Here is a 144,179-nt window from a genome sequence, read left to right on the forward strand (position 1 = left end):
TTAGTGGAATTAGGTGACAACAAAAGATATGATGTTAGAGGCTTGGGATCTACATCATTAAATCTAGACTTTTGAGGATCAGTGGGAAAGACTTGATCAGTTCAGTTTTGGAGCTCTCTCATTAGTCTCTCTCTCTCATGCTCTTGGATACTTAGATTTTTCTTGGAGCACTCTTCGAGGGTGTTGCATACTTGGAGTTTTGGAGCAAGAAGCCAAAGGAAGAGCAGCTATGATGGGTTTTTCTTTTAGGTATTGAGTTGCATGTATGATTTCTTCACTAGTTTTTGCATGCATGTGGTTTCCTGGTCATGTTTTTTCACTTGCATGGAGGGTTGCATGGATTGATAATGGATTTGCGTAGCTTTTCCATTTTCTGGATAGCCATGGTGGTGTGGGTTTATTTTCTTTGTTTCTGGTTGGTTATGATGTTTCCTTAGCTTGAGTTGACCTATTAGTTCTTAGAAGCCTTGGTTGGACAAACACTTTGGAGCCTTGTAAATACTTGGGTTGAGTTACTAGTCCCATAGCCTTGGTTGGCAAAACCCTCTAGAGCCTTGTAATAGCTTTGGTTGAGTTACTAGTCCTATAGCCCTAGTTGGAAAAATGCTTTAGAGCCCTTGGTGAGTTAAGTTACTAGTCCCATAGACTTGATTGGACAAATGCTCTAGAGCCTGGTAAAAGTTGTGGGTTGACTTACTAGTCCCATAACCTTGGTTGGACAAATGCTCTCGACCCCGGTAAAAGTGGTGGGTTGAGTTACTAGTCCTGGAATCTAGTTTGGAACAAACACTCTAGAGCCATGGAAGGTTGGGATAGAGACCGATCTGATGTTGATTTTGTGATGTCCGACCATGAGGGGAAATCATTGTTTGATGGGTTGAGGTGGATGGCAACTGGAACCCCTATGAGTTTTGATTGATGTGTTCTATGACATCCCACATACATGCTTGGAATATTGCATGAGGGTGAATGACTGAAGAGAGATTTAGCTCAGCAATTCTATGGTCGGGTGCAACGTGGAAGTCACATCTCAGGTTTGGATTTGTATAATTAATGAAAGGTGATATATCCTTGTATTTATATGAGAATTAAGATGGATTATATGTGGTTTATATGGCTATGATTTCAATAATATTTTTTCCCTACTGTGTTTATTACGTAATGTTTTATGACAACATACATGTATAACTCTCATCATATTTATACTTGTTATTGAATGAGCAATGTATCTATGACCTAATGGATGAAATTGTTAAAAATGGCAACAAGAAATGCTAAAAATAGAAGTGCTAAAAATAACAATGCTACAAATAGTAGTTCAGGTACCAGTGCTGGACTGAGCAACAAGGAATGAACCAAGTACCAGTTCAGGATAGATTCCTATTTTAGTTAGTCATTGAACTAAAATAGTGAAGTAAAACTTGAATTTGATCTTAGCAACTATTTGTAAAATAATTAATTAATTCATCTTGAGTTAATTAGTTAAGGAAAATAAAAAATGAAGTCTATGTGGGGACATGCAATAGTTTCTCCATTAATTGAGGAACTTATCCATCAATTAAAGAGATAAGGATGAGTTGTAATTATTTGGCTCAGTTAACTGAGTCAAGTCAAGTTAGATTAATTCAAACAGTTTGTTGAATTAATGTAAGTTCAATTAGTTAATGCTTGCATGCATGTAACTGTTGCACTTCAGATAACTAAATATTCTCTCATAAATAACTCATGCATGTCAGTTCAATCAGAGACCCAGTTGAGATCAGAGGAAGGGATAGTGTACTATTAGTTGGAGGATTTTTGCTATATAGTAAACACATCCATGCAGAAGGAATTATCTCCTTCTGGTTTGTGCAGTTATTTCTGAGCCAAGTGAGCAGTGTAAGGTGGGAATTCACACAAGTGGAAGCATTGGACCCCAGGAAAAAATGTGCAAGGAAATAGGAGTCTTGGAGGACAGAGGAGAAGGTTGTGAGAGCCTTTGACTATCTATGAGCAACATTTTTTGATTGCAGAGAGAGAAGGATAGCTTGTGAGCTGATTCTTTTTGTAATCTAAACATATTTTCCACTTGTTTGATAACACATAGATTGGGGTTTTAGGCTGAGTCATTCCCCATGATTAATCTTCTATGTTCATGTGTGATTGCTTCTCATTCTTAGTTATATGTGTTCTTATTGATCTTGTTCATATTCAATTAAGCTTTTGCAAAGTTTGTTGTAGAATTAGATCTTGTATTTTTCTTTAGTATATTGCATAATTTGTTGATCTATAGTGGGAAATTATACATGGTATCGGAGCAAAGGTGATCAAGGCAAAGAATATTATGCAAGAAGGAGAAGTTCAAATTTTGTGGTTTCTGAATATAGAAATCGAGTTCTTATCACATCTCAATTTCACCGGCGACATTCAGCAGTTTAGGACTCGAGTATGCCCTTGATGGAAACTCGAATTATATAGCCTGGAAGGATCACATGGAGGTAGTATTAGAGGATAACAATCTAAAGGACTTCATTGATCAAGAAGTCCCCAAGCCGACTTATGCTACTCAACTGGCAGAACAGAAGAAATTTGTGGCTAGAGCAAGGAGAATCCTCCTCGAGGGAGTTTGGGACCACATCGTCTCGAGCCTCCATGTGTTGTAGACATTTTTGGGCACTGCAAACCCAAGCATAAATGTCCATAAACCAAGGGCTCCTAAGTCCCTAAAGGTGTTGTTCCAACCCCTAAAAGAACAAGGTCAACTGATTACAGCTTCTCCCAGAAGTTCTCCATGAAAAACCACTCAGAACTGGTCAAAACTGGACCATTTCACCTGCTCCATAGGCAAAGTGCGTTGCATCCCACCTGAATACACACAGTAAGTGTGTTGCATGTCAAAAGGCCCTTCTATGGGGTGTGATGGGTGAGAAGGGACAAATGGCAGGGTCAATCCGCAAGGTGGAGAAGCATGGAATCTTCCAAAAACTTCTCCCGTGACACTTGCCTCTCTGAATTCGCCCAGGGATGAGTAAGAGATCATCAATCTCCAAGTGGAATCAAGAACTATCAGAGGGAAGACACTAATCAAATCTCAAGTTGACTCACCTCCCTTGCATACATCTATATATGGATCCCTCATCCCTGAGATCCAGAGGCTGGAATTTTGTATCTTGTAAGGAAGTGCTGCTGGTTTCTTGGTGAAACATCATAGTGTTGGGTGATCTAAGCTTTTCATGAGGTGAAGAAGGGCTTATTACTGAGAGGATGATGCCGGGTCAAAACAATTGGTTGTAATTCTCTTGGCTCTTTCTTGATTATCAATAAAGCTATTCAAGTTTTCCTCCATACACTTGTGTGATTGATGTTTTATGCATTTGTATGGTTAATATACATCTGATCCTATATTGCTTATGATAATAGATCTATGTTCTTGTATAGTGTTATGCTGCTTTGATTCTAGAGGTACTCTATGAAGCTCGGTACACAAGAAAGCAAGTATCAAAGGACTATCAGAAGAGAGAGGAATCGAGCAAGGAACCAAGCGCAAGACAGAGGTTGGTCTCCTTTATTCTTCTCTCATCTATCTCTCATAAAGGAAAACAAAAGTAGTTTTAAATTTGTTTGTTTCTAAGGTAGCTACCAACCTTAGTGGGATTAGCAGCTCTGCATAGACACTATTCTCGGTAACAAAATGGCGACTCCGTTGGGGAGCGAGTAGATTGTTTGTTCATCTACATTTGTTTACATTATAAACTTACAGATGGAGCCTGAAGTCAAGCCAACTAGCCTTTGAACTGCATTTGCTATGCAAGTGCAAAGTAGATCAATGCTGCTTCAGTCAATCTCCAGGTTTTGTTTATGAATTAAACAATTGATTTACAAGCTCTCTAATTTCCATTGTGGTGGCTCTAGTAACCTCCTTAGATCTACCCCTGTGATTGATTTACTGATTACCACTTGCTCAGCCAAAATCCCTGAACTGAACTGCAAACTGTGACCCGGAACCCAATCAAACTCTCGTCCCTGGTCCAGCGCACTGTCGGTTCTGTGAACTTCAAATGCAGTGCACTTCTCGAGTGTAGTAGGTGCATTGCATTTCAATTTCACTGTGTTACAGGTGCGCTGATCAGACAAGGCCTTGTTCCTAAATTTTGGCTTTTGTGTTCACTTTTTTCAGATCTATTCAGAAGTTTTGCTGCCTGTAGTCAGTACACCTCTGTTTGAAACCCATTTCTTTGCTATTATTCCACCTCCATTGTGCAAATAACTGTAAATGTTTTTATGTATTTTTTGAGTCATTTTCAGTTCTCCTTTACAAAGAAGTACCATAATTGTACTGTTGTTTCTTGATTTGGAAGTGTCGCAAGGGTTGTTTTCAGTCATAGAAGAGAATCTGATTGTTCTTGACAGTCGATTACCTTGTTACTATTGTATTCGATCTGAATTAGTAGTTTTTCTAGTGTCAAAAGCAAGTTTTCAATTCCAAATTGCAAAGTGTTGTCATTGTCCTCATTTTGTCTTGAAAAGAAACTTGTTAGTAATTATCGCTTTGAAAAATAATTCAGATTTGCGCATTAGCTTTCCTTTTATCATTTACACATTAAGAAGGCTGAAAACAAATACATGCATGTGCATTTTCATTTAGACTAATTGTCGGTTTGATTTAGGACAGTGCATATAGTGTGTGCTCTTTGCTCTTTGTTGAAAGAACACCATCTCTCTTTCCTTAGTAGCTAGGATTTTCATTTGCAAAAAGAAGACTAAATGACTGTTTATCATCTTAGATTGCATTTTAGGAATTGTACATCTACATCACGCGGTGAACCTGAAAGGCAAATTTCTTAAGCAAGATCAACTATAAAATAAATTTAATGAATCTAAAAATGCTTTGGAACCTAACGCAGAACATCTAGAAGTCTAGGCTAGAGACGTATTCTGGCATCGTAAAGCCTGGTAACTGTTGCTTTCACTGTTGGTTGGGTGATTCCTCCACTTTGAGACGATAAGTGCAAGTACGGACTTGTGCTCCCATGTACCATCGAGTATATTTTGGGAGACTACAATAGGCTTAATCCTTTATCCATAGGAAGCTGTGTCTGCTGCCCTATCGATCGCAATGCACTGAACACAACATTCGAGAAGATTGACTACTGTACCGTAAAAAGTATTCTGTAGTTTTGCGATTGGTTTGGTAATCCCTCTGTCTAGATTTCCAGAGCAGTCCCTTTCGTTCCTTTTCAGACTCCTTAACGGAAAAGGTCCATCTGAGCACTTGTCACTTCAGGCTCATTAAAAATCGAAGGCAGCTAGAGTCATCTTTTGTTTTTTCTCGACTCTTAAAAATTGAAAAAACAAGTTGTGTCAAAGCGTCTAAAATTTATTTTAAACGGAATAATTATCACCTTTCCTATGTTGGTCTTAGGCTGAGGAAAATGGAGTCCACCAACCAAGGAGTTCCCCTTGGAGGAAATCCTAGTCCCTTCTCCTCTTGAGGAGATGTTGGTGCGCCCCATATGGCCACATTGTCACTTCCAGGATTGACAATTGGTTTGCCCGTATGGCTCTTCTCAACCTCCATCGTTCAGAACACCGTGATTCCTGAACAATCGAGTCAGCAACTAAACGATTCCAGAGTTACCCCCCAAACCTCTACTTCGTCCAATTCTTCCTCTCGTCCTTCCTCTTCGCTTGATGAAGCTGGTAAAGCCAAAAATCAAGTACCTGAGAAGAAGAAGGAAAAGAAGAAGAAAGAGAAGAAGAAGAGGGAGCCAAAGGCGAAAAGGGGCAACCAAGCATCGTCTAGCAAAAATCCACACACCGCACAGACCAAGCCTAAATCTCCATGTGTCATTTGCAAAGGAGACCACTATCATCGAGATTGTCCTTGCATCCCTCGGATCTTAAGGGACTGGTCTCCTCATTTGCACAACTCGGTGTCGTCAACCTCTGATGATCATGTTGAAAATACACCGTCAACTAATGAAAGTGAAGCCCCTGGACAAAAAGGAAAATGTAAATTTCCTTGTAAACTGTGTGAAGGCTATCACGCCATCCACCATTGTCCCTTCTTAGATGAGGCTAAAAGAGTTTTGGATGACCGTCCGATTTCACCATTATGGCTCACTCCTGGATATCAAAAAATCTTGCTGAGTCCATCACTAGTTGAAAATCCGGCTGACACGCCCTTCGGGTCGACCGAAGTATCTATCATTAAAGAAAAACCATCTGAATCCATACCAGACGAAAGTCAAAAGGTCGAGGTGGCAGTTGACCCAGTCTTGCCTTCAGAGGTTCCATCTTCAGATGATACAGTCACCGAAGAGAACAAAGATGACACCGTTCAAATTCTTTTCGTAAGCACAGACTCCGATGAACATGGGGGCAAATTACCCGTTCCTTTACCGTAGGAAGGAAGTTTTTCAGAGTCGTACCCGGCCATCTATTCAGTCCCACCTCCAAACAACCTAGTTGTTTCCTTTGACTAGAATCTACTAGGCAGACCCCGTTTACCGGCTAGTGTACCATTCGAATCATTCCTCAAGTATATAGAACGGTCATGGCCGGTACCATCATAGATGAAGGGGCTTCTATGAGTATCGTTTCCTCAACTGCTTGGAAAGCGCTTGGTTCGCCATCAATTTTTCCTGAGATGAGAAATCTAACAGGCTTTGACAAAGGAACCAGTCGACCGTTAGGGATCCTTCCCAATGTGCTCATAACAATGAGAGGGAAAACCGTTCACATGAACGTAATGGTAGTCCAAGAACCCCTGGATTATAATCTACTCCTTGGAAGAGACTATATTTATTGCATGCGAGCCATTGTCTCCTCACTCTTTAGAGTAATGTTTTTTCCGCACGAAGGAAGAGTGGTCAAGATCGTAGACTAGCTTTCATTCCCTGGTTCACGCATAGCAAATAGTCATGCACCATCCCTGAATGGTCTTTTCACGCAAGGAATGTCTCATCAATCCCCAGTATTTCCTCCTGATGAGCGCGAGTGATTCGGAGGATATGACTGAAACCCAGGGGGCATGCACCCTGGTCTGCTTCGGCAGGAAAACTTTAGGTATAGGGTAGGTTTCCACAAGGGATATATGACTAGTCTAACACACCCATCTGTTTTGGAAAATGGGATTAGATTGGAATAAGATTCCCTCGTCAAAGTTATGTGAGTGGAGGCGTCTGCGCCACCCACCTTTGTCTATTTCCGTTGACATCGTCGAAGAAGTGTTTTGTTTGTAACACAAATAGAAAAATCTTTAGTAACCTGAAAGAGGTAGGCCTTTCCCGGTAAAACAAATGTTTTGTCTGCAAATTGAGGGGTAACCTCGAAACTCTATTTCACTATACCTGGGGGCATGCAAACCTTTTGGCATGCAAGCGAAGAGCGACCATTTATTTTTTAAATTTGTAGGTCCTCTAACCCTTTAAACTCGTAGGATTGGTCGTTTCCTAACTTGCATAAAGAAAGGATCCAGAGCAAAGCTTTGTAAAATGCAAGCTCCACAAAAATGGAATCTTAGATGAGACATCCTTATTATATGACTGGATCGAGTAGTTTTAACGTGGACTTCAAGCTCATTAAAAAATAAACATAAGAAATGAGAAGGTGTTTCCCCAGTGTTTAAGCTCATTTTAAAATAAAAATGAACCAATTTCCAGTAAATAACCGTCGTGAATGTAGTACTTCAGCCTTTGAATCCTTGGTCATGTTCTCATCATCACTTCCACTTTGTATTGGCTGATCATTCACCTCCACTTGATTGTTTACCCCTTTTGAGGAACAGCTGCGAAGAGTGATCCTGTTAGCCATCCTTGTAAGACTGTCGTGATTGGAAAATTCCAAACCTTACTTGGAATCAACTGCTACCCAAATTTATCACTCTTTCCTCAAAGACGAGTCTCCTTTAAGCTCTTTTCGACTGACTCGTAAAATATGAAAAGATTGCCAAGCCATTGGCCTCTCCAGCTCGTTAAAGCAGCCGGAAGTGCTATCCCTCCTTTAGATTGTAATCTTTTTGGACCTCGGGGATTATTACACAAAAATATCGAGCGCTTGTTTTGTTTGGCTCGCTAAAAGTACTAAAAATTCATCCATTCTGTATTATTTTATACTTTTTCGGACTTAAGGGATTAGATGATGAAAAAGTATTTTTTGGAGTTTCTTTTACGTCCCTTTTTAGACTCTCTAAAATTGAAAAGGACCGAGTTATCTTTGTCGTTAAACTCGTTAAAACCTAATAGCGACAAACTTGTCCATAACAGACAAGAACGAGTTTCACTATCGCTAGGCTCGTTAAAACATAGCGATGGGTTTGACCGAAGGGAAAATTATAGAACAAGCATATGTTATCCTCCTCAAGCTTGACAAAAATAAAGAGGTACTGGTCAGCAATGACTGGGGAAAAAATTGGGAAGAAAACTTGAAGAAACTTTGTTGGTAGCAAGTCGCTCTTGAACATGACACTTTCACTCCGCATCCAAGTCGGGTTGGGTTGTTCCATTCACTGGTCACAACACCATGGTTCCATCACGCCATCCACATTTGGGGTTGATGCTACCGATCCATCATGTCAGTGTCATCGATATGTTCAAGAGAAGTCGCTCAGAGAATTCACCTATGTCTCACCCACTGCAATACATTTATGCTCCATTATTTCATGACCACCACCCTGAACCTTATATCACCAGATCGTTTTCACCTCCATTAAAATCATTTTCTCTGTTCCATGTCATTGATGTGGGATTCATTAAGGACCTCCTATGACGGATCGCTTCTTGTCGACATCAGTTCCTTATCCAAGAAGTCGATCTAGGAACAACCCTTCCAGTACTTTGAAGCTTGCATACCTCAATGGCAAGTTTCTCACTTCCGGCGACAGGTTTACATCAATGGCCTTCGACCGAAAGATTTTGCGTGGTGTTCGACACCAAGTCCTTTATTCACACCACGTAAATTGTACTGTAGTACCTTGAGGGTCATCATCATTATCGGTGATTCCTCTCGCACCTGTTAACGGCTTACATCATTGGCTGGTAATCAGGCGATGTCTTTCTATGTTCGACTCCAGAACATCTCTCACATGGATCAACTTGTACTTTGAGTGAAGATCAAATGAGATTGAAGACCCCAGATCTAGTTTCATCCATCCGGGCTACGATATATATTCAGGAAAATAAAGACATCAAATGTACATCATTGTTGCACAGATAATCATCCAATCTAAGGGATGATGGTTCTACCAGAATCATCAATCTACACTCAGACGATTGTCTGTCTCATTTACATGAAAAATGAATTTATAAAGCTGAGCATGGGAATTCCCGCGTCAGCTAGATCATGAAAAATATTATTGTATTGTATCTTATTACAGGTCTCCTTCCAGCTTGAAAGAACTTCGGATCCTCATGATAAAGCATTTCACTTGACATCAAAAAGATTAACGACCTCATGCTTTACGGGGAAATTGTTATAGACATTTTTGGGCACTACAACCCCAAGCATAAATGTCCATAAACCAAGGGCTCCTAAGTCCCTAAAGGTGTTGTTCCAACCCCTAAAAGAACAAGGTCAACTGATTACAGCTTCTCCCAGAAGTTATCCATGAAAAACCACTCGGAACTGGTCAAAACTGGACCATTTCACCCGCTCCATAGGCAAAATGCGTTACATCCCACCTGAATACACATAGTAGGTGCGTTTCATGTCAAAACGCCATTCTATGGGGTGTGATGGGCGAGAAGGGACAAATGGCAGGGTCAATTCACAAGGTGGAGAAGCATGGAATCTTCCAGAAACTTCTCCTCTGACACTTGCCTCTCTGAATTCAACCAGGGATGAGTATGAGATCATCAATCTCCAAGTGGAATCAAGAACTATCAGAGGGAAGACACTAATCAAATCTCAAGCTGACTCACCGCCCTTGCAGACATCTATATATGGATCCCTCATCCCAGAGATCCAGAGGCTAGAATTTTGTATCTTGTAAGGAAGTGCTGCTGGTTTCTTGGTGCAACATCATAGTGTTGGGTGATCTAAGCTTTTCATGAGGTGAAGAAGGGATTCTTTCTAAGAGGATGATGCTAGGTTAGAACAATTGGTTGTAATTCTCTTGTCTCTTTCTTGATTATCAATAAAGCTATTCAAGTTTTCCTCCATACACTTGTATGATTGATGTTTTATGCATTTGTATGGTTAATATACATTTGATCCTATACTGCTTATGATAATAGATCTATGTTCTCATATAGTTTTATGCTGCTTTGATTCTACAGGTACTCTGTGAAGCTGGGTACACAAGAAAGCAAGTAGAAAAGGACTATCAGAAGAGAGAGGAATTGAGCAAGGAACCAAGCACAAGACAGAGGTTGGTCTCCTTTATTCTTCTCTCATCTATCTCTCGTAAAGGGAAACGAAAGTAGTTTTAAGTTTGTTTGTTTCTAAGGTAGCTACCAGCCTTAGTGGGAATAGCAGCTCTGCATAGACACTATTCCCAGTAACACCATGGGAAGGAGAAACCATTTTTGATGTTGAAAACATTGGGAGATCTATATCAAAACAACAACAATCAGAGGAAGTTGGCGCTGAAAGACAAGCTTCATAAGATCAAGTGTGAAAAGGGCGACATAATCTCTACATATCTGAACAAGCTCACCACCTATAGGGATGAGCTTGGAAGTGTAGGGATCATGACCACTTATGATGACATGGTGAGCCTTGCACTCCTCGGTCTTCCTAAGAGCTGGCATAGCTACCAAGACTCTGTTAATGGAAGAGAGAAACTACCAGATTGGGAACGACTTTGGTCAGATTTGATGCAAGAGGAAATAAGAAGAAGCACTAGAGATGGATCTTCTTCATCCAAGGAGGATGAAGAAAATTGTGACTTAGTGAGTAAGGAAAAGAAAGGGAAGGAGAAGGATTCTCATCCCAAATCGAGTTCTTCCCATGGTGGGAAGAAGTTTGACAAATCAAAAGTGCAATGCTTTCGTTGTCGTGAAGTGGGCCATTTTGCTACAAATTGTCCACGGAGGAAATCCAAGAATGGATTTGTGGAAGGATCAGAAGGTGAGGCACTGGCCTCATAGTTTGAGTTGGATTTCACATGTTTCGCATGCGTGGTTTCATCCATGGTTGGAAGTGGTTGGTTTCTTGACAGTGGAGCTTCTTTCCACATGACCGATGACAAGAGTTTGTTCAGTACCTCAGAGGAGAAGGATCTCCAGATGCAGATCACGATGGGTAATGATGAAATGTATAGTGTCTTAGGTGTAGGCACAGTTGTTTTTTAGAGGGAGCATGGAGCTCGCATTACCTTAACCGATGTCAAGTATGTACCAGGACTGAAGAAAAATATGGTGTCAATCACAATGCTGGAAGACAGAAGCTATGACGTAGTCTTTAGTAAGAGAAATGTTTTCCTTCGACACATCACCATGAGACAGGTGAATTAGATCAGTTCATGAGTCAAGAACCTGTATGCTCTTGAGGTTCAAGATGCATGTAAATCCTCGAGGAGCAAGGCAATGGATGGAGACTTGGTGGTTGAGAGGGAGAGTACATTACCTCTCAACACGCAGCCACAGGAGAAGTCTCAGATGATTGTGGAGGAGCCACGATTGGTGAAGCAAATTCAGGAGGTTGTGGAGTAGCCACAACTGGGAAAGACAAGAGGAGACCAAGTGGAGGCATCCACTCATGTAGAGACCTCTAGTAGGGGGAAATTTCAAGCCAAGTTGGCGGAGGGATCACATGCATCCATACCTCCAGGTCGGAGGTGGGGAGATGTGCAGTGACAGTACCATGAAGGCTGGAATAGGGGCAGGATCATTGAGGTACCCAACCTCTTTGATTTGACTTTGCTATGAGAGCCCCGACGAGGAGTAGTAGGACTAGCTAAGTGGGTAGAGACAGATGTGGATGGAGTAGTAGAGAGAGCTACAGTGCAGGAATCCCAAGACAGTGCAGAGTTAGCAGGCTCCAACAATGCTAGAGGCGCAGTAGTGTTGCACCACTGCAAGATGGCATAGAGAGGTGTGCAACTATGTGAGATGCATGGAGTGTTGCAGCAGCGCAGAGGTCAGAGAGGAAGCACATGTCAGCGACAAAGGGAGCTTCAGCATCAAAGTATGTTTCTAGCTCAACAGAGAGGTCAGTAGGGATTTTGTTTGTTTCTAGAGTTGCTGGAGTGTCCACACTTGGAAGAAGTGTTGCATGCAGAACATTCCAAAGGTTTAGGATCGGGTTTGAGTTGAAACATTTCTTGTTGAGAGGGAGTGTTGAAAATGGCAACAAGAAATGCTAAAAATAAAAGTGCTAAAAATAGCACTGCTATAAATAGTAGTTCGGGTACCAGTGCTGGACTGAGCAACAAGGAATGAAAAATAGAAGTGCTAAAAACATCATTTCTATTTTTAGCAATTCAGGATAGATTCCTTTTTTAGTTAGTTCCTGAACTAAAATAGTGAAGTAAAATTCGAATTTGGTCTTACGAGTTGTTTGTAAAATAATTAATTAATTCATCTTGAGTGAAAATCAAACATGAAGTCTATGTGGGGACATGCAACAGTTTCTCCATTAATTGAGAAATTTATCCATTAGTTAAAGATATAAGGATGAGTTGTAATTAGTTGGCTCAATTAAATAAGTCAAGTCCAGTTAGATTAATTCAAATAGTTTTTTGAATTAATGTAAGTTCAGTTAGTTAATGCTTGCATGCATGTAACTGTTGCACTTTAGATAACTGAATATTCTCTCATAAATAAATCATGCATGTCAGTTTAGTCAGAGACCCAGTTGAGATCAAAGGAAGGGATAGTGTACTATCAGTGGGAGGATTTTTCCTATACAAGAAACTCATCCATGTAGAAGGAGGTCGAATCATATACAATGCTCTGTTTCCATTGATTCCATTTCCTTAAGGTTACCTAGGAGGTCGAATCATATCATAGTCACCTCTCGTCGTATGTTTACCCTTGTTGGTTGCTTGGGTAGATGTGGGAGGGGTGTGGTACACCTGCGCTACTGCTCGTAGTTGATATGGCTCTTGCCTGGTACTGTACAAGTTTTGTGCCTGTTAGTTCCAGTCTTTGCAGCTTGTTATCAAGGATCAACATGAGCTCTTACTATGTCTGGTTTTTTCAGATGTTTTGCACATGATAATCAGCACAAAAAATGTCATAAGTCCATTCATTAGGAGTAGCTCAGAAATAGCTTTCCAATGGTATATTACACTCCAAAAACTGGCTCCCGGATCAAAAGATATGACCGAATGACTGATTGGCTCAAAGATCTCCTGTGCAGTAGTTCAGGTATTGAATGATCCATGATATATGTAGCAAGTTGTTATTACATCCAATGATTTCTAGTTTTGCAAACACTATGGAATTGATCCAAACAACAGAAAGAGGTTACTTCTAGTAGTATTGATATTATTTTGACAAAAGCATTGATTACTTTAGTTGTGAATAAATTGTTCTCGGAGGGCCAAGCTTCTTATCATATTGAGCGCTTCAAAAGCTTTCAGTTGGCATTTCATCTAGTGATCAATTATGGGTATCATAACACTCTCTCTTCATAACAATGCATTAGAAGTTTATGAGGTTGGTGAGGAGTCATCTGCACATAAACATGCTATTAACCTCCCAGGGCATGGATCTGACATTAGAGGTCTTGTGCTGAGCTCTGACAATACACTACTTATGTCAACAAGCCATAATTTAGTGAAAATTTGGAACCCAAGTACTTGTTCTTGTCTTCGTACGATGGAAGCAGGTTATGGTCTTTGTGGCTGTTTTGTTCCTGGGAATCGTTATGCAATTGTTGGTACAAAAGCTGGAACACTAGAAATATTTGACATTGGAGCTGGTGAATGCTTAAAATTCATAGAAGCACACTCTACTTCTGTTTGGTCTCTTGTGCCAAACACTAGATGGGTCAGGTTTTATAAGTGGAAGTGTCGATCATGATGTTAAATTTTAGGAATATGAAATACTGGAGTAGCCAAGAGTCAAAGCAGTTAAGTGCACAGAATGTAAGGACTTTGAAAATGACAGAAGATGTTCTTGTTGTTAGGCTCAGTCCTACTTGTAGAGTCTCAAAGAAGGTATGTTTCGATGGTTATTTCAGTGTCTTTTTCATTAGGATATATAAGCCTTTCTGCATTTTAAACTTAGATAATAACGAGACACGTGAGGTTAATAGGCAAAACTGATAATTGTCATTCTTACGTGCAGGAAGGAGGAAAAGCAGAAATTAGCCATCTCAAAGGGAAAGACAAAGAGGAGCTAATTGTTGTCCGTTTGACGAGGAACCGCAAACAGGCCAGATCAAAATGGACCAACCCAGAAGAGGAAGCGGAGATACCAGTTTAGAGTAGAAAAGGAAAGAAGTGACTCAGGGTTAATGATTCTGCGAATCCCTCGGAATCTTAGATCCCGAGGGATCGCTATTCTATCTATTTTTGTATCTAGATATCTCCGTCATCATCCTTATATAAGAGATAGCATTGTTGTCTATAAGGGGAGGTTCTGTTGTAATTGCTTTTTACCAGATCGAAACTATGATCTTTGTGTTCTGTTAAGACTCGATTTGCTGTAAGTTTATTTCATGCATTAATACAGACTTGGTTACTCTTTTATCTTTGATCTTGGATCAACTTTAAGCAGTGTACCCCTGGAGGCTAAGGGCCCGGCCCTGGAGGACACTTGATCTCGTACCATTACGCGTGGTGTCTGTGTGGTTTGTTCATAGGCGTAATTTGGTAATCTGTTGTGAATGTTATATTGCACGCTCTGTGATGTTTAACTTGTTTAATGTTCCTGCAAATTGAAGTTTTATATTGACACTGCGTTATGTTACCAATTCATTAAAGTGTTGATTAATCTCTACAGGATATTATCACTCCAGTACAGAGTTCATGGTGATTGTGTTTTAGCATTATGACAGTTATCTTGAGAAGTCTGATTTTAGATGATTATTGAATGTTACTGTTTATATCTTGAGATGCAATCACATACGTTTATTTAGATCAATAACGGGAGCAGATTGAGCACATTGTGTTTCTAGGGTTGTAATTCCTTTAAGACTGCAGGATTGATGTTTTGATTGGAGTGGTTAGATAGAATTGCAGCTTGATGAACTTGGTTATTGATTATTCCAGTTGCTGTTCCATTTAGTTGCTGTTCCATTTCCGAATTGCTATTCCATTTAATTGTTGTTCCATTTCAATTGCTGGTCTATTTCAAGATTGCTGATTTGTTGTTTCATTTACTTGCCATTTCTTAAGGACAGACTCAGGCTGTAGTGAGTGTCAGCTTCTGCTATTTGGCTCCCAGACCTCTGATCTGCTCCCATCAGTTATGAAAGGGATAGGTTATTGCCACCAAACCCTTGGCTGATGTGCTGTTCTATTTCATCGTTATTTCCTTTACTTGCCGTTTCATTTATATTCATCAAGGACGATCTCATGCTGTAGTGAGCCCCAACATCTGCTACCTAGCTCCCAGACCTTGGATTTGTTCTCATTAGTTATGAAAAGGATGGGTTATTGCTACCGAACCTTTGACTGATGCAATGCTTGGTGTGATTTAGCCTTTTGAAGTAGTTAAGTTATAGACATGCAGCCATTTACTTTTGGAGCCTTTAAGTAGCTGTACTACGTGCATTACTCTGACAAATGCTAAGCCTCAGACTGAGACACTCTTTTGAAATAGCAAAATGTTCCTGGATTGACATTCTAATGTGAGGTAACTAGAGGTGAAAGAGACCCCTTTTCATAGCTCTACATTTTGGCGCCGTTGCCGGGGAAAGAGTGTAGCCATTTGTCTTTTTCAGGGTAGTGTACAAACCTGCTAGGGAAGAATTGGGTTTTGAAAACGGAAGGTAAGAACCTACGTATGGACCATGTAAAAGCCCTGCTCCTTTGCCCGCTTTCCTGCAGATTTTTTGCTATCTACTTAAGAAAGATTTAGTAGTTAAATTGAGTGCAGGACTAAGCAGAAAAAGCCGGAGAAAAATCCCAAACCTTTGCCGAAACCAAAAAAAGCTAAGGGGCCGGTGACCCTTGGTCGAACAACATTCATAGACGAAATCTATAAGAAAGCCGAATCTCAGCCTTCGGTAGGACTTAGGAAAGTTATTTCCAGATATCATACTAGCTCCCTTCAGGCTACAAGTTCACCATCTGTAGCCTTTGCTGAGGTGCATAGTCAAACTGACGAACAGGACTTTCAAGAAATTGAAAATTCTCTTCCGGAGCGATTGCAAGAAGGGAATTTTAATAATCTTTGTGAAGGAGAAGGGGAAACAGGGGAAGAGCCGAGATCTCCTCCTAGGATAACTCAGCCATTGAATAGCCCAGACAAAGGAAGTGCGGTAAAAATTATTATTGAAAAGATCCAATCCCCTCAGATAGGAATTCCAGATAGAGGAAGTGCATTAAAACTAATCCTGTCAAAGCCATTCCCGCTCAACCAAGGAACACTCTTCTAGATGTTCCGGAAGGTTATTGGCATATATTTGACCCAATGGCTCAAAATCCACCAAACACCCAAACCTCTACAATACAATACCCCATAGTGGATTCTGCAGCAAATGCCCCCATGAAAGCAATTCCCCTTCAACATATCCCTACATTTCATGGACTTACATCAGAAGACCTAGATGCATTTTTATTTAAATTTGATGTACTATGCAGAGGATATGACTACACCACTGACCCCCAGAAACTAAAACTGTTTCCCTCGACCCTGAAAGGGGCTGCTTTAAGATGGTTTATGGGATTAGGTGGTGGGGTTATAAATAATTGGGATCAAATGAAGGAATATTTTCTAAAAAATATCAAGATTACTGCAGGTCTAGAGAACTAAAAGATGAAATATTCCAGATGGTGGCTAGACCAAGCGAAACATTAGAAGAATATGTGGATCGTTTTCAGTATAATTTACAAAGATCGCCCTATGCATCATCACCCTTACCCGATAATGTGTTGAAAACAACATTAATAAGAGGCATGAAAGAACAATGGATTGAAACATTAAACATTATGGGAAAAGGGGATATTTATCAAGAAAGTTTTGCTGACATAATTGATCTATGCATCAGGAGTTCGAGAGGCAGTACACGGATCAAACCAGCAGAACATGATCGGTTTATAAGAGAAAACGAAATCTCATCAGAAGGAGTAACGAGGGCTGAAATCGGAAATTTATTGGAAAACTTTAAAACTGATATACTAGGAACACTGACTACACAATTGGACATTTTGCAGGCTAAGCAAAAGCAAATGGAGGCAGAATAGAATTTAGCTATCTTCTGCCCCAGATGTAGGAAGAAGCATAGCCATAAGGAATGCCCACTAGATGCAGTCCAAGCATGCACCATTTGTGCAAAGGATCATTCGACAGAAATTTGTCCCTCACTACCTGGACTAAAAGCAGTATATAAGGAGGCAGAAGAAGAACCAGAAACAGTGTACATGCTCAACCAGCGTCGTCAGTGGCAGCCGCGAAAAACTGGTATGTTTTCAGATCCAACTTCTTCTTTTCAGTATCCCCAGTATAACGCTCAACAGTATAATACATGGCAAAGCCAATTTCAGCCCCCATTCCCAAACTGGTCACCACAGTCATATCCTTCTGTTAATCCATGGCTAAATTAGACGAGCCAATCCGGTTGGTCGAATCCTCCTTATCCCCCACCATATTGGCAGAACAGCCCATATCCTCCACAATGGACTCCCCCTACTTCACAAATTTCAGCCTCGCAGAATAACTGGCAGAGACCAACAAATCAGCCAGTAGGGAATGTCCCTCTCCCTCAACCTACACTGCCAGCTTTACAGCAAAATCCCCAGGCTAATCTGAGACCAAAACTCCCAGCCCAGCCCAATCCCAACCCAAATAACAGACCGGTCCAAGCACTCCAAATTTTAGAAACATCAGAAGAAGGACCCGATCTGAGGGAATGCAATGATCTTCAACTAAGATCTGGGCGTATTATCCAAACAGAGGGAAATAAAATAGTTCAGATTGAAGATCAGTTACCTAGAGAATATCTGTCACAAGAAGAGGATGTGAATAGACAGCAAACTCATAATCAAGCAACCACATCCTCTCCCCCGTTCCCAGAACGTTTAGTCATACCTCGACCGATACAGCAACCTAATTTTGACATTCTGGGATAATTACAGAATTTGTACATAAAAATTCCATTCCTTCAGGCCATTCAAGACATCCCGATATACACAAAAACTATTAAATAATTGTGCATAAAAAGGCCAAGGAGGAATATAATAGATAAACCAAGAGTTCAAGTAGTCGGTACTTTATCTGACCTATTTTCGAGAAAGGAAACACCTATTAAGTATGAGGACCCAGGAAACCCAATAGTAACTGTTCAAATTTATGGTCAAACCCTAACCAATGCCTTAGTTGATCTTGGAGCTGCAATCAATATACCGACAACTGCTACTTGCCAAAAGCTAGGCATTACATCTGCAGAACCTACCTCAACTCTGCTAGAACTGGCCGATCGGTCTGTGGTTAGACCGGAAGGCATACTGCAAGATGTCATGGTCTCAGTTGACTCCTGGGAATGCCCAACTGATTTTCTGATAATAAACCCTAAAACCTGACTTGATGGACATCCACTGATCTTAGGAAGACCATGGCTCGCTACCGCTAATGCCTATATCGGCTGTCGGCAAGGGAACATGATTATAACCAAGGGGGCGGATATCAAGAATTTAGTACTATATCCCCCAGCACAGTCAAGTATCACTATAGTTAAAACTAATAGGCACCATGTATCATATCTGACTGACAACATCAGATCTCCATTAACTATACAAGAAGAACTAGAGTTCAAAGACCAAACAAAAGATGATGCCATCAGTAATTTCATTAGTCAATGTGAACTCATATCTCGTACCCAATGTCATATGATAAAAGCAGCATTTGATAACGAAGTAGAAGAGGAACCTCTGAAAGATGCACATGGTCACACAATCCCTATCACTTCAGTTGCACATAGTAAAATTGTGGAAATCGAACCTGGAAAGACCTTAAACATTAACGTTGATCTTACACCCGAACAAGAAACAAAACTCATCCATATTTTAAGAAAATATAAAGAAGCATTTGCATGGGATTACCCTGATATGAAAGGAATTGACCCCCAGTTATGTACACGCCACATCTACATAGAAAATGATGCAAAACCTGTTAGGCAGCCTCAGAGAAGACTAAGCCCTCACCTAAAAGAAGTAGTAAAAGCTGAGCTTCAAAAACTTTTGGATGTTAACTTCATCTACCCTATCTCTGATAGTAAATGGGTCTCCCCTCTTGTGGTGGTATCAAAAAAGAACGGGAAGTGGAGGATCTGCGTGGACTACAGGGAGCTAAATAAGGCAACACAAAAAGATCACTTTCCTCTCCCGTTCATCGATCAAGTGTTGGACACTTTGGCAGGGAAGAAATTCTTTTCTTTTCTCGATGGCTTCAGTGGGTATAACCAAATACAGATTGCCCCTGAAGATCAGGACAAAACTACTTTTACTTGTCCTTGGGGAACATTCGCCTACCGAGTTTTACCTTTTGGTTTATGTAATGCCCCTGCCACATTCCAAAGGGCTATCCTTAGCATTTTTGCACATCTAATAAATGAAGGACTGGAAGTATATATGGACGACTTTACTCCATATGGAGATGAATTTGATCCAGCATTGGAGACACTAGAAAAAGTCGTACAACGTTGCATAGCTACCAGGCTCTGTTTAAGCCATGAAAAATGTTACATGATGATATCAGAAGGAATTATTCTAGGACATTACATTTCAACAGTTGGAATTTAGGTAGACCAAGCCAAAATCCAAATACTTTTGCTTATTCCTACTCCTACTACTCAAATAGAGGTATGTAGCTTTCTTGGATTCTCTGGTTATTACAGAAGATTTATAGAACATTATTCACGTATTGCTGCACCATTGTATGCATTAACTGGTAATATTGATTTCTGTTGGACAGAAAAATGTGAACGTGCCTTCAATGATCTGAAGAAGATTGTATCTACAGCCCCAGTTCTTTGGGGACCGAATTGGGATTTTCTATTCCAGATATCATCTGATGCCTCAGATACAACCATTGGAGCGGTCCTTGGACAGGAGGAGGATAGAAAACCATATGCAATTTATTACATTAGCAAAAATCTATCCCCTGCTGAATTGAATTATACTGTCACTGAAAAATAATTTCTAGTTGTTATACATGCTATCAATAAATTCAGACTTTATATTACAGGATATCCTCTTATCCTGTACACAGATCATTCTGCTATAAAATATTTAGCAAATAAGCCTGTCACAAATGGCAGAATAACTAGATGGCTGATTTTATTGTAGGAATTCGATATTACAATCAAGGATCGACCCGGGAAAGAAAACCCGGTAGCTGATTTCCTCTCAAGAGTGCCAAAACCAGTCGATGCAGCAGCAGTTGAAGATCAGTTTCCAGATGAGCATCTCTTTGTTGTTGCTGTTCAAACACCCTGGTATGCGGATGTCGCCAATTACCTAGCAGTAGGTAAGTTACCAAAGCATCTAACCCCTAATGAGCGAAAACAGATTGTTCAACGAAGTACCAGATTTTCCTGGATTGGGGGTTATTTGTTTCATACAGGGGCAGACATGCAAATCAGAAGATGCGTTAGACAAGATGAAATTTTTGATATACTGAAAGCATGCCATGACCAACCATGTGGTGGACATTTCACTGATCGTAGGACTGCACATAAAGTATTACAAACAGGGTATTATTGGCCCACAATTTTTGAAGATGCAAAGAAATTTGTCCAAGCATGTGACAGTTGCCAGAGAGAGGGACGCCCTAGTCATTCAGATGAGATGCCTTTGAAACCACAGATAGTCATCGAACCATTTGAGCATTGGGCTCTTGATTTCGTGGGACCAATGAACCCGCCATCAAACCAAAAAATATACATTTTGGTGGCAACAGAGTACGTCACCAAGTGGGTTGAAGCAGAGGCCTTGCCCAGAGCTATAGAAGAATTTGTTATAAAGTTCCTGCTCCATCTATTTGTGTGTTATGGCCTCCCTAGAGAGATAATTACAGATGGAGGGCCACATTTTTCTGGGAACAGAATAGCGGCAACACTCAATAATTATCATGTTCAACATAAAGTTACCACCCCATATCACCCGCAGGCAAATGGGCAAGTAGAAAGCAGTAACAAAATAATAGAGACGATTCTAACAAAAACAATTGCATCACATAGATGCGACTGGGCAACCAAACTACCAGAAGCACTGTGGGCTTATAGAATAACATGGAGAAGCACTACTTGTCACTCACCTTATCAGCTAATGTTTGGAAAACAACCTATCTTTCCTATAGAATTTGAAATCCAGACATTACGAACAACACAACAAGTTGGTTTAGATTTAACTGAGGCAGAGACCAATCGACTACAACAGATTAATGAGCTAGATGAAATTAGGCTCTCTACACTTCAAAACACTGCTCTAATACAACAGCAGAGAGCTAAATGGCATGATGCTCTCATTAAAAACAGAGTCTTCCATGAAGGAGACTGGGCTCTTTTGTATGACTCTAGATTTCAGGACTTCCCTGGGAAACTCCAGACTCGTTGGTTGGGACCATATGAAATTAAGAAAGTCCATGACAATGGGACCCTTACCCTAACTACTATCGATGGTTCTGGATATACCTTCAAGGCAAACGGCCATCGAGTCCGTATCTATCGCAAACCACTTACTCGGGAGTCCTTTTGGCAACAATTACGCCAAGATTCAGATATGGAGATCTTAGGGGAGGAAGACAAGTCTTCCTCGCCTGTAACTCACTAAAAAAAAATCTACTTTTCTTTATAATTTGTATATAACTTATCGAATTATTCTTGTACATATTTTTGAAGTATGTTTTGTTATTTTTGCTGTCCCTTTTCCAAAAGGAACAACACTTTTGATTTTTACTGTTCCTTTTCCAAAAGGAACAACACTTGTGATTTTTGCTATTCCTTTTCCAAAAGGAACAACACTTGTGATTTCTACTATTCGTTTTCCAAAAGGAACAACACTTTTGATTTCTGCTGTTCCTTTTCCAAAAGGAACAACACTTTTGATTTCTGCTGTTCATTTTCCAAAAGGAACAACACTTGTGATTTTTGTTGTTCCTTTTCCAAAAGGAACAACACTTTTTATTTCTGTTGGTCCTTTTCGAAAAGGAACAACACTTGTGATTTCTGCTATTCCTTTTCCAAAAGGAACAACACTTTTGATTTCTGTTGTTCCTTTTCCAAAAGGAACAACACTTTTGATTTCTGTTGTTCCTTTTCCAAAAGGGACAGCGCTTTTGATTTCTGCTGTTCCTTTTCAAAAAGGAACAACACTTATGATTTCTGCCGTTCCTTTTCCAAAAGGAACAACACTTATGATTTCTGCTGTTCCTTTTCCAAAAGGAACATCACTTTTGATTTCTGTTGTTCCTTTTCCAAAAGGAACAACACTTTTTATTTTTGCTATTCATTTTCCAAAAGGAACAAGCACTTTTGATTTTTTTTTTCCCTTTTCCAAAAGGAACAACACTTGAAACTTACGATTTTTTGCGGTTCCTTTTTCAAAAGGAACAACACTTGTGTGTTTTTGCTGCTTCCAAAAAGAATAACACTTTTTGATTTCTGCCGATTTAAAAAAAAAAAAAGGGAACGCCATTTCCTTGAAACTACTGTTCCTTTCTCCAAACGAACAACATCTGTGAACTGTTGTTATGACCTTCCTTGAAAGAAGCATTACTCATACGATTTTGAAACAGCTTGCTCCCTCTACCCCAAATTAAGGATGTTTATTGCTGATGTTCTTTCAAGTCTTTTGGAATATGACTATACATGTATGAGATTAAAGCGAAAATGCAACATACCCAAATCACTAAATCATAAATTGCTATCTTTAGAAGAAACTGCCCTGAATTGGTGAAAGGATGCGGAGAAAGACATGCTTATTTATCATCTTTTGTTGCCATTGTTCTACCAACTTCGTTCTGATTGGTTATCTGTATTATGATGGTTCTTTCCCTTTAATTATCATATGGCAATAGGATCAAAAGAGCTATACCTTTCTATTGGGATATTGAGACTTCTTCCACCATTCCTACTCTTAAGGAGTGTTGAGCCACCCTTTTTGCATAAACAGGAAAGGCTCTCTATAAAAAAGAAGCAAAAAAAAAAGAAGGAATTTCTAAAGACTGTCAAATTGCAGGATAGGAAGTCTCATTATGAGCTGGCCTACCATGATCATCAGGATGGAAGTGAAGTGGCATTCCCATTAGGACCACCACACATGGGAAATGGTCCAAAAGGTATATCAAACAAATAATCCTTGGAACAGGAGGTCTCACCATGATCCGGCCTGCCCACTATTCGCTCCTTCCTCGTGAATGACATTATGACCAACTGGTCACCAAGCCAGCATAGTGGGCTACATTTTGACATTGCTCAAACGCTTCCTCGCATACACAAAGGACTATGGTTCCACGGGTGAAATAAACAACTCTGTCAAGGTTATGGACACCTGTCGGTAGCAGAGCACTGTTAATGGTATTGAAGTCGTATGTTTACACCAATAGGTAAGAAGATTACATCCTTTTGCTTCTTATGTCGTGATAATTAAATTATAAAATATTACCCAACCATATAGCGCATAACTATAAATCATCGCCAATCATTACGAAGCTACTGACAGTGACCGCATGAGACCTTCTATTTATGGCAAATGTCTTATCCCCGAACTTCCATCAAATCACCGCAGTCCCATAATATTAAAAGCGATCTAACTTTTTTTACCTCGATTTCAGTATTAGGCTATTTTTGATGAACATGTCATATATCCATAAGCTAGTCCATAAAGACCTCGCAGCAGAATAGATGCTGCTCCTTTATTTGATGGCTGGGACAGCCTATCATATTGCGGGGGGGGAGGTAACCTCATCATTTCCCAGAGTACGTGTCAGGCCATTATTTGAGAAAATTTTGTACTCAAGCACAGCATGGCTCAACGGTATCATCTTTTGCTCTATTTTTTTTTTCTGCATGACCTGACGTTCGAAGTTATTTTCATAGCATACACTGTTGCATTTAAATTTGAACGAGGAATACGCTACCAGCTTCTCTGCGCTTCAACAAACAGTTGTTGTTCCTTTGAAAATTGGCACTGAAACTATGGGAGGAAGGTTAGTCCGCCAAGAACCGTAAACATTAACTGTTTCGGCTGCAGCCCGAAGAATCCTGAAAAGAGCAGGATGGTTGACCTATTTAAACCGCCTGAAGGAGTCTAATGAAACAGTAGCACGAGAATTTTTACAGAATTTACAGGAAGAATACTCCACAGTAAGAGGAAGGCGAATTGAAGTCACCAACGATATAATAGCAAGAGTCACGGGACTACCAGCCACGGGACCAGTATGGACAATAAAGAAGGAAAGGTTGCAGAAGATTTTGGAAATCTTTCAGGACGAGGGTCAGAAGTTGACAATCCGAGGAAAGGGGGTGCTACCAGCAACGCTAGGAGAGCCATGGGCGGAATTGGAAAAAATCATCCAAAGCTACATCACTTGCGAAGGCAGAAAAGACATGGTAAGACCACGCCATCTTAAACTCCTAGCTGTCTTAAGACAAAAATGTTCTGTGAATTTGCCTACATTGTTGAATTCACTATTGCATGATGTCGCACGAAGTATGAAGAAGGCACAACATGTAGAATCAGTTATTAGCCACCATGGATTAATCCGCTTGATAGTAAATTACAGTCTCACCCAGCAGCAGAGCAGTTGGGAAGAACTAATTGCTGTTATTAATAAAGGGACAACCACATCTGGACGTCCGAAAAAATGAAAACGAGTTGATAACACACCCCAACGCCCAGAGAAACGATAACAGGACACTTGCAGAGAAGTGCAACCTGAAAAACAATCTAAAAAATGACCCGAAAAGCAGAAACATGACGTTATTACACCCAAACAACCAGAAAACCGTAGAAAGTCAGCAAGGCACGCAGGGTTACAAGGAGGGCTGGAGAAGCCCCAGGCAAGCACGAGCCAAGCAATAGAAATCGAAGATGAGCAGTCCGTAGAAATAGAAGTAGAAGAAGAAAGTAGTAAGGAAACAGAGCAGTCCGCAGAAACAAATATAGAGGAAGAAGGCAGCGAGGAAATAGAGAAGTCTGCAGAGACAGAAATGGAAGGAGAGGATGTCGAGGAAAAAGAACAGTTTGCAGAGACAGAAACGGAAGGAGAGGATGCCGAGGAAGAAGAATAGTCTGCAAAAACAGAAATGGAAGAAGAAGACGTCGAGGGAGAAGAGCAGTCTGCAGAGGTAGAAACAGAAGAAGGAAAGGAGGATCCGGAGCAATCTGCAGGGAGAGAAGAAGAACAAGATGAGCGGACTGAAGAAAAAGGAGACGAAAAGGAAGAAGTTGAGTAGTTCCAGCAGGAGGAAGAAATGGAACAGTAGGTAGGGAGCCCATTACAAGACTCGTTAAGAGAAGATGAATTGGCCGACATTTTGGCCAATATGGGCGAATATGGCCAACCCTTGAGTCCATCAAACCTCCATGCCAAAGATAAAACCCAGGATAAAGACGCACCCAAGGAATTACATGAAGAAGAGGTAGAAATGGAAAACTTGCCTGTTCACAATGAGAAGATATTAGAAAATGCTGAGCAGGAACAACCCGTTCCTAGTCAAAAGCCACCAGAGGGAAGTCCAGAGTAAATAAGGGCAGAAGAGGAATCAGCCCAAGAAATAATGGATCCAAGTAGGTTTCTTACCCCGGAACAGTTACCTCAGGAAGAAAATCAGGAAGCTAGCCACAATCCAAACCGCAGTGAACAGCCTGCTGTTCCTTCGGAAGAGATGATGAAAATAAGGGAATTACAAAGGGAAAAGCAGACATTGTTGAACATAATAGCCCAGCTTCACTAGCAGATTAGGATTCTAAAAGCAAGGCAAAGGGTGAAGGGGACTTCAAGAAGAAAAGGTCTGACCACACCGGTAAGGCCCCTTAAGGGCAGGAGGCGGAGGACCAGAAGCTGTACCACTGCTCAAAACCCTGACAGAAGCCAAACTGTTGTTCCGAATGAAGTTGAAAAACAAACTGTTGTTCCATTTGAAAAGGAACAGCAGTGGGCTGTAGTTCGTGTTAAAATTGAAAAGGATGATAAGATGGTTCAGACAGAGGCACCACCATAGGGAGTAATAAGGGCTCTGAACTCGAAACAACGTAATAAGAAAGTTCAATTAAAGCTCCCGACCTCCACGGATGCATGGAAGAAAGACCCGAAAACAAGAACCCTCTACCAACATTTGAAGCAGGCCCAGCAAGAAGCAGAAAAGCTCAGGGAGCAAATGGTCCCCCGAGAAAAATATGAAGAATTACAGCAGCAACTAAGGAACGTCAACTTATTTGAAAGCCAAGCTTTCGAAGGATGGCAAAGGGAACAAGAGAAAGTTGCCAAGGTAACCCGTAGATTAGATGTAGTTATCAAACACATGGATACCTTGTGTTCTTTATATAATGACATTCTAGCATGTAGAGCCCTTGCCAAAAATTATGCCCTATTTTTAATGGAGAGGTATTTACAATTGAAAATAAAGGCTGTGAAAGCAGGCGCTCCTATACAGATTAACACTATGGATGATTTCATAAACTGCTGTAATCATTATGGGGTGAAAGTGCAGAGATTATTATGTGAATTTTACTTGCATAACCTTATACTAGAACAAGAGACTGAATTGAACCCAGCCCCTTTTGTTGGAGACATTCAATTGCAAGCATTTATCTCATTTGCAGTTAATCAAATTAAATGGCTCAAAGCTTATAACGCTTTTCAAAAACAAGAGAACGGATTAGATCTTTGGGTAAGAGCCGAGCCTAGGGATCTAGTGCAGTTATGGAGGAGTCATAGAAACCTTATTAGGGCTCCAGGAGTGATTGAAGCGCTAGGACCCATGCATGAGGCAATCATTTCGATTTCAAGTATCTAATCCGAATATTTAGTTCAGAGAACCATTTAAATACGAGAACTTTAGACTTGCTGCTAGCCGTTTTCCCCTCTATGGTGAAATTGTTTTGAGGGCAGGGCCATCCTGGTTAGGATATAGGTTCCGGAGTCCAATCATTTGGCATCTAGCACCCGGATTCCAAGCCCTATATGAGATGCCTGAGGGTCAGACAGGCCACTTCTTTGATTATTTAGTTTCGCATCACAGCTGTAGACCCTCACATGAGATTCCATCTCCAGCTTACTCACTCACTGCATTGCATACCAACTATAATGTTTTCATGAGGTCATGAAAAAGGGTAAGCTGGGGGATGTGTAGAGTCTCGAAGAAGGTATGTTTTGATGGTTATTTCAGTATCTTTTTCATTAGGATATATAAGCCTTTTTGCATTTTAAACTTAGATAATAACGAGACACGTGAGGTTAATAAGCAAAACTGATAATTGTCGTTCTTACGTGCAGGAAGGAGGAAAAGCAGAAATTAGCCATCTCAAAGGGAAAGACAAAGAGGAGCTAACTGCTATCCCTTTGACGGGGAACCGCAAACAAACCAGATCTAAACGAACCAACCCAGAAGAGGAAGCGGAGATACCAGTTCGGAGCAGAAAAGGAAAGAAGTGACTCAAGTTTAATGATTCTGCGAATCCCTCAGGATCTTAGATCCCGAGGGATCGCTACTCTATCTATTTTTGTATCTAGATATCTCTGTCATCATCCTTATATAAGAGATAGCATTGTTGGCTATAAGGGGAGGTTCTGTTGTAATTCCTTTTTACCAGATCGAAACTATGATCTTTATGTTCTGTTAAGACTCGATTTGCTGTAAGTTTATTTCATGCATTAATACAGACTTGGTTACTCTTTTATCTTTGATCCTGGATCAAATTTAAGCGGTGTACCCCTGGAGACTAAGGGCTCGGCCCTGGTGGACACTTTCTCTTGGACCATTATGCGTGGTGTCTGTGTGGTTTGTTCATAGGCGTAATCTGGTAATCTGTTGTGAACGTTATATTGCACGCTCTATGATGTTTAACTTGTTTAATGTTCCTGCAAATTGAAGTTTTATATTGACACTGTGTTATGTTACCAATTCATTAAAGTGTTGATTAATCTCTACAGGATATTATCACTCCAGTACAGAGTTCATGGTGATTGTGTTTTAGCATTATGACAGTTATCTTGAGAAGTCTGATTTTAGATGATTATTGAATGTTACTATTTATATCTTGAGATGCAATCATGTACATTTATTTAGATCAATAACGGGAGCAGATTGAGCATGTTGTGTTTCTAGGGTTGTAATTCCTTTAAGACTATAGGATTGATGTTTTGATTGGAGTGGTTAGATAGAATCACAACTTGATGAACTTGGTTATTGATTATTCCAGTTGCTGTTCCATTTAGTTGTTGTTCCATTTCCGAATTGCTGTTCCATTTAGTTGTTGTTCCATTTTTGAATTGTTGTTCCATTTCAATTGCTGGTCTATTTCAAGATTGCTGATTTGTTGTTTCATTTACTTGCCATTTCTTAAGGACAGACTCAGGCTGTAGTGAGTGTCAGCTTCTGCTATTTGGCTCCCAGACCTCTGATCTGCTCCCATCAGTTATGAAAGGGATAGGTTATTGCCACCAAACCCTTGGCTGATGTGATGTTCTATTTCATCGTTATTTCCTTTACTTGCCATTTCATTTATATTCATCAAGGACGATCTCAGGCTGTAGTGAGCCCCAACATCTGCTACCTAGCTCCCAGACCTCGGATTTGTTCTCATCAGTTATGAAAAGGATGGGTTATTGCTACCAAACCTTTGACTGATGCAATGCTTGGTGTGATTTAGCCTTTTGAAGTAGTTAAGTTATAGACATGCAGCCATTTACTTTTGTAGCCTTTAAGTAGCTGTACTACGAGCATTACTCTGACAAGTGCTAAGCCTCAGACTGAGACACTCTTTTGAAATAGCAAGACGTTCCCGGATTGACATTCTAATGTGAGGTAACTAGAGGTGAAGGAGACCCCTTTTTATAGCTCTACACTACTGGTACACATATCGTTGTTGCATTAGACACACCGATGTTGAAAATGATTGTCTTCAGCAGCATGAGGAAGAAATGAAGAATGGATTGAAAACACGTTTTTCAACCAAATCAGTGGATTTCAGATGGCAATAAGGTTGAGCTTGTCTGTCGTGTTGCTATGTCGCTTCTTCAAATACATCATCACCAACTTATTTCGACTCCATCAGCTAGGGCTATCCTGACTTCTTTGCAGGATGTTCTTCGTAGTAGGGTCAAGGGGTGTAAAGATATATTGGGTTTTAATATTGTAGCAATGGATCACCTTAAGCAATTACTATGCAACATTGCGCTTCTGGGAGTGTAGCACTGCGCTCCTAGCCGTGGTGTTACACTCCTGGGTTCAGCACTGCGCATAGACAAATGGTGTTATCAGTGAAGGTGATGTATGATTTGGGATTGCTAATCTACGTGGTTTATGAGCAACATATTTTGGAGGTGGAAGAGGAGCATTTATTGGGGTATTTTTCAAAAAAATGGATGGTGGTGAAATACACGATGCTGGAAATGCTTAGATCTGTCCAGCGGGTGAAAGGGATGATTATAGTAGTACATTGTGGATACTTATTGCTACAGATTTCCATCTTGGTTATATGGAAAAGGATGAAATTCGTCGCCATGATTCATTTTATGCATTTGAAGAGATATGCTCAATAGCTGAGCAGCGACAGGTAGATATTTTTTGCTATTTGGTGGTGATATTTTCATGAATACAAGCCATCAAGGACCACTCTAGTGAAAACTACAGAAATCCTATGGCGTTATTTCCTCAATGATCAGCTAGTATAGTTTCAAGTTGTCATTGATCAGATTGTGAATTTTACAAACGTATTTGGGCATGTAAATTACGAAGATCCTAATTTCAATGTTGGTTTACCAGTGTTCACTATTCATGGCAACCATGATGATCTAGCAAGAGTGGATAATCTTTCTGCAATTGACATCCTTTCTGCATGTAATCTTGTGAACTATTTTGGAAAAATGGTGCTTGGAGGCTCTGGGGTTGGTCAGATTACTCTTTATCCTATACTTATCTGAAAGGATGTTACATCTGTTGCTCTTTATGGGATGGGAAATATATGTGATGAGCAGCTTAACCGCATGTTCCAGACACCCCATGCTGTTCAGTGGATGCGGCCTGAACCTCAGGAAGGATGCCCGATGTCAGATTGGTTCAATATTTTAGTTCTTCATCAAAACAGGGTCAAAACCAATCCAAAAAATTCCATTAATGAGCAGTTCCTTCTGCGTTTCTTAGATCTTGTAATTTGGGGGCATGAACACGAATGCTTGGTTGACCCACAGTTCCTGGAATGGGTTTTCATTTAACACAGCCAGGCTCTTCAGTTGCAACATCCCTGATTGATGGTGAAGCAAAGCCCAAGCATGTGCTTCTTCTAGAGATAAAGGGGAGCCAATATCGACTGACGAAAATCCCTTTGCAGTCAGTGAGACCTTTCGAATATCAAGAGGTCGTATTGAAGGATGAACCTGATTTAGATCCAAATGATCAAGATGCTGTTCTAGAATTTCTAGATAAAGTGGTAAAAGATATGATTATACTGGCTGAAAGAAAGAAAGTTAGTCGTTTGAAACTCAAGATTCCTTTAGTTCGAAATCAAGGTAGACTATGCAGGCTTCACAACAATAAATCCTCAAAGATTTGGTCAAAAATTTGTTGGAAAGGTTGCAAATCCACACGACATTCTTCTCTTTTCAAAGGCCACAAGAAGATTCAAGATGTTGAATGCCTGCGACCAGAGGAACTTAACCAACAAAACATTGAGGCCCTTGTTGTAGAAAGTAATCTGAAGATGGAGATCCTTCCAGTTAATGATCTAGATGTTGACACGGAATAAACTTGTGGAAGAAGTAGATGTATTGCAAATTAAAGAAGAGGAGGATTTAGTCCACAAAGTAGGCCAATGCATGTAGGAGCGTAAAGTGTTTGCTGAAGATGGGCAGTGAAAAACATTTTGACACAGAAGGAGGCAAACCTGCTTAGCATTCTGTTGATCCAGTTGTAGGCAATGCACAAATCCAGCAGTGGGTGAGGAAAATCTCAGATTTTAGGGCTTAATATCAGCAGTCAAAGATTGAAACAACAGTAAAAGGGCAGATTTTGTGGAATATGGTTCCACACTTAAAGGAGCAGATCCAGTAATATTAATTCACTTGGAAAACCTTCACTAAATTTGGGTTTTCCAAAATTATTTCTCATGGTTCTCGAGACAGTTTGGAGTATTAGTTGCAAATTAAGTGATCATATTGTTTAGTTTTGATATTATTTCATGATAGGATTTTAATATTAATTGTATTTATTAATAGGATTTTATTTTATTTTTTATTTCCTATGTTGAGGAAATAAAAATAGATTTGTAATTTAGTATATATAGGATTAGTTTTGAAGATGTAAGGGTTTGATTTTTGCAACAGGAAGAAGCATTTGGACTGTGTAAAGTTTTATTGAATATCATAATAAAGCAGTTTTTGCCCTTTATGCCTAGGATTCATCACGGTGCTTAAATGTCAGTATGTTTCTTCTCGTGTAATTCATTTACACATTATGTTTTTCTCCTTTGTTTGAGCATTATCTAAGTGATATGTTAGGAATTCATCCATAATGATGTGCCTTTCATGATGATTTTGCTATGAGTTGCAATGGTAGTTTTAGCAGAATTCATTTGTTGTTAGATGCTCTATTGAGCAACCTTGTTATTCTCTTTCCTCTAAAGTTTTTGTTGCAGATCCATCCTTTGTCTAATGCCTGCAGAGCAGTGGGCTTTCTCCCTCATACTTCTCACATTTACAATCTTCACTTGGCTGAACATGCCACTTAATTTGTGCCAGGTTTGTTGGAAAAAACTAACATAGATTCCATAGTCCAATCAACCTTTCCCTTGTTGTTTTCGATCCAAAACAAATCAAATCAAATTCTCTGATCTAATATACCTAGCCTAAAATCAACATTCATTTCAGTCATCTCAAGCCCTAGTTGCCAATATCCTAATTGAGATTGACAAGGAGAGAGACCTCTCCCAAATTGGTAGGGCTAGCTACCAGGTTAAGCATGGTTTGATGTTACCCTAGACCTGCCTTCACTCAGCCTGAGGTCAATATAGGCACGAACAGTGTCAATTTCTCATTATCAGTCTCAAATACTAAACATTTAAGCTTGTTGCTCGTGCATAGGCCTAGTTGGATTTGACAATGACATTTGGATTTTTCCTCATGTTTGACACTATCACCCTTTCTCTAATGAATACAGGTGATGTGTGATCATCCAGAACGTTTTTTCTTTGTGTTTATGAATTCCTCTTTTGAAACTCATGAAATGATAGATTCTACACATCCATTACCAAATCATCGTTAAGGAGAACAACATCTCCTTACTCGCTCGGGGATGGCTCTGCTACTATAGGAGGTGGAGACTGAGGGATGACATGTGGGTCGACATCTTCAAGTTGTAGCTCTTGTTCCAAATCCATGTTTGTCACTTCGATAAATTGCTAAATCTACTGAGAAAGCTCTCGATCATGCTTTTTTTCACCTTCCTCCTTGGCTATTGGTTATACCTATTCTTCAACCTATATCGACATTGTTTCCTCTATCACTATGCTTTTCCTTTGTTCTTATTCCTACTTCTGCTTCTCTTCTCATTCTCTCCTTATCAACTCATGTTCTGTGTTCGTCTTCTCTATCTCTTGTAGCTTCAATTGTGCTTCCTGCAACCTCTACTTTTCTATCTTCCTCCAGTCTACTCTTTGTATCCTCTTTTATTCTATTGCCAAATCTTCTTTCACGACAAGAGGATATGCTTTCATTTTGAAACTTTTTACTCCCTCTAGACTGTCAACAGTCTTCCTCTCTCCCTTGTCCTATATGAGATTGCTACCTTCTACTGCTACTTCTTCCAGAGTTTTCGTTGCCTCTAGAGCAACCTCTGAATTCCTTACTAAACTAACCAGCTCATTAAGTCTAGAGGCATTGTAGAAGTACCTCCAAGGATCCTCCTATGGCTAATGAAATTCCCCACTGATCCATGGAAAGTAAACTCTCATACAGTGGTCCTTGAAAATACTATAGGGATCATACATATTAAAGTCCTTAGTGTCAAATTCAAATTTCACTATCTCTTTAGCCTCGGCATCTGTGACTTTCATGTTCTTTATCTCGTATAATCTAATATGCAAAGGAATACTTGGCCATGGTGCTTTCTTCTTTCTGTGCAGCACTGCTGACAACCCTCTAGCGAGATGGTAGGATACTTCTTGCCTAATTAGACTATCAATGGCATACCCTGGTAAGACATGCAAAGGCTTCTTTCCGCCAAACACTCTAATGAAGGTCCCACTTTGCGAGGCATACCAATCTTCGATGTCTCTTATCACCTCCATTGCTTCTCATGACATGCAATGTGGATCTTGTTAAAGGATAAACTTGTATAGTGAGATGATGAGATGGTCAGTTAGCCACAACATTACTTGTCAATAACTACATCCCGAAAGAAAATTTCAATAGATTTGCATGACAGGATCTCGTGGTGTGCATGTCCAGTTCATGTAAGGGAACTGCTAATGTGTAAAGATTGCATCCAATAAGAACACAAACATATAAAACCTTTCTCACTCACCCTTTAGTGGATTTTGAGCTTATGCTACATGGGCCTTCAATCGTTGAACCAATAGATCTGACTACTTGAATGGCCTCAAATCGTTCACCAACTAATCCAAGAAGACTGCCCACCCTTCATGAAAGGTTTCAGTGCTCTCTTGGCCATGGATTCTGGAAGAAAATATGACCATGAGATGGTAAGCCTTACTGAGGCACTTTGTCTTGTACACATGGGTGGGTGTTTGTCGAAACATTGATGGCTCTTTCACCTAGTGTTTGACAATGTCTCTTGTGTTAAAACAGTTGTGGGTGGCATAGAAGAGTGATTCCATGCACTCTACTAGTTCAAGCAAGTGTAAAGTTTCTGAAAGTATTCTGCCTAGAAGGTAGCAAGCTTCTTCCCGTTGGCACTACTCAATGTCAGGGTCTTCTCATCCATGTGTGAGACAATCCAACCAATTATGTCTACACATGGGAAGGTGGGATACCTTCATGCAACCTTGTAAAGCCTTGAGTACTAGATGATAAGATAAACTTGTTGGTCCTCTAAGTCTACCTCAAAGTATTTTGCAAAAGCATCTTTAATTTTCTGCCATGTAAGTGATGATCCTCTCTCTATAAACAACTGAGAATCTGCACACAGTAGAAAATCAACTGATGTTTACTCAACTTCTTCCCCAATACTACTCTTAGTTGTTTCCTTTGATGCATCTCTCCTAGATACCATGGTAGGAGTGATTGTTGGAGAGGTTTTCAGCAACTGATGTACCCGTGGGATAGAAAGGACACTCATGGTAAGAAAATGTCAGTTTTAAGTAAAACAACTTACAAGGTGCATTCAAGCAGAAAATCGGGCAGTAGCTGGGGAGGATTGTGAAATTTTCTCTAACAAGAGGGACTGGGTGCCTGTGGAAACTATATACTGTGCAGTCCCAACAATCAGGATCGAAGCTTGATGGTTGAAACTATGTAATGCATAGTTCAGCAAATACAAAGGCCTAGGAGAGACTACGCATTATTCAGTCTCAGTGACCAAAGATGTCAGCTTGGCTCCTAGAATTGCATCATGCACAGTTGGAGAGAACTTCGACTATGAATTGAGAAACTTTAGAGGCCAAGCTTGTGGCTTGAGCCTCAGCATTACAGAATTCTAGCTGAGCAAAGTGAAAACCGACCAAGGGAAAAGCAGATCTACCCAAGGGAAGTGTGGAAAACTAACAAATTTGGGAGATAATGTGAAGCTAAGTGTAGATATGAATAATTTTATATAAATGCATGTGAATCAAGTGCAAAAATTATTCAAACAGAATGAAAAAGAAGTATGCAAGGAGAGTCGCCGAAACGGTGACCATTTGTGCAAAAACAAGAAAAATAATTGGACACTTCGGAAATGAAATATAAAACTTAAAAAAACACTTTTAGAAGTTAAAACAAGTCAAAATGCTAGCAACCATGAAGAGAAACAAGTGAAAACAACACTCACATAAGATAAACAACAAAAAGAGAGAAAAACTAACAAAATATGACAAAAGAAAAACTCATCCGGAAAAGCACTGATGATCACAACAAAGGTTCCTTGATCTCCTTGGGAATTCTAGAGCTCCAAGATTGAATGTGAAAATGAGCTCTAGAACCATCGATTAAATAGATTTGGAAAAATTAGGGTTTATGACGTGCATGCCTAAAATCGAGAAAGGAACACTTGGTGGAAGTCTTTAAAAATAGTGCAAGTCCCTCTAGGATACTAAAAATAGAGTCCTATTTTTTAGGGATGCTTTTTGATTTATTTATTTTTTGGGAAACTTACCATGCACACTACTGGGAAAGACTGTGCAGTTCTGGGGAACTATGTTGTTATCACTCAAAATTGATCATCTGGCCATAACTTACTAGATGGATCGAAGTATTTTCCATTATTCGAGAATAACCTAATATTTTGTTATAAATTAGAGGGTTCTACATTCATTCTCCACTTTCAACGATTTTCATTGTTGCACTCAGTGTTGCATCTCTGATTATTATCACTGTTGCTTGCCATTTTATTTTTCCATTTGAGTTCCCATTGAGCTCAAACATTTTGTTTGTTGGGTTTACACATTGTAGAGGAGAAAGACTCTGCAAAGTTGAAGGCATTGAGGATACCCAAGAACCCATCCCACAGAGGGGGATTGGTAACATTATTTGTTCCCTTCACAGGTGTCATCTAATAAAATATACTCTTTATATCTGGTTTCCATTAGATTATTGGAGTTATTTGCGCTTATTTTCTTATTCCATTTTATTGTTTAACTATTTCTGTTGCATACATCAGGACTTTGGTAGGTTTTGTTTCTATGAATTACTGTAGATCTACATTGTTTTACATCCATTTCTACTATTAAGGTTCTTTGTCATCCACAGTTTAAAGTGGTTTCTTTTCATACACCCTCGATAAGAACTCTACATAACAGATGGTGACTCCACTGGGTTTTTAATTATGATTCATAAAGCCAAAAGATGGCAACTCCGCTACATTTTAAATTCTGATTTAGAAACCTAGGCGACCTTTCATTTTCAGCTTAGGGTTTTTATTTTTATTTTCAGTCTCTTAATTTTGTTTACTGGCATTCTAACCATAGATTAGCCAAATTTATAACTTCTGAAAGTTTTCTGGTTATTTCCATAGTTGATAGGAACCGGTCGCACTCGACGCCCGAGAACTGAGGAAAAGGAATCACATTTTTCAGTCCCAAACCTGTGATCTAGAGGTTCAGAGCACACTTTCTAGCCCAAAAAGTGTGATCTCCCCAAAAATGGGTTAATACCTGCGATTGTAGGGTTTCCGAGAATTTTTCTAATCATTTTTTGGGTTTTGCTAAGATCACTCTCATGGATTGGTTGACCACTTTCTTAGCCCACTTAGGCCTTGATCTACTTATTTTTTTTGTTGAAGTGGAATTTAGCCCCCTAGGTCTTCTAGTAAGCTTCCACGTTTGTAGGAGGAGTTCATTTGAGTAAGAAGTCTGAGTTTTTGTAGATCTTTTGGCCATACATTTCAGATATGTACCTTTCTTTTTAAAATATTTAAGGATAGTTTGTTTCCATCCAAAGTTCCCTCTTGAACCTTGTTTGGTCATTTGCCTTAGGTTGCCATTGGTTTCCCTAGGTTCCACGCCCATCACTCTATCTTTTGCAACAATTTTCCTCATTGGATCTTCGCTATTGTTGCACCACTTTCCAGAAGCATAGTGTCATTTTACCCTAGTCACATTGACTCTTAGATCTCTTGGCTATTTTAGTGTGTTTTCAATTGATTTCACCAACCACCACAATGTTTTCAAACCCAGTTTGGGTGGGGTTTAGATAGTTGATTTTCTATTTTTAATTTCAGTTTATTTACAATATTTCAACAATCTTTTTCTTTTTCTTTTTTCAAACATGATCTGGGATTAATTAATAAATGCGCATATTTTCACACACAAGAACACCTTAAGCAAAGGGAACTTGGTTAACACTGCAAGGCCAAGACTTAACTTAATTGATTTATCTCCCTAATAGAGACAAAGACATTTTGTTTATCTCCCTTCACCATTGTTGTGTCACTTGTGTCTTGCAACCATTGTGCCACCAAGGCGTTTGTCATAGACACTTTTAGGTATTCATCCCTAGTTTCCACTTGGACATATTACTACTCCCCGTAGGGTTCGATTTAGTCCTCACCCAAGTCCCCATACCAACTCTTCTTTTGCTCATCTGATTGCTCATATGATTTCGAGCTCCTTCACTGCATACCATCATCATGTCAAGAGAAAGTGCAAGTGCAGGAAACCAACTTGGTGGTGGTTCTGGTTCTACCTCGATAACCACATCTAACGGAACCATTACAGGAACCATCCTGACAACTCCTTTGCTACCTTTCATGGGTAGGTTAAGTCTCTCGAATTTTAGCTAGTTGATTAATGACCCCATGCATCACAATGATAGTTGGCTAGCTATGTCAAGTAAGCTTCCCTCAAACATTCCCAAATTTGATGGTAATTCTGGAGAGGACCCCACTAATCACATCTGCTCCTTCCATATGTGGTGTTTGTCTAATTCCATCACCGATGACTCCATTCATCTTTGTTCCAATGCATGCTCACTAGAGATGCTACGAAGTGGTACATTAACCAGACCGCCACCTCTCATTCCACTTTTGTGATGCTTTCTAAAGCATTCCTTTCACATTTTCAGTTACCTCTCTGATATGACACTGTTAGTGAGCTCTTGATCACATTTCATCAGTCCTTTGCCACCCACCTTTCGAACCATGTCTAGGAATGGTGTAAAAGGAAGAGCATGTATCTTGCTCCTTCCTTCGAAGTTTATTTCTACCTTGATTGGTTTCTTAAGACTCTTTTAGTGTCCATTGCCAAAGATGTCGCATCTCACTTTCCTCAGATAGAGGAAGAGGCTCTCTAGACTGATCTAAGATATGACTTGATTTATGATTAATCTAGTTATGTCTATACCATTATACCAGACCTCCCTCGTCCTAGTAGTTCCAATGCACTAGGGGAATATCGCGCCGCCAATGGTATCATTGGAGATATTTCACACCCTTCGTCGTATACTCAACAGAGTTAGGGCTATTCGTAGGGGGCATTAGTTCCTCTGACACTTATCACCCTCTTGCTAGCAATGTGTATTCAAGAAAAATAACATCTTATGCATTTACCCAACCACATCAACATATTTCAGGGCCACCTAGCACTCAACCTGTGTACCAAACCATTTTTACAACTATGCACCGCCGAGTGCTCCAACCTCTCAGGCATTAGCGCCACAACCTCCCATGCATCCTTAGCCCCAATAGCCACTACCCCCTCAGGGTCAAGTATATGCATAATAGAGTGCAACCAATCCCCAAAATTCAAAGAAAAAGAAATAAGGGGAAGAGTAACAAGGGTAACCATAGTAATCAACCCTAGGGGAACTAGCCAAACACCAACAACCAGTAACAGGGCAACCAACCCAAGCAAAAAAAGGTTGTTCATATGAACAAGAATTTTCCATGTTCTGGTGTACATGGCCATTATACTCATGAGTGTCCCATCTTATCTCATATGTGCCAAATGTGGGAAGCCCATGTAGCTTCTAAAGGTCAACCACCCATGCAACAACTGCCTCAAAATCCTGCGCCATCTAAACCTAGTATGCTTATGAATCCTTTCCCTCCGCAAGGATTTGTTGCTACTCAACCTTAGCAAAGGTCAAGTAGCCCACCCTCCCCAACGTTCTAGTCCTAGTGACTACTAGATTCTCATGATGAATTCTGATGTGGGCTAGTACCTCCAATGTCAACTTGTAAAATCGGTCACATCAATACAACAAGCCATCGACTTCGTGTGCAATCGAGGCCAAAACCAAAGAGTCTACTGAGTGTCTTACGACACAAAATGGTTCCTTAGAGATCTCTCAACCCAAGGTTGAGTTAATTCCAAAGATTCCCAAAGGGCCATTATGTTGTAATGCGGCTTCTAAACGAGCTGCCCAAACATACAATATAGTAGACGACTTAGCCTAATCACCTGTCGCCATGTCGACGCTGGAGGTCCTCCAGTCATGTCCATCTCAGAAGAAAATGCTACTAACTTCTATGGGTGCAGTAGATCCTTCACATGATTGTTTGATTGTCTTTCCTATTGATGCATCAGAACATCCTCCATTAACATCATCTGTTGCTTTTCAGATACCAGTTTGAATCTGTAATGCCACCATCTCTCGATGCATTATTGATGAAGATACATCCACCTGCGTGATGTCCACTATGATTTGGAAGCAACTCAAGTCACCCGAACTATCCCCATCCACCATCACTTTGCTTACTTGGGACAATCACCCCTCCCAGCCTCTCGGCATGTATCGCAATTGTCCAGTTACTATTGTGAGCAAGACGATATCTGTAGACATTGAGGTTATCAATGCCCCTCTAGATTGCAACATTATATTGGTTCGTAGTTCCACTTATGCCATATCATTCATCATGTCTGTGGTTTTTTGCAAGATGTGCTTCCCCCATAAAGAGAATATCGTCACTATCAATCAGTTGATATACTACAAGCCATCATCCTTGACCTCCCCTAAGTCCATTATCTCATCGATGTACGACAAACAGTCTGCCACCCCTCTCATTAGTGTTTCACCTAGAGTCTACATAGATTCCACCTTCTTGGGTGCTTACCTTGGTCTTGCCCCTCCCATCTGTGAGCCCAACTCATCAAGGGCTTGTATGTTACAAGCGTCATAGGCTTCTCAAAAGCATTCTAGTGCTTTTGGTCAATAATCAGCTCCACAACACCCTGTTGTTGCGACTTCAACTGATCCATATAGATCCACTGCTCTAGGACCTCCTCCTTTTGTGGGTGCCTCTCCTTTTTTCTCACCAAGAACTCTTCCTCTAGGCCTTAATGATCTAGGAGTCATTCCCCTGGGACATTATCTTATAAGACAGACACCTTTTTCTTTCCTCCTCCTATAATCTTTTTTGTCCCTTTTATGGCAGCGTTGAGTCTCTCTAACATGACTTTGGGGATCCCAATCTAGTACATTGATCCCAAAACAAGAACTCATCCTCGTCATCTCATAGCATATCATGCTTTGACACCTGTTCAACCGGTCCCAATGACCCTTGCCACTGCTCCAATTTTCCCGCAACCTCAACATGGACCCACTCCTATTGTGAAATCATCCAGACAAGGGGGAAAATCCAAGAAGAAGGAACCTAAGCACAAGTCTTCCCAAGCACCTCCAGCTCCTAAGCCATACAAATTTGAATCCTCCATGCACTTTGTGTGATGTTGTTGGGCATGCCACGAATAACTTTCCTGAATTTCCTCATCTCAAACCTTTTTTCAACGATACGTTTCTTGAGTCTAACATCCCTGAGGTCTAAGTTAACTTACCTGATTCAGCTAAGAAACTTAAATTGTTGTGCACGAATCACCCTTATGCTTTGTTCAATCATTATGGTTACTATTTCCATTGTTTACCTCATCTCAACGAATTTTGCGATTGCCTCCATGTGCTTCATAACTTCAAGGTCGCTCGTAGTGGATCATGTACTCTCTACCTATGGATTCTGGTACCACTAGTACATAAGAATAGGAGGACTATTGTCCCACCATCGTGATCCCTCCCCTTGATGTCGAGATAATGGACACCATGGTCCATATTCTTTACTTGTCGCCATCCTTTAGTTATTCACAGGAAAACCTCTCTCAGGTTCCCACGCGTGCCTTTGTTGGACCTCCCTCATTGGAAACCCGAGTCTTAGCATTGGTAGATCTTCCATCTATTAGTTGGTCATCTACCATTTCAGATGATGCGTATGTGCACCTTCCTTCTCAGTATGATGCACCAGGTACTGTTGTCGCATCATGTAGTATGTTTTCCTCCAATCATCTGATCTTCCATTCCGATGAGGACATCATGGAAGCAATGATTACCCCTGATTACCCTTGGGATGATATGTACCATCGTGCATACTACCTTCCATATTTGCAAATCTAGAAGTTTTCCACTCATCTTACTCGTGATGATCGATGATATATCCAATACGAGGCCCCTTGTTATCTTCTCATCGGCGATGACCATTATCGTCGCGATGTTGATTCTATCCTTCATCATTGTCTCACTCATTATTATGGCTAGGACCTTACATCATTCGTAAGCACTTGGCTAAGGGGGCATATCTTCTAGAGGATTTCAAAGGCCAACTTCTTCTTAATCCTCACAATGCACTCTACCTCAAGAAATTTTACTCATAGATATCCCATTGATTTGCATGTATTTATTTCTGTCATGCATTTAGGTAGGTTGCATCATCTCATTTTTCATCTTTTACACCTTTCAAATGGATCCATCATCCACACTTTATATCGATTATGCTGATGGTGTGAGTCCCTTCTCTAGGAATCTAGCCTTGGCAGCATGGGCCATTTTCACCCCCTTGCATACGTTATTACATTCTAATGTTGTGTGCATTGGATGTGCCACCAATAACCAGGACGAATATGATAGGTTTGTTATTCAATTCCCTTGCTCATCGCATCCTTCATCTTCATGTTCGTTTGGATTCCTTTCTACTTGTCATGCAATTGAATGTTGTGTATGATGTGCATAACCAAGTCCTATTTAGAAAATATCTATGAGTTAAGTTGTTGGTACGTGAATTTGAAACCATTACTTTCATTCATGTTCCTACAGCTGAAAATAACTATGTAGATACCATTTCAAACAATATTCTAGATTGGGATTTATCACATGTATACTGCAGAAAACAACCATAACCAAAACAAACAGTGAACCACAATCGTCATATAAAATATGCCTAACAACATTACGTATCTACATATAAAAATAAATGTGTTTGGAGTCCACCACTCTACATACATTTGGTAGGTCCGTAGCATATTGGGTGGCCCATAGGCCCCTACATATCCTTATCATTCTTTGGAGGATCTCGTGCCAAGTTGAGCTTAGATGCTTGAATCCCTTTTTTGAGCACTCAGAACACAATGGTGCTCCACAAAATCCTCCTACTAGGGGGCATCTATTGTGTAGTGTTCTTCTCGAAGGTGTACGAAAACAAACCAGTTTAGGTTGTGGATGACAAATAACCCTAATAGTAAAAATGGATCTTAAATAATGTGGATCTGCGGAAAGTGATAGAAACAAAAGCTACCAAAGCCTTGATCTATGCAACTGAAATATTTAACAGCAATGGAGTAAGAAAATAAGCACAGGTAACTCCAATAATCCAATGGAAACTAGATATATAAAGAATATATTTTATTAGATGACACTTGTGATGGAAACAAGTAATGTTACCAGTCCCCCTATATGGGATGGGTTCTTGGCTATCCTCAATGTCTTCATATTTTGTAGTCTCTATCCTCTATAATGTGTAAAACCCAACAAACAAAATGTTTGAGCTCAATGAGAACTCAAATGGAAAAGAAAATGGTGGGCGACAATGATAATAATCAGAGCTGCAACAATGAGTGAAACAATGAAAATGATCGAAAGTGAAGAATGAATGTAAAACCCTCTAATTTATAGCAAAATATTAGGTTATCCTTGAATAATGGGAAATAATAAACTATTATTAACCAAATTATAGAATTAACCATTTGGATTTTTTTATTATATTTGGTTGGAGGAAAAAAGCATATAGATTGGTTAAACACTTATATTTAGAAATAATAAATAAATAAATTATTTATTTATCATCTCAAGGAATATGGTTAAGGAATAATAAACAAATAATGATTAATTTAAGTATTCCTAGGTGATTTAGTCAAACTTGACAAGGAATAATAACTAATTAGTGATTAATTAACTATTCCTAGAGAAACATAAGATTATTAATGATTTATCTATTTATTTCTCATAACCGGGTCAAGTATGACAACGAATATTAGTTAAACAATTGTTTAATTAATTATTCCTATAAGATAATTAAATATATAGTGATTTATTTAATTATTCTACATGGGTTTAATAAAAAATTACTTAAAAATGTGGTTTATTAAGTAATTTCTTACAGGGAAAGAAATTTTAGTATGGTAAAATTGGTCCTACATGGTGTACCTTGATCCATCTAGTAAATTATGGCTAGATGATCAATTTTTGAAGATAACAGATTGTGCCCCAATGTACGAGTGTTAGGAGAAAAACGTATGACCGAAGTACGTTTTAAGGACACAATCACTGGATACCGAAGGGGAGAAAGAGAAAGAGAGAGAGACCGATGGAGCTGAATCGAAAGAGGATAGTGACAAAAGGGGCGAGACCAACTAGCTGATTTAAGTCTAATATTATGTTGTGGTACCTGATCTCAATGAGGTGGGGGAGGCATATCTATACTGGCCAATATAACTCAGTACAAAAAATAATGATGCACCGAGACAAATGAAACTGAGCAATAAAGTACATGTTGAATGGTACATGACATGTTGGCATAGTTGAGAAAAAAATAATATAATGTGTCCCATATACATAATGCACCTGGAAAAACATGAGCCAGGACTTGAGACAATAACATCTGAGTACATGAGATATAATGTCCCCTCCCTCAAAAAATGGGTGGGAGGAAGGGTATAACAACCAAAGAAGCCCTGTTGAATAGGAAAAGAGCGCTGCATAAATGAATGGATCATCTAAAGGAGATATGCATGCTATGAGTGTTGCAAGTGGCAGGAACCAAACCCATCAAATCTGTGGAACTACATCTGAGGCTATAGCATAATAGGAAGTCATCCGGGCATGTGGGTGGCTACCTGAAGGGCCATCCCCTCATGAGGTCTGAAACATCTGGCATACAACCAGGAATCACTGGTACAATTTGGTGCATCAAAAGCATGAAACAACCAAGTCAAAGGGAAATGATGAGTCCCTTTTCTTAATCTGAGGCACTGAACAAGAATGGAAGCGGGAACCAAGATACACCTGTTGGAAATAATACTGAGGAAGGGGGGGTGAATCAATATTTATCAAATCAATATCTTTTTCATTTCATAATCAAATTTGTATATGCTAATTCAATGAAGGTAACTCGTGTGGACATGCAACTGTCTTTAAAGAAACCAGCGTATATCTAGCAAACTTATGATTCAATTAATTCATCATATGTTGATCTTTAATAAGCGCATCAATACTTCATTAACCATATAAATAGTAACCATGTGCAATAATAACAGAATATACCATGACACATAGACAACACATATGAACACCAAGATTTAAGGTGGAAACCCAATGCATGACAAAAACCACTAGCTGTTGTCTTCTTTTAATATAAGAAAAACCTGTTTACAATCTTGTACTGTTGTAGACTCATACCAATATGCAGGCACCCACCTGAAGAAGGATACTACCTTCTCTCATTCTCCATCTTCTACTGGAAGGGAGATACAACCCCCTAGCCCTTGTACTAGCCGATCCATTTAACAGTATGTAGGCGTCGGCCTATAGAATGCTGAAACCTTCACTCTTTTTCTAGCTGCTACTAAAAAGGAGATCTAACCCCTACCTTTTTTATTGGCTGATATGTTTACCAGTATGTAGGAACCAACCTAGAAAAGGATACAACCTTTTCTCTTCCTCCAAGGATCACGTTTCATAAATTTTTAGACTAGATAATCCTGGAACATAACAGCACAATCTGAAGGCCATGTTTCATCCAATTTTCATACTGGACCCATCAGCAACATTGAAGCTCAAAATAAATCACTATTGCAATACAACCATCAAATACATTTACATCAGCCAATCAATTAAAGTCAATCATAAATCTCTGAATCAACCACAACTCAATCTATCACTGAAAAACCATCATCATTAAAGAAATCACAATCACTCAATCTAAACATTTAGAACACTCTCACCAGAACACAATGTAGAACCCAAATTTCTGCATCAATCACCAGAACCAACTGCAACATCAACCATCATTTTTCATACTGTATACGCTAATTCAATGTGATGAACCTGCATGTATATGCGCTTTTATCAAAGTGAACCAACATACAAATCTGCAAATACTAACTTAAAAACTTTACAGTTATTCCAGACTTTAGTCATACCCAAATCATAACATTTACAGAATAAAACATGTGTAAGTATTCATATCTAGACTATCCATGATCAAACCACATAATGATAATTCGTTTTAGGTCTTATGATCCCGATCCATCATCCATCATCAACGATATAGGTGCATCCTTAGTTCAGATCAAGAAAAGCATCAAAAACCCATAACCTGCATATTTGATCTAACACTTCATAAGATATTCAATCCTTGCACACTCTGGCCTAATGATCTTCTCCTCCTTATATAGTTTTAGCCCTTTCTCAATACCTCGAATCAAAACCACTTAGGACTAATAGCTTGGACCAAATACCTCAGACCAATAGCTTGGACAAAATACCTTTGACCAAATACCTCGGACCAAATACCTTGGACAAAAACCTTGATTTTCCATCCCATATGTGCTTTTCCTTATGTGAAAGTGAATGTATACGTATACACTCTTTTTGTTCTATTCTCCCACTTGTATATGCTACTTTGACAAAGTGAACCAGCATAACCTCTCTTTCTTCAATCTTTGGAGTCTGATCTTGTTAATTTTATGTATGTTCTATGCTAGAGCAATTTATTTAAATTTTCACAGTTAACAATCATATCAACATTAAGATAAACTGCAAATAGAACACAAATATAAATCGCAGAAGACAAGCCAAGACAAGAGGACACAAGATGTGGCGCGAGCCAGGGACAAACCCCACAATGTGTGGGGAAACCCTTCATCAATTCTTCTTTTATATTCTTCAAAGTTCAGCAGAGAAAGAGAGAGAGAGAGATAGTACATTTACAATAGAAGTCAATACTTTGACTTGTCTAGATCTAAGCATAGATCATCTCCTATAACGATGAGATCAGTTGAAGACATTCTGCTTCAACTGATACCTATCATCGTGCGGCATCTGGTCCTCTTGCTGCACCACTGCATACTGCACCATGCTGCACTAATCATGATTATTATCATGCTGCCCATGTCCATGATCTTATCATGCTGCCCTTCATGTCCATGATCTCATCCATCATCATCATCAAGCTGCCCATGCTCATGATTACATTCATCGTGATGCTGTCCATGCTCCACGCATCATTGTGCTTCCCATGCACATCATACATCATGCTGCCTAGATGCTGCCCATATGCATTATGCTGCTTATATATCATGCTGCCCAGATGTTGCCCATATACATCATGCATCCATATGCTGCTTATATATCATGTTGCCCAGATGCTGCCCATATAACAATTTATATGTTTTCACCTGCGAGTATATATGTCCATTTTTTCAACCACATACATTTGCTGCGTATGACAATTTATATTCATTCTGGACCAGCGTATATATTACTGCCCAGCATCCAGCGTTTATGTTACAGTCCAATGACCAGCGCTTACATTCATCATAAATATGACTACATTCATAATGACTATGACCCGTATATCTCTGCGTTCCATATAATTGCGTCCATAATGAATATGACCTGTATCTCTGCGTTCTATTCATCATAAATATAATACTGCGTATTTTATATATCAGCGGGTCTTATGACTGGGTTTCTAACTGCGTCTTGATGGCATATATATTCCAGCGGTTATATATTCCTGCGGTTATATATTCCCGCATATATATTCCTGCGTATATCATTGACTGTGGACAGCGTGATGACTGCATACAGCTATCCAGCGTGAACATTGAGACTGCGTGGTAGTGTTGTGTGCTGGATGGGCTAGGTATAGCGTGGTTCCATATATATACGTGGTTCCATAAATATATGACTCTGTATAAATGAACGTGAACAGCTTATATGAACAACGTTTGATATATAACATGAACAGTGTTTGCATACATATGTTCCATGCACAGCGTATAGGTGTTACCATGCTATCTGCGGCATTTTCATCACGTTGACTGCTGCTTCAATCTAGACATTGCCAGGACATTGACTGCTGCTTCAATCTAGACATTTCCAGGACTGCGTTTTTATCATAATGCCACAGCGTTCAATATTACTGTGTTTCACCATAATGCCACAGTTGCCCAGATTACACGCTGCCTGTTGTTCTACGTTGTTTCTTCTTGGACTGTGTTATGAGATCCTGAGCCTTCCTGTTGCTGCATATACAGTGACAACTTTTAGGGTTTCTTCCATAGCAGTGTTTAGATCTAGATCATTATGCTACTGCAACTAGGGCATCATAGCAAATACTCTTGGCGTTTTCTCCTTCTCCAAAAACCCAGACGTGGAGAAGAGATCACGTGAAGAGTGTCTAAATGACTTCAAATCCTCTTCTATTTATACCAAAATGTATAGGTTCAATAGACATGACGTTTGGGCTTCTAGAGCCTACATAAGAGCTGGTCGGCCAGATAATAAAACCATAATCTAAATAAATTCATATCTCCATAAATACATATCGGAATCGGATGATCTTTGGATCAATCCTACACCTCTCGATGAGAGGGATCCAATAAAAATATCAGCTGCCATAAATAAGCTGACCCACATGGAGTTTGGCCCTAGTTGCCAATTTAACAGATCTGTAATCCTTTGTTGTTAACCTGTTGCATTTTGAATTGTCATCTGTGTGGGTTTCCATCAAGGAAAAAACTTGTATCATAATGCCAACAATCTCCCCCTTTGGACTTGATAGCAACAACTACACCAAGACACTCTCCCCCTTTGAAATCAAGGGCAAAGGGCAGACCAAGATATTCTCTCCCTCTGATATACATTATGAAGTCCATGCTCCCCCGGAGTACATGATGAATTATCTGATTGAGCTCCCCCTTTGTACATGCTGAGATACAATAAACCATCCATGCTCCCCCTTAGCACATGCAGTGTTTGTAAAAAATATTTCTTAAAATAAAATCATGACTCTATAACTCAACTATTTGAGTATGACTCATCCACCCAACCAAGTGGGTATATACCAAATGTTTATACATGACTAAAATAAAAATTATTACATCCTCCTTCCCATGCATAGTGGGGTTAAAAATTAGGTATTTTCATGACCTTTACATCAAATGATATACATGACATTTATAACAAGGACCAACAATCTAAACAAGGCGATGATAGTTATCACCAACTATCATACACCATTAGCATCTTTTACCAGCATCAAGATCAACACCCTGTATATGTCCATTATCAAAAGAGTCACCTGATTCAAAACAACCATGTGGATCAAGAAATATAAGCATCTTAATGTACCAATATCTTCTAACATAATGCCAAAAGTTAGAAGCATATGCTCTCCCTGAACCTGTGCCAATTGTTCATTGTCAGATCTGATCATTGCAAATATCAATAAGGATCATCAAGGCATCATCATCAATTAGATATACATCAAATTTTTAACAGCTTATGAGGACCAATGCATTTCTACATATCATTAGCAGAATGCAACCATCATCAAAAAGAGCAGATAATTGAATGAACCATATCAGACCCCTTATCCTGAGTCTGTCCCATTGCTTTCTCCTCAAAACCCCATATACACGATTGTGCAGCTTCGAACTTGCATATATACATGACTTGTCTTCACGATATCTGCATATGAGAATTGAAATATTGAAGTTTCACACTTTCAACTCCCCCTGAGTCTGTTATGTCTGTATACTATGCTATGCCACATCTTTCTGACTGTACTTCCTTCTTCTTCCATATCTTTGAGTGGCATGATGTTTTCTCCTTTTGGCATGTTGGCTGAAATTTGCTCCTGCATTATTTTGTGTGCCCAAACTTGTTACATGCATAACATCTTATATGTTTCATAGTCCTTCTATAGCAGTCAATGGCATTGTGACCAAACATATTGCAAGACAAACAATATCCCTTAAAATACTTGGAAGTTGATGATATTTCTGTGCGATGGTCTTGAACCATTCTACTTCTGCATCTCACTGTAACATGTCCAAAATTATGACATACACAACATTCAACATTAGTCATGAGAGGAAATGACCGATTATCACTTCCATAGTTAGGAGTTAATGATTTTCTTTGAGGACTTCCTTTCCTTGGTTGTTGATGGGGTTGACCTCTTATCTCCTTATTGAACAGTTCATATTTTACATTAGAGTTCCTTGCCTCATCTTGTGAGCTAGATCCACCTTCAATAGTTTCGTGAAAACCAAGGCCAGTTTTGATGGTAGGATACCTTTGACTATTAGGAATATTATCCAAACTCTTCGTATTGTCTTGAAATCGTAACAGTTTATCCTTTTCTTCTAATTTACCTATTAATATATTTACATCAACTTGATATTTCTCTTCCTTCTCCAGATATTTCTTCTTCATGGTTTCTTCAACCTTTGGTCCTTCTTCGACTTGTTTCCACAATTTGATAATCTCCTTTTCTTGTTCTTCATCTTCTTGAGGTAGTTCTCCATTCTACTTATTTGAATTTTCAAGATCTCCTTTTAGAGAGAGGATCTTAGCTTCAAGACTTTCATAGTAACTGGATCTATCTTCAAGTCTCTTGATTGTTGTACTCTTTCCATATACTTCATTTCTTAATGATTTCACTTCATCCCGCAATTTTTGACATTAATCTTCCTTTTCCTTCTACTAATTCCTTAGTTTGTTTCCTTCCTCTAGCTGAGCTCTTAAACTGGTAGCTTCTTCTTTGAAGGCACACTCACTTTTGTTAAATATATATTCTTGATCTCTAATTTTATGTGTTAGTATTTTAACTTCTGCCTCTATATTTATTTCAATATCACTTTCAATATCTTCAACATTGCAAGAATAGAGAAAAGTATCACCAAAAGACTAAAAAATTGTATGTGATAATACTTCTTTTTCTTCTTCATCTTCAATTTGATGTGATTCTGAATCTAAATACTTTCTTCCCCCTGATGGCCCATTGTCTCTCTTGTTGTCATTCTTCCTTTGAAATGTATTCTTCTTCTGAGGTGCTTTCTTCTTTAGCTTCTTTCCCATTGTTTCTACAGATCTCCTTCAAGCGATCAAGCTTCTACCAAAGGACCTACCCTGATACCAATTGTTGGAAATAATACTAAGAGGGGGGGTGAATCAGTATTTACCAAATCAATAACTTTTTCATTTCATACTCAAATTTATATATGCTACTTCAATGAAGTTAACTCGTGTGTACACATAACTGTCTTTAAAGCAACCAACATATATCCAACAAACTTATGATTCAGTTAATTCATCATATGTTGATCTTTAATCAGTGCATCAGTACTTCATTAACCATATAAATAGTAGCCATGCGTATTAATAATAGAATAAGCCATCACACATAAGCAACACACATGAACACTAAGATTTAAGGTGGAAACCCAATGCGGGACAAAAAACACCTCTTGTTGTCTTCTTTTAATAGAAGAAAAACCCTTTTACAATCTTGCATCTGTGTAGACTCATACCAATATTCAGGCACCCACTTGCAGAAGGCTACCACCTTCTCTTATTTTACATCTTCTATTGGAAGGGAGCTACAACTCCCTAGCTCTTGTACTAGCCAATCTATTTACTACTACGTAGGAGTCGGTCTATAGAAGGCTCCAACCTTCACTCATTTTCCAGCTGCTACTGGAAAGGAGCTCCAACACCTTGGCCATTCTACTCACCGATATGTTTACCAGTACATAGGTGTTGACCTAGAAGGCTACGACCTTCTCTCTTCCTCCAGGGACCACGTTTCATAAATTTTTAGACTGGATATTCCTAGAAGACAACACCACAATCTGAAGGCCATGTTTCATCCAATTTTCATACTAGACCCATCAGCAACATTGAAGCTCAAAATAAATCACTACTGCAATACAACCATCAAATACATCTACATCAACCAATCACTTAAACTCAAACATCAATCTCTAAATCAACCAAAACTCAATCAATCACTAAAAACGCATCATCACTGAAGAAAATCACAATCAATCAATCTTAACATTCAGAACACTTTCACCAGAACACAGTCACCAGAACACAATGTAGAACCCAAAACTCTACATCAATCACCAGAACCAATTACAACTTCAACCATCATGTTTCATACTGTATACGCTACTTTGATGTGCTGAACTTGTGTGTATACATGCTTTTATCAAAGAAAACCAACGTACAAATCTGCAAATACTAACTTAAAAACTTCAAAGCTATTCTAGACTTCAGTCATACCCAGATCATAACATTTACAGAGTAAAACATGCGTCAGTATTCAGATCTAGACTATCCATGATCAAACCACATAATGATAATTCATTTTAGGTGTTATGATCCCGATCCATCATCCATCATCAACGATATAGGTGCATCCTTAGTTTAGATCAAGCAAAGCATCAGAAACCCATAACCTACATATTTTATCTAACACTTCATAAGATATTCAATCCTTGCACACTCCGGCCTAATGATCTTCTCCTCGGACAAAACCCACTTAGGACCAATAGCTTGGACCAAATACCTCGAACCAATAGCTTGGACCAAATACCTCCAACCAAATACCTTAGACCAAATACCTTGGACGAATACCTTAGACCAAAACCTTGATTTTGCATCCCATACATGCTTTTCCTTTTGTGAAAGTGTGTGTATATGTATACGCTCTTTTTGTTCTGTGCGCCCATGTGTATATGCTACTTTGACAAAGTGAACCAACGTATACCTCTATTTCTTCAATCTCTGGAGTCTGATCTATATTCCTTTGTTATTAACCTGTTGCATTGTGAATTGCAATCTGTGTGGGTTGCCATTAAGGACAACACCTGTATCATAATGCCAACAACACCTCCCTCTAGGTCATTATTCTAGAATAGATGTGTTGAAGTCGATAGAATAAGGCTCGCCATATGTGAGGTAATGAGGATCCTCAACAAAGGCACGAGGTAAAACAGTAATGTGACTAATGGACTGACACTAGGGAAAATGGGGAAAATGGGACTGATGGACGAACAGACGACTTCCCTTGTCAGAGCATAATGTGCATCACTGACCCGATATCGACTGATTCGACCTCGGAGGGGATGGTGGACAATATGATTGAAGGAAAAAATGGGGAACACGGAATGAATGGTATGAAAAAATTGATGGATTAATGTGACATGATACAATGGAACGCGAAACAAATTCCAGGGATGCAAAGGTGAGTTATCGCAGATGCTTTGAACAGGGGTGACTGGATGATGCTACCACATAGAATAGTCCCAGTGCGGACAATCAAAACTTGAGAAAATAATGGTCTCACATGATGAAAATCGACATGTAAGATGACGAGCACCAAGGGGAGGTGGTCCCTAAAGTACAAGTGTCGCATATGAAGAAAATTTGATTTTGAGAGGCGACAAAGTGACCCATTTTGGAAAAATGGCTTCTGGGTGAGGTGTCAAATAAAAAAAATGAAGAGGGACCCATTATAGTGCTCAATGATATCTTTCCGATGGTACTGATATTTCGTCAAACAGAGCTACGGTCTAGTCACAATGTGCAGCAGAAAAATGGTGCATTTTCCTCTAAAAGGATGTTTTCCCTCCCATTTGAGAGGAGGAGAAGGCCCTAAATCTTGGGGAGATTGTAGAGGAAAAACGGATCATCAGAATCAAGATTTGCAACTTTCAGGAAGTTTTCCTTACTTGTCTGAAGATGGCCTTAATGCTTCTTGGAACGATGGTTCCCGGTAAAGAATTAAGGGAAGAGGAAAATGAGAATGAACTACTAGAGGAGGTCTAGAATCATCCTCACCCACTAAGTAAAAAATGGGGACCATGTGGTAACACTAATATGAGATAGAGTAGAATATTTCAAGATATGGTATCAAATGTCTATGATATGTGATGTGAATATGGCTCACTGGAGAGGCTAGTAGGACAAACTAGCCAAGGAATGAGAGGATAATTGACCATACCTAGATTTGGTGGGATCTAGGTCAAGACTTATGTTAATCAATTAAGAATATGGCCAGGGGAAAATCATCATGCCCCCAAGCATGGGATACTACCCACAAGCATATGTGATGGAGGGCATTGATCTAGTATGCAAGGGTGGGAATGATTCCCCCTAGCACGAGGAGTTTGTGGAGCACTATTGTGTTCCGAGTGCTCGAAAAATGGATTCAAGCATGTTGGCCAGCTTGGCATGAGATCCTCCAAAGGATGATAAGGATATGTAGGGGCCTATGTGCCGCCCATTATGCTATGGGTGTACCATATTTATTTAGAGTGGTAAACTCCAAACACATTTATTTTTATATGTTGATACATAATGTGGTTATGCATCCTTTATGTGACGATTGTGGTTCACCATTTGTTTTGGTTATGGTTCTCTTTTGTGGTATACATGTGATAAATACCAATCTAGAATTTTATTTGCAATGGTATCTACATAGTTATTTTGGGATCTAGCAACATGATTGAATGTAACAGAATCAAATTCACGTACCAAAACCTTAACTCGTAAATATTTTCTAAAAAGGACTTGGTTATACACATGATACACACCATTCAATTGCATGAAAAATAGCAAGGAATGTAAATGTACATAAAGATGAAGGATACATTGAGCAAGGGAATCGACTAAGAAATCTATCATTGCATCATATTCGGCCTAGTTATTGGTGGCAGATCCAATGCACATGTCGTTAGAATGGACTAATATATGCAATAGGGCGAAAATGGCCCATGCTGCACAGACTAGATTCCCAGAGAAGAGACTCACACTGTCGACATAACCGATATACAGTGTGGATGATTGATCCATATGAAAGGTGAAAAAGACAACAATTGAGATGTTGTAGCTATTGGGCCTCCAAAATGTCTTCAAACTGACATCCACTTTCAGCTTTATCGCCACCATTTCACTCACATGTCACAACTCCATAACCATTTAACCTTTGATTAGTCACCATTTTCATAAATATATGGGTTAGGATCCTTATTTACCAAAGTTATTTATTTTATGTGTTTTAAGTGAATTTATGATTAAAAACTAGGAAATTAACATGGTTTCATGTATCTATATATGTGGCTTGAGTTTCATGACATGTGTAGGTGATTTGGAAGCTTCTAAGGCACCCTTATGTGGCCTCCAATGCTCAAATTCGAATTCCCTTCAAAGGAGATTTGGATAAAGGTCAAAGAAGGATATGTGTCCTATTCGGATTGTAACTCTATGAGGTGTCTCATCATTTCTTATTTGGATTAGAACTATATGAGACACTTAGGGGATATGTGTCTCAGTATGAGCTATATGGTTGTAACTATATCAGATTTTAGTGGAACTTCATTAAATAGGGTAGCTTCTTATGTTTTTGTATAAATAGGAGAGCCTTATCCTTTGAAAGGCATGTGTAAAGTTGGAGAAATGCTCATGTTTTTAATAGAGAATTTGGACCTTATACTTGGAGATTTTAAGATTTGGTTTTGTTTGCATATTGAGCTTCATCACTTGCCATCCTCATAAACCATTGGAATGGCCATCTAATGATTGTTATATTTAATTGCTTTTATAGATTAAAGTTTATTTTCTTTCTTAGTAATGGTTTTAGAATGACTTTGTAATCTTTGCTTTTCTAAAAACATTTCAATAGGGAAGATTTATGTATTTTATAATTGGATTAAGTTTGAGGCAGGGGCTCATAGTTATTTAGTTTCCTTTCATGTCATGATGAGAGAGACAATGAAAAAGGATAGAATCAACACCACGACAATAAAGGTCATTATCAATGAGAATATAGCGAGGGCCCTAGTATCGTATACATCGTTGATCATCACGAGTAAGATGTGGGGGGGAGGGCGGGAATTTTGAGTTTGCAAATATTGAAGGAAGTATGCACGATGGTGCATATCGTCCCAATTGTAATCACGGGTAGACATGGCTTCAATGATGTCCTCATCGGAATGGAAGATGGGTGGATGGGAGGAAGATTGACTACATGATGTAGCAGCAGTACCTAGTGCATCATCTTGAGAAACAAGGTTCACATACGCATCATCTGAAATGTGAGATGAAGAACTAGTAGATGGAAAATATATCGATGTTGAGACCCAACACTCTGATGAAGAATGTTTGATAGCAGCATGCACAAAAACCTTAGAAATGTTTTCCTGTGAAGAACTCAAGGATGATGACAGGTAAAGGATATGGGTCGTGGTGTCTCTCATCTTCACATCAAGGGAAGGGATCATGATGGTGGGATTAAAGTCCCCTTGTTACGGTGTACTAGTGTTACCATAATCCATAGTTAAAGGAGTAGATGATCCACTATGAGTGGCCTCGAAGTCACGAAGCACATGGAAGAAATCATGAAATTTGTCAAGATGATGGAAATAATGGGAATAGTGACCATAATGGTTGTACAATGGATAATGGTGATTTGTGCACAACTTTTTAAGTCTCTTGGTTGAATCTGATAAGATAACTTCGACCTCAGGGATATTATACTTAGAAAACGTTTCATGAACCAAAGGTTTGAGATGAGGAAGTTTAGGATAATTATTGGTGGCATGCCCAATAATATCACACAAAGTGCATGGAGGTGTTGACTTTGGAGTCTTACGAGCTGTAGGTGCTTAGGGAGCCTTGTCCTTAGGTTCCTTCTTCTTGGCTTTGCCCCCATGTCCAAATGATTTCGCAATAGCAGTGGGTTCCTATTGAGGTTGCAGTGGAACTAGAGAGGTAGCAAGGGTTGTAGGAACTAGTTGAACCAGGGTCAAACCACAATAAGGTCTGAGCTGACTAAGTGCAGTTATCACTGGCGGGTCAATGTACCATACTGGGATCCCCAAATTCATAATAGGGAGAGTCAATGAAGCCATGACAGGGACATAAAAGATTCCAAGAGGAAGAAACAAGAAAGGTATCTATCCCATAGGGTAATGTCCTGGTGGAACATTTCTTGGATGGTTAAGACATGGAGGAAGAGTTCTTGGTGGGAACAAAGGGGAGGCACCTACAAAAGGAGGAGGTCCTGGAGGGGTGGATCTGGATGGCTCGGTTGAGATGGTAATAGCAGGGTGTTGAGGAGCTAGCTATTGACTAGAGGTACCAGACTACTTTTGAGCATCCCGTGAAGCTTGTAAGATGCAAACACTCAAAGATCTAGGCTCAGTGATGGGAGGGGGAGGACCAGGGTAAGAACCCAAGAAGGTGCAATCTTTGTAGACTCTGGGTGCCATACCAACGATGGGGTTGGTAGACTGCTTGTTAGACATCAATGAGATAATGGACTTAGGGGAGGTTAAGGAAGATGGCTCATAATATGTCAACTTATCGATAGCGATGATCTTCCCTTCATGAGGGAAGTACATCTTGCAGAAAACCACAAACACGACAGTTGACATGCCTATTTTTAACTACGACATAAGAGATTTAAAGAGAATGTTGTAATCTAGAGGGGCATCAATAAAATCAATGTCTACATTGACAATCTTGCTCGCAAGAGTCACTGGACAAATGTGATACATGTCGAGAGGCTAGGAGGGGTGATTGTCCCAAGCATGCAAAGTGATGGTGGATGGGGACAGTTCGGGTGACTTAAGTTTCTTCCAAATAGAAGTGGACATCACATAGGTGGATGCACCTTCGTCAATAATGCATCGAGAGATCATGGAATTATGGACTTGGACTCGTATTTGGAAAGAAATGGATGGAGGTAATGGAGGATGTTCTAACACATCAACAAGAAAGAAAATCAAATGATAGTCTAAAGGCTCTACTATGCCTAAAGGAGTTAGCAAAGCTTTCTTTTGAGATGGGCACAACTAGAGAACCTCCAGCGTCGACATGGAAGTGGGTTATCGTGCCAAGTCATATACTATATTATATGTGTGTGAAACTCGATCAGAAGCCGTGTTACAACATCATGGCCCCTTGGGGATCTTGGGAATTGAGTCAAATTTTGGTTGAGGAACATGTAACAGACTATTTGGTGTCATAAGAGGCTCAGTAGATTCTTTGGTTTTGGTCTCAGTTGTGGACGAAGTTGATGGCTTCTCGTATTGACGCGATCAGGTTTGCAAGTTGATATCAGAGATATTGAACTCGTCAGAATTCATCATGAGGATCTAGTAGTTACTAGGAACAGAAGGTTGGGTAGGGTGGGCTACTTTACCTTGTTGAGGTTGAGAAACAACAAATCCTTGCTGACCGAAAGGATTTGTAAGCATAGTCGGTTGAGATGGCACAAGATTCTAAGGCAGTTTTTGCATGGGCGGTTGACCTCTAGAAGCTTCTTGGGCTTCCCACATTTTGTGCATCTGAGGTAAGAGGGAACACTCATGAGTATAATGGCCATGTACATGACAACATGCACAAGGCTTATTCGTAAGAATAGCCATGTTCTACTTGGGTTGGTTGCCATGTTACTAGTTTTTGGTTATAGGTTGGTTCCCCTGGGGTTGATTAGGTTGATTACCTTGGTTACCATGGTTACCCTTGTTACCCTTCCCCTTCTTCTTTTTCTTCAAATTTTTGGGATTGGTCACAATCTGTTGTGCATACACTTGACCCTGAGGGGGTGGCGACTACTGGGGTTGAGGATGCATGGGAGACTGTGGCGCTAAGGCCTGAGTGGTTGGAGTGCTTAGTGGTGCATAGGTTTACAATGGTGAAGGGGAAACAGTTTGGTAGACAGGTTGAGCACTAGCTAGCCCTAACATATACTGATGTGGTTGGGTGAGCACATAAGATGTGCTTTGTCTTGAATACAAGTTGCTAGCAAGAGGGGGATAAGTGTTGGAGGAACTGGTGCCCCATTGCAAATAGCCATAACTCTACTGAGTATACGGAAAAGGATGTGAAATAGCTCCAAAGATATTGTCAGTGGTGTGAGATGCCCCTGGTGCATTGACACCACTAGGACGAGGGAGGTCTAGTATGACAGTATAGACATAACCAGATTGAGCATAAATCAAGTCATAACTTAGAGCAGTCTAGAGAGTCTCTTCTTCTGTGTGAGGAAAGTGAGATTTGACATATTTGGAAATGGGCACTAAAAGATTCCAAAGAAACCGATTGAGGTAGACATGGTCTTCGAAGGAAGGATCACGACACATGCTCCTCCTTTTACATTGTTCAGGGACATGATCAAAAAGACGGGTGGCAGAGGACTGACGAAATGTTGTCAAGAGCTCCGCATTAGTGTTGTATTGGAGAGGTAACTAAAAATATGAAATGAACGCTTTAGCAAGCGTCACGAAAGTGGAATGAGAAGCGGTGGGATGGTCAACATACCACTTCACAGCATCTCCAGTGAGCATGCATTGGAACAACCAAAGATGAATGTAGTCATCGGTGATGGAATTAGATGAACACCACATATGGAAGGAGTGGACGTGATTGGTTGGATCCTCCCCATAATTACCCTAAAAGTTGGGAATGTCTGAGGGAAGCTTAGTCAGCATAGCTGGCCAACCAACATCATGGTGTATAGGGTCATTAATCAACTGGCTAAAATCTAGGAGACTTAACCTAACCATGAAAGGTAGCAAAGGAGCTGCTAGAATGGTTCATGTAACGGTTCCACTAGATGTGACTAACGGGGTAGACCCGGAACCACCACTAGGTTGGTTTCCCGTACCTGTAATGGGTCTTGACATGATAACGGTATGTCGTTAAGGACGCTTAGAATCGAATGAGGAATCAGGTGAACCAGAAAAGAGTCAGTATGGGGACTCGCGGGAGGACTAACTTGAACCCTATGGGGAGGAGTAATATTCCCAAGTGAAAACTATGGATGAAGGCCTGAGAGTCTCCATGAAAAATGTCTTGGTGGTGCTATGGTTGTACAACACAAGTGACAGAGAAATGGTGAAGGGAGATAAACAAAATGTCCTTGTCTTTATGTGGGGAAATGAATTAATTAAGTCTTGGTTTGGTGGTGTAAACCAAGCACCCTTCGTTTAAGGTGCACTTATGTGTGCAAGTGTGTTTATTAATTAAGCCCATATCATGTTTCAAAAAAGAAAAATATTGTTGAAATATTGTAAATGAACTGAAATTAAATCAACTATCTAAACCCCACCCAAACTGGGTTTGAAAAAAATTGTGCTAGTTGGTGGCAAAATTAACTGAGAACACACAAAAAAGGCCAAGAGATCTAAGTGTCGATGTGACTGGGATCAAATGACACTATGTTGCTGGAAAGTGGTGCAACAACAACAAAAAACCAATTAGGAAAATATCTGCAAAAGGTAGGGCGATGGATGTGGATCCTAGGGAAAATAGTGGAATCTTAAGGAAAATGACCAAATAAGGCTCAAGAGGGAACTTTGGATGGAAACAATCTATCTTTGAAGATCTGAACAAGGGAGGTATAGATCTGGAAAGTATGGCTGAATGCTCTAGAAAAACTCAAACTTCTTACTTAGCTAAACTCCTCCTATAAAGGTGGAAGTGTATTAGAAGCCCTAAAGGGCTAAGTTCCATTTCAAAGTGTGAAAGAGTGTATTTTAAGGCCTAAATGGGCTAAGACAGTGATCAACCAACCAAGTAGACTGCTCTCGCTAAAACCCAGAAAAAGATCAGAAAAAATTCCCGGAAACCCTAAAATCGCAGGTACTGCCCTGATTCATGGGATATCGGACTTTTTGGGCTAGAAAGTGCAATTTAGACAACAATGTAAACTTTGAAATGGGAACTATAAACTCAAAACGGGAACTCTGGCAAAAAAACCTCGAAAAAACATCAAAAACAGTGTTAAAAACGAAAAGTGTTGATGCTAGAATAACATCTTTTTTTTTCTTGGGTAAATTTTCAACATGTTTTAAAAATGGCGGTGAAAACCAAATTTTTGCGCAAAAATTGTCCAAAAAACACCCTCAAAATGAAAAGTGTTAACATTGGGAAAACACCTTTTTTTTCAAAAGTAAAATTTCAACTTTTTGAAATAATGGCGTAAAATATTTTATCATGACCCCGAAAAACATTTAAATTTAAAAGAAATAATGAAAACATAAAAAAAAAAAAAAAAAATAAATAAAAATAAAACAATGAAAAGACACAAAACAAAAAAAAGTTAAAAAAGAACAAAACATAAATTAAAATATATACTAAAAACAAAACATAAAATAAAAAAAATAAACGAAAAAAAAAATCAAATAAAAAAAAAAAAATCAATCATAAAAATGTAAAAAAAAAAAACAAAATTAATGATAAGAATTAAAAACAAAAAAAAAACATTATAAACAAATAAATAGTAAAAAAAATATTTAAAAAAAAAATGGAAAAAAAAAATAAAAAATAAAAATCTTCTGAAGCATAAAAAAATTGGCTAAAAGAAAAAAAAACAAAAATATGGAAGAGAAAAAATAAAATTTAAAATAAACTAAAATTTAAGTAGGTAGAAAAAAAAAACTAAGAAAAATAAAAAAATTAAAATTAAAATTAAAAACAAACTAGAATTAAAAAAAAAAAAAACCAAAAAAAATTAAAAACTAGTAAAATTAAGAAATTAATGAAAAATAAAAAATGTTAAAAAAAATTATCTCATAAACCATAAAATAATTTGGAAAAAAAAATATAAATATAAAATTAAGTAAAAAATAGAGAAATTAAAAAAAAAACATTAGCAAAAACTAGAAAAAAAATATTTAAAAAATTAAAAACAAGCTGATTAAAAAAAAAAATAAAAAAACTAGTAAAATTAATATTAAAAAAAAACAAAAATTAACTCAAGTTATTAAGAAAAACCAAAAAAATATGAAAATTATTTAAAAAAAAACCAAAAAAATATTAAAATATAAAAAAACCAAAAAAAATTTGACATTTAATTTTTTTTCTAAACAATTTTTTTTAATTAAAAAAAATTATTGTTATTAACCTTTTTTTCTAACAAATTTTGTTTCTTATTTAAAAAAAAAAAAACATTCAAAAAATTTTAATTTTTTTTAAACAAATTAAAATTTAAAATTTAAAAAGTTTAAAAATTATTTAAAAAAAAAAAATATTTAAAATTTTAAAATTTATAAATATTATTAAAAAGAGTTATACGATTAAAAATTTTAATCAAAAATTTTAAAATTTAATAATTATTATTTAAAAGAAATACAATTAAAAATTATTAACTAATTTTTTTTTAAATTCATATAATTATTATTCAAAAAAACAAATAATTAAAAAAATTGAATTTCCCGCCCCCTGGGCGCCTATGGTGGTGCAGCGGTGGGCGGTGGGCCTGCACGCAGGTCACTCCACCCATCGCCGCGCCACCACAGGCGGTCCGGGGGGAGGGACCTCCGCGCAAGCCCCTCTCCCACGGCCGCACCACCATGAGCTGTCGGGGGGCCGGAAATTCAAATTTTAAATTTATTTTTTTAAATAATAATTATATGAATTGAAAAAAATGTTAGTTAAAAATTTTTAATTGTATTTTTTTAAATAATAATTATTAAATTTTAAAATTTTAAATTAAAATTTTTTAATCGTATAATTTTTTTTTAATAATAATTATAAATTTTAAAAATTTTAAATTAATTTTTTTTAAATAATTTTTAAACTTTTTAAATTTTAAATTAAAAATTTTAATTTGTTTAAAAAAAAATATAATTTTTTTTTTAATGATTTTTTTTGAAAATAAGAAACAAAATTTGTTAAAAAAAAGGTTAATAATATTTTTTTTTTTTTAATTAAAAAAGTTGTTTGAAAAAAAGGGAATTAAATGCTAAATTTTTTTTGTTTTTTTTTTATATTTTAATATTTTTTTGGTTTTTCTCTAAATAATTTTTATGTTTTTTTGGTTTTTTTTTTAATAATTTGAGTCAATTTTTGTTTTTTTTTAATATTAATTTTAGTGGTTTTTATTTATTTTTTTCGTTTTTTTATTTATTTATTTTTTTAAATGAGCTTGTTTTTAATTTTTTTTTTTCCTAGTTTTTGCTATTTTTTTTTTTTTTTTTTTATTTCTCAATTTTTTACTTTCTTAATTTTATATATATATATATATATTTCAAAATTCTTTTATGGTTTACAAGATAATTTTTTTTTTACATTTTTTATTTTTCACTTTTGTCTTTTTTATATATATTTTTATATATGTTTTTTAGAGACAAATATTTCAAGTGGATTGAAAATTTAATTAACGATATATAAATATGTAGAATATCAAAAATGCAAAATATCAACCTTCTTTTTTAAATATGGAAAACAATAAAAACCCCAGTACAAAAAAAAATAAAAAAATAAAAATAAAAACAAGAAAATATGAAGAATAATACCACTTCCAAAGTTATTAAATTTACAAAATAATTTTTTACATTTCATACATTATAAAATTAAAAGTAAAAAAAAAAAAATCCTTTCAAAAAAGGGCATGGTGTAGAATTACCACTTTTTAAAATCAACATCAATATCACTACCATTCTAAAATGCAATGTACTTAAAAAAATTTATATTACCAAAAACTATGCTCTAAAAAAAACATGTGTGTTCTACATCACCCCTTTTCAAAATCGGGTCACTTTTTTGCTATCTCTACAAAACGGGTAATAGTATCAGTTCCCGTTTCAAAGTTTACATTGTTAGACCTTCAAATTGTAGGTTTGGGGTAGAAAAGTGTAATTTTTGCTCCTCAGTTCTCAGGCAGAAAGTTGCAGAAAAATTTGTCGTCTCTATCGCCGTTGATTCTTGTGACCTGCGAAAATACCCTGAAAACTTTTGGAAGTTAGAAATTTGACTGAAATAGTGTTGTAATTCTAGTAGAGAACATTAAGAGATTAAAGAAAAAAAATCCTAACCTGAAAACTGAAGGTCACCCAACTTTCCAAATAAAAATTAAAAACATAGTCGATTCGCCATTTGTTGGACGATAAATGCGTAAATAAATCCCCAATGGAGTCGCCATTTGTCGTGTAGTGTTCTTCTCGAAGGAGTATGAAAAGAAACCACTTTAGACTATGCATGAGAAATAACCCTAATAGTAAAAATGGTTGTTAAATAGTGTGGATCTGTGGCAATTTATAGAAACAAAACTTGCTTACACCTTGATCTATTCAACAGAAATAGTTAAACAACAAAATGGACTAATAAAATAAGCACAAGTAACTCCAATAATCCAATGGAACCCTATATGTTGGAAATAATACTGAGGGGGGGAGGGCGGGTGAATCAGTATTAGCAAGTCAATAATATTTCATTTCCATATTCTAATTCATATACGCTACTTCAGTTAATGAAACTTGCGTGTATACGCAACTGTATATAAGGCAAATAGCGTATATCCTATAAACTTATAATTTAGTTAATTCTTCATAAGTTGATCTTTAATCTGTGCATCAAAACCATATAACAATAACCAGGAGTAGTAAAAACAGAATAGAAAGTCACACACATGAACACAAGATATAAGGTGGAAACCCAATGTGGGTGAAAACCACCTGCTGGAATCGTCTCTATCCTTCTTTTAATAAGAAACTTCTTTTTACAATATTTTGTACTGGTGTAGTCTTATACCAGTACGCAGGCTTCTACCTGTAGAAGGCTACAACCTTCTCTCGTTCTCTAGCTTCTCCTGGAAGGGAGCTACAACCCCCTAGCTCTTGTACTAGCTAATGTACTAGTACATAGGTGCTAACCTATAGAAGGCTACAACCTTCTGTTTTCTTCTAGGGACCACGTTTCATAGATTTTTAGACTAGATCCATCAATAACATCAATCAAATATCAAATATATCTCCATCAACCAATCTCCATTGTACCAACCAAAAACCAAATCAAGGAATCACTTCTCTGAATGCTGTAACCAGAATACAGTAACAGTAACGAGAACCCAAGCCAGAACCCAGAACACTGCAACAACAATTAGAAGAGCATATGTTATTAGTTGTATGCTACTTCAATGTGACGAACCTATGTGCATACTCAGTTGTACCAAGGTAAACCTGCATATATGCACTTTTGAAATGTCGAACTAGTGTGTATACGTGCCTTTGCTAAAGTCAACAAGCGTACAGATCTGTAAATGATGATTTAAACTTTACAACAACTTCAGACATTAGTTATACCTGGATCATCATATTTACAGATTACAACATGAGCCAGATATTTAGATAAGAAATCAAAACCACACAAAGATACTTCTCTTCAAGCCTTAAGATTTTAACCCCTTAATAGAACTTATCCTTCATCATACACTCAAGTTCCTCCTTGATTCAAATCGAGCTGTGCACCATAACCCAATAACCAGTATTCTAGATCTTGCTCTTCATTTGATATTCAATTCATGAGTGCCTTTGCCTAATGATCTTCTCCTCCTTTTATAGTCCTAGGACTTACTCAATACCATGGACCAAAACCACCTAGAATCAATACCTTGGACTGAATACCTAGGGTCAACAGTTAAGATCAATTACCATGGATCAATATCGAAATACCATGGATCAAATACCACAGACCAAAATTTAGTTTTCCAACATGTACACGATTTTCCTTCCGTGAAAGTGTGTGTGTACATATACGCTCCTTTTTTTTAATGAACCTACGTGTATACGCAGGTTGGTCAAGGTGAACCTATGTATACCTTTCTTTCTTCATTCTATGTGGCCTAAATTGTTATCTATCAACCGAGTGAGTTACCATCAAGTACAACACCTATATCATTTGTATCATAATGTCAACAATCTCCCCCTTTGGACTTGATGGAAACCCCAAGTCACCCTCCCCCTTTTGTCATCAAGAGCAAAGGGTTATGCTCCCCCTAAGTACATGCCGAATTCTCAGATATGTCGAAGAGTGTTGTCCATGCTCCCCGTGACTATAAGCAAGGTCTGCAAAAAGATGTTCTACATGAAGAACGTGACTCTATACATCATAAATGACCTTCCTATCACCAAAGACTCATACATACATTCATCTCCCAACCAAGTAGGGATATACCAAGATTGACTCATCCACCCAACCAAGTGGGGAAATACCAAATGTTTATACATGACAAAATAAGAACATTACATCATCCATCCCATGCAAGTGGGGAAACAAAATAGGTCATTACATAACGTTGATAATAAAAGATATACAAGACATGGAGACCAAATATCAAAAACAAGACCATGATAGTCATCAACAACTATCATCAGCAGTATCTGTCAATCACCATCCAGACCAGCAACCATGATCTCCCACTGAGCCTGTTCCACTTGAAACAAAACAATTGTCAATTTGAACCAAGATCTTCTAAGATAATGCCAACAATGCATTATTATAAGTATATGCTCCCCCTGAACCTGTGCTAGATGATCACTGTCAACCCACCTCAGACCCTTTTCATCCTAAGACTAGCCCATTGATTTTCTTCAAACCATCATATACGCGACTGTATCCACAACAACCGGCGTATGTACATGGATATGCTTCATGAAACTTGCGTACAACCACTTTTCTTCTGAAACGGATAAGTTTCAACAACAAAATGATGCATCAACTACTCCCAGCTTCTATATGAGATATTCAAATGTCTCTCTAGGCAGTGGTTTGGTGAATATATCACCAACCTGTTCTTTGGAGGGAACATACTCCAATTTGACCTTTTGTTCAAGCACTTGTTCACGAAGAAAATGATATCTGATAGGTATGTGCTTGGTCTTGAAATGCATGATTGTATTCTTTGAAATACTGATTGCACTTGTATTATCACATAGAATGGAGATGGGTGGAGTACATGTGATTTGAATGTCTTGCAATGTTTGCATCATCCAAAGGAGTTGTGTGCAGCAAAATGCAGCAACCACATATTTTGCTTCAGCTGTAGTTAATGCAATTGAACTTTGTTTCTTGCCGAACCAAGAGACTAATCTGGAACCCATATAAAATGCATCATCACTAGTTCTTTTTCTGTCATCCACTCTTCCTACCCAATATGCATCTGTATATGCATGAAGTGTAAGATCTGTATCCCTAGGATACCATAAAACAAAGTTCTGTGTTCCTTGAAGATTTTTGAAAATCCTTTTGATTGCCTGAAGGTGTGATTCCTTTGGATTTGCTTGGAATCTTCCAACTATTCCCACTGCATGCATGATGTCTAGTCGGGTATTGATAGATAAAGCATACTACCAATCAGTTAAAAAAAAACATTAGCAAAAACTAGAAAAAAAATATTTAAAAAATTAGAAACAAGCCGATAAAAAAAAAAGAATAACGAAAAAAAAAGAAATAAAAAACTAGTAAAATTAATATTAAAAAAACAAAAATTAACTCAAATTATTAAAAAAAAACCAAAAAAATATGAAAATTATTTAAAAAAAACCAAAAAAATATTAAAATATAAAAAAAACAAAAAAAAATTTTGACATTTAATTTTTTTTCTAAACAATTTTTTTTAATTAAAAAAAAATTAATTATTATTAACCTTTTTTTTTAACAAATTTTGTTTCTTATTTAAAAAAAAAGCATTCAAAAAATTTTAATTTTTTTAAAACAAATTAAAATTTTTAATTTAAAATTTAAAAAGTTTAAAAATTATTTAAAAAAAATAATTATTTAAAATTTTAAAATTTATAATTATTATTAAAAAAAACTACACGATTAAAAATTTTAAAATTTAATAATTATTATTTAAAAAAATACAATTAAAAATTTTTAACTAAATTTTTTAAAATTCATATAATTATTATTCAAAGAAAAAAAAATAAAAAATTTGAATTTCCCGCCCCCGGGCGCCTGTGGTGGCGCGACAGTGGGCAGTGGGCCTGCACGCAGGTCACTCCACTCATTGCCGCGCCACCACGGGCAGTTGGGGGGGGGCGCGAGGGACCCGCGCGCAGGCCCTTCGCCCACGGCCGCACCACCACGAGCGGCCGGGGGGCCGGAAATTCAAATTTTAAATTTATTTTTTTAAATAATAATTATATGAATTGAAAAAAATTTAAGTTAAAAATTTTTAATTGTATTTTTTTTAAATAATAATTATTAAATTTTAAAATTTTAAATTAAATTTTTTAATCGTATAATTTTTTTTTAATAATAATTATAAATTTTAAAAATTTTAAATTAATTTTTTTTAAATAATTTTTTAAACTTTTTAAATTTTAAATTAAAAATTTTAATTTGTTTAAAAAAAATTTAAAAATTTTTTAATGAGTTTTTTTTAAAATAAGAAACAAAATTTGTTAAAAAAAAGGTTAATAATAATATATATATTTTTTTAATTAAAAAAGTTGTTTTAAATAAGAGAATTAAATGCTAATTTTTTTTGCTTTTTTTTTATATCTTAATATTTTTTTGGTTTTTCTCAAAATAATTTTTATATTTTTTTGGTTTTTTCTTTAATAATTTGAGTCAATTTTTTTTTTTTTTAATATTAATTTTACTGGTTTTTTTTTTTCTTTTTTTCGTTATTTTTTTCTTTTAAATCAACTTGTTTTTTAATTTTTTTTTTCCTAGTTTTCGCTAATGTTTTTTTTTTTTAATCGCTCTATTTTTTACTTTCTTATATATATATATATATATATATATGGTTTACAGGATAATTTTTTTTTAACATTTTTTATTTTTTATTTTTTTCTTTTTTATATATGTTTTTTAGAGACAAATATTTCAAGTGGATTGAAAATTTAATTAACGATATATAAATATGTAGAATATCAAAAATGCAAAATATCGACCTTCTTTTTTAACTATGGAAAACAATAAAAACCCCACTACAAAAAAAATAAAAAAATAAAAATAAAAACAAGAAAATATGAAGAATAATACCACTTCCAAAGTTATTAAATTTACAAAATAATTTTTTACATTTCATACATTATAAAATTAAAAGTAAAAAAAAAAAATCCTTTTAGAAAAGGGCATGGTGTAGAATTACCACTTTTTAAAATCAACATCAATATCACTACCATTCTAAAATGCAATGTACATAAAAAAAATTATATTACCAAAAACTATGCTCTAAAAAAAACATGTGTGTTCTGTATCACCCCTTTTCAAAATTGGGTCACTTTTTTTCTATCTCTACAAAACGGGTAACAGTATCAGTTCCCGTTTCAAAGTTTACATTGTTCGACCTTCAAATTGTAGGTTTGGGGTAGAAAAGTGTAATTTTTTCTCCTCAGTTCTCAGGCAGAAAGTTGCAGAAAAATTTGTCGTCTCTATCGCCGTTGGTTCCTGTGACCTGCGGAAATAACCTGAAAACTTGTGGAAGTTAGAAATTTGACTGATATAGTGTTGTAATTCTAGTAGAGAACATTAAGAGATTATAAAAAAAAAAAACCCTAACCTGAAAACTGAAGGTCACCCAACTTTCCAAATAAAAATTAAAAACATAGTCGATTCGCCATTTGTTGGACGACAAATGAGTAAACAAATCCCCAATGGAGTCGCCATTTGCTGTGTAGTGTTCTTCTCGAAGGAGTACGAAAAGAAACCACTTTAGACTATGCATGAGAAATAACCCTAATAGTAAAAATGGTTGTTAAATAGTGTGGATCTGTGGCAATTTATAGAAACAAAACTTGCTTACGCCTTGATCTATCCAATAGAAATAGTTAAACAACAAAATGGACTAAGAAAATAAGCACAAGTAACTCCAATAATCCAATGGAACCCTATATTTTGGAAATAATACTGAGGGGGGGAGGGCGGGTGAATGAGTATTAGCAAGTCAATAATATTTCATTTCCATATTCTAATTCATATACGCTACTTCAGTTAATGAAACTTGCATGTATACGCAACTGTATATAAGGCAACTAACGTATATCTTACAAACTTATAATTTAGTTAATTCTTCATACGTTGATCTTTAATCTGTGCATCAAAAACATATAACAATAACTAGGAGTAGTAAAAACAGAATAGAAAGTCACACACATGAACACAAGATATAAGGTGGAAACCCAATGTGGGTGAAAACCACCTGCTGGAATCGTCTCTATCTTTCTTTTAATAAGAAACTTCTTTTTACAATATTTTGCACTGGTGCAGTCATATACCAGTACGCAAGCTTCTACTTGTAGAAGGCTACAACCTTCTCTCGTTCTCTAGCTTCTCCTGGAAGGGAGCTACAACCCCCTAGCTCTTGTACTAGCTAATGTACTAGTACATAGGTGCTGACCTATAGAAGGCTACAACCTTTTGTTTTCATCTAGGGACCACGTTTCATAGATAATTACACTAGATCCATCAATAACATCAATCAAATATCAAATATATATGCATCAACCAATCTCCATTGTACCAACGAAAAACCAAATCAAGGAATCACTTCTCTGAATGCTGTAACCAGAGTACAGTAACAGTAACCAGAACCCAAGCCAGAACCCAGAACACTGCAACAACAATCAGAAGAGCATATGTTATTAGTTGTATGCTACTTCAATGTGACGAACCTATGTGCATACGCACGCACTTGTACCAAGGCAAACCTACGTATATGCACTTTTGAAATGTCGAACCAGTGTGTATATGTGCCTTTGCTAAAGTGAACATGCGTATAGATCTGTAAATGATGATTTAAACTTTACAACAACTTCAGACATTAGTTATACCTAGATCATCATATTTACAGATTACAACATGAGCCAGATATTTTAGATAAGAAATCAAAACCACACAAAGATACTTCTCTTCAAGCCTTAAGATTTGGACCCCTTAATAGAACTTATCCTTCATCATACACTCAAGTTCCTCCTTGATTCAAATCGAGCTGTGCACCATAACCCAATAACTAGTATTCTAGATCTTGCTCTTCATTTGATATTCAATTCATGAGTGCCTTTGCCTAATGATCTTCTCCTCCTTTTATAGTCCTAGGCCTTACTCAATACCATGGACCAAAACCACCTAGAATCAATACCTTGGACTGAATACCTGGGGTCAACACTTCAGATCAAATACCATGGATCAATATCGAAATACCATGGATCAAATACCACAGACCGAAATTTAGTTTTCCAACATGTACACGATTTTCCTTCCGTGAAGGTGTGTGTGTACATATACGCTCCTTTTTTTTAATGAACCTGCGTGTATACGCGGGTTGGTCAAGGTGAACCTATGTATACCTTTCTTTCTTCATTCTATGTGGCCTGAATTGTGATCTATCATCTGAGTGAGTTACCATCAAGTACAACACCTATATCATCTGTATCATAATGCCAACAATCTCCCCCTTTGGACTTGATGGAAACCCCAAGTCACTCTACCCCTTTTGTCATCAAGAGCAAAGGGTTATGCTCCCCTTGAGTACATGCCGAATTCTCAGATATGTGAAAGAGTGTTGTCCATGCGCCCCATGACTGTAAGCAAGGTTTGCAAAAAGATGTTCTACATGTGGAACATGACTCTATACATCATAAATGACCTTCCTATCACCAAAGACTCATACATACATTCATCTCCCAACCAAGTAGGGATATACCAAGATTGACTCATCCACCCAACCAAGTGGGGAAATACCAAATGTTAATACATGACAAAATAAGAACATTACATCATCCATCCCATGCAAGTGGGGAAACAAAATAGGTCATTACATGACGTTGATAATAAAAGATATACAAGACATGGAGACCAAATATCAAAAACAAGACCATGATAGTCATCAACAACTATCATCAGCAGTATCTGTCAATCACCATCCAGACCAGCAACCATGATCTCCCACTCAGCCTATTCCACTTGAAACAAAACAATTGTCAATTTGAACCAAGATCTTCTAAGATAATGCCAACAATGCATTATTATAAGTATATGCTCCCCCTGAACCTGTGCTAGATGATCACTGTCAACCCACATCAGACCCTTTTCATCCTAAGACTAGCCCACTGATTTTCTTCAAACCATCATATACGCAACTGTATCCACAGCAACCGGCATATGTACATGGATATGCTTCATGAAACTTGCGTACAACCACTTTTCTTCTGAAACGGATAAGTTTCAACAGCAAAATGATGCATCAACTACTCCCAGCTTCTGTATGAGATATTCAAATTTCTCTCTAGGCAATGGTTTGGTGAATATATCAGCAACCTGTTCTTTGGAGGGAACATACTCCAATTTGACCTTTTGTTCAAGCACTTGTTCACGGGGAAAATGATATTTGATAGGTATGTGCTTGGTCTTTGAATGAATGACTGTATTCTTTGACATAATGATTGCACTTGTATTATCACATAAATGGAGATGGGTGGAGTACATGTGACTTGAATGTCTTGCAATGTTTGCATCATCCAAAGGAGTTGTGTGCAGCAAAATGCAAAAACCACATATTTTGCTTCAGCTGTAGTTAATGCAATTGAACTTTGTTTCTTGCCGAACCAAGAGACTAATCTGGAACCCATATAAAATGCATCATCACTAGTTCTTTTTCTGTCATCCACTCTTCCTACCCAATATGCATATGTATATGCATGAAGTGTGAGATCTGTATCCCTAAGATACCATAAAACAAAGTTCTGTGTTCCTTAAAGATATTTGAAAATCTTTTTGATTGCCTGAAGGTGTGATTCCTTTGGATTTCCTTGGAATCTTCCAACTATTTCCACTGCATGCATGATGTCTAGTCGGGTACTTGTTAGATAAAGCAGACTACCAATCAATTAAAAAAAACATTAGCAAAAACTAGAAAAAAAATATTTAAAAAATTAAAAACAAGCTGATTAAAAAAAATAATAATAACGAAAAAAAAGAAATAAAAAACTAGTAAAATTAATATTAAAAAAAAAAATTAACTCAAAATTATTAAAAAAAACAAAAAAAATGAACTCAAATTATTCTAAAAAAAAACAAAAAAAGTATAAAAATATAAAACCAACCAAAAAAATTTGGACATTTAATTTTTTTTCTAAACAAATTTTTTTAATTAAAAAAAAAAATTATTATTATTAACCTTTTTTTTTAACAAATTTTGTTTCTTATTTAAAAAAAAAAAATCATTCAAAAAATTTTAATTTTTTTTAAACAAATTAAAATTTTTAATTTAAAATTTAAAACGTTTAAAAATTATTTAAAAAAAAAATTATTTAGAATTTTAAAATTTATAATTATTATTAAAAAAAATTATATGATTAAAAATTTTAATTAAAATTTTTAAAATTTAATAATTAATATTTAAAAAAAATACAATTAAAAATTTTTAACTAATTTTGTTTTTAAATTCATATAATTATTATGCAAAAGAAAATTAATTTAAAAAATTGAATTTCCCGCCCCCGGGCGCCTGTGGTGGCGCGGCGGTGGGCGGTGGGCCTGCACAAAGGTCACTCCACCCATCGTCGTGCCACGAAGGGCAGTCGGGGGTGGGGGGCGAGGGACCCGCGCGCAGGCCCTTCGCCCACGGCCGCGCCACCACGAGCGGCCGGGGGGCCGGAAATTCAAATTTTAAATTTATTTTTTTAAATAATAATTATATGAATTGAAAAAAAAAATTAGTTAAAAATTTTTAATTGTATTTTTTTAAATAATAATTATTAAATTTTAAAATTTTAAATTAAAATTTTTTAATCGTATAATTTTTTTTTAATAATAATTATAAATTTTAAAAATTTTCAATTAATTTTTTTTTAAATAATTTTTTAAACTTTTTAAATTTTAAATTAAAAATTTTAATTTGTTTAAAAATAATTTAAAAATTTTTTAATGATTTTTTTTTTAAATAAGAAACAAAATTTGTTAAAAAAAAGGTTAATAATAATTATTTTTTTTAATTAAAAAAGTTGTTTTAAAAAAGAGAATTAAATGCTATTTTTTTTTGTTTTTTTTTTATATTTTAATATTTTTTTGGTTTTTCTCTAAATAATTTTTATATTTTTTTGTTTTTTTTTTTTTAATAATTTGAGTCAATTTTTGTTTTTTTAATATTAATTTTACTGGTTTTTAATCTTTTTTTCGTTAATTTTTTTTTTTTTTAAAATCAACTTGTTTTAATTTTTTTTTTTCCTTTTTTTTTTTTTCTTAATTTCTCTAGTTTTTAATTTCTTAATTATATATATATATATATATATATATATATATATATATATATATATAATATATATATATATATATATATATATATATATATTTCCAAATTCTTTTATGGTTTACAAGATAATTTTTTTTTAACATTTTTTTATTTTTCATTTTTGTCTTTTTTATATATATTTTTATATATGTTTTTTAGAGACAAATATTTCAAGTGGATTGAAAATTTAATTAACGATATATAAATATGTAGAATATCAAAAATGCAAAATATCGACCTTCTTTTTTAAATATGGAAAATAATAAAAACCCCACTACAAAAAAAATAAAAAAATAAAAATAAAAACAAAAAAATATGAAGAATAATACCACTTCCAAAGTTATTAAATTTACAAAATAATTTTTTACATTTCATACATTATAAAATTAAAAGTAAAAAAAAAAAAATCCTTTTAAAAAAGGGCATGGTGTAGAATTACCACTTTTTAAAATCAACATCAATATCACTACCATTCTAAAATGCAATGTACATAAAAAAATTTATATTACCAAAAACTATGCTATAAAAAAAAACATGTGTGTTCTGTATCACCCCTTTTCAAAATCGGGTCACTTTTTTGCTATCTTTACAAAACAGGTAACAGTATCAGTTCCCGTTTCAAAGTTTACATTGTTAGACCTTCAAATTGTAGGTTTTGGGTAGAAAAGTGTAATTTTTTCTCCTCAGTTCTCAGACAGAAAGTTGCAGAAAAATTTGTCCTCTCTGTCGCCGTTGGTTCCTTTGACCTGCGGAAATAACCTGAAAACTTGTGGAAGTTAGAAATTTGACTGATATAGTGTTGTAATTCTAGTAGAGAACATTAAGAGATTAAAAAAAGAAAAAAACCTAACCTGAAAACTGAAGGTCACCCAACTTTCCAAATAAAAATTAAAAACATAGTCGATTCGCCATTTCTTGGATGACAAATGCGTAAATAAATCCCCAATGGAGTCGCCATTTGTTGTGTAGTGTTCTTCTCGAAGGAGTATGAAAAGAAACCACTTTAGACTATGCATGAGAAATAACCCTAATAGTAAAAATGGTTGTTAAATAGTGTGGATCTGTGGCAATTTATAGAAACAAAACTTGCTTACGCCTTGATCTATTCAACAGAAATAGTTAAACAACAAAATGGACTAAGAAAATAAGCACAAGTAACTCCAATAATCGAATGGAACCCTATATTTTGGAAATAATACTAAGGGGGGGAGGGTGGGTGAATTAGTATTAGCAAGTCCATAATATTTCATTTCCATATTCTAATTCATATACGCTACTTCAGTTAATGAAACTTACGTGTATACGCAACTGTATATAACGCAACTAGCGTATATCCTATAAACTTATAATGTAGTTAATTCTTCATAAGTTGATCTTTAATATGTGCATCAAAACCATATAACAATAACCAGGAGTAGTAAAAACAGAATAGAAAGTCACACACATGAACACAAGATATGAGGTGGAAACCCAATGTGGGTGAAAACCACCTACTCGAATCATCTCTATCTTTCTTTTAATAAGAAACTTCTTTCTACAATATTTTGTACTGGTGTAGTCTTATACCAGTACGCAGGCTTCTACTTGTAGAAGGCTACAACCTTCTCTCGTTCTCTAGCTTCTCCTGGAAGGGAGCTACAACCCCCTAGCTCTTGTACTAGCTAATGTACTAGCACATAGGTGCTGACCTATAGAAGGCTACAACCTTCTATTTTCTTCTAGGGACCACGTTTCATAGATTTTTAGACTAGATCCATCAATAACATCAATCAAATATCAAATATATATGCATCAACCAATCTCCATTGTACCAACCAAAAACCAAATCAAGGAATCACTTCTCTGAATGTTGTAACCAGAATACAGTAACAGTAACCAGAACCCAAGCCAGAACCCAGAACACTGCAACAACAATCAGAAGAGCATATGTTATTAGTTGTATGCTACTTCAATGTGAAGAACTTGTGTGCATATGCACTTGTACCAAGGCAAACCTGCGTATATGCACTTTTGAAATTTCGAACCAGTGTGTATATGTGCCTTTGCTAAAGTGAACATGCGTACAGATCTGTAAATGATGATTTAAACTTTACAACAACTTCAGACATTAGTTATACCTAGATCATCATATTTACAGATTACAACATGAGCCAGATATTTAGATAAGAAATCAAAACCACACAAAGATACTTCTCTTCAAGCCTTAAGATTTTGACCCCTTAATAGAACTTATCCTTCATCATACACTCAAGTTCCTCCTTGATTCAAATCTAGCCGTGCACCATAACCCAATAACCAGTATTCTAGATCTTGCTCTTCATTTGATATTCAATTCATGAGTGCCTTTGCCTAATGATCTTCTCCTCCTTTTATAGTCCTAGGGCTTACTCAATACCATGGACCAAAACCACCTAGAATCAATACCTTGGACTGAATACCTGGGGTCAACACTTAAGATCAAATACCATGGATCAATATCGAAATACCATGGATCAAATACCACAGACCAAAATTTATTTTTCCAACATGTACGCGATTTCCCTTCCGTGAAAGTGTGTGTACATATACGCTCCTTTTTTTTAATGAACCTGCGTGTATACGCGGGTTGGTCAAGGTGAACCTATGTATACCTTTCTTTCTTCATTTTATGTGGCCTGAATTGTGATCTATCATCTGAGTGAGTTACCATCAAGTACAACACCTATATCATCTGTATCATAATGCCAACAATCTCCCCCTTTGGACTTGATGGAAACCCCAAGTCACTTTCCCCCTTTTGTCATCAAGAGAAAAGGGTTATGCTCCCCCTGAGTACATGCCGAATTCTCAGATATGTCAAAGAGTGTTGTCCATGCTCCCCGTGACTGTAAGCAAGGTCTACAAAAAGATGTTCTAGATGAAGAACATGACTTTATACATCATAAATGACCTTCCTATCACCAAAGACCCATACATACATCCATCTCCCAACCAAGTAGGGATATACCAAGATTGACTCATCCACCCAACCAAGTGGGGAAATACCAAATGTTTATACATGACAAAATAAGAACATTACATCATCCATCCCATGCAAGTGTGGAAACAAAATAGGTCAGTACATGACGTTGATAATAAAAGATATACAAGACATGGAGACCAAATATAAAAAAAAAGACCATGATAGTCATCAAAAACTATCATTAGCAGTATCTGTCAATCACCATCCAGACCAGCAACCATGATCTCCCACTGAGCCTGTTCAACTTGAAACAAAACAATTGTGAATTTGAACCAAGATCTTCTAAGATAATGCCAACAATGCATTATTATAAGTATATGCTCCCCCTGAACCTGTGCTAGATGATCACTATCAACCCACATCAGACCCTTTTCATCCTAAGACTAGCCCACTGATTTTCTTCAAACCATCATATACGCGACTGTATCCACAGCAACCGGCGTATGTACATGGATATGCTTCATGAAACTTGTGTACAACCACTTTTCTTCTGAAACTGATAAGTTTCAACAACAAGATGATGCATCAACTACTCCCAACTTCTATATGAGATATTCAAATGTCTCTCTAGGCAGTGGTTTGGTGAATATATCAGCAACCTGTTCTTTGGAGGGAACATACTCCAATTTGACCTTTTGTTCAAGCACTTGTTCACGGAGAAAATGATATTTGATAGGTATGTGCTTGGTCTTGGAATGCATGACTGTATTCTTTGAAATACTGATTGCACTTGTATTATCACATAGAATGGAGATGGGTGTAGTACATGTGATTTGAATGTCTTGCAATGTTTGCATCATCCAAAGGAGTTGTGTGCAGCAAAATGCAGCAACCACATATTTTGCTTCAGCTGTAGTTAATGCAATTGAACTTTGTTTCTTGTCAAACCAAGAGACTAATCTGGAACCCATATAAAATGCATCATCAGTAGTTCTTTTTCTGTCATCCACTCTTCCTACCCAATATTCATCTGTATATGCACGAAGTGTAAGATCTGTATCCCTAGGATACCATAAAACAAAGTTCTGTGTTCCTTGAAGATATTTGAAAATCCTTTTGGTTGCCTGAAGGTGTGATTCCTTTGGATTTGCTTGGAATCTTCCAACTATTCCCACTGCATGCATGATGTCTAGTCGGGTACTTGCTAGATAAAGCAGACTACCAATCATGGATCTGTAGGTTGGTTGATGTACTATTGCTGATTCATCATTTGAACCGAGACTACATCCTGTTACCATAGGTGTACATATTAGTTTTGAATCTTCCATGCCATATCTTTTCAAGATCTGCTTGAGATACTTGGTTTGTGATAGAAAAATACCATCTTTATTTTGTTGAACTTGTAAACCAAGAAAATATGTGAGTTCACCAAGCAGGGACATTTCAAATTCTTTCTACATTTCCAAAGCAAAGCTTCGACTCATGGCTTCTTCATTGCTACCAAAAATGATATCATCAACATACACAACAAGTATTAGCAATTTATCATTGTCAATCTTTGTATATAGATTGCTATCAGCTGATCCTTTTGAAAAACCTTGTTGATGGAGGTATTTGTCAAGACGATAGTACCAGGCCCTTGGAGCTTGTTTTAGACCATAGAGAGCCTTTCTGAGTCTGCATACAAGTTTTGGATCATTTCCAAGGATGAATCCATCTAGTTGCTCAATATATACTTCTTCTTCTAAGTCTCCATTAAGAAAGGCAGATTTTACATCCATTTGGTATACTTTGAAGTTCTAAAAGCTAGAAAGAGCAAGGAACATTCTTATGGCTTCAAGTCTAGAAGCAAGTGCAAAAGTTTCTTCAAAATCTATACCTTCTTGTTAAGCATATCTTTTACAAACAAGTTTAGCCTTGTTTCTAATAACTTCTCCATTTTCATTCAGCTTGTATTTGAATATCCATTTGGTTCCTATGATATTCTTATCATGAGGTCTAGGAACTAATTCCCAAGTATTGTTCTTTTCAACTTGCTCAAGCTCTTCATTCATGGCCTTGAGCCAGCATTCATCTTTGCATGCTTCATGTACATTTTGAGGTTCAATGGTGGAAAGAAATGCTAGATAGCTTGAAGCTTCTATAATAGTTCTTCTTATATGCACACCTGCCTCTTTCTCTTCCAACATTTGAGTCTTTGGATGATTTTTCTGCACATACCTGGGTGGAGTCTTTTCTTCTATCGTTACCTGTTCTTCTGGTGCTTCATTGGTTTCTTCCTCAGAATTAGTTTGATTTGATGTTGAAGGATAATCCTAATCTTCTTCATAATCTTCAGTTTTTACCCACTTTGGATTTTTGCCTACTTCATCAACCACAACATCAATACTTTCAACAATTTTTCCAATTCTTTTATTATAACACTTATATCCTTTACTTCGGGAAGAGTAACCAAGGGGAATGACTTCATCTGCTCTAGTTTCAAACTTGCCAAGGTTTTCATCAGTCCTTTTGATGTACCATTTGCTTCCAAAAACTTTGAAGTATTTTACAGTAGGAGTCTTACCATACCAAAGTTCATGTGGAGTTTGAGTGTTGTTTAGCCAAATGTTTGTTTTGTTGAGAATAGTGACTACAACAAATGCAGCTTCACCCCAGAAGGTTGCAGGAGTTCGAGACTCATCTAGCAAGGCACAAGCCATTTGTTGAACGGTTTTGTTCATTCTTTCTACCACTCCATTTTACTGAGGAATCCTTGCAATAGAGAATTCCCTTTTTATTCCATGTTCTTCACAAAAGTCAAAGAATTCATCTCCCCTCCTTGATCAGACTGACATTTGATTTTGCGATCTGATTCATTTTCAACCAATGCTTTCAAGGCTTTGAACTTTTCAAATGCTTCATCTTTATGCTTTAGAAGTCCTATCCAACACATTCTGGAAAAGTCTTCAATGAACAATATAAAGTATTCTTCTCCACGGGGTGACTCTTTCCTTGATGGACCACATAAATTAGTATGAACAAGTTCAAGAGGCTTACTAGCTGATCCTTCCTTCTCAGGGAAATGAGTTCTGGTTTGCTTACCAAATTGACATGATTTGCATATTGTATTTTCTGGAAAGCTGATATCTAGAAGATCACAAATAACCTTGTATCTGCATGCTTTTCTTATTTGAGAGATGCTTAGATGCCCCAATCTTCTGTGCCATAGCCAGTGTTCATCATTTTTGCTTAGGTAGCACTGTTGCTATCCTCCTTTGAGTATGTATAGGTTATGTGGAGTTCTTATACCTTTGATCACTTTTTCTCCTGTATCAAGCTCACGAACAACACATCCATTTGATCGAAATACTACCTCATTTCCTTGATCACACATTTGACTAACACTCAATAGATTATGCTTTAGACCATCAACATACATAACATTCCCAGCTTTAACCTTTTGTTTTAAGAGAACAGAGCCTTTACCTTTTGTGACTGCAGGAGTGTCATTTACAAATGAGACCTTCTTTTCCTTTTCTAAGGCATTATATGACTGAAGTTTTTCTTTATCACATGTCATGTGTTTCGAGCATCCACTGTCGATGTACCACTGATTTTCTTGTGCTTCTGCATACAAGGCTATACCACATCTTTCTGTTTATGGTTCTTTCTTTCTCCATGTTTTTGGACCTAATGAAGTTTTCTCCTTCTCAGATGTTTGCCGAAATTTACTCATGCATCCAGAATCTTCATGACTGAAGTTGTTATAGATAGAGCATTCTATTTCATTTTCAAGAGCAGAAAAGTTATTGTAGGTCCTTTACATGATCCCAGACACATTCCTTTGATTTCATGCTTCTCTAGTCATGATGGTCCTGTAAGAAACACATTGAGTAGCCTTTTGTCCAAATTTATGGCATGAAAAACATTGGCCATAAAAGAAATTCCTGCGATTATCGAACCTACTAACCTGGTGATTGTAGCTTCCATTGACATTCATTCTTGAAGCAAAGTGAGTATGATTTACCTAAGGTTGGTTGTAGCTTCTATTCACCCTTGAAGTAGATTGAACCTGATTTACCTGGTGATCTGCTTTATGCCTTTGTTGACAATTGTCAAACTGTTCACTTCTCCTTGCTGCATCAAGATAGCTTTTGGAGGTTGATGGCTTTTGTGCTTGAGATGCTTCTTCAGTGTATCCAAGACCTGTCTTTATTAGAGGAGAACGCTGCACTTTAATAGTTTCATCTAAATTTTCTGATCCTTTAGAAAATCTGAGATTGAGAGCTTTTTTTTTCTCAATATCTTTTCTTAGACCCACAATTTCACATTCTAATTTTTCATTGTGTTTTTCCCTTTTAGCTAGTTGGAATGTTAGAGTATCTATAATCATATTATTTTCTTCTAAACAAATTTTAAGTTTAGAAATTTCTTCATAAAGGCCATCTTCATCTAAAGCATCCAATAAATCATCATCTTCAAAAGCCATCAGAAGTCTATAGTCATTACCATGTTCATCTTCATCACTATTAGATAAACCATCACTATCTTCATGCGTATAATAGTTCTTCTTACTTACATTCTGTTTTATATTCCATTTTGCTGATTCCTTACCTTTATCAATCTTATCTTTATGAGGACATTTGGCTGCATAATGGCCGATTGTTCCACAAGCAAAGAATTTGAAATGTAGCTTACCTCTAAATCTTCCAGAACCCCATTGAAGGTTCTTGACAAATTTTGCTTCTTCCCCTCCTTTTGAAATATGTTCCGATTCATTTAGTTCTTATCTTCCTGAAGCTTTGAATGCGGCTTCTCTCATATTTGATGGAACCCCTTTTCTGATTTCAAAAGTAGTTAGGATTTTGTGCAACTGTGCCATAGTAATACTCTGAAGATTCTGCTTTTCCTCTATGGTAGAAACTTTTGATTCAAACTTAGAAGAGAAGGATCTTAAAACCTTTTGAACTACAGTAACTTCTATTATCTCTTCACCCAAGTTTACCATGTGATTAACAATCTCATCTATACATAAGAAGTAATTAGCTATACTTTCATCATTGCGCATTTTGAGAGTTTCATATAGAATTCTAAGAGATTGTAGTTTTTCACGTTTTACCTGATTGTCTCCTTCATAGCTTAGAATGATCTTGTCCCATATTTCTTTGGTGGTTTTGAGCTACATAACCTTGACAAATTCTAATTGTGACAGACTCCCCAATAATGTATTGATAGCCTTGGCATTTGTTTCAAACTTCTTTTTACCTACCGTATCTGTAGGAATTTATGATGGAAATGTGTATCCTCCTTCCACGATTTCCCAAACATCTATTCGAAGAGATTGAAGAGAGGTTGTGTTTCTTACCTTCCAATATATGAAGTTGCTCCCATCAAATATTGGTGGTCTAATGGATCCCTCTCTTTCGTAGGTACTCATGATGATAGATCTTACTTCAAGAGATTAAGCTTCTTCTAAAGGACCTGCTCTGATACCAATTGTTGGAAATAATACTGAGAGGGTGGGGGTGAATGAGTATTAGCAAGTCAATAATATTTCATTTCCATATTCTAATTCATATACCTACTTCAGTTAATGAAACTTTCATGTATACACAACTGTATATAAGGCAACTAGCGTATATCCTGTAAACTTATAATTTAGTTAATTATTCATAAGTTGATCTTTAATCTGTGCATCAGAACCATATAAACAATAACTAGGAGTAGTAAAAATAAAGCAGAGTCACACACATGAACACAAGATATAAGGTGGAAACCCAATGTGGGTGAAAACCACCTGCTGCAATCATCTCTATCTTTCTTTTAATAAGAAACTTCTTTTTACAATATTGTGTACTAGTGCAGTCTTACACCAGTATGTAGGCTTCTACCTGTAGAAGGCTACAACCTTCTCTCGTTCTCCAGCTTCTCCTGGAAGGGAGCTACAACCCCCTAGCTCTTGTACTAGCTGATGTACTAGTATGTAGGTGCTGACCTACACAAGGCTACAACCTTCTCTTCTCTTCCAGGGACCATGTTTCATAAACTTTGAGACTGGATCCATCAATAAAATCAATCAAAAGTCAAATATATTTGCATAAACCAATCTCCATTGCACCAACCAAAAACTGAATCAAACAATCACTTCTCTGAATGTTGTAACCAAAATATAGTAACACTAACTAGAACCCAAGCCAAAACGTAGAAAACTACAACAGCAATTAGAAGTTGCTAAAGCATATTTTATGAGGTGTATGCTACTTCAATGTGACAAACCTACATGCATACGCACTTGTATCAAGGAAAACCTGCGTATACGCACTTTTGAAATGCCAAACTAGCGTGTATACGCGCCTTTGCTAAAGTGAACCTCCATACATATCTGTAAATGATGATTTAAACTTTGCAACAACTTCAGACATCAGTTATACCCAGTTCATCATATTTACAGATTACAACATGTGCCAAATATTTAGATAAGAAATTAAAACCACACAAAGATACTTCTCTTCAAGCCTTGAGATTTTGAACCCTTAATAAAACTTATCCTTCATCAAGCGCTCAGGTTCCTCCTTGATTCATATCCAGTTGTGCACCATAACCCAATAACCAGTATTCTATATCTTGCCCTTCATTTGATATTCAATTCATGAGTTCCTTTGCCTAATGATCTTCTCCTCCATTTATAGTCCTAGGCCTTACTTAATACCATGGACCAAAACCACCTAGAATCAATACCTTGGATCGAATACCTGGGGTCAACACTTCAGACCAAATACCATGGATCAAATACCATAGACCAAAATTTAGTTTTCCAACATGTATGCACCTTTCCTTCTGTGAAAGTGCGTGTGTACGTATATGCTCCTTTTCTTTAATGAATCTGCATGTATACGTAGGTTGGTCAAGGTGAACCTGTGTATAACTTTCTTTCTTCATTCTATGTGGCCTGAATTGCGATCTCTCATCTGAGTGAGTTGACATCAAGTACAACACCTATATCACCTATATCATAATGCCAACACTATATATAAAGAATATATTTTATTGGATGACACCTGTGAAGAGAGAAAATAAGGTTACCAGTCCCCCTCTATGGGATGGGTTCTTGGATATCCTCAACATCTTCAGCTTTTGTAGAGTCTCTCTCCTCTATAATGTGTAAAACCCAACAAATAAAATTTTTGAGTTCAATGAGAACTCAAATGGAAAAGAAAATTGTACACGACAATTATAATAATCAGAGTTGCAACAGTGAGTGCAACAATGAAAATGATCAAAAGTGAAGAATCAATGTAAAACCATCCAATTTATAGAAAAATATTAATTTATCCTAGAATAATGGGAAATAATAGAATATTATAAACCAAATTCTAAAATTAACCATTTGGAATATTTTATTATATTTGGTTGGAGGGAAAAGGTATTTAAATTGGTTAAATACTTTTATTTAGAAATAACAAATAAATAAATGATTTATTTATCATCTCAACGAATATGGTTAAGGAATAATAAACAAATAATGATTTATTTATATATTCCTAGGGAATTTAGTCAAAGATGACAAGGAATAATAACTAATTAGTGATTAATTCATTATTCCTAGAGAAAAATAAAATAATTAATGATTTATATATTTAATTCTCACAACTCGGTTAAATATGACAAGGAATATTAATTAAACAATGGTCTAATTAATTATTCCTAGAAGATAATTAAATAAATAGTAATTTATTTAATTATTCTTCATGTTTTTAATTAGAAATGATTGAACAAATGTGGTTTATTAAGTAATTTCTTAAAGTGAAGGAAATTTTACTATGGTAAAATTGGCCCTACATGGTGTACTTCGATCCGTCTAGTAAATTATGGCTAAATGATCAATTTTTGGTGATAACAACATCATTCTAACCTTTTGATAATAGATCAATCCCATCGATCACATGTGATTGCGGGAAGTATCCCATGCTTAGGGGAATGATGGTTTTCACATGGCCATCTTCACAATTGATTAACATAAGTCTCGGCCTAAATCCCACCAGATCTACATATGGTCAGTTATCCTCCCATTCCTTAGATGGTTTTCCCTACCAACCTCTTCAGCGAGCCATATTCACATCGCATATCGTAGACGTTTGATACCATATCTTCAAATATTCTACTATATGTCATACGACCTTTACCACATAATCCCCATGTTTGACATAGTGAGTGAGGATAGGTCTAGACCTCCTCTAGTAATTCATTCTTGTTTTCCTCTTCCCTTAATTCTTCACCAGGAACCATCATTCCAGGAAGCATTAAGGCCATCTTTAGACAAGTAAGGCCACTTGCCTAAAAGTCTAAGATCCAAATTCTAATGGTTTATTTTTCCACTATGATCTCCATATGATTTAGGGCCTTCTCTTCCTCTCAAATTGGAGGGAAAATGCCCTTTTATAGGAAAACCCATAGTTTTTTTATCACACATTGTGACTAGATCATAGCTCCAATTGATGAACTATCAACACCATTGGAAATATCTCACTAAGTACTCTAATAAGCTTCTTTCAGTTTTTGGTAAATTGACACTTCACTAGGAAGCCATTTTTTCCATGCCGAGTCACTTTACTGCCTCTTGAAACCAAATTTCTTCATATGAGTCACTTGTGCTTTGGGACCACTTTCCCTTTCCACTTGTCATCTCAAGTGTCAATTTTCCTCAAGAGTAACCATTGTTCACTCATGTTTTCATGGTCCCCCCAGGCTTACTTTGTGTGGTGGCATCATCGAGTTACCCTTGTTCAAAGTATCCGCAATGAGTCACCCTTGTATCCATGGAGTTTATTTCGAGTCCCATTATGTCCCATTACATTCTTTCATCCATAATTACATCTGATTCATCCCATTTTTGGCCTCTAGTCATACTTCTCACCATCCCCTTCAGAGTCGATTCAGTGGTTGCCAGGTAAACCATGCACTTTATCCTCTGACCAAGGAACTGGTCTGTTTATCCCTTAGTCCCATTTTCATTATTTTCCCTGCTATCAGCCCATCAGTCACATTACTATTTTCCCTCATTCCTTGGTTGAAGATCCTCATTGCCTCACCTATGGCGGGTCGTATTCTATCTACATCAGCACATATTTTCTAGAAGAACAGGTTATAGGGTGATGCTTCTTGGTTCCAGCTTCCACTGTTGTTCGATGCTTCGGATCAAGCCAAGGGAATCATCATTTCCCTTTGACTTGATTGTTTCATGCTTATGATTCATACACTTGATGGTCCAGTGATGCAGTAGATTGTACCAGTGATTTTCGTGTGTGTGTGTGAGATGTCACGGATCTCATGAGGGGGTGGCCCTTTTGGTAACCCCCCAATTTCTCGGATGACTTCATATTATGCTACAACCTCAAATGAAGTTTCGCAGATTTGATGGGTTCAGTTCCTGCTGCTTGCAGCGCTCATAGCATGCATGTCTCCTTCAAATGATCCATTTAGTTTTGCAGAGCCCTTTCCTATTCAGTAGGACTTCTTTGGTTGTTATACCCTCCCTCCCACCCATTTTTTGAGGGAAGGGCCATTATGTCTCATGTACCCAGATGTTATTGTATTCATTCTTGGCTCATGTTTTTCTAGGCACATTATATATATGATATACATTGTATTATTTTTTGTCTCGTTTATGCCAGCATGTCATGTACCATTCAACATGTACTTTAGTGCTCAATTTCATTTTTCTGGGCGCATCATTATTCCTTGTACTAAATTATCTCAACGGGTATAGGTATGCCTCCCTCACCTCACTAATATTAGGTACCACACCATAAAAGGAGACTTACATCAGTTAGTTGTTCTCGGTCCCTTAGTCATTATGCTCTTTTGATTCAGCTCCACTAGTCTCTATTTCTCTCTCCGACTCCCCTTTCACGTCTGTGCCTCCCTCACCTCAATAATATTAGGTACCACACCATAAAAGGAGACTTACATCAGTTAGTTGTTCTCGGTCCCTTAGTCATTATGCTCTTTTGATTCAGCTCCATTGGTCTCTATTTCTCTCTCTGACTCCCCTTTGACGTCTAATGATTGTGTCCTTACAACATACTTCAGTCATATGTTTTTCTCCTAACAATCATATGTTGGGGAGAAATCTATTATCAACAAAATTTGATTATCTAGCCATAATTTACTAGATGGATCAAAGTACACCATGTAGGGCCAATTTTACCATAGTAAAATTGCTTTCACTATAAGAAATTACTTAATAAACCACATTAGTTAAGTTATTTCTGGTCAGGCCCATGAAGAATAATTAAATAAATCATTATTTATTTAATTATATTCTAGTAATAACTAACTAAACCATTGTTTAACTAAAATTACTTGTCATATTTGACCCAGTTATGAGATATAATTAGATAAACCATTATTTTTCTTATTTTTCTCTAGGAATAATTAATTAATCATTATTTAGTTATTATTCCTTGTAAGTTTTACTAAATCCTCTAGGAATATTTAAACATGTAATTATTTGTTTATTACTCCTTAGCCACATTCCTTGAGATGATAAATAAATCATTTCTTTATTTATTATTTCTAAATAAAAGTATTTAACCAATTTAAATACTTTTTCCCTCCAACCAAATATAATAACATATTTCAAACGGCTAATTCTAGAATTTCGTTAATAATATTTTATTATTTTCCATTATTCGAGAATAAACTAATATTTTTTTATAAGTTGGAGGGTTTTACATTGATTCTTCACTTTCTATCATTTTCATTTTTTCACTCACTATTGCATCTCTTATTATTATCATTTTCGCTCACCATTTTCTTTTTCCATTTCAGTTCCCATTGAGCTTAAACATTTTGTTTGTCAGGTTTACACATCGTAGAGGAGAGAGACTTTACAAAGTTGAAGACATTGATGATAGCCAAGAACGCATCCCATAGAGGGGGACTGGTAACATTATTTGTTCCCTTCACAGGTGTCATCTAATAAAATATATTCTTTATATCTGATTTCCATTCGATTATTGGAGTCATTTGTGCCTAATTTCTTATTCCATTTTCTTGTTTAACTATTTCTTTTACATAGATCAGGACTTCGGCAGGTTTCGTTTCTATCATTTGCTATAGATCCACACTATTTTATAGCCATTTTTGTTGTTAAGGATGTTTTTCATCCACATTCTAAAGTGTTTTCTTTTCGTACACCCTCGATAAGAATTCTACATAACATAGGCAACTTCCTAGTTCAATGCACTATGCATTTTCTGAGCTCAGTGAGGGTTGTGCAATTTCTAGGCTCAGTGTTGGGTTATCTTCCATGACTATGCATTTTTTGAGCTGAAGGATCACTAGCATTCAGGACTATGAAATTCCCATCTTTGAGGCTACTTACCCTCAAGGATTGTGTAGTTTTTGGAGGAAAGTCCAAAACTGTTGTCAGACCAAGTTGGGAGATCAGCTTGTGACTTAGAAGAATCAACTAAGTTAACAAAAGTGGGCGAAAAAAATAATATAATCATCAATCGAAGCATGAATAGTTGGATCAATGTGAGATTAGTTGCTATGGATAGTAAGGAAGGCACCACAATAGAAGCATAGGAAAATTTTTAGATGGTGGTTGTAGCCGCTACAAATTGGTGACACATTGGTAGAAGTCCAACTCTTTCTACGGACCTTGTCTAGTGCAAAGAATGTCTAACTCTTCCAAGAGTATTTTTTATTTCTTTGATCATCATAGCTTCTTCATTTAGCTTGATTTAAAGATGTAGTCCCTACCATTCTCTTCATTGGCAGCACAAATACTAAGCCAAGTCACACTAAGTTGTTTCGATTGGGGATGAGGAGTATATTGATGCACAAGTTAAATAGTATCTCAAAGTTTTAGTCTCATCTCTGGTGTTGCTCTCTGGTAGTAGGTCTCGATAGTACCCTCGTAGAGTCACTTCAGGAACACAAGCATTGCTCTGCTACCAGTGGACCTTGATGGTACCCTGGTGGAGTTACTTGTTTCACCTATCTATACAAGAAGCCTTTCTCTTCTTTCTCCCTTTATTTAATTTTTTTTTTTTTTAAAGAATTGTGCATAGGCACTTATTTATTTCAAGGGGCAGAAGAGGGATCCTGAATTATTGAGAGTAGGAGAGGTTTTCCCTTCATAGGATGATATTTATATATATCTCTTACATACTTTTTAAGATTTCTCCCCTCTCCTTACTCTACTCGACTTAGTTGACAAGGGTTAACTGAAAATAGAAGACTGATTAGAGTAGGTGCTACTAGTTAAAAGTGCATGCATCATGATTTCACCATTACACTCTCAAAAGGACCGTATTTCCCATCAGAGTATCGTCGGCTAAAATAAATGCAAGATTCACATAAAGAAAGTAAATATATAGATAACCAACTGCTGATAGTAGCACAACTTCCTCTTGGACTTATGCTAGCTTTCATAGAATCCAAACATAGTTTCATGCGAAAACTATCCTATACCTGAAAATAAAATGAACAAAAAAAAAGCATTAGGGAATTTTTGAGGTCTAAAATGGGCCTCCTAAGAAAAATGTACAACCAAAATAAAATTTATAAGAACTAATTGGTTTCAAGATGATGATGTCAACCATGGGGGATGATTCACCATTTTTGGAGTAAAAAATTACAAAGATTAAAAAATAATAAAATAATAAAACTACTTTTTCAACTCATATTTTCAGCTTATCTCCCTAATTTTTTACTCAGATTTCGTGCGGCAGTACTCATTGGATGCATAATTTAATTCCTCAACCAAGGAGTACCCATGTTGCATACTTTCGATGGACCCTGCTACATGAAAAATGAAAAATACATGAAAAACGTGATTTTTCATATATTTTCCAATTTTCATGTAGCATCCATCGAAAGTACGCAAAATGGGTACTACTTGGATGAGGAATCAAGTTTTGCATCCAATGAGTTTTGCAGTTCAAAATTTGAACAAACCCATACGAGGATAAGTTGAAAATACGAGGTGAAAAAATAGTTTTGTCTTTTCTCCCTCTAAAATTTGATGATGTAACCTAATCTTGTTTTTTTATTTCCACTATTATTTTATAATTTCCTTAGGAGGCCCATTTTAGACCTCAACTTCCAATGCAACCATCGATGCATTCGCTGACATATGTCGCAAGGGCATGTATGTCAAAAAGGATATACAAGCAAACCAATAAACAAGAAAGATAAGAAAATACAAACCAGAATGTTCGAAGCTTGAATACACCTGCATAAAAGTAAAAATGGAAAGCGCATGAAAGGAACTTTGTGGATGTATCATGGTGTCCAAACACATTGCGAGTTGATGACAAGAAGGTACACACTTTCAAACTTGAAAAATGAGAAAACATGAAGAAAGAAAACTTATGTTTTGCAACATTTCTTGCTATGTACAACTCCTCCAATGACTGAGTGATTGGATCGTGTGATACAGATGGAGGATGCGAAAATTGTAAACTAGATTGATTTTCAATGTGTACAATAGAGTGATGAGGAGCCTCAAAAGATTCAACACATTTCTGATTGGAAGTGGAACTGACCTCAAGGCTATGAGAACCTAACATAACCATCAACTCGGGCTGAAGTTCCTCGACAACTTGGGGACGTTCCAATTCATCAGAAGATGGATCATCAAAGACTGATGGCTTAAAAATATTAACAATGGACGGATAAGAATTTTGATCAAATGAATGAATGAAAATATCATGATAGCCATGATCAAAAAGTTTAAGATCAAGAATATAGGCATCCTAATGATATGACAAATCATAAAGAGGGGATGATAGAAAACAATAAATTTCACCCTAGATGTTCCTCGAAAGGTAAGATGAGAGATTAAGAGGATGAAGCCTAAAATATTTGTCCTCTCTGAATTCAAATGATTCCACGTGTTCTGCGAATGATCGAAAGTAGTGACATCGGAAAATGAGTTTTCACAAGATTGAACAGGAATGACGAAACTATGGAAAATGTCAGGATGATGCGGAAGAGGTTCAGATAGAAGGGGGTTGTCCTTCACTATAGATTCTTGTTCTGACTCCCACACATACTCAAAAAAAATGATATTTTAGGTTGGTTGTTAAACACCAACTCCATCCAAAACATGATCGACATGAACATCAAAAGAGAGATCCAAAATAGGTGAACACAACACATCAAAATCTAGAGGATTAGAGGGACCAAATGATGGAGGATGAGGAGATAGAATTTCACCACAACCATTAGATTCACAGTCCAAATTTGCACTGAAATTATGAGTAAGTGGAGTAGGAGAGGATGGTGGTAGATCAACACATGAATTCTCAACTTCTCCCACCTCAACCTACAGAACTAGAGTTGTTTGATGAGAAGGGAATGAATGTTCACTTGCAATAACAACCTTCTCCATCTTAGATTTAGAAGCTCTAACTCGTGTGGATTTTCATAAATGTGAACAAGTTATAGAAAGTTTTCTACCAAGAAGGACATATCAACTTCATATTTAGGAAATTCAAAGCCATAATGGATAAAATGATTGTGAAAATCTTGAACAGATTCATCAGGTGCTTTCTGCAATTTCAAAATTTTCTTATTAGGGGATTTTCAGTCATAGAGATCAAAAGCATGACATGACTCTATGAAAATTTGTTCGAAAGAGTGAATGGAGCCATTAGGCAATGTGATACAACATTCTCGCACATGCCCTTCGAATGTGAGAATGAACAACCTAAAACCAACATTCTCACAATGGATATTGTTCTTTGTGAAGAAATCAAGAAATTGTGTGATGTGGTCAAATAAGGATGTTTCACCCTGGCCATTAAATTTCATATTGGAAAATTCATCGATAATTCTCATCGACACTTTTAGATTTGCATGTCTGGAAACACATGTTAGGCTTATGATTTGGTGAGAAGTCATTAAATGAGTGAAGAAATTCAAAATAGACTTCAAGGGCTCAAATTGTCATCTGGACCTCTTTCTAGAACCAGAAATGTTGATAGTGATGGACCTGCCAAAATTCAGGGGATCTCCTCGATATGAAGTCCCAACTAGACTTCACACCATTTGGAGTAGGAGTCCGAGCAATGGGTGGTAATGATATTCATTGACCACAGAAACACGAAAAGGGAAGTATGATAACTTTAGGTGAGAGAAAGTGTGAGACCCTGCGAAGAGTCAAGTGTGATGCATGAAGGTTCCAATAAGCAAAGGGAAATGAAAGTACTCCCGTCGGAATACATGAGAAAAATGACATCACAGGCTAAGATGCATAATAGTCACAAGTTAAGTTGTTGAGTTAATACAACAAAACACATTCAACAAGATTCATACAAACAAAAGAGTTCATAAGCATATGTGCAAGTTAAAAAACATAATTTCCAATACAACAAGAATAGTCCTACTATATTAACAACATATGCATGAAATCATGTTGCCTTTGTGCTTGTACAATCCTCTTTTGAAACTCGTCGAATGATATATTGTATGCATCCATTACTAGATCATCATCAAGGAGAAGAGCATCTCCTTGCTTGCTCGGGGCTAGATTTGCTACTGGAGGAAGTGGAGACTGAGGGATGACCTGTGCTGATCATGGCATCGAGTCAACATCTTCATGTTGCAGCTCCTGTTCCAAATCCATGTTTGTCACTTTGATGAGTTTCTCAATCTGTTGAGCAAGCTCATAATCCTGCATTTGTTCACCTTCATCCTTAGTTGTTGGTTGTACCTATTCTTGAACCTACATTGGTGTTGTTTTCTCTATCATTTCACCTTGTGTTTGTTCTTCTTCCTACCTCTTCTTCTCTTCTTGCTCTCTCCTTCTAAATTCCAATTATTCTTTTAGGTTATTATTTGTCTCGTGCAACTTCATTTATGCTTCTTGCAACCTCTGCTTTTCTCTCTTCCTCTGCCCTTATCTTTGTATCCTCTGCGTCCTCTTTGCTAATACTTCCAATTCTTCTTTCGCGACAAGAGATTTTTCTTTCATTTTACAACTTTTTTCTCCCTCTGGACTGTTAACAATCTTCCTCCTGGCCTTGTCCTACAAGGGATTGCTTCCTTATGTTGTTGTTGCTTTCAAAGTTGTCGTTATCTGTGGAGAAGCCTGTGAAGTCCTTTCTAAACTAACTAGCTCATTTAGTCTGGAGGCATTGTAGCAGTACCTCCAAGGATCCTCCTCTGGCCAATGAAATTTCCCACTAATCCACAAAAAGTAAACTCTCGTATAGTGGTCCTTACAAATACTATGGGGATCATATGGATTAATTTCCTTAGTGCCGAATTCAAATTTCATTATCAACTTAGCCTCGACATCTGTGACTTTCAATTTCTTTATCTCATATAATCCAATCTGCAAAGGAAGAGTGGGATATGGTTCTTTCTTCTTCCTATGCAGCGCTTCTGACAACCATGTAGCGAGATGGTATGCTAATTCTTACATGATTAGTTTGTGAGTGGCATACCTTGGTAAGACATGCAAATTCTTCTCTCTGCCAAACACTCTAATGAGGGTGCCACCTAGTGAGGCATACCATTATGTGATGTCTATAATGGCCTCCATTTCTTCTCATGACATGAAAGGTGGATCTTCTTCAAAGATAAACTTCTATAGTGGGATGATGAAGTGGCTAGTTAGCCATGCCATTACTCCTCAATAACTGCATTCTAAAATAAACTTGCAATAGATGTGCATGATATGTTCTCTTGGTGTCCATGTCTAGTTCATGCCATGGAACTACTATTGTACACAGATTGCATCTAGTAAGTATGCAGACATATAAACCTTTCTCTCTCACCCTTGGGAATTTTTCAAGCCTGTGCTACATGAGCCTTCAAATTGTTGAGCAAGATATGACCAGTTGAATGGCCTCCCATCATTCACCAACTAGTGCAATAAGATTTCCCACCCTTCAGGAAAGGTTTCAGTGCTCTCTTGACCATGGATTCTGGAAGAAAAGATGACCAAGAGTTGGTAAGCCTTCCTTAGGAACTTTGTATTGTACACATGGGTGGGTGTCTGTCAAAAATTTGATGGCCATTTTTCCTAGCATTTGACAATGTCTCTTGTGTTGAGACATAGTTCTAGTTAGCATAGAAGAGTTCATCCATGCACTCTACTAGCTCGAGCAAGTGATACATTTTCTGAATGTCTTCTACATCAAAGGTGGAAAGATTTTTCTCGTTGGAACTCCTCAATGTCATGTTCTTATCATCCATGTGTGAGACAATCCAACTTATGATATCTGCACATTGCGAGGCGGGATACCTACATGCAACCTTATATACTGTGACTGTCAGATGCTGAGATAAAACTACTGGTCCTCTAAGTTTTCCTCAAAGTCTATTGCAAAAGCATCCTTAATTTGTTTCCATATCAGTGATGATCCTCTCTTTATAAACAATTGAGTATCTATATACACTAGAAAATCAATTGATGTTTGCTCAACCTCTTCCCCAATACTTCTCTCAGTAGTTTAATTTGATGTAGCTCTCTTATATTCCATGGTAATAGTGACTACTAGAGAGGTTCTCAACAACTTTTGTACTCATGGGACAGAAACGACACTCATGAGAAGAAAATGTTAGTTTTATGAAAAAAAATCACAAGGTGAGTTCAAGAAGCAAACCAATCACTGTATGGCAAGGATTGTGCAATTTTATCTAACAAGAGGGACTTGCTACCTATGGGAACCCCACACTCCTCATTCCCAATAGCCAAGATGGAAGCTTAATGGTTTAAATTGCACAGTGCGCAATTCAGTCTAGGAAAAGGCCTGGGAGAGACTACGCATTGCCAAAATCAAAGCATTGGAAAAAAGGATGATAGGATGACCTGTGGAGCCAACTTGGACTATGCACTGTGAAATTCTAGATGCTAACCTTATGGCTTGAGCCTTAGGATTGCGTAGTGCAGCTGGGCAAAGTGAAAACTGGCCAAGGGAAAAGTAGATATGCCAAAGGGAAGTGTGGAAAATGAGCAGATATGAGAGATAGTGTGAATATGAGTGCACATATTACTAAGTGTATTATATTCATGGGAATCAATGTAGAAATTAATTAAATAGAAGGAAAACGAAGTACGTGAGGAGAGTCGCCGCAATGGTGACCATTGGTGGAAAAACAAGAAAATTAATGCAACACTTGGGAAAGCCAATCTAAAACTTAAAAAAAATAATTCTAAAAGCTAAAACAATTCAAAAATCTAGCGACCATGAAGATAAACAAGTGAAACAGCACTCACACAAGCCAAACAACAAAAAGTGATAGAAAAAGCAGTAAAAGACGACAAAATATAAACTCACCTGGAAAAGCATTGATGATTGCACTGAAGGTTACTTGATCTCCTTGGGAATGCTAGAGCTCCAAGATTGAATGTGAAAAGAAGCTCTAGAAGTTTCTATTAAATATGTTTGGAAAAATTAGGGTTTATTATCCGCATGGCTAAAATCAAGGAAAAAATGACACTTGGCGGAAGTTTCTAAAATTAGGGCAAGTGCCTCCTTCAAGATACTAAAAATAGATCCCTATTTTTTAGGGATTATTTTTTCTTTTTTATTGGGGGGGGGGGAACTTACCATGCACAAATTCGAGAAAGACTACAAAGTTCTATGGAACTGGGAAACTTTTCGGCTCAGTGCAGTACTTAGTTTCTGAGCTCAGTGAGGGTTGTGCAATTTTTGGGCTCAGTGGTGGCATGTCTCCCATGACTACGTAGTTTCTAAGCTCAAGGCTCACTAGCAGTCAGGACTACATGAATCACATCATCAAGGCTACTTTCCCTCAAGGATTGGGTAGTTTCTGGAGGCAAGCCCAGAACTGTTGTGAGACCAAGTTGGGAAATCAGCTTGTGACGTAGAAGAATCAACTAAGTTAACAAACACAAGCAAGAAAGAAAACATAAGTCATAATCAAAGCATTAATACCTGGATTAGTGTGATATGAGATGTTGTGGATAGTAAGGAAGGATCCAAAATCAAAGCATTGGAAAAATTTTGGAGGGTGGTTGTAGCCGCTACAACAATTTCATTGGTTGCCAATTGTGTAACTACTTAGCACACCTTACATTGATTATTTATTTCTTTAGAAACCACAGGTCGTACTAAAATAAGGAATCCTTATTTTATTTGAAGTTTTACTTCACTAAAACAAGGGAAGTTGTTACTTAGGTGACCATGGTAATACTTCTAATGTTGCACTAAAGTAAGCACCTTCTGAAGAATTTTTACTCAAGTGCTATATTTGTTTATTTCAAATCACTTAAATAACTTGAAATTATATGTTCACAAGATGTTCAAGTTGCTAGTTTTTTTTCTCAAACCAATCTTTAATATTATATGGCATACACCATCTTCTTATATGCCTAATCACTACAATGGTGGGGAGAAATGGAGGTAGCACTTTTACTAGTACCTTCTCTTGCCAACCATGTAGTAAAGGGAGGAGTTGATCTGACTTATATACTTCTCTAAGTAATTTCTAATCTAGAGGGTCACATGTTTGGTGTGGGAAATATTATGCACCAAGTGATGCATGTGAGATGGTAGCCTTCTAGTAGTGGATTAGGGAAGATATGCAAAAAAATTATCGCTTTAACTACAAGAACTTTACAGATAGAATCCCAAGACTCTAAATATGTAGAGGAAATGATTTCTTTCTGCTTTGGTTTACCTAGGCCAACTTTAGGAGTAAGTGATAAGAAAATAAATTAATTAATCATGACCATAATTGTATTTATGTGAACAATTAAACTGTGTGTTTAAAGGAAAATCTACTAAATGGACCCACCGCCACATGTGCACATTGTCATAAATATATTAAATAATGTTTTGTTAGTATGAACATTTAACGTTATCTACATTACAATATGCCTTAGTAACTTAAGCAAAAAAAATAAAGAAAATAAAAAAATTAAAAGTGTGAATTCGAGAGGGAAAACTTACTATCTGCAAATTTAGTAACCATGGTTGTTTTGTCTTTCAAGGCTCCATAAAAATCTCAAAACCAAAACCAAGCAATGGAAACATCAACATTCTCCTTCTACCGAACTCTTGTTTGGTAAATGGTTCCTTGGCCATATTTGACAAATAAGAATACGTTTAATAATTTGGCCATTCACAAGGCAAAAGAATATGCACAAATTAAATTCTCAATCCAATCAATCTCACACTAGTCAACATTCTATACGTTTTCTTTCCAAAGAAATGACTGCCAAATGACAATAATAACATGTATCAAAAATATTGTAGTATTCTATAGATTTTGGGTTTTGGAAGGTTTAAGGTGATGATAAGACTCCATCACACATGGGAAAAATCTTAGAACCTCGAAATAACTCATGATTACACAATATGAATAAGGTTCACATCAGGAACTAGATCTTAGTTTTTCTTGATCATCACCATTTCTTGCCATGAAAGTTGCACTGGAGATCATGGCTATCAATCATGAAGCCTATTTTTAGATCTCAAGACGCGCGCCCATGTTATTCTCTGATAAATTTCGGTGTGCAATGACACTATATTTTTAAGGCCCATTGAATTCTTTGAGGCCACTAGAGGTGAAATAGGGTGGATTCTACTAGACGGTTATGAATCGGGTCAACTGTCTTCAGTTAGATTAATAACAATCACTTTCCAAGAATCAAACATTGATGTTATTTCAATCCAAACAAGGCAATAATCCTTGCAGTTTGTAGATGCTTCAGACTGACTAGATTGCATAAGGAAAGTCTAATGTATAGTAAAAAATTATCCAAAAGTGAAATCTATTGTTCAAAAATAACATTCAGTCCCCAATTGAGATCCCCCTCCATGGTTTCCACCCACAAATAATGGAATGCATCAACTGATTTAAATGCAAATAGTAGCCATTACTACAAAGAACTCGGCACAACGCCCATATATTAAGATCAAAGGGTCGTTTCTTTGGGTCTCTATAGCCAAGGGACTGGGAAACCTAGGATGTTGCCATGATGCTAGTTGCATGGAATAGTTACTATTGAACTATTCAAGTTCCCTACAATACAATGATGTTAAATTATCTTAATAAAGAATGTGGCTACTCAACAATATAACATATGCTAAAGGAGACCCTAACTATAGAGTCACTTATTGTTTGCTCAGGGAACTCATAGCAAGAGCTACAAGAATGGGTAACTCGAATATGCTCAAGGCCATGGCTGCTACAATAGACAATTTTCATGTTGTGTACACCAAGATATTTTCAACCATTGGTCTTGAAGGGTTTTTAGACTGTACTCCATGGCATAGATTTTTACTCTCTTTCCGTGGTGCCATTGTAGAAGAAATGGATGGGTGTTCAGTAGTTGATATTATAGAATTTGGTATTTCCCATTGCATGCAATTGCCTATTTTCATTGATAGTGTGTCCAAAATACCAGAAGGGCCTCCATACATTTGATTAATAGTTTCTTTTTCCAGAACTCAAGTTCCTCCATTTCTTAATATGTCCAATGAGGAATTAGGCATCGTCCTATCCAACATTTATTAGTCAAGAAATGTGCCCTTTGAGTTTAGGGCCATCCCTCCAAACCATAATGAAGAATTATTAGTGTTGGATCAACTTTAGCCATCAATACTGGATTTAAGAGAAGGTGAAGCTTTGGTCATAAATTGTCAATTTAGATTGCACTACATAGTTGATGAAACAATAGATCAACAAAGCTCTTGTTCGTCCTCATCCTGTTAACAAGATGAATTTTTAAGAATCATTAGGAGCTTTGGGACCACAATCATGACTCTTCTTCACGAGGATTCCAATATGAATTCAACTAGTTTATTCTCAATGTTGAAATATGCTTTTAACTATTTGTCAATCCCCTTTGATGCATTATATACTTTCCTTCCTAGGGACAGTAAACAAGGACACCAATATGAATGTGATGATGGAAACAAGATAGAGAACATCATTTCATTTGAGGGACACCATAGGGTAGAGAGGATGGATTCCAAAGCTAAATTTATGTAAATAATGAGAAAGGCATGTTTCCAAAGCTTTTATTTTAGTGAATACATAATTACAGAAGTGAAGGCTATGCTAGATGAGAATGTTGTGGAATGGGTTTGAATAGAGAAGATGACTTGTTTCTCACTTGGAAAGGCCATAATTTCATTTTTGCTACAACTTGGGTACCCTCCCATTTGTAACAATATTAAAGCTTGCAGGCTTCACGCATACCTTGCATTATGCTCTCACTATCCTTTTGAATTCGAAATTGTTTTGACTTTAGTGAATGATTGCATACTGATGAAAATTTTCTCATTGTTAAAGTAGTTGGGTTTAATTGTTGATGTTTCCTAATACTAAATTATGGAAAATTTTACAGTGAATGTGATCATTCAAACAAAAATTAAATAAGGGAATCAATATTAACCAAAAAAGTGCAATTGTTGTGTTAAGAGGACCTGATTCTCTAACAAATAAGAATGTAGTCAATTAGTTGCGGGAGTGTTTTTTTTGAACCATGAGAACAAATCGTAATAAATGTGATGACATGGAGGTTATGGGAGAGGTAGAACATGGGCTACCCATAAACACAATTGTAACAATGTAGGAATAATTGTTGGAAACATCGTTTTAAGTGCAGTAGGGAATTCTCTACTAATAGTGATAGGAATTATGAGACATGCATAACTACAAGCAATGTTGAGAATCAAACTGGACATCAGCACATACAAAAGCTAATTATTTCTTTCAAATGGTTATTTTTATCAACAACATAAAATAGGTTATGGGTAGAGAAAATATGTTATACATTAAAGCACATAGAAATATGTATATGTGGAAGATAAATTTTAGAAGTTTATATGTTTTTAATCAATTAAAATACCAATACAAGGGGGATAACTATTAGTATGTATTGAGAAAATTAAGTTATTATATACTGCAAGGTAAAAAACACATAAAAGCATAATTCTATTTGAAGTAAACTATGTATAGGATGTTATTGCATGGTAATAAATTAAAAAAGTGAGCGTACTATAATACTAGGAGCTATAGTTTCAAAGGTATTAGTAAACCCCCTTATATGAAGGAAGGATATAGTATACAATATGTATTGTTTTGTATTAGCACAAAATTAAACCCATGTGGCTATCACTAAATGCGATGAGATATGGGTATCAAGTTATGCCATATTTAATTACCATAAGATACATACTCTGAATAGGAAGCCTCAAAGACACAAGAAATTGTTTGTATAGCTAAATAGAAATTTAAAAGTAAAAGGGATTTAAGTACCCTATAAATTTTCAACATAGTATATGTAGTATAGGATATGATGAATTCAACAATTTGTCTACATAAGTATATGTAGTCGTAGATTGTATGAATTGTCTAGTATATAGAAATAAATGTCAAGAAGGAAATACATGTCAGTTGGAGACGTTACTGTAGATAATTGTTACAGGATACCTTAAGTTCAACACTTGAACAATGAGGTGTTTATATCAAAAAAAATCTACAAGAAAAAATAGTAAGAATTTTCCACAAACATGGCATTATCTCCCATACACCTATAAACATAATATGGTACTATGGGAGAATCATACCAAAAACAAGTAAATTTATCGTATTGTTGTGGAAGACCTAAAAATAGGATATGGAAGAAAACCTAGTACATCAAAAAGGAGATCAATGTTGGTATTTATTTTAAATATTAAACTTTGTATTTAACTAAAATTACGGATAACCATATTACCTGAAGGGTACTCTGGAAACGGTGGCTCTAAGTAATCTAGAGAGAGGAGTAATAAGCATTTAAGAAAACTAATCATTCATATATATATAGATATATATAATTTTGAAGGGTTTTTGTAGAGGAATATCAAGAAAATAAAAATAAAATATGAGTCCAAATTTCAAGACCTAAAGGTCCTGAGACTTTCCTAAGAGTGTGAAAAATTCTATGTCAAAAAAGGTTGCAAAAACCCTCACTAAAAGTCAGATATATTCATTTTCAATTGAAATAAAAGAAATAATGATACTTGGTCATGGTTCTTTTGCCAGATTCGAACTTTAGGATAAAAGGGAACATGAGAAAAAAGAAAACATGAAAAACACATAAAAATAAATTTTAAGAGTAAGGGTTATCTACTGGAACTTAGAGAGTGGGGAAAAGCTAAAGGAATACATACAAGATGAGGAAAACTTTAAAAAACACTCTATTATAACTATGGAACTATCAACTGATATGAATCGGGAAAGAGCTCCAGTTGTATGAGAAAACCCAAAAATTATTATGATTAGTATCATGGATTTGGGGAACACCTCGAGGAATCCTCTGCTGGACCCCAGTGCGTAAACACAAATTCGTGTTATGCATAGGAAAATGGGATTAAATACGTAGTTGAGAATGAACCTGCTAAAATTTTTAGACTCTCGTAGTGACCAAGGTTTCAATGGAAAATGTTGGTATCACCAAATGACCAGTTTTCCACTATAATTAATTTATTGTCGAAGCCCCTTAAACAATAGAATGAAAGGGGTCACCCACTACCCTCCATTAATGATCCCCATTTCTGTGAGACTCTTGCCAAAAACCTCGACCAATTACCCTAACTCAACACACCATATCAGCCATGCCATCCCTCTTATTCTACCTTTTGTTACAAACCTTCTTCAAGGATCTCTAAATCTCAAACTTTGATAGCCTTTGGTTTCAAGATTAAATTCTTACTCATCAGTGGAGAACATAGGACCAAAGAGGAGGTTACGCTAGAATGTTTCCCAGTGTGATGGTAGAGGCATCTACATGTACATGAAATATTGTACCATAGTTTAAGGAAACTAGTCGAGCAAAAAGTAAATCCCTGTGTCTCCAATTACGTTTTACATATTGTAGGTACTGAAAACCCGATATCGACCAGTGAGGAGTGAATTGTAATGACCCCTCCCACATTTACACAAATTCATAATCTCATAAGGGAGAACATGTGATGAGTGTCACTATGACATGACCCTACCTCCAAGTTCTAGTTATGAAACTAGGGCTAACACATCTACAACTTACTGACACCCCTCAAGGAATACTTGTTGATTTTTGGTAGCATTGGATCTGATCTAGATCTGAAATTTTTTGCATGAGCTATAAAACACAAGATCTCCAAGACCCAAAAATCATTTCGATAAATTCTACCCAGATTGCGAGTTATTAAAATAATTAATATTTTTAATGGGGTTCCTAACTCTAAACTTAATCAAATAAAAATATTAATGGATAGTAATAAAAATATGGTAGAGAATCTTCTAAGAGACGAGGATCAAGTCTTAATCTTAGCCATTGATTAGGGACTTAGTCTCGGTCTTTCATTCATCAACAAGAAAAGTATAAGAGGAGGATTGAGGATTAGTTAGAGACACACCGAGTTGATCAGTCAGTTTGATTTTTCTGGGGCATAGTTTGTTGAGAAAATCGAACAAGTGATCTGAGTTGCAGTAAGGGGGCAGAAGTAGATATTTTTATTAGAAAGGAGTTTAGAGACAAAGATTATGTGGAAGAGAGGTAGCAATACCAACATAGAGGCAGCATAGAGGCCTATAGAGCCTAGGAAGGGGCTCACATAGTGCTGACATAGGTCAGGAGGTCTCTTGCAGTGGTAGTGTAGAGTATGCGTCAGAAGTCTGAGATTTTGTCGGAGAAGCGAGGTCCTGAGCCAGGAGGGATGAATAGTATTCTTCCTCCAGTAAATCAATCCAACAGAAGGGGTGACGCAGTCTCCTAGAGGCAAGACACTGGCCCAAGCAGTGATTGCACTAAGATTTCACAGTGTTTGCCGGAGTCAAGCCACTCAGTGGATCAGTTGTGACTTGGAGAATGGGTTTATGGAGAATGTGGTAAACCCTTGCATGTATTTCTTGTTGTCGTGATTTATATGAAAAGTTAGCCGGTGTGAGAGGCAACCTGTTGTACTCAGATTCTAATTTCTTAATAATACAAACCCTCTATCTCTCACACCAGTTTTTCGACATTGGGTTTTTCTGCGGATGTGTTGTCCAGAAATAACAATGTCCCTTATGTGCTTGTCTCATCTATTGTTTCATTTTATTATCTCTATGTTAATGTAGTATGTAGTAATGCTTTTTATCATTGTTTATAACTAAATAACTTGTTGAATGAAATAACAAGTAGGAGATGATAAACCAGTGACTACAATAGGAGTTATGTTTGTATAGATTCAGAAATTTTCACATGGTATCAAAGGGATTGCAGATCATAGGAAAGTGAAGGAATCAGTTGGGAGATCGATCAAATCTACTCTAGAGAGGCATCTGTCTAGAGTGACACTGTTGTTTTAGAGCCAGAGGAGCAACTGAAGGAGTGATGCAGTATGAGAGGAATGACGCAAAAGCTCATGCAGTGCCACTGTCAGCTTTCCAAGCTAGGAGGAGGAGACACAGTAGCCGAGAGGATCTCACATAGTGATTGCGTTAGCTCTCTAGGCTATCGCAGAGCCTGAGGGGCTTAGATCAGTCAGTTCTCAGGGAAATAGGAGCAGTGCAGATTCGATTTGTGGTGTTGGTGGGATGTTGTTGTTATTTTTGGAGAATATTGTTTGGGGAGAAAAAAACCAAGGTAAAGGGAGTCAGTAACTTAACAAATTTATTACCAAATAAATCTAGGTTCGAGTTGCTGAGCAACAACAAAGGAGGATTGGATAAGGGGTGATTCCAAATTATTTGGCGAGAGGATTTACAGAGTCTAGTAGGAAATTTTTCCTTAGAGGATTTCTAACATCAAAGAAATCCAGACCTGAGTCTTGCTGGGGCAGCAAAAAGAGAGGGAGAAGAGAAGGTATTCTCTACTTGCTTGAGTAGAGATGGCAGTGAATGCAATGAGGGATTAGGCCAAATTGTATGGAGCATCCAACTTTTTCACCTGGAAGGCCAAGCTCCTAGCAGTCTTGGAGAAGAATCGCATCAAGGATTATGCCTTGAAAATAGTTGTTGTTCTGATCGATGCCGGTCCTCTCGAGAAATACACGGAGGCTCAATCAAAGGAGAAGTGCATGATCTTGGACATGGTCAAGTATCGTGTGATCCCACATATTGCTAAAAAAGAAACAATAAGGGAAATGTGGGAGCCCTTGACCATCTTGTATCAGGGAACTTCCGTTCAACGAAATATGTTGCTTGAGAACCAGCTGAGACAGTATCAGATGTAGAAGGGAGAATAAATAAATCCCTTCCTTCTCATATTGAAAGGGATTCAAGACTAATTGAATTCCATGGGGTCTACACCAGATCTTGAGTTCATGGTCAGGACCACCCTGAATGTAGTCCTTGAAGACTGGGAGACCTTTGTCGAGAGCATTTTGGGCAGGACTTCTCTTCTCAATTGGGAGGAGATGTGGGTACATATTTGATAGGAAGATATCAGGTGGCTAACCAAGGTAGGAAGTAGCAGAAAAGGAGTCAAAGTCAAGAAGGAGGAGGAGGAGGATGCAACTCTTGCATCATCGGGACAACATGGGAAGAAAAAGGATATAACCAAAGTCACATGCTTCAGGTGTGGGGAAGTGGGACATTTTGGCATTTAGTTCCCTCAGAAGAAGAGAAAGGAAGAGAAGTTTGGCTTGAAGTCTGCTCCAGCAAAATCTGACAAGGAGGACGATGATGAGGATTGTGCCATGAGTGCTCATGCACCTCTGGAGAAAAGATGGGGTGACATAGAGCTATAGTTGGGAGGATTACACAGGGGTAGGATCCTTGAGGTGCCCAAACTCTTGGATCACATACTGCTATGGGAGCCCTTAATGACAGTAGTAGAATGATGGGAGTTAGTTGGTGCAAGGGATGATGGAGTAACAGGGGAAGAGCTAGAGTGCCAAAGTCTGAAGCAATGCGGTGGAATGTTGCAGTAGTGCGGGAGGCACATAGAAGATACAATAACAACACAATAGCATTAGGGGGTCAACATAGATTAATAGTAGAGGTAGCTTTAGCATCCAAGGACATCTATACTTACCAGCATGTCAACTTTTCGGTGACCTTTTTAGTTGCTTACTTCTCTAGAACTGATTTGCAGTGTAATAGTTAGCAGTGGTAGTGTTATGGAAAACATGATGCAACATATTGAGAGGGAGTTGTAGTACCAATGTAGCAGTGAAAGTGGCAGTGTCATGGGAAGAAGTACAAGATGCAACAGTGCAGTGGATGAAGGGTAGTAGGTAAAGCATCACAGCACAGAGGAACGATGCCATGGATTAGTGTAATGCTTCTAATGGGGAGTATTGCTAGAGCACATTCCTTGCTAAGAGGGAGTGTTCATTTTGGGTAGCATCAGATGTGCTCTAGATCCAAAATTTTGTGGAGGGGCTAGAATACATAAGATCTCCAGGACCCCAAAATCATTTGGAGAAATTCCACCTTGATTGTGAGTTATTAAAATAATTAATATTTTTAATGGCGTTCCTAAGTCTAAACTTAGGAAAATAAAAATATTAATGGGTATTAACAAAAATATGTGTGAGAAGCTTCTAAGAGGCAAGGATCAAGTATGTTTTAATCTTAGCCATTTATTAGGGACTTAATCTCCACCATTGATTCATCCATAGGAAAAGTATAAGAGGAGGCTTGAGGATCAATTGGAGACACCAAGTTCATCAGTTAGTTTGATTTTTCTAGGGCGTGGTTTGTTGAGAAAATCAAACAAGTGATATGAGTTGCAGTAAGAGGGGAAGAAGCATAGATTTATCAGAAAGGAGTTCCAAGCCAAATAATACATGGTGGAGAGGAAACAATAGAATCAAAGACGAAGCGTAGAGCCATACACAGCCTAGGAGGGAGCTCACATAGTGTTGACGCAGGCCAGGAGGGTCTCTTGCAGTGGCAGTGTAGAGTATTCGTCCGAAGTCAAAGATTTTGCTGGAAAAGTGAGGTTTTGAGTCGGGAGTGATGAACAACAGTCTTTCTCCAACAAATCAATCTAGCAGAAGGGGTGATGGAGTCTCCTAGAGGCAGCATGTTGGCCAAAGCAGTCATTACATTGGGATTTCATAGTGTTTGATGGAATCAGGCCACTCAGTGGATCAACTGTGACTTGGAGAACGAGGTAAACCCTCGTATGTATTTCTTGCTTCTGTGATTTCTTTGAAAGGTTAGCCAGTGTGAGAGGCAACTTGTTTTACTCAGATTCTGCTTACTTAATAATACAAACCCTCTATCTGCTGCACCGATTTTCCCGTGTTGGCTTTTCTAGGGACGTGTTGTCCAAAAATAACGGTGTCCCTTGTGTGTTTGTCTCATATATTGTTTTAGTTTATGATATGTATGTTAGTGTAGTCTGCAATATTTTTTTAACCATTGTTTTTAATTAAATAACTTGTTGAATGAAATAACAAGTAGGAGGTGATAAACGAGTGACTTTAGTAGGATTTATGTTTGTATAGATTCATAAATTTTCACACTACTAACCACTCAGGAGCCTACAAACCACCCCAGGTGATCAAACCCTGAGCTAGATCTCTTTTCACCAGGGAAACTCCTCAACCACACCCATAACACAACATCGATGTGGTTATGGGTTCCTCACCACCTACATAGGCCTCCTTCCATGTGGTTATGACCTAAAATCCCCAATTTTGTGCCAGTAGTTTTGAGATCTAAGCCATTTTTTTAGGCTAGCCTCCATACCACTGCCCAAAACAACCTGTAACTTTTAAGAAACATAAACAAGAGGATGAAAATTTCAACCAACCAAAAATCAAGCAGGAACTTTACCTAGACATGCCTAATCCATGATATATATTTCATAAAAAATATGGTAAACATCTGAGCTACATATTATGAATGCATATCTAACCATAAGCTGATAATTTTCATCCAAGAATCGCCAAGGAGACTCTATGCCCTCTTTAGATAGTTGCAATAACATTTATTATCCCATGCATTCATCAACCATTCAATAACCTAACAAAATATATCACAAACCATATAGAATACATCATATAACTAACATATAAAAAGAATGGAAACCATGGAAAATCAACCATAAAATCACCAGCATAATCACTATAAATGCTCACAGATCACAATAGGAAAATATCTAAAATTAACATATGAAAATGCTAACCAAGTTAGGGAATTCCATGTACCACCCTGTTACAGGGAAAAGTGTCTATTTAGAACTGCTCTATCCCACTAACGTGTGACAACTACCTTAGAAACAAACAGAGAAAAGCTACTTTTGTATTTTCTTTATGAATTATAGATAGAGAGGAATAGAAAGAACCAACCTGTGTATTGCGCTAATCCTTTGATTCGATCGCTCTCTTCTTTGATAGTTTCCAGCTACCTGCTCCCTAACACGCCCAGCTTCACAAAGTACCTACAAGATCACAGAAGCATAGCACTATACAAAGACATGGATCTATATTCATAAACAACTTAGGATGAGATTTAAATTGACCATACAAATGTAACAAGCATCAATGATACAAAAGCATGGAGGAGAACTCAAATAGCTTTTATTGATAAACAAGAAAAGATCCAGGAAGAGTTACAACCAATGGTTCCGACCCAGCATCAACCTCCCAGCAAAGAAGCCCCTCTTCACCTCAAACAAAGCATAGATCACCCAACAATCTAATGTTTGTCTCTAGAAACCAACAACAATTCCTTACAATATGCAAAATTCCAGCCTCTGGATCTCTGGGATGAGGGATCCATATATAGATATATGTAAGGGGGATGAGTCAGCTTGTGATTTGATTAGTGTCTTCTCTCTGTCAATTCTTGCTTCCACTTGGAGACTGAGGGTCTCTTACTCATCCTTGGTCGAATTCAGTGAGGCAAGTGTCACAGGAGAAGATTCTGGAAGCTTCCATTGCCTCTCCACCTGGCGGAATGACACTGCCATTTGTCATTTCTCACCCATCGCACCCCACAGAAGGGAGTTTTGAAATGCAACGCACCCTCATAGTGAATTTAGGTGAGATGCAATGCACCTAGTCAGTGGAGCAGCTGCAATGATCCTGTTTTGACCAATTCTGAGCAGTTTCTGGTGGAGAACTTCTGGGAGAAGCTGTAATCTGTTGACCTTGTTCCTTTAGGGGTTAGAACAACACTTTTAGGGACTTAGGAGCCTTTGATTTTAGGACATTTCATGCTTGGAGATGTAGCGCACAAAAATGTCTATAACAGTTGCCCCCTAAAGTATGAGGTCGTTAACCTTTTGTTGTCGGGTGAAATGCTTTATTATGACGATCCGAAGTTCTTTCAATGCTAGGAGGAGACCTGTAATAAGATACAATACAATACATTATCTTCATACTATTTTCATGATCTAGCTGAGGCGGGCATTCCCATGCTCAGCTTTATAAATTCATTTTCATGTACATAGGACAGACAATCGTCTGAGCGTAGACTGATGACTCTGATAGAGCCATCATCCTTTTGGTAGGATTATTATCTGTGCTGCAATGTTGTACATTTAATGTCTTTATTTCCCTGAATATATATTGCAGCCCGGATGGATGAAACTAGATCCAGGGTCTTCAATCTCGTCTGATCTTCACTCGAAGTACAAGTCGATCCATGTGAGAAATGTTCTGAAGTCGAACATGGAAAGACATCGCTTGATTACCAGTCAATGATGTAAACTGTTAACAAGTGCGAGAGGAATCACCGATAATGATAATGACCCTCAAGGTACTGCAGTAGAATTCACGTGGTGTGAATAAAGGACTTGGCGTCGAACACCACGCAAAATCTTTCGATCGAAGGCCGTTGATGTAAACCTGTCGCCGGAAGTGAGAAACCTGCCATTGAGGCATGCAAGCTTCAAAGTACTGAATGGGGTGTTCCTAGATCAACTTCTTGGATAATGAGCTGATGTCGACAAGAAGTGATCCGTCACAGGAGGGCCTTAATGAATCCCACATCATTGACACGGAACAGAGCAAATGATTTTGATGGAGGTGAAAACGATCTGGTGATATAAGGTTCAGGGTGGTGGTCATGAAAGAATGGAGTATAAGGTATGGTAGTGGGTGAGACACAGGTGACTTCTCTGGATGACTTCTCTTGAACATATCGGCGACACTGATGTGATGGATTGGTAGCATTAACCCCAAATGTGGATGGTATGGCGTGACCATGGTGATGTGATCGGTGAATGAAACAACCCAACCTGACTCGGACACGGAGCAGAAGTGTCATGTTCAAGAGCGACTTGCTACCAACAAAGTTTCTTTGAGTTTTCTTCCCGATTTTTCCCCAGTCATTGTTGACCAGTACCTCTTTATTTTTGTCAAGCTTGAGGAGGATAACATATGCTTGTTCTATAATTTTCCCTTCGGGCAAACCCATCGCTATGTTTTAACGAGCCTAGCGACAGTGAAACTCGTTCTCGTCTAAAGATAAGTTTGTCGCTATTAATCTTTTTAACGAGTTTAACGACAAAGATAACTCGTTCCTTTTCAATTTTAGAGAGTCTCAAAAGAAACATAAAGGTAACTCCAAAATTCCTTTTTCGTCATCTAATCCCTTAAGTCCGAAAAAGTATAAAACAATACAGAAGGGATGAATTTTCGATAGTTTTAACGAGCCGAACAAAACAAGCGCTTGATCTTTTTGTGTAATAATCCCTCAGGTCCAAAAAGATTAAAATCTAGAGGAGGGATAGCACTTCCTGTCCCTTTAACGAGCTGGAGAGGCCAATGGCTCGGCAATCTTTTCATATTTTACAAGTCAGTTGAAAAGAGCTTAAAGGAGACTCGTCTTTTGAGGAACTAGTGATAAAATGGGTAGCAGCTGATTCCAGGTAAGGTTTGGAATTTTCCAATCACGGCAGTGTCACAAGGATGGCTAGTGAAATCACTCTTCGCAGCTGTTCCTCAAAATGGGTAAACAATCAGATGGAGGTGAATGATCGGCCAATGAAAAGGTGGAGGTGATGGTGCAAACACGACCAAGGCTTTAACGGCTGAAGTACTACATTCACGATGGTTATTTACCGGGGAATAGTTCATTTTTTAACGAGCTTAAACGCGGGTGGAAACATTTGCTCATGTCTTATGTTTATTTTTTAACAAGCTTGAACTATGTGATAAAACTGCTCGATTAGATGGTCTTGTTTTGATTTTACCATAAATAGCTTTGTCCTTTCAAAGATCGTACTGTATTTTCAACTGCTTCATCAAACTAGTCAGAAATGAACAATATATGCTTGAGAACGAGTTAGAACACTAATATTTTACTTCGAACTACATAAAAGTAATGAAAAAGTGTTTTTACCTCTCATTTTACCATTTCATTTGAACTTGGTTTGTTGGAGCTTTGGAGGTGCTTTTCCCCCTCGATTTTCATCAGCTGATTTCAGGAGATTCTGTGGACGATTATTGGCACTGTCTGGACCAGGTAGGAGCTAAACCTGAGCTCTTTCATTTCATGGTTTCCATTTTGCATTTTGAGCTTGATTCCTAGCTTTTCTGAGTCCCTGGGGTTTAAAGAACTCGTTCCGCCATCAGTGCACCCCCAGTGTATCGAAAACTGCGTTGAATGTTTGCCTGTCTAAAGGCTATCTGACATTCAATGCACCTAGAACATTGTTGCAGGTGCGTTGGGCGCAAAAAGGGAATTTGATGCACAATTTTTGATGGAAATTTTGCCTGTTTCTTACCAAAATCAGGATCTAACTCCTCTCTTGTTTGGTTTTTCAGAGATATTTGGAGTAAGATGACCATTACATGGCGAGAACGAGAGCATGAAGAAGAGGACATGCTTGCCCTACATGATCCAGTTACAGTGAACGCGCTGCGGAACTATGGCTTGCTGAAGTTCTTCCGCATTTCTAGCATGAGACAACAAATCAACTTACTGCAGTATTTGCTCGATGCTTGGGATCCTACCAATCAGGTTTTCCAGATCAGGGGCAAATATATCCCCTTGACTGTAGTAGACATCTATTTATTGATTGGCTTGTCGAGGCGGGGTGCCCCCATCTCTTTGTCAGGTTCGGCCTGAGGAGGCTACTCTGTGAGAGATTATGTCCGCCGGTACTGCAGAGAAGGATCTCAGCCGAGTAAAGACGGCAAGATCATCATGCGTGATGTCACTGACAGGTCCCTCAGGACTATTCTGTTTACTTTTGGTAGGATGGCCGGTGGTGCGGCTCTTCATGTACCCAACCGATCTTACATGCAGCATGCCTTGGAATGCCTCCAACCGAAGGTGTTCAACTGGTGCGACGCAACACTTCTTGTGATGAAAGAATAGTTGACCAAGGTAAAGAGCAGGAGGTTGAAGAACTTTGGGTAGGGTTCTATTTTGACCGCCTTTGCCTTGGAGAAGATACCACTGATGCAGCTGCAGTACATTGCACTCGATTTACCTTCTCCTACTGAACCACGTATGCAGAGATGTGTTGACCATATGTCTAGGCATGCTGGCCAGTCTCAGATTTCATTTTCTAATACCTTCTTCAGGTGGTTTGATCGTCAGGAGATGGTTTATTCTGAGTATCCATACGCTGGCATGGACTTCCAGGGCAATCCAGATTTAGTACTGCTGGATGGCGAGCAGTGGGGCGCCATTGGTAAAATCTTTGACCATATTCTTGTTTATCGTTTTTGGTTTATAATGTCCTTGTGCTTTATTCTATCAAGACTTTAATCAAACTCATGTGTACATGCAGATGTTGGTCCTGATTGTCCAGTAGTTCGCCTAAGAGTACCAGCTGCTGCCCCAGCAGGAGAGGCCGTCGGAAGGGCTATTCTTCGTGACCTCGATGTGGCTGAGACTCTCATAGCATTACAGGAGCAGGTTGAGGGCCTCACTCTTGGTATTACAAATGTGAGGACTGACGAGCTACCTTTGCAGTTACAGCGGCATACTACTGGTGTGCCCAGACGATGGACTCGTCTCTTATGCATGATCGCACAGGCTGTGACTTGCTATCACGAGCATCATTAGACTAGGGTGCCCCCTAGCATTTTGAGTTTTTGGGTCATTTGATTGATTTTGTCTTGGTTACAGAACATTATGTGTAAACCATAAACAGTTATATATATTTTTTATTTTCGGAGTTTTATTTTGGTTAAGCTACATGATCCACATGCAAACATTGATGGCGTGTTTCATTTTTATAAATGTTGCAAATATCTATCTAACACATAGTTTGTTAATGAGTCAGTTAATGTGTTCAAGTTTCTGGAAATATGTTGATATTGAAGAACATCAAATTGTCTTTCCAAAATCTTAACCCTTAGGAACATGCGATAAATAGCTGGGTTTCAGACGGAATATATACCATTGAGTTGTAGTATTACGAGCTGTGAGTCTAGCCTGACAATTAGTCGGCGTATACCATGTGTGATGGCATCAGAGAGGAGTTCTATCAACGCGCTATATTCAGCGATGTTATTTGTTGATCGACCAATACATACCCCTCTGAAACTTACTAACTTGCCACTTGGATTAAAAATAGCCCAGGCTGCAGAGGATAGGTTCCGCGAACTACGACTCGCTCCGTCAGCATATCCAACACATGACTCCAATAGGTTTGACATCTGCAACGAATGTAAAAAGTGGATTACTTGACCAAAATAAACACTTTAGTGAAAACAAAAACATAACAAAAGCACACAGGTTACCATTACGCATAGTAACGCTTGAGGTACAACCCATTACGAGGTTGCGCCAGTGGAATTCCGTCATAATCCATTAATTCGTAGGCTCCTTTTGCTAACACTCGTTTAACAATATAGGGGCCCATCCATAAAGACTTAAATTTACCCGCTCCCAATTTATTGGATTCTTGGTCGTAAAGCAAGACCAAGTCACCTTCTGAGAAGACACGGGGTTTGACATTTTTGTCGAACTACACCTTGACTCATTTCTTATGGGCTTCGTTAGCCAAAGCGGCATCACGACGGGTTTCATCCAATTGGATTAATTCCAAGAAACGAGCTTCTTCTTTTGAAGTTCCGGGGAGGATATCAATTGCGAGTTTGAGAGACGAGATTTCACACTGGATTGGTAAGACTGCTTCCAGGCCATATACCAGTTGGAAAGGTGTGAACCTGGTTGCATTCCTTACCAATGTTCGGTAAGCCCACAAAGCTGAGTACAGGATTAGGTGCCATCTTCTTTTGTGAACTCCAATCATCCTTTGCAGCATGCGTTTTGAGGACCTTGTTGATTGCTTCAACTTGTCCGTTGGCTTGCGGATAATATGGAGTAGAGCTGTCATGAGACAACCCTAGTTTGGCAGCTAATTCGACCATCATGTGATTGCGAAAATGCGATCCATGATCTGTGACTATAGCCTGCAACACGCCGAATCTGGCGACTACATGATTGAAAAAGAAGAGGGCAGCTGTTTCACTAGTATTATCTAATGTAGGCATCGCCTCGGCCCATTTGGTAAAATAGTCAACTGCGACTATGATGTACCCATGCCCCCCCGGTCAAGGTGGGGTTACATGTCATGAAATGGATGCCCCATTTGGCGAATGGCCCAACAGCAACTATTGGTTGCAGAGGTGCGGGTGGTCTTCTGGTTTTGCTATCGAAAATTTGATAAGCATGGCAACTTTTGACTGCGGTTATGCAATCTTTGAACATTGTTGGCCGGAAGTATCCTGCTCATAAGATTTTTTGTGTCGTAGCATATCCAGATTGATGCCCCCCACACGCGCCTGAATGACAATCATTCAGGACTTTTTCGGCCTCCTCATGGGTGAGGCACCTTCTCAGAACTGTATCGATACCACGACGATAAAGTGTATCACCGACGATCATGTAGTATTTTGCTTGGTATCGAATACGTTTTTTTTCGGAGTGGGAGGTGTTTGGCCTGTATTTTTGGGTTTGGAAATAAATGATTATATCCCCATACCACTCATTTCTTGCAGATATCAGAAACAAACTTTCATCCACGATTGTTTCTTCGGATGTGTCATCGTTGGACAACGATGGGAGATCGCACAATAATTCTGTGAAAACTAGAGCTTTCTTTGACTTGGATTTTACAAATTCCAGATCAAGCTCTTGTAGGTTGCTATCCATTTTGAATATTTGCCCCCCAGCAACTATCGTGACAATATATAAGTCATGGGGGTGCAATCTGACAGAATGGTAGTTTTCCGGAAGAGGACATAGTGTCGAAATCTCTGTATCGCTTGAACAGCTGCGAGTGCTAGCTTTTCAACGTAAGAATATTTGCTTTCTGTATCATTTAAGTTTTTACTTAAATAATATATAGGATGTTCAATTCCATCGACTTCTTGAACTAAAACCATTGCGATGGTCGTATCTGCTGCAGCCAGATACAGGTTAAAATATTTTTGATAATCAGGAGCGTACATTAATGATGCTTTCATTAGGGAATCTTTTAAAGCATCAAAGGAAGCTTGTGCAACCTGATCCCAGACAAAGGGTACTTCCTTTTTCAAAAGACTTGTATAACCTTTAGCAAGTTCGGCGTAATTTGGAATGAACCTCCTCAGAAAGTTCGCTTTCCCTTGGAGTTTCTGAATATGAAGGAAATTTGAAGGTGGAGGAAAATTTATGATTGCCTGGACCTTACATGGGTCTAGACGAATCCCGTCTTTTGAGACTACAAAGCCAAGTAATCGACCAGAACTGACGCAAAATACACATTTGCGTGGACTGAGTCGTATCTTGTAGTGTCGGCAACGTAGAAATATCGCTCTTAAATGCTGCGGGTGATCAGTCCGCTTTCGCGAATGGGCCGGAAGGTTGTCGAGGTATGGTTGAACGATGTTTTTGATGTCATGGAAGGCATAATTCATTGCCCTTTCAAACGCCGCCCCTGCATTCTTTAAACCAAAGGGTAATTTTCGATATGCGAATGTGCCCCATGGAAAAATAAATGCAGTCTTTGACTGGTCCTGTGGGCGGATATTTATTTGATTATACTCGGAGAATCCATCCATGAATGAAAAGATTTCGCATCCGGTGCATTCATCAATTATCTGGTCAATGAAGGGTGTAGGGTAGTTGTCCTTTGGACAAGCTTGATTTACATCCCTATAATTGACGCACACTCTTATTGTTCCTTGTTTTTTCATAACAAGGACAATATTCGATACCCAATCGGTTAGAGGAACCGGGTAGATGAAACCAGCATGGAGAAGTTTTTCAACTTCTGCCTTAATGGCAGTGGCTTTCTTGGGGTGCACCTTCCATAGCCGTTGTCGTACTGGTTTGACATCTGGATACATCTTAATTTCGTGTCCAACGATACTCGAGTCAATGACTGGCATTTCATCATATGACCAAGCAAAGACATCTCTGAATTCGCGAAAAAGAGAATTATATATCTCTAGTTCTGAAGGAGAACAACATTTGTCGACACAAATATTCTCTACAACATCTATTTTGGTCGAGATATTTATGGCGATAGTCTCTTCAATATTGGACAAGTTTCGCTCAGAATCCACCGTGTTTACAGTATTTGATAGGAATTCAAAAACTGATGGATTATACAGGTCATCTTGATTATCTTCTCCAGAATCCAGAAGAAGGGAACGATGGTGGGAATCATTCCATGGTGTCCCTTCAATTACCATAGATTGGACAATTCCTTCGTCGGTGACATGCACTCGCAACCAAGGATCTGAAGGGGTACCATATTCTCTAGACCTATCTATCCAAACGCTTGATGAGTGTTGATTTGGGTTTGCCTCCCATGCTAGGAATATTGATTGCTACAATATTTCCGTTGGGCTTGGGGGCAAAACCACTGCATGATCCATGTCGATATCGTTTTCTGAGATCTTTTTAGAATATATCATGTTGCAGGTTCCTATCGATGGTACTTCCGCCAGATTGATTGGAGGTGGAAGAGCGAAAGTTCCCATTAGTATAGGATCTTTTAGTAGGCCTACTCCGATATTCTGAAGTGAATGGGGGCTTCCATGGATCATGGGAATGCTTCCAGTAACTTGAGAACCATTGGGGAGGAAGTTTTGTTGATCGACGATTGTAATCCCTCCTTGAAAGGGAAATGCAATCTTCCTAAAATAGGTCGACACAACAACTGCCATGGCATATATCCATGGTCTTCCTAGTAGGATGTTGTAATCAAGATTCCCATCGATGACTTCAACATCTATTTCTACCATTTTCCCTCCTAGTTCAACTTTCAAGTTACTTAGGATACCATATGGGGTATATGTCCTTCCGTCGAATGCTTTTAATGTCGTCGAAGATCGCGACAAGGTTGGAGATCCTAAATTTTTCGAGCAACTCATCGACATAATGCATGTGGATGCCCCCTCATCAATAATCGTTCGATGAACAGTTTTGTTGAGGGATTTCACTTGAACGAGGAAAGCTAGTTGAGCTGGCAATTGAGGATCATATCCTTTATGGTCGAAGGATACTAGATTGGAATCCTTTGGGTCTATCCCACCAATGGCTGATAATAAAGCCTGCCTTTGGGATGGGCAATTTTGTAGTACTTCAAGAGTCGACATAGCGGATGGCGATTGGGCCAAATCTTCCACTATATTATAATGCTGTGCCGCTCTAGCGCGGGGATTAAATGTCGACTTGTGTACTACTCCCTTTGGCGATTTTATCGTCAATTCAGGAATGGTGGGTGGCACAACTTCTATCGAAGTTGTTGTCGAACTACTTGGTTGATCTTTATCCTTGTTGTTCGACAACTGTGGATTCCCATAATCTTTGTTCCTTGTCGATATCAAAGCATCATTTTGCTGTTTTGAAACTGACAACATTAGCACTTGAGACAGGGAAGCATTTCCACTTTCAACTAGATTTGTTCCTAGATTTGGAAACGGATCAGTTAACACTGCTGAGGCTCTCGAATTCTTAAAGAATTTTTTAAGCTCAGCTCTATGTGGACAATCTGCGGTCTGATGATCCTCATCGCATATCATGCATGGAAATTTTAGTTTCCTATCTCCAGGAGGGTTTGAAAAAGATTTTTCAGGTGATGATTCCTCCTGTTTTTTCTTCTTCCCTTTGCCTTTCTTCTTGCTCCCCGGTTGTTTGGTTTCTTTGCCTTTATCTGTTGATACGTCATTTACTTCCGAAGCAAGAAGTTCATCTTTTGCATTTTGACCTGAAATATTACGAGCCTTTTTGGATGTAGCCTTTGTCGATTTCGTGTCTGTTGTGCTAATCACGCCATCGCCGGCATGAGAGTCATTGTTTGATTTAGGAGGAGGAGGAATTGAGAATTCCGGTCTAGGGGCGTCAGGTATTTTATCATAGAGTGTGCCGGACTAAGTGTAAATCAAATCCAGATATTGTGCACGACCGATAACTTGCTCTTCTGTTACGACTCCCCCCTTTGCCACATCTTCCGTGATGGAAGGCAGTAATGACTTGATAAACCATTTAGCTAATAGCTGATCAGGGACATACGTTTTTACCATTCTACGACGATGTCGCCACTCATGTATATGATCAGATATGTGAGTGGCCGTTGTTTGTTTGAAATTGGTAAGAAGTTCTGTTCCCATTTCGTACCTTATTGGTAACTGAAAATGGGTTAAAAAGGTTGTGGCTAAGGTGCCGGAGTTGTCGAACGAAGCTCTAGGCAATTCGATGTACCATTTTACTGTCGGACCCGTTAACGTCCTTTGAAAGAGGCAAAGTCTTATCGAATCATCATTTAAGGTGTTTGATGAACACCATAGATGAAAGGTCATCACATGATTCGATGGATCTTCACCCGGATTTCCATTAAATTTAGGAATATTTGATGGAAGTTTATGCGGAATCACTGGCCACCAAGGGGCGTAAGCAATTGGATCATTGGTTAACCGGTTTAAATCAGGTAACTCCAAAGTTACCACAAATGGTAACTGTTGATTCAGGTTAGGTGAAGCATACCCAGGGTAAGATGGGATTGCCTGAGCAGTTGGTCTTTGCATATCGGCATAATGCATTTGATGCTGGTATGTTTGGTAAGGTTGGTGGACATGACCATTGTAAAATGGTTGATTTTGACCGTTTTGAATGTATGGTTGTCCACTGTTAGCAAATATTTGTTGCTCAGAACCTTCATATACTTGTTGGAATTGTGGTTGTTGATATTGCACCAGCCATGGTTGTGAAGCCACGTGCTGTTGCCCGATACTAACAGTTTGACCAAGATGAGGGGTAATTGTACCCGTCTGAACCTGTGTCGTTCCACTAGTCGGCGATTGTGGTTGAGTCGCAGGGTCAAGCGGCTGTTGCATTACAACCTGCGAAACCTGAGGTTGGCATACATCAGGCAGCGCTTGAACTTGCGACACCGTCACAATAGCTGGCGTAGTCGGAATATTCGACATAGGTACGCATTGTTGCATTGAGTATACAACTCTTGGTTGTTGAGGTAGTATAGGTACCCAACCACTTGAGGTAATTCCAGTATAACCTAAATGTTGTTGTGAACTCCCATATGGATATCCTCCTGGAGGGGATAATGAAAGGGTATACTGCCCCCCATACGGTGGTAATCTAGAACTCAAGGGAATTGTTTGCCCTTGGGGGCCGGACTGCCCAAATTGACCTCCAAATGGATTAATTTGTTGAGACTCAACATAAGAGTTTGCGGATATTATTCCGGATGAACAAACAGGAACGGACCATATTATTGAAATAGCCCCTGAGTGGGCTCCTTCTAGCAGCTGAGAGTTAGTCGGGATAGATGGTATACCGGCGAACATTGTCGGAGTGATAGCAGGGAGTTCTGCCATCGTTGTGTCAGACAACACAGTCCTAGATGTTGATGGTTTCTCAGACATTTGTAGTCTATCCAAAAGATTACCTAGCGATTCTACAGGAGCTTCCGCTGGTGGTAGACTAACTTCTGACAAAGAAGGATATAGAGTGATCCCGACTCCAAAGTGCGTTGGAGTACTTGTTTGAGGATCTTCTACAATTTCTTCTATGGAAATCAGACCAGGTGAAAGGGGAAGACCGTCAGGTCCGTAAAATATTTCTGGTGCCGAAGAAGGTGTGAAATCGGCAGCGACAGATGTTTGAAGAGCAAGACTCTCCGAACTGGTTGTAGATGGAACTGGTTCGGTAACACAAGTGTTTACTCTCAGACTAGGATCAGTATCACTGTCCTTCTGTGGCTGTTGAACTTCTTCTGTAGAGGCAGGGATTGCAGAACTGTTTGGAGTAACCGGAGTCTCTGATGTCGTTGGAACACTTGTTCTAACTTTAATAGGAGATTTGGAACCAGTTAAACAAGTTTGCTTTATCCATACTGGCTTCGATTCCGGAGACAAAGACGGTTGACTCGTAAGCCTCCGCGAACGACAGGGTTTCAATTGACTTTCTTCCACGATTATGGATTACTCGATCAACTAAAATAAAGGGGAAGTATGTTTTTGAATTAAATGAATTTTAGACGCTTTGACACAACTTTTTTTTTCAGATTTTAAGAGTCGAGAAAAAACAAAATATGACTTTAGTCTCCTTCGATTTTTGATGAGCCTGAAGTGACAAGTGCTCAGATGGACCTTTTCCATTAAGGAGTCTGAAAAGGAACGAAAGGGACTACTCTGGAAGTCTAGGTAGAGGGAGTACCAAACCAATCGCAAAACTGCAGAATAATTTTTACGGTACGGCAGTCAATCTTCCCAAATGTTGTGTTCAGTGCATTGCGATCGATAGGGCGGCAGACACGGCTTCCTATGGATAAAGGATTTAAGCCTATAGGGGTCTCCCAAAATATACTCGACGTTAAGTGGGAGCACAAGTCCATACTGGTACTTATCGTCTCAAAGTGGAGGAATCACCCAACCATCAGTGAGGACAACAGTTACTAGGCTTTACGACACCAGAATACGTCTCTAGCCTAGACCTCTAAATGTTGTGCTTTAAGTTCCAAAGCATTGTTAGATTCATTGAATTTATTTTAAGTTGATCTTGTTTATGAAGTTTGCCTTTTGGGTTCAACACGAGATGTAGATGTAATTCCTAAAATGCAATCTAAAGATGATAAATAAATTTTTTTATCTCTTTTGTGCAATGAAAATCCTAGCTACTAGGGAAAAGAAAGACAGAATCTTTTCACAAAGAGAAAAGAGCACACTGTAAATGCACTTTCCTAAATCAAGCCAAACAGACTGTCTATATGCAAATGCACATGCATGTATTTGTTTTGGAATTTCTTAGTATTGATGTTAAAAAGAAAGTTGATGTACAAATCTGAATTTCTTTTCAAGCGACAAATATAAACAAGCTCTTTTTCGAAATCAAAAATAGAGATGATTATGACACCTTACGATTTTGAAATGCACACTCGTTCTTGACACTAGAAAATTACAAATTCAGACCAAAAGCAATAGTAACAGGATAATCGACCATCAATAGCAATCAAACTTTCTCCTATGATCGAAATCGACACTTGCGATAGATTCAAATTAAAGGACGACAGTATGACTATCATAGAAAAGTTTAGGGGCGAATGTTCGCCCTTTGGCGAAATTAAGGAGTTTTAAATTGTTAGTGGGCGAATATTTTGTATCATAGTACATTTTTACAAATCACCTCAAATAGCCCACCTTAAGGGAGAAGGTAAAAAAGGTAAATTTAGCCCTTGAAATTAGGAGATACAACCTTCCATTCGCCCATTTTCAAGAATAGGTTTTATTTAAGTGAATTATATGGGCCAAAGGCCCAAATACCATATTTATAAAAGAGGTATGGTAAATTAATAAAAATATAAATAAATGAGAGGTATGGTAAATAAATAAAACATTTTTTATATTTACTCCATAAGTCACCTTATATACATGCAAGGGTGTAAACAAATAAAAATATAAGCAAAGTGGAGGTATGGTAAATAAATAAAATGTCTTTTTATACTTACTCAAAAGGTATGGTAAATAAATAAAAATATAAATAAACTAGACGCATGGTAAATAAATAAAACCTCTTTTTATATTTAGTCCATAACCCTCGTTCTATTTATGAAGGCTCAAGAAGAGGTTTTATTTAAGTGAATCCTACGGGCTAAATACCATATTTGTAAAAGAGGTATGGTAAATTAATAAAAATATAACTAAATGAGAGGTATGGTAAACAAATAAAACATTTTTTTATATTTACTCCATAAGTCACCTTATATTTACGAACACTCAAAAAAAACATTATTAACCCTAATATTAGTATTCATAAAAATAAAAATGGCACATGGTATTGACCCATGGTATTCACCAAAATGGCACATGGTATTGACCCATGGTATTCACCTGGAATGTAATCTATTTAAATGGGGGAATTAAACCAGCATAGATCCATCTTTACTCTAGATCTACTAACCCCCAAGAGGTATCAAATATCGTGATATGCAAACTAGCATAGAGTGAAAAAATATTTGATCCGATCAAGAGTAAAAATGCATGTTGTAATTTAATGTATGTTAAACATTTTAACTTGGTTAAAATAAAAATCAACTATTAATTTTATTAATTTTTATAAATTAATAATAGTAATTTTTAAGCTCCAGGTTTATGATAACCCATGGTATTGACCCATGGTAATACCATGGTATTCATGTGAGCATAGACTATTTAAAGGGGAAATTCTATCATCTTAGATCCATCTTAATTCTAGATCTACCAATTGCTCAGAGGGATAAATAGATTTCATCTCCCTAAGAGTGGTAGATGTGGAGTTAAGATGGATATAGGTTGGTTTTTATGATAATGAAGATACTAAATAGATTTAGGAAATTATATTGTAAAAACATCTTAAGGTGAATGGTTAAAGCATAGTCATTGGACAAGTATATTTGTATACTTCTATTTTAACTGAAACAAATCTAGGGGTAAAAGGAATGGCTTGATTGCACTAGTCATCCTTCTATAACTTTCCAACATAAGCTGGAGTAAATAGATTGTAATTTGGGTAATTTTTCTAATTGAAAACAGGAACATACTTGTGTATTGGCAGGGTGGTTATGAGGTCCCTAGAAATGATGAATTTGAATTTTTCTTGGTTTTATATATAGTATTAGGTTTTTTCTCATGCTTTCTGTGAATGGCACGGGTGAATTTTATCCTACACCCCCTAGGTTATCGATATGTAATTTCGGTAATTTTGATTTCAAAAGATATTTTAAAGAAATGCAATGATTTCATTTGTGTATTCAATAAACACAAGATTTTATAATTGAGTAAAATATTTGCCATACCTGGTGAGAGATTCGCCAAAAAATTATATGCACATATCATATTATTGATAAAATCGCCTTCCACTTTTCCTATATACCATGGAGATTCGCCCATTTATTATAAATGTAAATTTAAGGGGGGTTCTTAAAATTTTCCCTAATGACTATGCTACTTTTGCAAAGGAAAACTATAAACGACTCAACAAACACACAAAAACATCTACAGTTCCTTTGTACAAAGGAGGCAGAATAACAGCAAGGAAAAGGGGTTTCAAACAGACATATACTGATCACAGGCAGCAAAATTCAGGGATAGAACTGGAAAGAATGAAGCACAGGAACCACAGCTACACAAAGTTAGTCTAATCAGCGCACCTGTAACATAGAGAATCTAAAATGCAGCGTAGGTTGTCCCTTCGGGAAGTGCGCTGAAATTCAGAATCTCTGAACAGTACATGCTTTGGGCCAGAAACGAGACTCTGTCCGGGTTCCCGGTCACAGTTTGCAGTTCAGTCCTTGGTTTTTGGCTGAGTAAAAAGAAATCAGTAATGCAAAAATCAGGGGTAGATCTAAGGAGGATCTAAGAGCTATCACAAGGGCAATCAGATAGTTTGTGAATCAGCTGTTTAAATCATAAATAGATCGAGTGAATGGATTGAAGCAGTAGTTATCTACTTTGCATTTGTTATGGAAAATGCAGTTCGAATGCTACTTATAAGTTTATGAAACAAACAACAAAGAATGATAAACAAACAAACTAATTATCTCCCCACCGGAGTCGCCATTTTGTTACAGGGAAAATTGTCTATTTAGAACTGCTCTATCCCACTAATGTGTGATAGCTACCTTAGAAACAAACAGAGAAAAGCTACTTTTGTATTTCCTTTATGAATTATAGATAGAGAGGAATAGAAAGAACCAACCTGTGTCTTGCGCTAATCCTTTGATTCGATCCCTCTCTTCTTTGATAGTTTCCAGCTACCTGCTCCCTAGGACGCCCAGCTTCACAAAGTACCTCCAAGATCACAGAAGCATAGCACTATACAAAGACATGGATCTATATTCATAAACAACTTAGGATCATATTTAAATTGACCATACAAATGTAACAAGCATCAATGATACAAAAGCATGGAGGAGAACTCAAATAGCTTTTATTGATAAACAAGAAAAGATCCAGGAGGAGTTACAACCAGTGGTTCTGACCCAACATCAACCTCCCAGCAAAGAAGCCCCTCTTCACCTCAAACAAAGCACAGATCACCCAATAATATGATGTTTGTCTCTAGAAACCAACAACAATTCCTTACAATATGCAAAATTCCAGCCTCTGGATCTCTGGGATGAGGGATCCATATATAGATATCTGTAAGGGGGATGAGTCAGCTTGTGATTTGATTAGTGTCTTCTCTCTGTCAATTCTTGCTTCCACTTGGAGACTGAGGGTCTCTTACTCATCCTTGGTCGAATTTAGTGAGGCAAGTGTCACAGGAGAAGATTCTGGAAGCTTCCATTGCCTCTCCACCTCGCGGAATGACACTGCCATTTGTCATTTCTCACCCATTGCACCCCACAGAAGGGAGTTTTGAAATGCAACGCACCCTCACAGTGCATTTGGGTGAGATGCAACGCACCTAGCTAATGGAGCAGCTGCAATGATCCTGTTTTGACCAATTCTGAGCAGTTTCTTGTGGAGAACTTCTAGGAGAAGCTGTAATCTATTGACCTTATTCCTTTAGGGGTTAGAAAAACACTTTTAGGGACTTAGGAGCCTTTGGTTTATGGACATTTCATGCTTGGAGCTGTAGGGCACAAAAATGTCTATAACACACCCAACAATAGATTGGGTTGAGCCAAATATCTCTTTCAGCTAATCACCCATGTTCCATATTCCAAGCATGAATGTGGGACCATAAGAGTTAAACCAAAACAAAACCAACCAAGGCTTCCAGATGTTAAACCACCTTAACCCTCAATCATAATCATTTCACCTATATGGTCTAGAAATCATTAACGTCAACCATATTGGTCTTTATCCAAGTTATCCAGGGCTCTAGGAACTAGTAACTTAACCCATAGCCTTCGAAGTCTCCAAAAAGTTTGTTCCAACCCATGGCTTCAAGGACTAGTAACTCAACCCACAAGTTTCCAGAGCATTTGTCCGAACCAATAGGCTCTAGGAACTAGTAATTCAAACCAAGTTGTTCTAGGGCTCTAGAAAATTTGTTCCAACCCATAGGCATAGGGAACCTGTGAACCAATTAGAAAAACAAGTGGGAAACCCACAACACGATGGTTATCTAGGAGATGGCAAGACAAGCTTGAAACCACTATCAATCAAGGAAAACCTCCATGCCAATGAAGTACATAACGAAGGAACCACATGCATATACCATGCATCCAAAAACTAACAAGGAAATCATATATGCAACCTGCTACCTAGAAAGAAATCCAGTGGTAGTTGTTGATCCACCTATCTGCTTGCGCTGGCTTTCTTTCGTTTACCGTCTTTGAGCAAATCCAAGTGAATGCTAGAATTCTCCAAGGATACTCCAAGAATTCTCTAAGTGTACAAGAGTATGAGAGAATGAGAGTGTGCTCAACTCAAAATTGTGAAAAGATTGTAAATGAACAAAATCTATGCCAAAATCTATGAATTGATTCTACAATGCCTTTTTATTATTTATGTCTCATGTTCTCTTCATTTTCCTTCAATTCTCCTCTATTTTCCCCTGCATGCAAATTTGTCTCTTCACCTTCCTTTTATCAAATTTTCCTTTATTTTCATAATTAAATGCTAATTATTTCCTCTTTCCCTTTGAAAAATTCCATATCCATTAATTAATCAAAAGTGATGCCCACTATATTGTTTTTCCCACCATTCAACTTGGAATACATGTCCCATGACCTTGGTCTTATTTTATTTACATGAAAAATCAACTAGGGGTTGTTAAAAACCCTTGCCCCTTGGGGGAACACCATCCTCAATGTTCAATGACGCTTATAACCAACAAAACACATGCTTTCTGTAGAGCTTTATAAGACAACTCGATAAAACCTTTACAACATACCAACTACCATACTGCTTTTTGGAGCTTTATAACATAACTTATTGCAATATATACAACACACACACACACACACATAAAACTATATGTGTGTGTGTGTGTGTGTGTAACTTAAACACATATATGAAACACATCTTCTCAACCAACAAATAAAAAAGATATAAATACCGCATCTAATAAGTCATTTCCCATGTAGCTTCATCTGTCTCAAAGTGCTTCCAGTGCACTTTAATTTGTTTGATTGCTTAGTTCTGGAGCATGAGTTGGTTTTACTGTAAAATTCACTAAGGTTATGGATGGAACTCTTCCTATGATTCCACCTATAATACAAACCAATCAATCACATGATCAACATCCTGGACATATATATTAAGTAATGAAACATGGAAAACATCATCGAATTTCACTTTTGGTGGAAATTCAGGTCGGTAGGACACTGGTCCAATCATATCAAGTATCTCAAAAGGCCCACAATATTGAGCAGTCATCTTGGTACATGACCAAATCCTCAAGGACATCCTCTTGGGATTGATGTACAACTACACATGCTCCCCAATATGAAACTCCCTGAATGCTCTTTATTGATTTGCATAACCCTTTTGTCAGTCATGTATTTCCCTTAAGTTCCTCTAATTAACCTGCATCTCTTGCTCCATCTCATCCACCATATGAGGTCCAATCAATAGCCTGTAATTCACTGGATCACTCCAACTGATAGGAGTATTACAACTCCTCCAATAAATGGGCTCAAATGGACTCATCTTTAAGGATTCTTGATACCCATTATTATATGAAAACTCTACTAGTGGAATATACTCCTCCCACTTTCGTTGGTGGTGCATGACATATACCCTAAACATATCCTCAAGAATATTCTTGACCCTCTCTGTCTATCCATGTGTGTGTGGATGATAAGTTGTACTGAAATATAACTCTATCCCCAAGCCTACAATCAAGTCCTTCCAAAATCTGGAAGTAAACTTGGTGTCTCTAGCTAATATGATCTTCTCGAGAACACCATGCAACCTCACTATCTCCCTGATGAAGATCTTATCTACCTCAGTAGATGAATTCATAGACTTTACTGCAATGAAGTGAGTTGCCTTACTTAACTTGTCAACCACAACTATGATGGAATCATGATTCTTCAATGTGCTCGAAAAACTTGTAATGAAATCCATGGAAATGACCTCCCATTTCCATTCTGGAATGGAAATAGTCTACAAAAAACCAATTGGATGCTTACACTCTACTTTCACCTATTGATAACCCAAACATCTCACAAAAAACTCAACCACCTCTTTTTTCAAGTTCGGCCAATGATAGAACTTCTTAACTATTTTGAAGGTCTTCTAATATCTCAAGTGACCTAAATACAACTTGACATGAAAATACCTCAATGTAAGCTTCTTAAGCTCAGTAATATCTGACACATAACTCTTGTTCCTAAATCTGATCAAGCCATCTGTCGTGAGGTGATACTCCTCATCTCTATCATCTTCACCCTGCTGCTGCAACCTATGCTTCACCTGCTAGTACATGTCATCATGATGCCTTGCATGCAAGATCTTCTCTTGTAAATATATCCCATATGAACTTAGCTAAAATGTGATTCACCTACACTATTCTACTAATACCATATGCAACCCTATTCTCCTTAACATTAATGTATTTGGTCTCATAGTCAAACTCACTAAGGGTACCAAACCAGATAGCTTTCCTCACATTCAGATTAGGTTGGCCAGAAAAGTACCTCAGTCAACTATGATAACTCATCAAAACATCTCCACATCTTCAATGCATGAATGATAGCTTCCAACTCAAGATCATGAGTAACATAGTTCTACTTATGCTCATTCAGCTTCCTTGACTCATAGCATACCACTATTCCTTCTTGCATTAGGACTCCACCAAGTTGTTCCTTGAAAGCATCTATACATACCACAAACTCTTTATCAGGATCTGCATTCTTGGATATTGAAGAATTTGTAAGCAAATAATTCAAATACCCAAAGATAGTTGCACACTCCTCAGTCCATTCAAACCTATTCCCTTTTCTCTACAAAGATGTAATAGGATAACCGATATGTGAGAAGTTCCCAATGAACTACCTGTAATAACTTGCTAGTCCCATGAATAATATGACTTGATATGCATTCGCAGCATCTAGCCACTCCATGATATATTTGATCTTTTCTTCGTCTACTATTATACCCTTCCAGGAAACATGTCCCAAGTAATGAATTTGAGACTAAAAGAAATTGCTCTTGCTAATCCTGGCATACAACTGATGTTATCTCAAAAATATCAACATTGTTTCCAGGTGCTTTGCATGCTCCTCCTCATTCTTAGAATATATCAATATATTATCAGTAAACATTATCACAAACATGTCCATATAACGATGCAACACATTGTTCATCAAACACATGAAAGTAGCTAGAGCATTTGTAAGACCAAACGAAACCACCACAAACTCATAATGCCCATACCTAGTACATAATGTGGTATTGTAAATGTCGTCTTCTATGATGTGCACTTGATGATATCTCAGTCTTAGATCAACCTTCAAGAACATTGGTACTCCCTTAAAATAATCAAACAAATCATCAATCTGTGGCAATGAATACATGTTCTTGATAGTGACTTTGTTCAAATTCTTGTAATCAATGCACAATATGAAAGTACCAGCCTTCTTCTTTACAAACAATATTGGTGCACCCCAAAGTGACAGGCTTGGCCTTATATATCCATTATCAAGCATTTCCTTAAGCTATAACTTCAATTCCACCAACTTCGGAGTGCTCATCCTGTAAGGTGCCTTAGATGTTGGTGTTGCTCCCGTCATCAACTCAATAGAAAATTCCACCTCTCTGTGAGGAGGTAAATCTAAAATATATGTAGGAAACACATCCTGAAATTTCTACAAAATAGGATAATACTTCAAGACTTCATCATCCTCATCTTCCTTCCATTTTCCACTAGAAATATGAACTGAAAACAAAATCTTTTCCTCGAATTGTGCTTTGCCTACATAGTTTTAACCATTCTCACTGATGTAGGATTCTTCTTTGCCTACAAAATTCTCCTTTCCCCGTCATCATCTAGGCACTTAATAGCCTTTTCATAGAGTTCCACTTTAGTCTTGTCAATGAACAACCAATCCATGCCCAAGAGTATATTGTATGAACACAAAGGAAGCACATTTATATGTGGTGATGTAGGCATACCATTCAACTCAAATTCACAAGATCTCACCCAATGATGAACTCTTCTCTTGGTCCTTGTAACCAACCGCACCAACCAATATTTTGCATGCACTTCTTTATCAAAGAAACACTTATCCTCCAAGTCGGGATTGATATAACTATAGTTAGATCCAGGATCAATAAAAATAGACATAAATTGATCAAAAATCTTACCTTCCATATCAATAATGGATGTCTGATGATCAGCCTTCCTATTAACCACTGGTGCATAAATCGAAGGAATACACTTCCCAACATATCCAATAATTTGTGCCTCCTTAGCATTGTGAATTTGAGGTTTGTCACCCTGATGCAATGGAAAATATCTCCTATGATGCTTTCCACCAGAAGTCCAACACTACAAATGCTTCCTGCCATCACCCTTATTCTAATCAAATTGAAATCAATGTCCTCTTTCAACTGCATTGAACTTCTTATATGGTGCCACATTCTCCATATCACCTACATCTTGAGGCCTTCCTCTCTTCTTATACCACTTTCCTTTAGTCTTTTCATTACCTTTCCAATAATGCTTAGGCCTAGACTTACTCTTCGACTACTCATAACAATGCTTCATCTTCCAAATAACTTCCTCGAATGACGAACGATCATCATACTCAGTTTGATATTTAAATGCTAAATGCAACCCAGTGATGAACCTTTGGACCCTTTTATTCTCATCCTTAAGGTATGGCGCATACCTCAACAAATCTACAAACTTAGTTGTGTACTCTTTATCGGTCATAGAACCCATCTTCAAATCATAGAATTTGTTAGCCTTTCCATCATAATGTCTCTCAGACAATTACTTCTTCCTGAAGAGTCTTTTAAACTAAGGCCAAATCAACTCTTCTACCTTGATTCTTCTAACACGCTTCACATCCTCCCACCAGATATCTTCTCTTACCTTGAGACTAACGATTGCTTTATTGGCTTTCATATTCTTCGAATAATCATGCAATTCAAAGAAATTTTTCATCCCAACTAGCCATGCTTCCGCATCTTCTAGTTTCTTCACTTCTCCATCAAATGTAGGAGCCTTGGATTTCTTGAAATCTTCTGAAAAATACTTATTCTCACTCCTGTTGTAAGGATCCTCGTAGTAATGATGGTGATGTCTCTCAGAACTCGAACTAGAATATAATCCATGAACACTACCTATCCTATCAAGTGCATCCAACCATGTGCCACCTCTAACTATATCATCCTTGTCCAACATGTACCCTTCTCGAGACCTACTACAATATGCCCCATTAGTCCTTTCCTCCTATCCATGACTAATCCTTAGTTTTCCCTTATTTTGAAAATCTAAAAGACTCTGAAGGATCACTGCATTAACCTCTGCTTAGTTTGAGCTATGGATAGTCTTTCATGTGACTCAATCAACCTATTATTGTATGCATTACAACTTATGATTTATTCCTTCAAACATATCAATGCGTCTACTAGATCAAGAGAATACTCGTATCCTTTCTACTCAAATGATCTGTAAGGAGAGTCACATGAACTGTAATCCACCATTATGCTCGTCATATCCGAGTCTTTATCTCTTGCAAACATGCCATGTTAGATAAACCATATATATTCATAATCAAAATCATACCTCAGCGAAGTTCATCAGAGGCTATCTCATCTACAAAATCAATCTAGATTAGTGCAATGTATATACATAATGACACCAGCATCATCATGATGAAACAATCTGTAAGAATGACCACCATGGTCCATGTCTAACCTACTATTCATGACAACCATAACAATCACAAAACACATTAACAAAAAATATACATGCATGGTGAACACATAAATAATTGACATGCATGCTTCTCAACCCATCTAGTCCAAGTGTTTGAACCTGGAATATCTTATACCAATCTGTAATGACCCTTCCCACATTTACCGAAATTCACAAGCTTGTTAGGTTAAACATGAGACGAGTGTCACTATGACAACCTAACCTCTAATTTCTAGTTATGGAAATGAGGCTGACACACCGACAACTTAACGACATCCCTCATGGACTACATCCCACTGAAGAGGCTACAAACCACTCTAGGTGATCAAACTCAGAGATGGAGCTCTTTTCACTAGGGAAACTCCCCAACCACCCAAAACACAACATTAGTGTGGCCATGGGATCCCAAATTCACACATAGGCCTTCTTCCATGTGGTTATGACTTAAAATCCCTAGTTATTAAAGAGTTCAGGCTTCTGTGATCCATATCAAGATTGTGAGAGATTTTTCAGCGAAAATCACATGGAGTACCATTTGTCGACGCGTTTCGAACCAACTAGTGTGGTTCATCGTCAGGACAATTCTTCAACTTGTCCTGACGATGAACCACACTAGTTGGTTTGAAACGCGTCGACAAATGGTACTCCATGTGATTTTCGCTGAAAAATCTCTCACAATCCCTAGTTATGTGCTAGCAGTTCCGAGATCTTAGCCACTTTTTGAGGTTAGCATCCAAACCACTACCTAGAATGACTTGTAACATTCCAAAAAAATAAGCAAGAGGATGACAAAGCCAACCAATAAAGACTCAAGAAATAACTTGACCTTGACATGCCTAATCCATGATAGACAATTCGTCTAACATATGGTAAACATGTGAGCTACATGTCATGAATGCATATATGATCATAAAACAATAATCTTCATTTGACATTCACTATGAAGGCTTTGTTCCCTCTCTATCTAGCTACGATAACACTTTTTAGCCCATGCATTCATCAACCATTCAATAAATTAACAAAACATGTCGTGATCCATAAATATAATACATCATATAACCAACATATAACTAGAGTGGAAACCATGGAAAATCAACCATAAAATCACCAACATAATCACTACAAATTCTCATAGATAACAATATAAAAATATCTCATATTAACATATGAAAATTCCAACTAGGTAATGGTCTTCCATGTACCACCTGACCATAAATTGGGTTGAACGAAATATCTCTTTCAACCAATCACACCCATTCCATATTCCAATCATGAATGTGAGATAATATGGTTTTTACCAAAACAAAACCAACTAGGGCTTCTAGAGGCCAAACCACCTCAATCCTCAATCATGGTGATCTCACATATACGGTCCAGAAATCACTAACATCAACTATATCAATCTCTACATGAGTTTCCTAGGGCTCCAGGAATTAGTAATTCAACCGATAGCTTTCCAGGGCTCCATAGAATTTGTTCCAACCCATGGATCCAGAGACTAGTAACTCAACCCACAAGGATCTAGAGTGTTTGTCCCAACCAACAAGCTCTGGGAACTAGTAACTTAACCCAAGTTGTTCTAAGACTCCAAAGTGTTTGTTCCAACCCAAAACCATAGGGAACCTAAGAGCTAATCATATAAACAAGTGGGAAACCCACAACACCATTGATATCCAAGAAATGACAAGGAAAGGCTGAAAACATTGTCAATCTAGGAAAATCTCCATGCCAATGATAGTATGTAGCTAAGGAACCACATGCATATATCATGCATCCAAATACCAACAAGTAAATCATGCATACTACATGTTACCTGTAATGTAATGAGACTGTAGTTGTTGACCCAACTATCTCCTTTCGTGCCCTTGATTTCCACTGTCTTCTTTATTCATATCCAATTGAATGCTAGAATGCTCCAAGCATTCTCTAAGAATTCTCTAATTGTGCAATAGTATGCAAGAACGAGAGTGTACTCTGCTCAAAACTGTCAAAAAGTTGTAAATGACCAAAAGTTGTGCCAAAATATATGAACTAATTCTTTGGTGCCTTTTTATTATTGATGTCTCCTTTTTTCTTCATTTTCTTTCATTTGTCCTCTAATTTCCCTTGCATGCAAATTTGTGTCTCTTCACCTTCCTTTTCTCCTATTTTCCTTTATTTTCATAATTAAATGCTAGTTATTTCCTCTTTTCGTTTTCTAATGCCTTTCCCATTTCCATAGCCATTACTTAATCACAATTGATTCCCACTATAATGTTTTTCCCACCATTTAGCTTGGAATACGTGTCCCATGACCTTGGTATTATTGTATTTACATGGAAAATCAATCAAGGGCTATTACAAGAAGTGAATATTTCCTCACATATTCAAGAAACACCATATGGCTAAATGTGCATGTGATCACCACAGGTGTTACGAAGGTGGGTCGAACCTTCCCGCCATAATGGTACATAGGAAAAATTGAATCACTTCCACCTTTGAGGAAAGTCACCTAAACATTCACTAAAATTTGTGATGGAGAAATGAAGATAGAAGTCATGAGCCTCCAAGTTGAGGTAATTTTTTTTCTAACAAAATTACCTACAATTTACTTGAACCCGACTGATGGGAAAAAATGGTTTTTCATTTTGTATTAATTTAAGACAATTACCTAATGGGAAAAGCTAGTTTTTTGTTTTGTCTTATTTTAATAAGATTAAAAAGTTATTAAAGCTTTTAAGAATACATTAAAATATTGTCTTCAATAAACGTCTTAAAACACCTCTTCATGTAATAGTGTTTTTGTTGGGTTATTGGGGCTTGACCCAGGTTCGGAAGTGTTTTAGCCAAGAAAATCACACACTACTGGCCCTTTCAACAAAAATCCATGGAGCACGGGCTGAAGTCTCACCCGAGGTAGTATGGGAGGGTGCTGGAACCAAGTTTTCATACCCTAGGGATGTCTTGATGAGGTCTGGAGGGGTCATGAACCGATCTACGCCTTCGTGCTATTCTGCACAGCTGTCTGGTCCTCGCATAGCTATGTGCCGAGATACTTCCTAGACTCCTTATGATTATTATGTTTATTAGAGATCTGATCTAATTCTTAAGGTTTTTAATCAAGCATTCAATAGTTATATTTGATGTGCCTAACCATAGATCTTAAAGTCATGCGTAAAACCATAACATAAGAATAACATATAGATTTGTGACCAGATGCACAATAATTCAGAAACACTTATCTTTATTGATCTTCCGTTTAGTACAATCCAATTCCACCCTATGGACTTAGCTATAGGGGTTCGCGCACATAGCTACGGACTTTACCAGGCCTCTTTGCACACAGCCGCAGAGCCTACTCTTACTACTACCAAACCTGACTCAGAATTACAGACTCAGAGCGAACAACCCATTACCTTCAGATCTGATCAGGAATTATAAAAACCTGAACTCTAAACCTAGAGCCCTACTCTATTTATACATTCCCATGGTCCGCAGACCATGGACAAGCTGACTCGCTTTCTATTATTTTACATTATTTTTGGGCGGACAACCCTTTGACTTGACCCATTACAATTTGCACTCTGTGCACTTCACGGAGCCTTTACCATACTGTTACCCAAAATTGTGGGCTTTAAGGCCCAAAACCATTACACAAGGTCTCCCTTTCCCAACAGGCCCCCAACACAATCATCATGACTCATCTCGAGTCACTCTGCTGGTGCATTGATCTTCGCATGGAGGTCATCCAGCAACTTCTGCTTTTCGCTTACATCCGCAACACATTCTTTCGCCATCTGTTGTACCTGCTATGCGTGAGCCTCCGATGCCTCATTATTAGTTTCCCTTGCTTTTCTGAGTTCATATACTGCCTGCATGTGTGCTAGCTTTCCCTTGATGTTGGCAGTGATTGCGAATGTCTCCTAAAGCCAAGGCTGGATGCGTTCTTTAAGCACAACTTCTTTCTGTTGAGCGACATCGATTTGTGCCTTGAGAGCTTGGGCCTCCCTCATCCTGGCCAATCCCTGAGTAATGGCAACCATCTGCACAGTCCCCCAGACATTGTCATAAGTTTGTTGTAACTCCCATACTTTTGTCTCTACCTGCTGCAGCATTAGGTCTTCTTGCAGTGATGTGACTGTGAAAAGGGATTGATCCAACAATCTCGTGCAATCTTGTATAGTGCACTCTATCACTTCCAATCCTACTTGAAGGGCTCAATGGCACTGCTCTCTGACTTCTGGTGGTGTAGGGGTGCCGCTTTCAGCCTTAGCTCTGTGATCTGCAAGTTAAATTCCCACTGAGCTTTGGCAGCCTCCTCTTAGGCCTTACAGAATCCTGTGGCAATGTGATTAATCTTTTTAGCTGTTGGGAGTTTCGCTAACATACCCAGTTTTGGTGCACTCTTACAGACCTCTGCCATGGCCTGTTCCAATTCTTCGTTGTGTGTGACCAAGTCATCGCGCTGTAGACTGACCTACTCCAGATTTCCCTTTTTCTCCATTAAGACTTGGAGGGCGCGGTCTTCCCTGGCATGGAGCTTAGTGGTTACCCCATCCTGTAGCTGGTATAGGGTCTCTCTAGGAAGGGCGACCAAGTTCAACTCCCAACTCCTCATGTCACCTTCGGCTTCTACTAGGATGGTTCTCACTTGTAACACTAAAGTGTTCATTGTGTAGGTGTGCACTATCTGCTTAGCTGTGGGTGTATCTTCTGCTCGATTCGGTATCAACCCTTCTGGGGTCGCACCTGTAATGCCTGTAGCTGTGCTCTGAGTGCACCCAACACATTTATTTACTCTATCATGAATTCCTCTAGAGCACCCTTAGTGACATCACACATTGGTTCCCTGATGGCAAGAAGATCTCCCTCCAAAGTCCTTGTTGTCTTCATCTTTTTGCGTGTAGGTGGCTTCTCCTGGACACGTGGCCTTTTAATTTGGGTTGATGTTGTGGTCAGGTCCATGCGTTATTGTTTCTTCACTTCCACCTATATGTCCTACTCCATGGACATTTCTTGAGCCTCCGCAATCTTCTCGGCGGCCACACTGATGGGTTCTGCTGCTGCCTCGGTCGCCTCCCATTGTGTGGACGCTTTCTGTTCATAGCGTGTTCTTTCCGCCAACTTTTTGATGTGTAGCTCGATTTAATTCTTCTGCTACTGAGCTGCAATATTTTCTAATTCGGCCAAGTCTAGAGTGTGCCACTTTGGAGGCCATGCTGTCATTGCCTCGAAAATTGCATCATCCATTGCAATGAATGGAAGCTTTACCCATTTTTGAGTTGGATCCTTTCACGCCCAAATATATAGATGATGTATATCTACCTTGAACTCGGTCATGCTTTGCAAAATGTTGTATACTGTCGGGGATAACCATGATCTACGGTTGATCCGTGTTTGGATACTCACCTCGATAAATATCCAAAACACCTTGATATCATGAATCCTCGTGACATCTTTTGTAGCCCGGAGCGAGTTATACCGCACGACTTCAAGTAGGTTCTTCTCAATGTTGGGAAACTAGCTGCCCTTCAGAAACTCTCCTGCAACCAGTAGAATTGATAGGAGAAACCATGTGTAATGGAAAGTCTTACCTTGCTCTTAGGCTTCCCTACAATTCGTCAAAAATTCGTCTTAGAGAAACTGCGCCCATTTGAATTGAATCCCTTCTTCACATTGCTCTGTGAGCGCAATGACAGAGGCTGGCACCTTGTCTGTGTGGCATTTCCTCATGAGCTTACTAGCCAGTAACTGGGTGGCAACACACACGCCTTGGTCTTTGATGCTTGCTATTAGATACCCTCACTTCTGCTTTTCCATCTTATATTTAGCCTTCATGGCTTTTGTGAGGCCCACGTCACTAATCGTTCCTGCTATGGCTACAGGATCATTTCCTTTAGTAGGCAACTGGGAAATTCAATGTATTAAATCGACCATGATGGGAATCGGTTCCTCCAACCAGAGATACCCATCATGTAGTGGACATAGTAACTATCGGATAAAAAAAATTGTGATGGCCGCACGGTGATAATGGGGTATCCACCTTAGATTAAGTAATCTTGCCTTCTCCACACCCCGTAACCACTTCTGCTGTAGTAATTTCTTTGCATCCAATTGGGGGAACTTCTCAGTGTCTACGAATATTTGAACTTGATATTCGGTACCCAACCCAATGGGAGACCGTTAAACCTTATTTCATTCAGAAGAAGCGGGGTCTGGAGCGTACTCTTCGTGGCCTCCAGGTCCTTCAGTATCTTGGTCGTCCCTTTCCACGGAGAGATATATGGTGGTAGCATTATTGCCGAAGGTACTTGGGAAACATTTTCCTCTTCCTCATCCTATGCTTTAATCTATGTAATCAGGGCTTGTAAATCTTCCTCTTCCTCCTCGAGTTCAGTGGTGACTGCTTTGCCCTTTTTGTCCATTGACAATTTACTGAATCTTGGTGATACCCGGACTGGCCCCATAGTCTACTTGTCTTTCTGGGGTCATGACGTGCATGGGGACTTTGGAACCTCTGGGGCAGTGGCCGCCTCTCCCGGCTCCTTGTAGGTTAGATAGGGTTGTTTCGTGAACCTTACTCTGGTTCTAGCAGCTAACATGGTTTCTATCCTAGATTTGCTAAGGTACATACTTACGGATGGCCAGGTAGCTAGGTGCTTGCAGCTCTGTACTGGCTCGAATCTCAAATATCCAAGTGTTGTTTGTGGGCTACCCCATGGGGTTTTATAGGAACGTTTGAATTTCAATTCGACCATTCCCTCCTCTTCTGAGTTATGAATATCTTCTTGGTAGCGGATCTTTTCATATCTAGCTTTGAATTCTTATCTTAATGGCCCACCGTCCACTCCTCTCTGCCGTAAATCGAACTTCTTGTCATGAATAGTGACATCAATGGTCACCTCCCAACCTTCCCACGTGGCAGTAAAGCCTCTTATGCATGACCACGATCATGATGACCGAATGGCAAAGATAATTTTAGGGGCGAATGTTCGCCCTTTGGCGAAATTAAGGGGTTTTAAATTTTTAGTGGGCGAATATTTTGTATCATAGTACATTTTTACAAATCACCTCAAATAGCCCAGCTTATTTTAAGGGAGAGGGTAAAAAAGGTAAATTTAGCCCTTGAAATTGGGACTTACAACCTTCCATTCACCCATTTTCAAGAATAGGTTTTATTTAAGTGAATCCATTCGCCCATTTTCAAGAACAGGTTTTATTTAAGTGAATCCTATGGGCCAAATACCATATTTATAAAAGAGGTATGGTAAATTAATAAAAATATAAATAAATGAGAGGTATGGTAAATAAATAAAAATATAAATAAACTAGATGTATCGTAAATAAATAAAGCCTCTTTTTATATTTAGTCCATAACCCTCGTTCTATTTATGAAGGCTCAAGAAAGAGGTTTTATTTAAGTGAATCCTATGGGCCAAATACCATATTTGTAAAAGAGGTATGGTAAATTAATAAAAATATAAATAAACAAGAGGTATGGTAAACAAATAAAACATTTTTTTATATTTACTCCATAAGTCACCTTATATTTACGAACACTCAAAAAATGGGTTATATTTAGGTGAAACCTATGGCCAAAATACTATGGGACAAATACCATGGACTAGATTGTTATTAATACCATGCAAAAACCATTATTAACCCTAATATTAGAATTAATAAAAACAAAAATGGCACATGGTATTGACCCATGGTATTCACCAAAATGGAACATGGTATTGACCCATGGTATTCACCTGGAGTGTAGCCTATTTAAATGGGGGAATTAAACTAGCATGTAGCCTATGCTAAGATTCACTAGGACTTTACAAAGTTTTATTATTTAGTGAAAGACTCACCAAGATCTTACAAGATTTTATAATTGAGTAAAATATTCACCATTCCTGGTGAGAGATTCGCCAAAAAATTATACATACATATTATATTATTGATAAAATCGCCTTCCATTTTTCCTATATACCATGGAGATTCGCCCATTTATTATATTTATAAATTTAGGGGGGGTTCTTAAAATTTTCCCTGCCGACTGGCCCTGTGCGGAACTTCCTTTCTACGCAGCTCTCCTACAGACTTGTTTATAGTCCCACACCTTCTTTCAACTGCTTGGAGCACTGAGACTATGCTTTCCAAAGATAGCCAGGTGGTCGCACCCCACATGCGAGCCTTCCGCTTCCGTACTTCAAGTACCTTTGTGTTCCATAGTGCATTGCATTCTTCACTCCCTTGTTCAATGAGGTGCGGTCACAACCATGATAATAGGGTCACAACTTGTTCCACTGCAGTAGTAGGGCCATCCAGGCCTGGTCCCCTTATGCTTAGTTTCACACAGCCCACTTGTCAGACTCCGATGTTTAGTTTATTGATTTATTCATCCAATATGATGCTTTTTCTCCTCAGCCATGTCCATTCTTCATCGAGTTTGCGAAGTTGCAAGCCCTCATGTCGAACGACTTCTTGTAACTAGCAAATTCCTTTACCCCGGTCCTCGTGTCCTGTCCGAACTATGGGGTTTTTAGTCTGGGGAGTTTCCTCTATCCTCCTAGTTTCATATTTATCTCTTCAATTATAGGACCACCTTTGCACTCCTCTTTTGGCTTATGGTCCTATAGGCCCATCGAACCCTTGGTATACGTAGGTTCCCCTTGGTCTTTTTATCTGGGAAATTTTGTTCATGATTCTGATTGTTTTTCTGATTGCTTTGTTGCAAATGGCTGGCAGAATGCATCATTGTTCCTACTATCGTGGCGGATTCTAATTTTTGATTCTAAGTTGGGGAGCTGGTTGCACAACATGCATATACATCCTTTGTCGTCGGTGGACGCTCCAACTGCCTTTTCCTTCAAACCATACACGCGCTCGGCTTCTACATCCACGCCAATTCCACCTAGTCTTCTGGCATGTACTCCACCCTTGTGCAAATGTCGTGCACAACATCCCTGTTTGTGTATCATGCCCCTTCCATTCCAGTATCACCTTTTCACAGCGGTCTACAAATTCCTCCACATTTGTTGTGCCCCCATCTATCGGCAACTCCCTTGCGTCGGTCGTCGCACGTAGCATTGATCTAACCATCATATTACAATTCAACGTTGTTACTTCATGCAATTGGTTCTACCACCACTCTATTTCGTCATCTGAATCCGACATGTAGGAGCTGTCACGCTCCCATGAGATTCACTCATCCAGTGTCGGATTCACCCGATCCTGGTCTTGCGCTGTTATCTGGTAAATGCAGTCCAGTTCATCATCACTATCCTCGTCGCACACAGGTTCGGCGTAGTGTGATCCTTCGGCTAGATCGAGTGGAAGTATTACATGTAGATACTTTTTCTCGAATATCATTTTTCTTTTGTTTAGGTTAATGACTCCATTCATGTCTGTGGCCCAGTCTATTCCTAGCAACATGGGGTACAGATTACTATCATCAACAATTTCTATTACCTCAAAGGCTGTTTGCGTACTTACACCTTCAATGTCCACTATCACCCCTTGCAACCTCCCAATGGGTAAGATCTTTTGTCGGTTTTCCATCTGTAATTGAATAAGAGACCACTGCAGTGTGGGCCTGCCCATGCGTTCCCATGTTTGTTTTGGTAGCAAATTCGCATCTGAACCCAAGTCCAAGATAACCTGATCCATCTCATACTCACCAATTTGTGCTGTCAACCGCATTTCCTGCCTAGTGTGCAAAGCATGTTTTCCTAGTTTTCGGACCACGCACAGCTCATCTGACCTTGCACACCTAGTGATCAGCTCTTGTAATCCCTTAATTGCCTTATTATTGCGTAGTAGTTTCATACATGTCTCTAAAAAGGTAGTAAGCATAGAAGGATCCATTCTCGGTTCAAGTTGATCCTTACTACGTGAAGTAGAGGCCTCCATGAAGCTCCTCTTAGCTTCCTTAAACTTTTCCTTCCCGCGTTCCAACTTAGACTCAGGTTCTTTTGTAGGAGCCTTATGAACCCACGAATCTTCTTCAGGATGCTTCCTCTAATCTTCTCTTGTAGTCGCATCACTTCTAAGTACCATGTTTATGCTAGGATCTTCTTCGTGAGGTTCAACCCTCATCATTTGGATGTTCTGGGTCAGAGTGGGCAGTAGTACCCCTTTTTCGCACATCTGAGTGATCACTGTAGGACAGTCTACCATCTTGTGATCAAACTACTCACAGTACGGACAAGATATTATGGTTGGGTTTGTACAGTCACTGTTACACAGTAATTTGTCACCGTTGGTCACCGTCCCTATCGCCCCGATTCCAGTACATTGGAGGATGCATTTCGGGACCTGTGAGCAGTGACATAGCCTAAAAACACTTGCACTATGTTCCCATGAGTATGTACTTCATGTTCCCTCAAGACACCTTCTGCAAATTATCCCTGAAAAGTGCCCTTTTCCCATTGGCGCAGGTACCCAATGTCTAACCCACGCCAATAACTCAGATCCTCAAAAAGGGGCGCGCCCATTGGTGCTCTGTCTTAGAACAATGCCCGCGCCAGTCGAGTTTAGTAATGTTTTTTGCCAAAAGCACGACTGTATGATTTTTTCCTCCCAGATCATGAAGTCCTTTGAGGGAAAACTCCATCTGATAAAGCTCGAGAGTCATCATATCTATCCGCAGTAGCTTTTCATGGATGTTTCCATTCCATAATGGGTGTCCTAGTGCATTGAATCTTTCTCCCTTCTTCATCTATAAAAGCCTGTCCTCATGCATTAGACAAGCTAGTCCCAAGTTATGAGTTCCAAGTTATGAATTCCAAGTTTATGAGTTCCAAGTTATGAGTTCCAAGTTATGAGTTCCAATTTTATGAGTTCCGAAGTGCTGTAGTTTTGAGTTCTTGAGTTGTTGGAGTAATGCTAGAGAGGTTATGCTGTCGGGAGTCTGAGAGAGAGGAAGTCTACTGCAAGGCATATAGCTGCTCGCCCAGCCAGAGGAAAGGTTCAACGTCAGAACCTTGGTTGTAACTTTTAATGTCTATTATTAATTAATGAACGACTGTTATTATAGTTCCAATCTCATTGTCTATTATAGTGATGTTGATTTATTTCCTTTCTGACTGAAATATAGTTGTGCCTTGGTGGATTTTATGCTTGTATCTGTTTCTTCCTTTGCATGTGCAGGTGTCCGTTTGCAAGGACTGCAAGGATTGTGACCTGCCGGAGCGAGGGAGCGGGAACACCAACTCTGCTTCGACTATAGCGTTGGATTCCAGGTTGGTCTTCTTAATTCACCTTTAATGTACAACTAGGAACTTGCATGGCAGCGTGGAGTGATTGTGGCTAGTTCTGTTTTAAGCTAGTGGGATCACCTCTGTCCGCAGAGGGGATTTACCTAACCAACAATTTGGCGACTCCGCTGGGGAGAAGCTATTTAGAGTTTGTCTTGCATGATTAGTTTTCTCTCGCTTGCCTGAGTTAATGAACTTTCTGGGTCAGTCTTGAAATTGCTATCTGCTGGGCACTGTCAATCAGACCCTGGGTTGTTATATTTTTTTTTTGGGTTAGTAAACGCGGCTGGCGCATGTTTTCTTTTGACAGTCGCGCCAGTTGGCGCATGTTGCTCCATAAAGACCCACGCCAATTGACTGTTAGCACGAGTTGTAGATTCACAGTCGCGCCAGCTCTGTGAATTTTGCCAGTTTGGTACTTGAAAGCTCCTTAAACTCAGATTTTTTGTTTTTCCATACCTTTTGCTGCTTCTGGGAGTGTGTTGGACCTCCATGTGACTGGTTGTTACCTTCATCCTTCGGTTGTTTGCTTATTTCTATCGATTTTGTATCCTAGCCCTAGAGTACCTAGCGGCTTTACATGTCGAGCCTTCTGTGGGACCTTGTGGTTTGATTATCCAGTCAGCTTGTTGGTTGTTTTCTGCACTCATCTAGTGGTTGTTAAAAGTTGGTATTCTATGCTTCGAGTGATTCACTTCTAGCTTGCTTGGATCTTGCTTGACTTCATTTGAACTTAGATCACATGGTTCATTGAACGTCTTCGTGTTTTCCTTTGCTTTGACAGTTCATCTTCATGTTTCTAAATTGGTTCTATGTCCATTGAGTGAATTGTGTTTGTACTCGTGGATATCTCTTGAGGTTTGTTTACATGCATTATGCCATTTTAAAAAATCAAAAAACAAAAGAGCTTTTTGCATTATATTAGTTAGCATTTATTGCTATTTGTCGCTTTTAAAAAGAAAAGGAAAAAACTTTTATTTCTTGTTATTAGCTTCATTAGGATCTTTGTTACTTGCTTGATGATCATTTTGTTTGTGTAAAAAAAAAACATCTCTACTCTTCTGTAAGTAGAATTCATCGAATGAAACGATATAATTTTGGCATATAGATTGCATTTAGGAAGTTTGGAGAGATCACATACGGTAGGACCAAAAAACTGAAACATAATTGAAGATAAACTATAAAATAAACTCAATGAACCTAACAACGCATTGGAACATAACGCAAACATTCTAGAGGTCTAGGTTAGAGACGTGTTCCGGCGTCGTTAAACCTGCTAGCTTACCGTCGAGTGGTTGGGTGATTCCTCCACGGTGAAACAATAGGTGCCAATACGGACTGTGCTCCCATGTACCGTCGCGTATACATTGGGAGACCCCTATAGGAATAAAGCTTTTATCCATAGGAAGCCGTGTCGGCCGCCCTACGATTCGCAATGCAGTGAACACAGCATTCACGAAGATCGACCACCCGTACCTTAAAAAGTATTCTGTGGTTTTGCGAAAAGTTTGGCACACCCTCTACCTAGAATTCCAGAGCAGTCACTTTTGATCCTTTTCGGACTCCTTAAACGAAAAGGTGCCTGTGAGCGTCTTGTCACTTCGTGCTCATTAAATATTCGAAGGAGACTAGAGTCATCTTTTCGTCCTTTTCTCGACTCCTAAAAAGTGAAAAGGTCAAGTTCAAAGTTTAGTGTCTTAAAATTTATTTGACCACGATCACATATAACCCAGTTAAATTTTGCTTGCGTTAGCTTGAGTAGGGTTCTTTCTCGCTCAAATGGCATTCTTCCCTGACCCCACTGGCCAAGGTGGTCCCCCGGCTGGTCCGATTCCTTCTGTCGGAAATGTTGGTGTTCAGTATATAGCAACTTTGTCTTTACCTGGGTTCACCATCGGTTTACCCGTATGGGTGTTCTCAAACTCAGTGGTCTCGAGTGTGATAACTCCTGTTCCACCACCACCTCCTCCACCCGAGCAACATCATTTTGATTCCATGGTGGACCCCTGCCCTTCTTCGCCTACTGTTGTGTCCTCATCTTCTACTTCGCCTGGTGAAACTCTAGATTTAAGTAACGAGGTGGCTAAGAAGAAGAAGAAGAAGAAGACAAAAAAGAAGAAGTCTCCCAAAAGAAAGGTCCCATCTACCCCGAATATACCTAAAGTAAAGTCTCCTCCTGCTCCGCCGCGGAAGGCTAAATTTCCTTGTAGATTGTCCTAGCATCCCCAGGGTCTTAGAAGTATGGGCTCACGATCGGGACCGCCCTGCATCGTCCTCTGGAGATCATTGTGATGCTACCCTATCAGCTGGAAATGTTAAGGGAAAAGGGAAGATTCGAATCCCCTGTAGACTTTGTGAAGGCAATCATCCCCTTCACCTTTGTCCATTCATGGATAGAGCCTCTATTGTATTGGAAAATCTTACAGCTCCCTCAACTCAACTTCCTGCTGGTTATCAACGTCTCTCTGCAATTGCAGAACATTCCCCTGCTGACCAAGCAATCAAGCATGATTCTTCTTTGGTCCAGCTTTCTCTTCCTGAACCTCGCTGTGCTCAGCCTGTTCCAGACCAGTCCCTGGTCGGAAAGAGTGTTGCTTTACAGCCTGTTCCAGACCAGTCCCTGGTCAGAAAGAGTGTTGCTTTACCGCCTGTTCCAGACCAGTCCCTGGTCGGAAAGAGTGTCGATTTTCAGCCTGTTCTAGACCAGTCCCTGGTCGGAAACGCTGTTGATTTACCTTCGTCGTCTACACACCACTCTGTTCTGGAAACGTTTGTCATCAAAGATGAACCACCTGAATCCAAACCAGATGAAAGTCCAAAGGTCCAGATGACAAGTGACCCGGTCTTTCTAAAGTCCCAGATAACAGTTGACCCAGTTTTTCCTTCAGAAGTTCCAATCTCAAATGATATTATCACTGTAAAGGATGAAGATCACACCGTCCAAATTCTATACATAAACATAGACTCTAATGATCAAGTGAGTATCTCCCTCATTCCTTCATAGCAGGAAGGAAGTCTGTCAGAGTCATACCTGGCCGTTTATCTGGTCCCACCTCCAAGCGACCTAGTTGTTTCCTTCAATTGGGATCAACTAGGCAATTCCCGGTTACCAGCTTCCAGACCATTTCAAATTATAGTCCAAGTCTACCGAATGGTTATGGCCGGTACCATTATTGATGAGGGATCTCCTGTGAGCATCCTTTCTTCCACAGCTTGGGAAGCACTTGGTTCACCACTGCTTCTGCTTGAGATGAGAAACCTTACAGGTTTTCATCGAGAAACTAGTCGACCTTTAAGAATTCTTCCCCATGTACCTATCACATTAGAAGGGAAGACCGTTCAAATGGGCGTCATGGTAGTCCAAGGCCCGTTAGATTACATATTACTCCTTGGACGAGACTATATTTATCGCATACGTGCCATTGTGTCCTCACTCTTCAGAGTGATGTGTTTTCCGCACGAAAGAAGAACGATCAAGATTGTAGACCAACTTTCGTTCCCCGGTTCACACTTTACATATCGTCATCTACCATTCCTAAATGGTCTTATTTCCACAGGAAATGCCT

The 144,179-nt window shown here is 38.0% G+C and overlaps 2 pseudogenes; both read left to right on the forward strand.

Moving 5' to 3' along the window:
- Positions 1 to 29,737: 29,737 nt before the first annotated feature.
- Positions 29,738 to 31,003, forward strand: LOC149236042 (double-strand break repair protein MRE11-like; annotated as a pseudogene).
- A 9,928-nt stretch (positions 31,004 to 40,931) lies between these two features.
- On the forward strand, positions 40,932 to 98,364 carry LOC149236043 (scarecrow-like protein 32 pseudogene; annotated as a pseudogene).
- Positions 98,365 to 144,179: the final 45,815 nt, after the last annotated feature.

This window comes from Pinus tabuliformis, chromosome 8, assembly GCF_031772625.1.
Source record: "Pinus tabuliformis cultivar Carrire ecotype Pingquan chromosome 8, CPIR1, whole genome shotgun sequence".
NCBI lineage: Eukaryota > Viridiplantae > Streptophyta > Pinopsida > Pinales > Pinaceae > Pinus > Pinus tabuliformis.